Genomic DNA, 144179 nt, shown 5'->3' with positions numbered 1-144179 from the left:
CGGGCCCGGCACTGGGCACTGGGCACTGGGCACTCACTTGCACACGTTGGGCTTGTAGCCGGTGTGGATGCGGATGTGGAACTTGAGGTGCTCGCGCGAGGTGAGCGCCTTGCCGCACACGTTGCAGAGGTGGTTGTTGTCTAATGTTGTTGTTGTGGTTGAGTCTCGCACCGGGCCCGGCACTGGGCACTGGGCACTGGGCACTCACTTGCACACGTTGGGCTTGTAGCCGGTGTGGATGCGGATGTGGAACTTGAGGTGCTCGCGCGAGGTGAGCGCCTTGCCGCACACGTTGCAGAGGTGGTTGCGCTCGCCCGAGTGCGCGCGCAGATGGCGGCGCAGCGAGTTGAGGTGCGCGAAGGCGCGCGCGCACACCGCGCAGCGCAGCGTCAGCGCGCGCGCCGCCGCCTCCGGGTGCGCGCGCGCGCGGTGCGCCAGCAGGTACCTGGTGGGACGGACAATAAACTACTTGTAGGGAGTGAAGAAGTAAAATCTGCCCTAGGCAGCCGCAAATAGACGTGTTGACAACACCGATCAATGGAGAAGTTTCGTGATGTTGAAAACATTAGATTTCACTGAATGGGACTAAAATAGACCAAAACTAAAAAGCCGGTGAAGTTATTTTTAAAATCCATCAAGAAATTTCTGAGAAATTAATTATTTAAATTACCTCCATATTTTCGCGTGGAACTTAAACATAGGCGCAACTTTAGGGCCCTGTAACTTTTGTATTTGTAGAGATATTTTCATGATTCTTTCACAATTATTATTAGTTTTACTTATATTTTCAAGTTTTATTAAAAGAAAAAAATTGGAAACTTGTTCATTATACGTATAATGTTCTACTTTGTAGTAAATGAGCATTAGAACGGTATGTCCATAACATATGAATTTGGTCTTATTTAATGCAGGATTAAATGCCTTTCAACCGACATGAAGACCAGTTTTCAGCCGCTAGGCGGCGCTAGTGTCACGTTTGACCAACCTCATGTAGACGAAGCTCTCGGGACAGAGGTCGCACACGAACCGCTTGGTGAGCTCCTGCGTGTTGGACAGCGCCTCGCCCGACTTGTGCGTCTGACCTGCAACACGACGACAGTCTGTACAGTTCAACAGTATAAAAGTTCACAACCACGAACAAAAAAAAGGTATGCAAGTGAAATTGTTTACAATTTTTGATAATAGGTGGTGCTGTGTGCGTTACTTGTGTTACTTCGCACAAACGATTGTTTTTTTAATATCATCTCAGTAAATAGGTAAACCTAGGGGGAGGCCTTTGTCCAGAAGTGGACGTCATTTGGCTGAAACGACGAAGACGAAATAGGTAAACACAGCTATCATTTACCGTGTCGCCTTGCTGGCAATTTACGGTTCTCCGCGGCTGCGACTGCGCCAGTGGTGGAATGGCGGTTTTGTATTTTATTTATTACACAAACATAGTGTAAAGTCCGGTCGCCGAGCACGTAGAATTTCGTCCAATGACCCCAAGCTACCCATCCTTATCTATCGCGCGTAATTATATTGCTGTCGCGACTGTGCGACGGGCGCCCGCAGTGAGTGTGCGAGCGCAACAGCAATATAATTACGCGCGAGCGATACCGCGAACTGTAAAATGCTAAAAGCATTCATATCATGTATGCCAGTGCCGCTCCGCAGGGTATAGAGCTGCGGGTGCGAGTGTTACCGTGCTTGAGGATCTGGTGCGAGTGTTACCGTGCTTGAGGATCTGGTGCGAGTGTTACCGTGCTTGAGGATCTGGTGCGAGTGTTACCGTGCTTGAGGATCTGGTGCGAGTGTTACCGTGCTTGAGGATCTGGTGCGAGTGTTACCGTGCTTGAGGATCGGGTGCGAGTGTTACCGTGCTTGAGGATCTGGTGCGAGTGTTACCGTGCTTGAGGATCTGGTGCGAGTGTTACCGTGCTTGAGGATCTGGTGCGAGTGTTACCGTGCTTGAGGATCTGGTGCGAGTGTTACCGTGCTTGAGGATCTGGTGCGAGTGTTACCGTGCTTGAGGATCTGGTGCGAGTGTTACCGTGCTTGAGGATCGGGTGCGAGTGTTACCGTGCTTGAGGATCTGGTGCGGGTCGCGGAAGGTCTTCTCGCAGAGCGCGCACGTGTAGGGCCGGCGGTCGCGCTCCCAGTGCCGCTGCCAGTGCGCCGCCCACTCCTCCGGCTCCACCACCTGCGGCCATGAATTGTACACGCGTTATGACAAAAAGTACCTATAGTCTGGTCTCTGAGCACGTAGAATTTTTCCAATGACCCCAAGCTACCCATCCTTATACAGGGTGTTAGGTAAATGGGTATATGAGCCGACACTAGCCCATGTTAACATGGTCATATAAATGGTATGGTGAAGTCAGGAAATTGATATCTCCATTTTAATTATTTTATTTTTCATACAAATCGGATTTTATAACATTTATTTTGTGTGAAAATTTAAAAAATTTAAATGATGATATCAATTTTCTGACTTCACCATACCATTTATATGCCCATGTTAACATGGGCTAGTGTCGGCTCATATACCTATTTACCTAACACCCTGTATATTGCTGTCGCAGTGAGTGTGCGAGCGCGACAGCAACACAATTACGCGCGAGCGATAAGGATGGGTAGCTTGGGGTCATTGGACAAAATTCTACGTGCTCAGAGACCGGGCTTTAGCTATTAGCATTAGTGCTCATGAATTTAGGCCCTTATTACCAAGGCAAAATGGATAACCCAACTGCTAGCAGAATAGGTATGTCGGTACCAATTATTAAAGCTGTATGTGAACATTGACAGCGGCGACGCCCTGAGCTATTCTGCGTGCCCGTAATATGCATTCGCTTCTTGCAAAAAAACACCATAAAAACGTGTGACATATCCTTTCAGATAAAATAACATTTATTTCTATGGTAAAATGGTTTGATATGGTTCAATATACACTCGGCATCAAATAAACACTTCCAAACGTATGCATCCCCACATCCCAAAGTGAGGTATTTTTTCAAGTCACATTTATGGTATATGTTAATGTTAATCATTTATCAAGAAATTAAATGTGTTTTTCTTTAAGGATATTTATTGGGCTTTCAAATAACACCAATATTGTTGGGGCACCATTGCATGATTGTGTCAGAAGAAAATGTTTAAAGTTCGCGTCGCGGAAGATGCGGTTTATTTGATGTTGAGTATAGTTTGGAACACGCACCTTGCGGCACCGCACGCAGCGCAGCGGTTGCTGGTCGGGCGGCGGCGGCGCGGGCGGCGGCGCGCCCCACGCCTCCGACGCGTCCACGTGCTCCCTGCGGACACACCGCACCAGCATTAACACTCACTTACAACCATTACTATTCACGAGGATCGACTTACGCCAGGCCTGGCTCACTCCGCGCGGTACATCCGATAATTACCTACAGCGAAGCGCCCCGCCGGCGGGTATTATATCAGTCGAGTGTCACGCGCGCGCCCGTCAGGACGCTGGCGTGCGTTGTAATACCTAATTCTATGATCGAAGTATTATTTAAAAATGGACATAAAGAGAAAGAAATATTATTGTGCGGCGTTCGGGTGTCTAAATTCGAAAAGAAATATACCGGATTTATCTTTTTTTTCGCTTCCCAAAGATGCTGAAAGGTATGTTGGCCATGTAGGTAATCAATAATTCTTAGGATAGTATAAGAACCTAACCTACCATGACTACTGCTCAGAATGCGTTCGTTCGTTTTAGCCAAAAATGACGTCCACTGCTGGACAAAGGCCTCTCCCAAGGTTTTCCATAATGAATGCGTACTTACCTACATACGTACCTCATTACAAATAAGTAGATTAATTATTTTTTTACTAGACACTACTAGACAGCAACCCTAACAGCGTAAGAAGAGTTCAGAGGCACGCGATAGAAAGAGACAAAACTTGTAGGTGAATAAAATTGTAGGTACGTAGTGCTGTGCGAGCTGAATTCCACTGTATCGCGTCGTAGCAAGACTCGCATTTATATAAATCGTCTTGCGGAGTAATCCTTCTGTACCTGTACTATTACTTATTCTGTGCTTACGCAGCGTCCTAAAGCTTCAGCCAATCCAATGGTCTATTCCATTTTGATCACCTGGCTTTGATGACCCAGGTGATCGAAGTCCACTTCCAGCGACAATTTAGTGTCCCTTGATCACCCACGGATACTATACCCTGGGTGATCAAAGTGAACTCCAGTTAAATTATATTATTATTTTAGTGTCCTAGCCTAGGACTCCTAGGTGATCTGTCTGCTCGTTTGCCTCCTATCACATAAAAAAAAAAATATCTAAGCTAGCTAGCTAGATCAAAGTGGAATAGACCAATCCAACGCGTGCAGATCGCATCGGCGATGGCGATCACTGCGCGTGTATAGGCCAATGAAAACCAACGTCGTGGCCTTCCTCACCGGGGGCCACGGCATATGCTGAGTGGGGTCCCACTGATGGGGATCGCTGTGCGACGAGGTGGCACTGCTCAGTTTACTTTCTCTTCCATTGTATGTTTTGTCACCTCTGTCTTATTTGCTTTTTTTTTTATTTACCTCTTTTGTCTTTTGTGATGTCCATGGCAAAAAATGATTCTTTCTTTCTTTTTTTCAATGACAGGTCGCGCTTCCTGTCACTGGCCTATGATCGCCATCGCCGACGTGACGCCGGCACGATACGGCGCGATCATAGGAAAATAACAGGTCGTGTGAACTATTACGGGTCGCGCGACTTGTCATTGGCCTTTGATCTGCACGCGTTGGTGTGGTTAAAGCTTCAGTGTAAGGCGCAGCAAGCGTGGCATCCCTTGCTTGCAGCATTGTGCGACGTATCGTCAGGTCGTGTCGCGCTCGCCGCTGACTTGGGACACCATGTTCAAGAATTGACTATAGATTGCCCCAATGAGTGGATAATAAATATCCTTAGAAATTTTACACCATATCATCTAGTACACATACTTTAAGTAATATTAACCAGGTTCAAGTCTTATAAAAAAAAATTGAATTTAAGACATTATAGTATATGAACTTCTTACATTGTCATGAATAAAATAACACCAATTTACCTAAATTACTACATAGCAACCCCCACAAAGGAATTAAATAACTGTGTTGTATATTACAATCTTACATGCATATTTTTACACTCTTAGGTGTGAATCAATTAAGAGAAATTATTATTTTTTCAAAAAATAATAATAGGGCAAAAACACCCACACACTAGAATAATTGAAAGAATAAATGGGGCATACCTATAGTGTTGTAACATGTCATTCCTGTTAAAGCATTGCATGAAGCAAATGCAACACTGGTACATGTCCTCATTGGGCTCTCGCTTCACCAGAAGGTCTGGGGCCTCCTCCTTGTAGCCAAAGACTACCTCTTCCTTCATTACATCCATAGGTATTGGTACTGTTGGTTTCTCCACCATTGTGACAGCAGTATCATTGGGCAAAGTGTTTATTAGCTGCTCCCAATCTTTTGGTTTCTTTTTTCTTCCTCGTTTAGCCTCTCCATTAGCATTTGGTTTGCGACCTCGTTTCTTTTTCTTCAGTGATATAAGGGAAACATTATCATCACTATTGTCAGTAGGAAGATCAACAGGATTATCAAAATGATTGTTAGATTCAACTTCCATTTCTTCTTTATTCTCTGATTTTACCTCTGATGGTGATAATGATGTCGGTTCAACTTTAATTTGGACTTCTACATTGGGTTTATTTGATGATTGTGTGGGTTCCGTCGCCAGTTCTGTCTGTGTGCCCTGCTCTCGCCTACTACAGGCAGCAGGTGAGGGTGCAATAGTTTCTTGTTTAGTAAGTGTGAGATCTACTGAATCATTTAGGTTTGTCTCCACATGCCGCATCATCTCTCGTAACCTGGAAATTTTGTTACAAAAAAATTAATAAATAGTTTTGTTAAGAACTTTATAATAGCTTTCAGCATCATGAGCTAATGAGCAACATGAGCACACGGTGATCGTCAGCTACTGCAAGCTATCGTTTCTTAAATACTGGCGTCCAGGAATGAGTAATTAAGTGTGGAAAACTAACCTGTCCTGGGCTTCAATTGCTTCGTTACAGAACTGGTACAAATCGTTCACTTTGCAACTGCAGCGATCACAGACCTTCTGTGGCAGCCGGTCCATTTTTTTCACCTGCCGAAATCACCACAACACTCATTAAATTAGGTTAAAATAACAAACCAAAATGCCATTAATAAATAACCTCATATTTACTTTAAACGGCAAGTATAATTCCATTTTCAGGTACAGAGCATTTTCCTCATCAAATAAATTATTGTTTACGAATTTTGTAGAACAACACAATCTACAAATTGACTCCATAATTATTTTAAAAGTGATTTATCATAAATGCTTCGATGTTTACGCCTTGTGAAAGAAAGTGACAGCTATAGCTTGGCCATTTGTCAAATATTGACCTTCCACAGTCAGTGTTGCCAACATCAGTTGGAGTCTGATTTGAGACCCAAAAAGTATTTTAGCTATTTAGATACGTAGAGATATATCGACGAAAGGGCAGCGGGTGGGCGGACGCGGAGATGAGGCGGAGAGGCGATGCGCCAAACTTTTGATTAATGAACACACAATGTTTGTGAAGTTAACTTACTTCACTGAATTGCAGATATTCAAAACATTGGAACTTTATGAACGAATTGATAAGAGATATGTACGTGTTTCTACAAAGTTTCAATTTGTTTGGCTCACATTTTAATTTATGAACGATTTGTACGTCTTATTTTATAAAGTAGTAAATAATAAGTATTTTTCTAGTTATAATAATAAGATATCAGGATCAGGATAGATACACTATAAAATACTTTATAGTGTATACAATTAACTTTTATCAAAATACCTAAAAAGTCTAATAAAAGTAGTCTTAAAAGTTTTTAAAATATTAATTATAATAGTACTTAAAATGCAATATTATAAAAAATCAGGTCAAACGTCCACATGTCAGGTTGGCACAAAACCACCACTGAAGCACACTGAAGTGTGTAATCATAGGATTGGGGTATAGGCCAAAACCAATTAAACTCATATGATATTATTGTCTCCTCATAGTTTCTGTTGACTTGAAGTGTTTCATTATTATTATATTTATATTGCCTTGCCTAAATAAATGCAAATCTGCAATTACCTACAGTCATTTTACAAGCGAATTTATTTAAACTCTAGGACCTTCATCCATTTTACCTACATTAATATTAAGCTGACCCAGGAGACGTTGCCCTGCTGACACAACACGACCAACTGCTGCGCCGCCTACCGGGTTCGATTGTGTTTTCAAACCATCCAGGAACCAATTGTTATTAAAATATACATACAATATTTCAATCAAATCAGTTCAGCCGTTTAGGAGTTTGACAAACATATGACAAACACATGTACAGAAAATTTTTATACATTAATCAAGTAAGTAGATACCTATGCATTGCGTTGAGTATTTATGCAACCCGAAACATCTGAATTCTGAAATAGTATTGTTGAGAGAAACGAATAAAGTTTTCGGTACGCTAAAACATAATATTTTTTCCAAATACCTATATACCTATATAGGTACATAAATCGGCTAGTACCTAATTATTATTATGATTTCAGCAGAAATATGAAATTTCTAAAGCTAGTACTTTTCGCGCGATAGCCGCGATAAGTGTCGACTGCCACTTATCTTTATCTTTATCGTGCCTCGGCAAATAAAGTGTAAAAAACCAGATAAAGGCAAGGTACCATTGTAACTGAACTAACACTAACGTTCATTTCCCCAAAGTATACAATCTATTCCTGACTTTCTTCCATCCTACCTATATGTTATTTGCAGTTAGTGTTTGTTTAACCGTATGCAGTCGCCCTATTTGTCAAAGGGTGTCTTGCCTAGAATGATGATGATTATTTGTGATTTGTTACTAGCACTGATTTTATTTTTGGTTTCTTTAACAGTTACTGCCACTTTTTCTTTTTGTACACCTTTTAAAAAAATCTAATAGCCGCGCTATGTTGGTTATTAATTGATAGAAATAAAAGATTATATCTACGACAATACTTACTTACCTACCTGGCTGGATCTATATTACTTTGTATGCTAAAAGGATTTTTTATACTAAAAAAATTGGAAAATTTCAGTTGGAATAATACAAAATACGTATAGAGAGGTATTATTATGAGTAGGTAGGTAATCTAGTATCACTCTCTGGTCGATATCAGTAGGAGATTAAGATATGGATATTGTTTCGCAGATATCCGATGTTAAAAACAGTCAGTGAGATTACCAAAAAATAAGGTCATTCCGCACCTAGTTACAGTTTCGAAGCGCAGGAAAAATACTTGTCGTGTGAAAATTTATCGGGAACAAGTTTTTGATAACAAAATAGGTTCAGGTGTGGCCTGTTCATATCGGTGACGAAGTAGAGTTCAACTTTGCAGTAAAAAATAGATAACGTAGGCAAAATAAAATGGGACTCTACAACACAAGGTAACGGCGGCTCTCAATTTCTTCCACTTCTCTTCTTCCGTCTTTTCTCTGATCCATTCGTTTCTCTTGTGATCTTGTAGAGAAACGCCAAGCATCTGTCTTTCCATTGCACGACGTGGTGTAAGAGATTGAGAGCCGTAAATGGAGACGGGCAGAAGACTCATTTCACGGATGAACCACGATCGCTAGGCCAGAAAGACCTTGGTGTAGAGACCCCGCAATAACATCCGGATCAGAGGAAGGCCGTCTAAAAGATGGACAGATTACATCCAGCAACAAGCTGGAATAAACTGGATGCAAGTGGCCAGGGACAGCGAAGTCGGTGGAAGGTTGTAGAGGAGGCCTATTTTCGAAGACGAACCCCAAAGGCTGCTTAGATAGATATAAAGACACAAGCTTACATTAAAGACGCACTAGCCTGCTTTTTAAGCTATGATGCGTCAATTGAAATTATATTAGGTACCTAACTACCTACTCTAAGTTCTTACCTTAGGTATTACCTATATTGTTATTAATAAGAGCAAAATTGTAGCATTTTCAACCTCTTCGTTGAACGTGTGATCGCTTATAGGAAGAGTTGGTTGAAGGACTTCTTACGCAGACGAGAGGGCGGAGGGCACCGTCTGCCCACGCGCAGGCTTGCGAAACGCGTGCTAAATAGGTATTACATTCGCTAGCCTGAGGCTATTGTTATAACAAGATTCATAAATTCATCTAAAAATTCGTAAACTTTCAAATAATGAATGGAAAAAGCTAATTGTAAAATAAAAGTTTAATTTTGCTCAAGAATGAAGCATTAATTTCCATGATGTTGGCTCTACAAAGGTACGGCAGTGTTATTGGTGCCGGTCATTGCAGCATAATTTATGTACCTCCAAAACCGATTATTGTATTATGCACCTGCCTACTTACCTACAACCTGTAATCTTTGAGCAACGAACTACACCTAGGTGCTCGTAATAACATATGGCTATTTCCATTGAAACAGACAACAAACCCACACGTGTCGAAGTTCAATCGACAGAAACAACCTTGAAACATTTGATAAACATGAGATGAAAATCGATACTACAAACTTGAGAGTCAACTTTGCAATTGAGTAAAACGGCGCACATACGCCGTTGAACTCTGGCTTAACTTTAACCCACATAACAAAGTTCAATGTAAACACAATACGGCAGAAGTTCCGAAGTTTCGGTTCACGGCCGCGGCCCGTCGGCGACCGCGCCGCCCCCTGGCGCGCCCGACCCCCTCCTGAACTTACCTCTTGCTACCCTCAACTCCATTTAATGCCCAAACTTCTGCGTCGTGATGACGGACGACGCTTTCTTTCCCTTAAAAACGTTTTTATTCTTCTAAAGTTAGCTCTGGTGTTATTATTTTTCAGTTAGATTAAAATTTGTCTCTATTAAATAATCAATTAAATATTTCTAGGTTGTAAAAAAGTTTAGAACATTATTAATATCTACTAAGGGCCTTTTTTGGCTCAAAATATTAGTGAAGACTAAGTAACTACTAAAAATATCTTAACATTATAAGTAACAAAGTACTTAGTCCTTGGGGAGGCCTTTGTCCAGCAGTGGATGTCCTTTGGCTGAAATGATGATAATATTAATGAAATAACAAAGTAGGTAAATAAAATAGAAGTAATGCCTGTGGTAAGATGATGATTGTCATGATTGTCGTGATGCAACCACAATTTCCATCATGACAGTCGATGAGACAGTTCTGAAGAAAGCAGTTAGACGGCTTAAGTCGCGGTCATCAACTGGGCCCGATGGCATTCCCGTGTTTCTGGCGAAAGACTGCTTATCAGCTCTAGCCACGCCTCTCCTGTATGTTTATAATCTTGCCTTAACTGTAGCGGAATATCCGAAAAGCTGGAAATTATCTAGGGTAACCCCAGTCCCAAAGGGTGTAGGAGGGTCAGAGGTTTCATCTTTTAGGCCGATCGCAGTTCTGTCAGTCTTTGCTAAAATCTTTGAGTCAATCCTCAACGAACAAGTTAATAACCAGATCAGTAACATGTTACATAATAGTCAACATGGATTCCGGCATGCCCGTTCTACCACTACTAACTTGGTTACACACGTAGATTACGTGCAATGTCAAATGGATAGTGGTAAACAGGTGGACACAGCCTATTTCGATTTTAAAAAGGCCTTCGATTTGGTTGACAACGACAAATTGTTAGAGAAATTGGCATTGATAGGATTCACACCCAAATTCCTTAAATTTATCTCAAGCTACTTGAAGGATCGTTCGCAATATGTACGTTTAAGTGGCTTTGAGTCTTGTCAATACTTTACGAGATCAGGGGTAAGTCAAGGTAGTACGTTGGGACCTACCCTTTTCCTGATCTTTATCAACGACTTGCCAGAGATGGTGTCTGCCTCTGAGTGTCTCTTATTTGCCGATGACCTGAAGATATCTCTAGGAATCAAAACTGAAGTGGATGCTTTGGCTTTGCAGAGAGATATTGATTCTGTATACCAATGGAGTCAAGAGAACCATCTTCCATTTAATACTCTTAAATGCAAGATTATTACATTTTCTCGCAAATCCAAACCTTTATTACATATTTATGATTTATCTGACGCTCCTATGGAAAGAGTATATGACATTAAAGATTTAGGCTTAATATTAGATAGTAAATTAGATTTTCATGCGCATATAATAAATATATGCAAGATGGCACATAGGATGCTAGGTTTTGTTTTAAGAACAGCATCACAGTTCGATAATACTACAGTAGCAAAAGTATTATTCTATGCATACGTGCGCAGCAAGCTCGAATATGGTTCGATTGTGTGGAGTCCCTACGAGGAAAAATATATACTCATGATCGAAAGAGTACAGCGCAAATTTGCTAGATGGCTTTATTTGAAAAAATACGGCTATTATCCCTACTTGTATCCATCCCTATTCGTTTCGGGAATGGTCGACATGGAAACCCTAAAACTTAGACGAGCAATGCTGACTATAGTACATTATCTTTCCATAGTGCACCAGAGAATTGACAGCCCACGTATATTGGAACAATTCCATATTCAAGTTCCCACAATCTCGTGGGACGCATCGGGCCTTGTGGCACCTCGCCGCCGACCGCGCCTACTGGCCCTGCCTGCCGTGCGCACCGAGCGCGCGCGTCATGCGCCCACTACCCGCGCTCTGCGAATTATCGGGGACATTCTTGCTCGGCACTATGAAATCGATCTATTTGCAGATAGTTTAGGACATCTCTTAAATCAATTTTGGATTAAATTAAATGACTTTTATACGTATTGACAATTTGACATTATTTTATTGTTTCTATTTTGACTTTATTTGATTGATTATTAATTAACTACTTTATTATGACATTATTTTTATAATTTATTTGTAATTTTAAATTTATTGTTCTATTGACATTCGGTAATTTGATTTAAATCTATTGTTTTTATTTAATTGACTTTATTATTATTATATTGACATTGAATTAATTATTATTATATTGACATGCATGATAACCTATGTACAATTAATCTTATAAGCGCTTTGGAATATATTCTGTTAGCTTGTAAGATGTTTGAATAATAAATAAATAAATAAATAAATAAAGATACTTAAACCGAATAGAAAACGCAATTTATTCGTCCTATAAATATTAATACAATTATTCTGTAAATGTTTGAAGTTTTCGAGTGCTTGTATTACACCTGTCTATAAGTGCTTCAGTAAGCGCGCACCTCGCCTCTTATCAAATGACACCGTTTGATATGCGTCTTTGTCACCTTATCTATCATGTCGAAATTCTTCCACGTATCACGTATCCTAGTCGCGTTTTACTGTAAGTACCTACATTACATCTACAACAGCATAATTTGCTTTAAGTCAAGCAGTTTCGGAAATCATACAACTGTTTCTCCTGTTTCTAAACGAGTGTTTATAAATAATTAGTGCAACATACTCATAATGTGATAGTCTGAGTGTTGAATTAGTTCTACTAGCCTAGCATTCATAGCCCAGATGATTCATCTTGAATAAGTAATTTCTAATGTGTCCAGATACTTACGACTTTGTGAGTTATCTATCTGTCACATTAGATATAACGTAATAAAGGTGTATCTCAAGTGTAAACAATGCAAGCAGTGATTGTGACGGCGCCGCGGGCTGCAGATGGGTGCGCGGAGGCGGCAGCCGCGGCGGTCCGGGACTCCGGGCGCGGCTCCACATCAGCGCGGCTGCTTGGCCTCGTCAGCGCCGCTTATCGCCGGTGCCTTGCCGATTGGTGGACTGGAGTGTTTGCGCGACTGATACGCACCGCGGGGACCAATCGATTTCCCGTTCCATCGAATCTTATCACGATCATGGTGGACATTTTGTACCTCGTGCGTCTCTCTGATATGATATCTGGAGATATCATCGAAAGTATAAATATGGGCCCATCAATCGATCGGGTCTCTATCGAACTGTGAGCTGTGATTCTGATTGACTGTTTCGTCTACACGCGTGTTTTAGTGAATTTTTGCTCGATTCTGGTCTTCGTCTTTTCATCAGGGTAACAGGACAGACAGGTTTCATTTGAATTTTTCGGTTGATTTCAGTGTCGTTCCCGTTTATGTACATTACATTCATGCGCATAACTAAAACTCGTTTGAATTAGCGACTGTTTCTGGAGTGTTCTATTGCTGACGTGGCATTAAGATTCGAGGCAATAAAGCACCTTCGCCGATGATAATAGATACTTAATAATTATTTTAATTGTCCAAATGTCAAGCAACTGAGTGTCCCTGTTAATACAAAACGATTAAGATTACGTAATAACATATGGTGGTCCAATGGCACATGTGTTTGTTCGTTTCATGTGATTCGCAGGTCGCGCGACTCATGTGCGTTAAATTATCCTCTAAATATGCCATTATTAAATCGCTAGTACATTCGCTACAGAACCATGTAGGATCGTTGACGCGACAGGGAAAAGCGGTGTTCTTATCAGAGAACGTTAGCCGCACCTTTTTGAGCGGTGATAGCGAGCTGCGTGACTCCACTTCGAGCGCGCGCACCTCGATTGTCACACAGAACAAACACACTCGGTCATAATTTGATAATATTAACAGTTTTCTTTTATTTTTCAGAACATGGCGATACTACGAGTACATCACCTCAGGTTTCACGTCTGAGTTGGACAGGGGATCTTGACAGTTTAATGTTGAATGCTGCCAGATCTATCTTTCCAGCTCACACGTGGAGCCGCTTCGCTACGTGTTTCAGAAGCTCCTTCAATCAAGCCAAATGAACGAAGACATCAAGAAAATCACGCGTGAAGGATTAAGTGGAGGTGTGATCTCTTCACTTTTTATGCTTAAAGTGAGATTCAACTCCTCCAACTTAACCCTGAAACGCACAGTCAACGCAGACGAGGCGATTTACATACTTAAGTACTGTGTTAGTCTAGGTTTACAATTACATATTATACGAGTAAGATTATTTATTTTTTACGTTGCCAATATTAATAATAATGAATGAAATAAAAAAAAATCTCTCAATATTGTCATACCGTTTGTGTTTTATTTTAACAAACCACATTGCTAATATACAAATGTAGATCTTCTAAAAATTAATAATGGAATAAGTTGCATTAGAAATAACAAAAACACATGAACAACACCATTACTTTAATTAATTGTCATTTGTATGAATGACGCCAGCGAGTTAAACTTTGGCGCCACTGTGCGCGCATGAGAGTATTGTGAGAGACCCAACCCAGCGTAGACCGGTCTGAAGTGCATCGCAAATCAGTAAAAAAAATCACAACACCCAAAACAAAAAATGGGCAAAAAAATGTTGGTAACACCGGTGCGCTAAAAAAGCTTGCAAACTTCACGCACCTAACCTGCGCTGGACATCGACTCGTCCGTATCTCTAAACTCTGGGAAAATGTATATTGATTTTTCAAAGAAAAGTCAACCGATGTAACAAAACACCGTTCGCGAAGTGTTTATACGCGAATAGAAGCGCCGCGGTCGATGTGCAGTGTCGTCGAGATGGTGCGACGGTGTTCCTCGTCGCGTTTTGAGTGAGATCGGAGAGAGTGTTGCGTCGCTCGGCCGACGGCCCGGAGCCCGGCCGCGGCCAGGGCCTGGGCGCGCCATGGACGCCGGCGCTGCTGACCCGCTGCGAGCGGCCAGGCCGTGAGTATCGCGTCCTCCTGTCCCGCTTGCGAGCGGCGCTCCGCCCGCGGTCTTACGTCGCAGGATTATTTCGGTCCCTGTGAGCCCGTCTGATGTTGCGAAACGTCCCGTCCGCTCGGTTCTCGCTCAGGCGAACATTCTCTCGCTCGTGCAGCGTCACGGCCCCCGTCGCGTTGCGCCATTTCGAAACGGTCGCATCGTCCGCGAGCGCGAGCGAGGCGAGGACACAGCGACGTCGCGGCACCGCGGGCAGGGCGCCGCCGTCGATAGCGATCTCGCGGCGCGGCGGCCGAGCGTGACCGCCTCCGCTCGCAGCCCGAGCCCGCACGGCGCACCAGTCGCGCCGCGGTGCCTCCCGTCCCCTGTATGAATGACTCGGACAGCACGGCCGGGGTCGTAAATCACAATCGTGTTTACAGTTTTTGCGGAGCGCACGAAACCTGTCGCGCTGTCCTTTGTCTCAGGGGCGGCGCGAGAGGCGCGGGCTCCGTCCTCGGGCTCGCCGTGGCGCTCACGAAACGCCCGAGTGAATTATGGCTAGGTGCATATACGCCATGCAATGCACTACACATACCTAACATACGCGCCTACCTATGTATAGCTACGTGCAGTGAAGGCTGCGAGTACCTACCTACTCAAACAAAGCATTTTGCCCACAAATCCATACTGATGGCCTCACACGGCCAGCTCTCGCGTTCTTTGTGAAATTTCGTACGACACTAGTGTAGGGGTGATGTCATGTTGTAAATAGTGGATTCAAAACATCTGTGATTGTCAATTGTTCATTTTAGTGTGTTAATTTTGAGGTTAGGTTGTGATTTGAGGCACAGGAGCTGTATCTAAGTGGACAGGAGGTTGTAATAGTGAGAAGAAGCATTCCAAGAGGACTGTGTGTAGATTTTTAGTGTTCAGTGTGTGCAATAAACTGTTGTGTGGACTCAGTGACAGTAGCTGTGAGTCGGGATGGTGTGTGTGAGGTTTGTTGTCTCGGCTGCAATCACAAGTGGTTATTGTTCATAAGACTGTGGTGATTAGCATTGGATGTTGTGATAGTGTGTCTCGCGGAGTGAAGGTGATCTGGTGGTGGTGACTGAGATCCATGTGAACACAGACGGCCTCATGATCAGGTGATATTGTTTGTCCTTGTCACATTTCAAATGCTATACATTATCAATATTGCCATTAATGATGAATTAAACATAAAAAAATAGTAAGTACTAAACAAAAAATTGAATATTTGCTTGGTATTCCAGGATACTATTAGAGTATGAGTGTTGTGTAACATGCATAGTTGGAGACATTTACATACTATGCTAATTTTAAGTTTGGTAAGTTCCATTGTTTTTCAAACATCAGAATAATGAATTTGTGGCATGCTAAATAAATGTAGTTAAACAATAAAACAGGTAAAATTTAAGAAGACCTTTAATGTAATGTTTTAACAATTAATTATGTGGGTAACTATTGCAAACTTTAATAAGGTACCTAGTGAAGTACTTAATTACATATATACCTATAGTATATTGGTTATATCCCCCTAGTGTCGCAGTGTACTTACCTACGGGGAAAATTATTGTAATATCCAAGGCCTATTGGAATCTGTGAGTGTCATATTGAGCGCACTCAGGACAATTTTTGTTTTTAATATTAATTGTAGTACATATACATTTTATATTATTTATTGAGGTTACCAACGACATTACATACAAAGTAATTACATGAAAATCTTACATACATGACATAATTATTAAAAAATCCTTTAACTTCCTAATTCCAAAGTAATTTATTGCAATTTACAAAGTTCTCCAATTGCTGCATTTTTTGTAGATATTTTTTGTTATTGTATTACCATGTTCACATCCCAACTAATATTATAAATGCGAAAGTAACTCTGTCTGTCTGTCTGTCTGTCTGTCTGTCTGTCTGTCTGTCTGTCTGTCTGTCTGTCTGTCTGTCTGTTACGCTTTCCCGCTTAAACCTCGCAACCGATTTTGATGAAATTTGGCATAGAGATAGTTTGAGTCCCGGGAAAGAACATAGGATAGTTTTTATCCCGGTTTTTGAAACAGGGACGCGCGCGATAAAGTTTTTCTGTGACAGACAAAATTCCACGCGGGCGAAGCCGCGGGCGGAAAGCTAGTACCTAATATACCTTTTACTTACTGCATTAATATAATCTTTGTAAAGTTTTGTGACAATTTGTGTTTATTATTAGTTTTTTACGAGCTGGGTCATTCCATCGTTTCGGGTGTTACGTTCGTACACACATATTCAACAATTTCTTGTATTTTGAAATAGCATTTTAATAATATTAGTGCCTTAATCTGTCCGTTTTTAGGTGTTTTATCTAAATAATAAAGTTTGTGCAGCTTAGAATGTAGGATAACGAAAATATGAGTCGAAAAGTGTGCGTTTCGGGCGTTACGAGATTTTGCCTATAGAGGCTGACTGTTGCTGCATTTACTCGAAATTTAGCGAATTTTCTTAAGGAATCATACCTAAAACTTACAGGACTTCTAAAGTATGAAATTTACAAACCATGTAACATACAATCACTGTTACATAAAATGTTTTACTATTTTTTTATAATTTTTTTCTTTGTTTCGGGTGTTACAATGGTTCTGTTTCGGGTGTTACGAGTACGAAAATGCAACGCGTTTTATCGATAAAATCGGTGTTTTATTAGTCTCTAGGTACTACAAAATAAGGAGTACAACAAATAAACACAAATAGAGCGAATTCTGGTTTGAAATTACGAAGCAGCTTTTCTTAAAAAATATACAAAGTTCAAGTTAAATGTTTCCTCAGAATATAGCTTTTTCTATTGTTTTTGGCTTGAAATAGCATTACTTTAATTTTTAATTACGATATTTAATGGAAATGTCAAACATAGAGACTTTTTAGCAATACCTTAATTTTAGTGTTAAGTCGACATTTCAAAAATATCTTAAATAGAGAAATATGACTCCTTTTCCAACGCCAGCGCTAGTGGGAGGTCAAAGGACACTCACAGTAATACTTTTTGACTTCTCCAAGCAATATACACACATTATCGACATATTAATAAAAATGTAATACCCGAAATGTTTCGGGTGTTACAGTTTTTAATCAAGAAAGAAACATACTAAATTAGTATCATGCTCAGATATTAGTTAGTATTTGAAATCATTACTCCCATGACCTTACTTTTACCAAATATTGTTATCCTAACCCATGTGTAAGGTACAATAATAAAACAAATACCTGTTTTTTTGTTTCGGGTGTTACATCGCCGAAGTAACAAGAAAACACACTTAAAACTTGATGATTATCAATTTTTTTGGGACTATGGCGCTATCTACCAATACTATGATAAATACCCTCAAATCATATAGTGGCAAAACGTTTCACAGATTGATAGTTTTTTTTTAATCGTATTACCAATAATTAAAGAGAAAATGATCATTCAGACAGTTGACTTAAGTATAGACTTTGAAGACTAATAACTTAAAAATTACTTGTTTCTTGCAGATTTTTTTTGTTGCACATTATAATTTGGAATGTTTACTTTCAAAATTCATCATATTTAATGCGAAAAGAACATATTTAGTTTTTAACCCTCGGTAACATTTGTCATGGAATGACCCAGCTATCATTTCTATTCAGTGACCAATATGCTAAAAGTGTTTTAATGCTTTTGAATGTTTTCACTTATTTGCTGCTTTTTTTAAAATAGACTTAATCATCAATTTATTTATCATCAACAGTTTATCAATGAATGTTTGGTTTCCAAACAGTGTCTCAGCAGTAACAAGCAAGTGGGCTTTATAGCTTTCATCTTCAAATATGTACCGCAAATGTCTTACAACAGGGAACATTGACCCTGTTTTCATACAATTTATGAACTTGCCACTTCAGACGGATCTGCCTGAATTCTAATAAGTAATGTAAACATAGAAATGATTCATAGGCACAAAGGTTGATAGGTGATTGTAGGCACAGTGCCAAGTAGATAATTCCGTGTATATCCAACTGACTTACAACAAAATGTTGATATTTATTTAGGTAATAGGTATTCAAGTTGAATTTGTTTTTAAAGTTTTGAATTTGTTTGTCCTTAGTGACTGCTACTGTCTTCACGCTTCATGTAACTCCACATCCTAAGGTTGCCCTTGACATCCTTAGGTACTTTATGCTGCTGTTCCATCATTGGTTTCATGATGATACGTCTTGCTTTTGATCAACAGTATTGGGTCGCTGATAACTTGGGATCTATTTATTTCTGGTCTTTGGGATTTAAAAAAAAACATGTAGGTACATTTATTTTTCATTTTTGTTATAATGACATAAATTCTTTGTACAAAGCATTTTTATGGCATGTAGCAAAATGAAACTTATCAAACAAATGCAAGGAGTTTCTTCCAGTCCACATATGAATATTTATTTGTGGTAAGGCTTCTAATTTGTCGTCCTTGTTAGTACTAATGACAGTCTTGTACTATGTATTTGAAGACAGTAGACATGACAGTCTACAAATATAATACATAATTGATGACTGTGAGGCTCTGTACACTTGCTATGGAGGGAGCCAGGTTTCATTTCACCCTTTGAAGGGAAATAGAATTCATTACCTATTGTGTTACATTATCATTTTTAATAGGTATTACCTATAATATATTTATTATCTGATTCTAAAAGATTGAGATAATTATGAAATCAATCATTATTAAATTGTAGTCAATCCTTGATAGGTACTGTACAGGTTTTTTTATTACCAAACGATTTTTTATAAATATATTATTGATTGTCTTTCAAGCAGGGTTACTAAAATACCGAATACGCTATTCGATGGGGTTTTCAACAAAAATATTAGCCGAACAACACCCATAAATTTCGTTATAATTAATTAAATCTTTGTGCTAGGCTTCTTAGGTACTGCCTAATATCATCCAAAAACGGGATGTATTATCATGGATAGTGAAACCCAGCAGCCACTGCTATCTCAGTAGTATTGTATAGTTGCACGAATGCACACTATTGCGACACGCGGAGAGTGCGTTTGGCCGCCATCTTTCAAAATTAACTCGCCGCAATACCTACAGCACGGCAGGCTCAGATCGGCAAATAGTTTACGTGTTCGAGAAACGAAGCTAAATGGTCTTCTATTGCACGTCTTCACACACGCAATATGGCACGTGGACGCTGATTGAAATACTATAAGAAATAAAGGGCTAATAGACTTGTGTAATAATAACAATATGTACCTACATAGAAATTAGCGTAAAAACCTTTTTTAAATGTCACGTACGCGCAAAAAATATTAAACTACTATCACTGTTTCGGGAGGATTATTAAATTAGGTCAATGTTGAGAAGCATTTAAAATTTTTAATATTGTTATTGATTCTTTTCACATCCTATCCTACTAATATTCTACTTTTCTACTAATATTATAAATGCGAAAGTTTGGAAGTCTGGATGTTTGTTACTTACTCACGCAAAAACTACTGAACGGATTTTGATGAAACTTTATAGTATTATCAATGTTTATAACGCAGGATAACATAAATAGGATATAATTTTTGACGATCTGTGACAAACTAAATTTCACGCGGGTGAAACCGTGGGCAAAAGCTAGTAAGTAGATCATGCATAGAACCACAAAATATAACAGAAGGTAAACTCATGTATGTACCTCGCTTTGCATACCTCTCTCGCTCGCACGCTCGGCCGTCGCGCTAGGGTTGTCTTGTCATGTGTTGCGTTTATTTCGTTATGATAGAAAAATGTTACTCTTAATACTATGCAAGAAAGACAATAACAGATATCCACGTATACTTATTTATATTTAGTACGTTATTATAGTAATAGTTTGCAAACAAATACACGAGAAGGAAGTAGTATTTAGTTGAGTGGTTGACACTATTATCCAACTAATATTATAAATGCGAAAGTTTGGATGTCTGGATGTTTGTTGCTCTTTCACGCAAAAACTACTGAACGGATTTTTATGTAACTTTACAGTATTATTGTTTATAACCCTGAATAACATATAGGCTATAATTTATGACGATCTGTGACAAACTTAATTTCACGCGGGTGAAGCCGCGGGCAAAAGCTAGTTATCCAATAATTCCTAAAACCTCTCTAAAACAATTCGATATTCCTAATAATTGAGTTGGCTTTTAATTTCAATTGAAATTCAAATAAATAACTTACTTACCTCCCCGAATCAACTGGTAATTTAAAAAATGAAAATTCGGTATTTAATGATGAGTTTAAGCAACCAAATACCAAACAATTATAATACGACTTTTTCTGTTCACTCATTTTCGTCAATTTCGCAAAACAAAATAATATCACAGGCGGTTGACCGGCGCGTGACTCAAGCGAACCACAGCGAACGTGTGGCGAACGTCTGTCGCGCCACGTAGCGCTCGCATTCGTCCAAGACAGTCTTGCTAGAGCGGTGTCTATGTGTGCGTGGCTCGAGCGCGTTTAGTATGGAGTTTGTCTTCTGTTATATTTTGTGATAGAACTAACGTCGATTATTTTTTTAACCGACTTCATGTTTATGGGCTGAAACAACTCTGGTGTCGTCAAAGGCAACAATCCGATCACAGATATTTTATGACAATTAAATCGCAATAAGAAGCTCGTAAACGTGAGGGAACTGTTTAACAGATTATTATGTCGGCCTGTCGGCCATAAGTTTTATTATGGACCGTAAGTTTTTAAACAAATCGCTAACATTTGGTAGACTGTATCGATAGCTCTAATCCAGTGGTTCCCAAACTTATTTAGTCTACTGTCCACTTTGAGAATAAATTGTTTTTTAGCGCCCCCCATTTTTGTAGTCAAGAGTCGAGCTCAGTCGATGTCTAAGAGTCCTCCTAGTAGATGACGCCTCCCAAGCCTCTACACAACGTCCCGATTTTTTTTCTGGGTCTCTTACCGCCCCCCTTTAAGCCTGCAGCGCCCACAAAGGGGGCGTTATCGCCCACTTTGGGAAAGACTGCTCTAATCGGAACTATTATAATGTGTTAACGAATTACGCACTGGCTAATGAAGGCATACAACCTATGATACAACGCAGCATTAACTTACAGATACAAGCTTGATTAGCTACATTCAAAAAATCGGAGATCGGCTTCTATTCCTTGATAGAGTTAAGCACTGCATAGTACACATACCTCATTATCCTAAACCAAAACAATCGGACATAAAATAGAACTGTTTTGTTTTGGTTGCACAATTTGGGCGGGAAATAGTGCTATAAAATATGTCGCTGGGAGCTTCTGGTCTGGCCAATTACTAATATTTTATTAGACAAAGAAGAATTTGCAGTCAAAGAAGAGTATGCATGCTATGCACCCACTTTTTATTTTTACATCGAAGTTTGTATGTGTGTATTTAATCGCTATATTTACTTCGGGAATAAATAATTTTAAAGAATAATATATCTTAGTATGAGTATAATTATGTACTCAATAATACTCATTTTGTTTACCTCTAGGATTGAGACACGAAAGTGATTTGTGTTACTTGATGCAACAACGCCGCGCTTTGGTGTTTCTAGAAGAGCTGTATTAAATTCAACCTTAAGATGGTATTGCGCGGTTTTTGGTTGACTGTACGAGTCGTTCAAGCAACCGATCTCTGTATACATAAGTAGTAAACTAGTATAATATTAATAATAATAGGTAACGCACCTGTAAGTTCCCCGTGGTGTTAGCGGCAACGTCTCTCTATTAGATAGACCGTCTTCTTTGCTGTGGTAAAGAGCTTTCAGTAAATAATTACGATTACTGTATAAATATTGTGTTAAAATACTGCACATCTGAAGAGAAAAAACTTCTGAGTTATGATTGGTACAGTAGTCAAACCGTAATAATACAATATTGTCTCTATGAAAACCTTAACTGTTAATCGTATACTACTTACACACAATTAAAATAATACGCTGTTCTACGATCTAACGTTGTTTTAGGGAAAATTCGATCCCTTCTCTGACACAAACGCCCTCGCATTCTATAATCTTAGGGTTCTATTTTCCCCCTAACAGCGAGCAGGAAAACGAATCATAGGCCGTATGTTTTATACTATCAGGACTTTATATTCGCGGAAGCCGCTTTCAGCTAGATATAATTAGTTTTGTGTTGTCTAATTGTCTTAGAAAATTGTCAAAACTACTGCGACTTAAACCATGTTGTATGAGTGCCACAAAAAAAACATTAATAACTACTATGTACTTACAAGTCAAGCGGCCACGACAGACGCGTGGCTGCCAACCCTATCCTTGACATTTGACAGACGCGTATCACGCGCACTAGCTCAACTGTGCAGGATTACCACTCATTATTTTAAGCAGATTTAATTTAATGCTCATTCGCATTTGGTCTGCAGTTTTTTAATCTTGTCTTATCACTTTTTTTATCTAGTTCTGTAGTGTACTATCTGTTATAGTAAAAGACATTCAGTTTCTTTTCCGTAGCTCCTTAGTAGATTACAAACACAAAATCTTTTGACTTTCTTCGCTTTAACCTTTCTACGCTAATGAATAGAATTCGCTGGCATGGTCGCTATATACGAAGTGTACATAGGTATAGCAAAGAGGTTGGTTAGGTGCTGTGCCGTTTAGTTGGAGTATACAAGGCCTTATATCCGTACATTCGGTTTCAGGACGAGGCGTTCCGCAGGGTGCTTTGTGTGGCTTGCCTCGGTTTTCCTCGTTCGAGCGATACTTGGCCGTGTTGCCTGCAGATAAGGTCGATTCTATTGTTGCCAAGCTATATGCGTAGCTAGTCTATATCGGTTATACAGGCCAGTACTACCTAATTCTAGTGTGGTTGATGTTTTCTGACGATGAGCACGCTCCGAGTTTTCCTGAATTAGATCAATGTTTCACGTATTTTAGGACGTGGCTCGGCATCGAAATTATATTTAATAGAGACTTTGTCCTTAATACATACATCTATTTAAAGAGTTGTCTAAATTGCACATAATACTTGTAATTTTTCAATGAAACTCGTAATATTGGCAACCCTAACATATACTTTAATTATATGTTAGTGTTTGAAGGTGATATGCGGCGCTCAGAATTCCGCTTAAGTGTGTAAATTCCTTCAGCTTGATAATAAACACTGCTTGTTCCACCAGAAACACAAAAAAGACGTTTCGTAAACAGTTTACAAAGGACTTGAAAGTTTAGTTGGCTAGTATAATAGTAACTAATACAATTCATCTTGCACACGATCAAGTATAAAATTTAGATAAAAATATATCTTTATTGACGTTACATTCTGCTGATATTCAAGAAAATCGAACTAAATTCTCCTTTAATCATACCTAATCCAAGGCTTCCACTAAATTTAAAATACACAAAAATGCGTTGATAACTAATCAGTAGGTGTTAGGAAAAGGCCACCGTGCCTATTAAACGAATACTATCTAAATTGGTTCAAGAGATCAATTACAAAAACCAATTGTTTCCATTCAAACTAGTGAACATAGGCATTACTTACCTAACAACTAGTTTTCCTCTTCATTTAAAATTAAGCTTATGCAGCTAATGGATTAGTTTACGACGATAAGCGGCAATTAGTCGCAATTACTCGAATTAGAATGCAAATCTATTACATACGAGTAAGTGAAATTAACATATAATCATCTCCCCGCAAGCTTAGTTTCGGTGAACCAATCGCGTGGAACCGAGCCTTAACACGTTTGCTTTCCACGGGTCTATTTTGTTTTTCACGGGTTTATTTCTGCTGTTGGACATCTACAAATCAGTCCATGTTGTTTTATCCTACAACAGTAGGGACTTTTCTTCTTCTTCTTTCTTCTTTGCCTGGCATTTCCATTTTATTTAAAGTCGGCCCTCCTTTTCATACGTCTCCAGGGGCGGCTCGGTCCTGGGTCGTTTCTCTGTTGACCTGGGCCCCTGCGCACAACACCGTTGGGACTTTTAAAGAGAATATTTTTTTAATAGGAGGCACTCGATTCACTATCGTCGATAGCAAAAATGCGTCACGGGAAATGGAGTTGGGCAAAGTCATTTACATGTTTTACTTATTTTATATTGGACAGCGGACGTGTTAAATCCAGTTCAGTGTATGTCGCCAGTTGCGGTGAAGGATGTTCGAGACTATGATGAAACCGCACGATAGTGCTCTTGCAAAACCTATCAAAGCAGCCGCCGGACCTAAAGACGCCGTAATGAAGGCTTCATGAATTTTCATGTCGCCAAAGGGCAGCAAGGAGACATGTATTAATGAACCGGTCGCGCTGCGATCCGCTCGGAAGTACAAGATATGACACACATTTTCTTAGTTAAAAAGGCATAATTTTAATATTGGGTTAAGTCTAATACTTGAAAACACCTGAATGGTCACTGGCCGAAGTTAACAGGAAAAAATCCCATTTTAGGCCATTAAAAAAAGGTAGTGTCTTCATTCTTCATCTTCATGGTTTCAGTCTCGCTCGTCTCATCATTATGCTGATTTGTTGTAAAGTAAATGTCTTCTGGGTGATGCACCTTATTGCCACCCTACACTACACGGTCGCTAGGCAAAGTATGTAAGTCTAAAAATGACACATGTCATCTGTCATGTTATTTAGTTTTTCTTTCATATCTCTCACGTCAAACTGTCTGACTTTCTTAAAATTGACAGTTTCTTGCCTACTTTTCGATGACGAAGGGAGATCCGATGTCCCATGTTGGAAGGCTTGGATCCACGTGTCTCTTGCAATTCAAACAGAGAATATATCTCTGTTTGAATTGCAAGCATTGATGTGGCCACTTCTTGATTAAACATTGTAGCGTTTAGAAACGCAGGCTCCAGCAGTGGACCGCGCGGCAGCTGCCCGCTCGTGATAAGGCGTGATAAGCGCCGTGACTAACGCGCCACTAATCGGCGAGTCAATATCACGCGTGTTATCACGGCAACTGGGTCGACGACTCTCGTCTTACATTGCACTCTTGCACCATTTGACATCAGACGACATTAAAAACAGGGAACGGCGCAATACGAGAGTGACCTTGGAATGAAAGATAATTCACAAAGAACCAGATGCAATTGTATTAGTGGCTGTTCGCTTCGTATATTTATTTAAAACGTTCTGATTTGATATCGGGTCATTTTTGCACCACACTAGTTTCTTACTGTTCTATCAACTTAAACCGAAAGGTTTTCATAGCTAGCTAGCTATACTTACACGTTAAAGTTTCTAAAGATTTTTAGCAAAACAGAGGCGTGGCGACCGCGAGACCTTCTAATTTACAGCGAAGCCACAACACAGCGCTCATAGGGGCATGCTGCGGGTACAAACCGCGTCACATACACCACACTAGAACGTAGATTAGGTTTTGCACACTATAAATATCTTAAATTGTTTAGATTCAGATGAAAAATAATTTTGTCCGTCTGTAAAAATCGTGAACACAACGACACACTTTTCAATTTTCATTCATGAAAATAATGAAAATTATAATTCGTATCGTACTCAACATGGGTAAAATTTTTGTTAAATTGTTTTTTTAGTACATAATATTAATCTTTATCCTGAAAATGTTACCTGACTACTAGAGTAGTCACTAGTCACGTAGGTACACATGAGAGGTCTGGGTGGATTAAACGATGTCTGAAAAACGGTTTCAAGCGTAGGTACGACGAACGGAGTAGCTCTCGCAGCTAGTGATTCATAAAGAAAATGATACTAGACACAATTACCAATAATTGATATTGGCCTCGTGAGATCCTGTCCACTTACACCATTCTGAGACGCAAAAATCGCACCGCGCGCCTTAGCCTTCGGAAACGAAGCAAGCGCATACATAATTAATACTCATACACCTAAACTTTGCAGTCATAGTTCACATTCTAACCTCTGCGTGAGTTTCTTGTGGTAGTTGTCTATTTTTGGTGTTTGCTTATGATTTCCTATTTACAACTTTTACCTAAAAAAACGGAACTCGTTTATGATCACATGCGTCTGTCTACTAGCTCTAGATAACCATAATTAATTTGGTTTAAACATGTAGTTTGTTTACATAAAGAAGCACTTATTATGTTAATAGAGGTAACTTTTGGGGATCAGCTAGGAACTTGTAGCAAACTGAATTGCATTTGTAGCCGCAATTCCGTAGTGTTGCGGAACCCATTGCATCCGATTGTAACTTTCATTTGACCGTATGATTATATTATTTGTGCAAGTTATAAATTGCATCTAAATGTGTGTACAGGTATTGTTCATACATGCGCGGCTCTACAGTTTCCTCTTCTTCGTTCGTTTATTTCGACTAAAGCAGGACCTCACAAGGCAGCTGATTTCATTGATAGCTGGTGCTTTTCGCTATAGAAAATGAGGTTTTATCTAGTATTTTTTTATCGCCGCAGGTTGTGAGACCGGTTTTATGTAGATATGAAATTTGAGGTGGTGGAAGAAAATCGCGTCTAGCACAGAACTAGTCGGCACCGAATATCCCGAGGCGTCAGCGCGGACTTTTTCACGACCTACATGATCGCCGGATCGTGTTACCGTACCTACATAGCTCGTAGAGCCGCGTTCCTTACCCCGGCGGGGACACTGGCGGGTTTGGGGACTCGTGCATATGCTACGCTTGGCCCTTGCCGAAGCACCTCCAATACTTAGACTACTGTTTAATTTATATACCTATAATGTTGCTCATATCATGTCAGATCATGCGATTGCTTCACAATCTTGTATTTTAGTTTATGAAACTAAACCGCTTATCATGTATGAGATTGGGTTTAGTAGAGATAGACATCTGGTAAAGGATAAGTAACTTGTGTGTTACTTCAACAACTGCGTACCTATCTTCGTTTTATTCGAATATACCTACTAAGAATATTTCCAAGCGGAATAAATTGTAAACTCGCGCTCGCGTCAGAATTCACTTATCATTGCTTGGGTTAAGAGATCATCGCCGCGTGCTGTAGGCAGAGCAGCTCCAGCCGGCGAGAGCTAACGGGACGCGTAGCGGTTCATCGCCGATGTTCTGGACAGGGTGGTTTCAGAACTTTCATAATCGCCTAACTGTTTACGTTACATTAACATTTTACTGTTGCTGATTAATATTCCACCGCTTTAGCGCATTCCGCCGCTACAGTAACACGTCCCATTGCGATATCGGGTATTTTTTTCAATTGCACAAATGACATGACCGCTTGGGGACCTTGAATAGTATCTCTGTCTTTACGGGCCACAAACAAAGTCACCATTTACTAAATAAATATAATTTGCATCTGTAATGAGGCACATACATCTCAAGGTTAAACATAGCAGGCATCGCCAGTCCCCGAGTGCCTTGAAAGGATGCTTCATTTAGCGGGTAATAAAATATGCATGTCCTAGTGTTATCTTCAATGTTGTGGTTTGGGTGCCTCTGTATTGCATCATCTACTAAATTGGTTTGCAGGAAAACTAATGAATTTGGAAAGCCTAATTGCAAAATTCTGCGTCGTTTATACCTATAGATGACTTTTGGCGTATGTTTGTTTCGTTAAATGTAAATATCGTTGGTAATTCGTTTTCTGTTCCCATGTTCATAACGGTTGGTTGTAAGATTCCTTTTGCTTTTCATACAAGTGTCTAGTCCTGTGTCGTTTGCCACGAGTTCGGTTCAGTCGGATTAGTCTAGCTCCGGGTGAGCGCCGCTGCGTCCGGGCCCCGGCCGTAGCGAAGGACGCACGATGCTGTATAGTTCAGGTCATGGACGCCTCGCTCTCCCCCGGGAACACGGTTGGCGTCTAACCAGATCGATAATTTTGGTATAGGTCATACGGGACACGCTTTTCGCAGCCAGCTCCCAATTAAGTGTGGAAGAGAGGAACAAAGAGTTGTGGTAAACGCCTTTTTGGGGATACTTACAGCACTGTTGCATAGCAAAAATCCAGTTGCGGCGTGGAAGTGGCGACGTCAATCAATGTACATACTTTTAAACTCGTAGATAGAGGTCACAGTTCACACAGCACAGTTCATTATTCATAGTGTATGGATTTTTAACACTCTCTGTTCTGCGATTAAACGCTCTGATATCATTTCAAAACAAGTTTTTTCTGGAGTTAATAATTTTACTCTCAGTAGTCAGTTAATTTTAGCTAAAGAGGAAGCAAAGAATATAAAAGTTGATTTAAAATCATTAAAAACCTTACGGCAAACTCTTGAAGCTAAGCTCTTATTACAATTCCTTTTGTTCACAATCAGCTTATGAAATTAAACAATTACGTAGAAACAGAAAGTAATATAAAAAGCTTAACTTTCAAACGACGGGCAACACGGGCGATTGCCATTGCCAATGCTTTAGTTCTATCTAAAAAAATCATAATAATATAATCCATGATTATTGCACGTGCTCAAACTAGCTTTTGTCCCAGCAAGATTCGAATTTGCTACAGGTCTGGTTCGACTGTTTGGTCTATCCCTTTAAAAAACAAGAAACAATTACTCCACAAGATATGTACCTATGGTTCGTTTCATCGTTTACATTTATTCACTAAACTCTGAAACTAAAAGTCTGTGTAGCTACGAGAATATTTCTCAATAGTGTATTTTCTCCTTATTTTATGAAAAAGGCAAGAGCAATGTGTGTCACTCGAAACTTTTGTCCAATAAAGCATCCGTAAACAATTTCACAAAGTTCGCATGTTAACTTCAAGTTCAATGTCGCAGTATTGTGTATTCGCTTCCCACTGCGCCCAAAATGCCAAATAACCAGAACTCGTAAAAAGATACTGGGCCGTAATCACATAATTAACCTGGCGTTTTTATTGTTAACGTAAATGAAATCGAAGCATCACAATTAAACGATTAGCATGCCACGAGTTCATTAGGCTAACGATCCCGCGGAATTAAATTAACTGGCGAATTATAAAAACAAACATCAATATGTAATTACTGCCATAACGTGCTGGTAAGCGACATTATTTACATAGTTTCATAAACGTACTACTTGTTTACTATATCGGGTCCAATAATAGTCGGCAATAATTCAAGTGAGCAGTTTTATGAATGGAGCCGTTGAATGCGCCGTTTATGTTTATTACATGTAGCATAATGCGTCCGATGAATACTTAAAATAGATAGGTCCGATCAGCTGATGCGATCGTCTCGCGGCCGCGCTGGTCGGATCAATTATTCATGGAACAACACTCGTAACTGCTGACACCAAAGGGTCTGCCGGCACCACGATGCCCGTATTTTTGGCTCTACCCGTCTCTCTCGCGCGTTCCGAGTAGCTGACGTGAGCGAGAGCGACAAGCAGAGACGGAAATATGGAATTCGCGTTGCGGGTGGACCCGCTGACTCTCAACCCTTCGAATTCGGGGAATCCCAATACTACGGTATTTGTGTAAACTTTTATGACCGAGACACTCGTAGTCGTAGGTTAAACGTATGCAGGGTTGATGTTATGGATTTGATTTATAGTTTAAGGTTTTTAAGCGGCTTTTTATACAATATGTTTCCTGAACCTCAAATTAAAAGTTAACTTTATTATCTTATCGCTGTTATGTAAATAAATATTAATGAATTGACCATGTGGTTTGTTATTAATTCCTTTCTGTTGAGTATGAATTATTGATTTTATTAAGTAGACCGAGTAAGACCGAATGTATTGGCGAATCAATCTCAGTCACATAATATACGTATGACATGTTAATTTAAGCATAATTTGATTGAATTATGCATTACAAAGCACCATTTAATCGATATTAGTTGGTTGATACGGATCTATATGCAGCTGCATAATGAAATCAAATTAGTCTTTATTGCTTGTCAGATGACAATCGTTCAGCCATCAAACAGTAGTTGTAGCGTGTAGTGCTGTTCCTCCCGGTCACGTCTGAGTGTCCCCATCTAACTCGCACCGTCGCCGTTTCAGGGAGGAGGGCGAAGAGAAGCCGAAGCCGACGGAGAACCAGGACGACGGGTACGAGACGAGCAACAGCGGCGAGGCGGCGCGCCGCAAGCCCTCCAGCGCAGAGGGCTCCCCCGCGCCGCCCGCGCCGCCCTCGCCGCCCGCGCCGCCCGCGCCCGACCCGCCCGACGCGCCGCCGCCCGACGCGCCCGAGCCGCACGACGCCCGCGACGCGCACGACGCGCACGACGCGCACGACGCGCCCTACGAGCCGCTGCTGCGCGCCTACCCCGAGCCCGAGCCCGACTACCGGCACTTCGAGCCGCCGCCCGCGCACCCCGCGCACCACCCGAGCCTGCCGCACGTGCCGCACCACCAGCCGCTGCAGGCGCACGCGCCGCACCAGCCGCTCCAGCAGCACCCGCAGCACCCGCAGCACCAGCAGCACCAGCCGCACCAGCCGCACCCCGACGCGTACCACCACTTCCCCTTCCCCAAGTACTCGGAGCCGTACGGCTTCAAGCGCGAGCCCGAGGCGCCGTACGACATGAGCCAGCACCACCAGCAGCACTACGGCAAGCGCGACGAGGAGATGTACAACGGCGTGAAGCGCGAGTGCGAGGACCCCTACTCCTTCGTGGAGGAGGACGCCATGTGCGCCATGATGGCGCCGCACGCGCCGCACCTGCACGACGCGCACGCGCACCTGCTGCACGCGCCGCACCAGCAGCTGCTGCTGGCGCAGCCCAAGAAGCGCGGCCGCAAGAAGAAGATCAAGGACGAGAACGGGTGAGTTGCACTTCATTCGCTGTTGGCTCGTGAGCAGAGGAGGCGATCACTCAACATTGGCTCGCAATTCATCCATAACAATGTTATTCTATACGCTCTATGTAGCGATGGGCCTCCTCGTCTCCTCTTATCACGATAAATATTATGTTTCGTGATTATTTTTTAGGAAATTTGATCTTCAACTAAATTATTGTGGCTTTTGCTCCTTCTTGTCGTATTGCTGCTAAAAACAATTATTTTCTAAAGAATACTCGTACTCATCGAACTTCAATGAATAGACTACATATAGCAAAATTGATATGATTTTGAGTTGCAAACACGTATAAAGCGATTGGCTCGCAATTAGTAGTAGCTTTCTTTATCGCACGAGCCGCAAAGGAGTGCCGTGCCTTTATCTACCAGCGTCAGTCTTCACGCAATCTATAAACCTGGGTGTCTTTAAATTGTTAATCAACCGATATTTACTATTTCGGTTTCCAGTAGCGTCACTTAGTCTCACGTAAAATGTTTCATGCTTGATAATAAAATAATGTAACGATTGGTTAGATCTTTCAAGCAGTGTATCGGGTCGTAATTAGCAGTTCAGCGTCAGAACGTCCCTTAATTACTGAAACTTGGTTGAAAATGTGATTTCAACAGGTTACACAAGCCAACACGTTGCAGAAACGGAATCTGAAAATAATAATAACACCAAATAGATCTTGTTCCACGGTACATTGAACTCTGAACATTAGAAATACACGCGGCCTTACGCGAGTAGTGTTCGAAGAGCACCCGGTTCGAGAGTTGGGTAACAAAAATTGGGGTTCGCCACAGTTTCACCGTCCACAGTCCACACACATTCGGCTTCAAAATAACTGTTGAGCTAATTGTTTCGTTAACGAATAGTGGAAAGTCAACGTTCGCGCAAGTCGACCGTGACAGCGCGCTAAGGCGAGATTTATCGATCTCGGTGACAGTAAAAAGTGTCGGCGGTCCAGTGCAGCACGCAGGAGCACGCCGCGCGGGCTGCGGCCGAACGCCGAAAAGACGCATTTCGCCCACATAATCGCACAATTATTGCAGCCTTTCAAACAACTGTATTAAACTTTAATTAGATACAATTAAATGAATCATGTAAAAAACAATAATGAAAACATATTTTAATCAAAAAATATTCATAAATATAATAACACATTGCCTAACATTTTGACAACTTAATTGAATATTTGTCTTGCAAGTAGATGCACTTAAACCGAATAAAAGAAAAAATGGGTGAGGAAATGTTGACAAAATACAAGATTTTGCACTACCGCGGGCACAGTCGCGGGTTTCTTTGGATAAATATTTTATAAGATCTACATATAAAATCCAAAAGTTAAGTAGTTTCGGCCATTTGATTATTCATTGCAATTTGTAGCTTTGATATATGCAGTTCTTTACGGTTTCATTTGGATGCATTAAGGCAGTGCGTTATAAAGATATTACATGTACGATGCCGTTTCTACTTCCTACAAAATTTTACCAAATAGGTATGAACGAAAAAATATAGTTATGACTTCAATTAGATATCGGCCGACCGGCCGTATCAAAAACAGTGCCAATAAGTAATAAGTGTATTTATATCAACATTCATATTCACAATATTATGTAGTTAAATATATTAATACGGTATTTTGAATTTAGAGAAACTTGTGTTTCAAAATAATGTAAATTCACGTTAGATACTTCCGAAAAAGATTGTAGAAATGTTAGTAGTAGTAAAATGAAAAGTTCATCTCAAAAAACAAAATGTAAGATAAATACAGATAAAGCGCGATGAGCCGATTGGCGGGCTTTCAACTCGTTCATTCAAGTAGTACCTGACAATGTAAATATTATTGTAATAATAAAAGCAATATTTCATTAAGCCGGTGTTGTAGCAAAAACTAATTCATTCCTGGTTGCGCGATCCTCGTGTGCGCCACGTGCCGAAAGTGCACTTGTTGATTTAAGAATTTGCCCGTTTATTTGTTTTATCGTATTGTTAGTAAATAATAAAAGTGCCTGTAGTATTTTTATCTCGTGCGCTTAAATGCCATGTGTTGTAGACTGGCGTACATAAATCACGATATCCACTGAGAGTATCTGCTACTGAATCAATTAATTAAAATCGACGACCACGGTCAAGGTGACTTCGGTTGCCAACTGAGGTTCGCCCTTGAGTGTTAGGCGTAATATAGGGATTTTTGAAATACAAGTGTTTTAGGAGTATGTTAAATTGAAGATGACATTATAAATGGGGTTTTAATGCGTGTCTGGTATTTGTAGCTGCTGAAAGTTTTAGAAAAATGTATAATAGACTAGGGAAGTACATTTTCGGCCTGACTTGTAAAACAACCACTAGTTGGTAGCAAAAGTGCTTGGCACGCGGTGCAATGCGGTGTCGTAGGTATAAGTAGTCTCAAAATAATATTTTAGGATGGCATTCACATTCTTGTCGTGCATTTGTGGGTTCCAATCTGCAGTGCATTGAGAATTTTATTGTACAATAGGATTCGTTCATGACAGCATCCTAGGTTGAGTGAGAGAAAGGTAGAGCCAACAATTCTCAAGCAGAGTAGGGTTTCTGGCGCCGGTAACCTTTTTCAAGTGAGGCTCCGCATGTGTGCAAGATCCGTTGTGCAACTAGGATGCTGCCCCTATGCGCTTGTCCCCAGCAGTCCCGCGGTAGTGTGGGGCTAGTGTCGGGCACGTTGGTCCAGCGGGGTGGTGTGCGTGCGGTGCAGTGCGACACAATTAGTGCGTGCGGCCGGTGACCCCGCCCGAATTAACGCGCGACCCACTTGCCGCGTGGAACCACCGTCGTCATGTTACGTCACTATTCCTTAACATCCACGTCATGAATGCCTATAAAAAGGCACCTCTGGTACGTCATGAAGCACCTAAAAATCTGTTCAGGAAAGTCGTAAAACAACTTCCGCATCATTCGTCAACCTACAATAGTTACTACATGGTATACCTGGTTGAAATAGAGTTGCTCTGTTGAGAGTTGAGAAGCTTATTCTGGCGTTCCGGGTTAGGCTCTGATTGATCGGGAATTCTAGAGAGCTATTTCTTCTAGACAACCCAAGAAGTTTTAAACAGTTGCTTCTCGGATCAATTTATCTTAAAGCTACTGGCCTATGCTTGGGCTGTCTGGAAGAAATCTTAATAGGTACACGAAATAAGATAGGTAATGACTATTTTAGAATGCACACCGCATTCGGTCTATTCGATTGATAGAGTTCAGGCTCGCGTTGCTGAGATGTGGTTCCAAGAACCAAAACCCACGCAAAACACAAATGGGTTGGAATGGAACTCAAAATTATTAAAAAAATGTTGAACGTTAACAATCGTGTAATGCTCGGAAACTTTGAAAAAAAATAAAATAAAGACAAGTCACGTATTAAACTCCAAATTCAAATTATTTATTGTGACCAAAGTTAATACTCGTAAAGAAGTAAATTGCATACATAATGTTCTTAGAACTTCAACCACGTTAACTACAGTCAAGTAAACTAAAGTCAGCTGGCAAAAATAATATAATGCAATACAGGGACAGGTGGCTGTGAGCTTGGTGGCGTAAACCTCGCCTGTATTGCGGAAGTACCATTCTAGAGCAGGTTCATTTGGAAACCTAACTATTCGTGACCTAACTTAGGTCTTTACTAAGATGTCTCACACTTAAACCTTTGTCGTTTACGAATTGATAACCCTCACAAAGCTAGACACTACCGCGACCGGCACAAAAACGGCCCGACTGGCGTACGAGTTCACCACGTGACTTCATAAATATTCCGTTTTTGCAATTCACTTGCAGAACGCTAAAATGCAAAACTACATGACTGTTACAAGTTATACACAATATTTTAAAAGTAAAACAGTTGTATAATCCTGCGTTTCCACAGTTATATGAACAGATCCTTCACCATTTGTATTTTTGGTTGGTCGGCGCGTGACGTCATCTATTGCGTCATACTCCCGCACCTATAACCTGTTCGATGAAAGTGCACAGTAAACTTGAAAGCAACTTGTTATACAAAAATAAATACAACAACATAAGCACCAGTCACTTCTTCCTATTTTTGTGAACAAACCATACAAGACATCTTCCGCTAGAGTAATAACAGTCATTTATGTCAACACGATTGTCGAATATGCAGTAATAGTTGGAGGCTAGTGTTCGGTTTTTCTGGAGTAGGTAGTATGCTTTATATCTATCCATTCTATTAGCCTGTAACGACCTAACGATTGGTCACGACATGGATCGAACTCAGGTCAGTGTGACCAGGAGGGGCGACTCTCCTACTACTAGACCAAGATTGAAATTTGTTTTCCGTACTACTCGCATTCCTTCTCCACAGATTTTAGAATTATACTATAGTTATTTGTAACCAATAATATATCTAGGAAAGCTACAGACAGACTTATGAAATTTTGCGATAGTAACTACCATCACTATAATCGAAACAAATGGTCCCTTCTGAGAGCTAGTCGCAGGAGATTTGATAAGTACCGTCTCTGGTGACAGTGCTGCCGAAGCCGGGTCGCGTCACTAGTGTACTTATTTGAACTTGGTCGGATTTGCATGCATGGATGGGTAACGCCCTATAATTAGGTGTCCATAAATAATAGGTGCAATTTGCGTTACGTACAACCTCGCCCGCCGCGGCCGCTGCAGCGCCTCGTAATTAGTGCGTCCCCGGGGTCAATATTTACACAGGCCTGGCCGTGGCCTTTTGTTTCAGCGGGACGCACATAGGTTCTCTCTCACATATTTTATCGACATTTGAATAAAAGGGCTGGCCGTCAGTCAAGTTAAGGAGAATTTAAGCACTAACGGACGCTCGCCACCGCGTCTGTTAAAGTTATAGCCTGTATAAGGTGCAACAGACAGAATGGCTAAAAGTGAAACAGTATAAATAGATCTCAGGCTAGAACTCTACATGATTAGAATTTACGTCAAAAATTATGCAGTACGACTGTACAGTTTCCAAGGAAATCCAGATCAGAATCAGAATCGAATCCGGGAGCTCAGAATACGTTCGGCCGGACCCCTTGCCTCCCGCGCGTGATTCCGTCCGATGTTATCGCTGGCCCGCTCGCTGTTGCATAAGATCGATTTTGTATGCCGTACCCTGGTTATTCTTCCGGAAAGTAGCAATCAAGAGACAAATATGTACTGTTAATTTTCAGATAATTGTTTTTTAATTCTTGTTTTGCATTTATAATGTTAAATAAATACTTTTCATTCGTTTCAAGTGAAATATCATGTTGAAATTGTTTTTTTAATTAATTTTAGTGTTTTGATTCAAAAATACACATTTAAAGCTAATTCTGTTCATAAATCATTATAACTGAGCGTTTTGCGATATAACTAGTTAGCACAAACGAGGGTTTTCCTTTTAGGCGCTGGCAAGGGCACCGGATTGCAGGCTCTGGCGTAGGGCTCGCGATCGTTGCTCGGCGGTTTCTGCGTCCTTGCCACTGACTGCGCGCCTAAAGGGCATAAGTACAATGGGCTCACGTCGAGATTGTTCGCTTTCACTGTCAGAAAACTGAATATCATTAACGCATGATGTGTCTGATCAGTTTAAGTTTAAAATAAAGTCAAATATAAAAAAAAAAAGTGCAAGAAAAAGACAGTTAACAGTCGAAAATAACCACCAAGTTCGAGGTGTACCCGTGTGCAAAGAGTTCAGTATGGGTTGACTATCTTTCAAGTTTTTAGTTGAATACTATATTCTAGAAAATAGCCTTATTTATTTCATTAGTTATGTTTATAATTAAATATTTTAACGTGCTGCCCATTAATACCTGAGCATGAATCCGTTTCATAAGACCTCGGTCATAAAAACCTCGCCAACGAACGCTATGACTGTGAGCTTTTTCCTTGGCCAAAGGCTGAGGTGTGCCACAGCGCAGACGTTCAACTTTTTGTCCGGCGGCTCGCACGGGTGAGCCGGCGGGCGGCGGCGGCGGCGGCGGCGGCGCGGCGGCGGCGGCGAGGGTGCGGACGCGCTGTCACCGCGCGGCCTTCGCCGGGTTGTTGCCCCCGCCTCTTGCAGTTAGGTGTAATAAATTTTCGCAGGCCGTGCATCGCGTTAATAGCCTGCCGATTATACCGGGTGAATCCGATCTTGGATTGAGTTATTAATAGGATCATTGGAGGATTAATGACTTCCGAAATATGTACGATGCTTTAAAAAAACGAGCGGGATAAAATATGTGCTGATCGATATTACTAAATCATTAGTAACGAGATCGTAGAGCCGCTAATAAAGATATAATTTTATAGGCATAACATAAATTCACCATTTTTTGCCGTAATTAACCGATTTAACTTGGATATTATAGTGTCAAAATATGTAAAGGTGCAGCGGGACTAAGCCGCCTATTTACAAAACAAAAATTAGTATTATGCGTAATTACATTATGCCAAGATATACCTAATATAGCTAAAAATTTTATGTAAGTTAAATGGATAGGGAACTGAAAAATAAAAATATATTTTTCGTTAGTAACACCCAGAAATGATGATTGTGAAATGGGAGTCTTAAAATAGATAGCTTTTTGTTTTGTTGTACCCAGCTTCAATGCCAAAATTATAATTATCCGCATGACTACAAGATTTCATAATTGCATTTTTCTACGTATACCTATTATTAAAAAATATATCATTAAATCATATCAACATCTCATGAATTTCAAGTCGAAAGGTTTTGCAACCCACGCCACGGCATAGACCAAATGCAAAAATACGATATCACACATTAATATAGTAAAAAAATATAAAAGTATAACCACCACTTAAAACTTATGAATTCAGTAATTTCGCAACGTGCTTTAAAAAAAGAAGTTTTACATGTGATTACAAAACGATTTACATACCCCCTAGGTTAGACTGTGAACAAGAGCTAGCCCATTAAAAATAGCAAAAAAATCAAAAATTATGCGCACCCTCCGGGGATTGCCACCCGGCCTAATTTTAGTTCTCATAGATCCGATAAACATCCAATAAGAAGTTAATTAGCGATGTGCATGCGCAGCGTGCGAGCGCAGCGACAATGCGCCGCGAATGGAAAGTGTCGGAAACTTATGCAATAGCTTTTCTTGGCTGCTGCGGTGCGACCACGGCCATCGCGAACATGGCTGCTATCCTTGTGACACACTCCCGGTTTCTTGGAATAAACTGGTATTCGTATCACAACTTGTCGTTTTACAAAATTCCAGACTTTAACGCCGAGATCTTTCTCAACTTCCCTTTTTTGTTCCTAATTTGCATTTGCGTGCGTTTCTGCTTAGAATTTTGTTATTTTATAGGGTTCTGTGTCTTAAAGAGAGGAAGGGAAAAATTTATAGATCAGTTCTTCACGAGTAGGTATGTGTGCTTTGCCACTTTTCCCCAGTAACGCGTAGAGGTATCAAGTTATAACTGTTATAAAATACCAAAATCTACCATCCCTTCGTATAAGGATAGGGATGGCGAGGGGTACAGAATCTTCACTGCATGAGTACGACTCGTACCGCTTTTTTATTTAAATGCAACGTGAATCACTCGGCACTCTATGATAAGTACCACTTGGGAACAGTGTAGGTAATTCGGTCCCGTATGCTTACATAAATTTCTAGAACTACGGGAATATACGTAGGTATTCTAAAACTTTACATGATTTAATGATGATAAGCAAGATAAACTATCAATTTTAATGGAACAATATTGTACAATTGATTTGCCATCAAATGTGTCACTTAGATCTTGAATTGTTCGTTATTTAGTTCCGGCGTAAACCAAAATGCGTGTGCAGAAACGATGTCCAAGCCACTTTCTTCCAAGTTCAGTAAGACCGTAGTCCGCGTGTAAATTCATCAGGAGAAAACGTTGTGCGCGCGCATCGCAGTGTTTACGTCGGCGGGTATTTCGGTACCGGAACCGATGCCGCACTATCGCTAGCCAAAAATCCCAGCGAAATAATCGGATCAAGGTGGAAATGGACTAGACGAAAGCACCACCAGATATCAGTAGATAAACAAATAAATCGCACATTCTTCTGCCTGCATTCCCTAATGCAAACCAAAGCATTGAAGCCATGACTGAAAGTGCTCGATTACAGAGTTAGTTTGCTCCATTAAACGCACTGATTTAAGCATTTTAGGTCGTTATCAACATCCTCATTTGATTGGCTTTAAATTAGTTAAACTCGGAGATATGTTTTATCTTTTCGCTATCCGAAACGTGATAATGCATGCATTCACACATTTCATTAAGTCCCATCTCATCCAACGTCGCCTTCTCGTCTAACCACTAGTATTCACACAGTCATCAAACATTCCGTCATATTTCAAGAAAAAACTCATTGGTTCACTAACCTCTGTGATACGTTCTCTGGGTAGGCACTCCACCATCCTAGTTACTTCTGATAAATTTCGTTTCGGGTCCCAAGGTGCTTTATCCTCTTTACAAGAGCTTTATTTCAAGTACATCTCGGCTACACCCTGGGGACATTTCGTATGCATATGCTCTAATAATAGAAAAACACACATGACTTTTTTTGGGATTCGTAACCGTGTTACAGGCATCTTTCTTAGAGTATGATTGAATTGGATGTAATACTTGAGCACCTGAAAGTTAAATACATAAACTCATTTACTTACATAAATATTGTATTGCAATAGTTGAGGTGACAAGCTATCACTGGCCTAAATTTAACAAAAGGACATGGATTTTATGCTGCCAGTAATCACGCAAGCGGTCGTCACACGACACAATGGCACGACAGAAGTTATCGAGCTGTGCTCGTGGTTGTGCCCACGCCGAGAGCGCTCCTGTGTCGGGAGCAGGTGCACTCGCGGGCTCGAAGGAAGCTGCTCCATTATCTATCACTAGCATCAGTACATTATAAGCTCTGACCTCCCTTATGTCTGCAAATCTAAATAGGTACACCAATCTCAGAAATTGTTATAAGCATTTTAATACTGTTTTATTAATAGATAGATTCGTTTAGTGTAATTCTCACCGGTGCAAAGCCAGGTGGATTGTTAGGCCTAAATGGATAATGGAATTCTTCTCGCATAAATCCCATGAGAACTTTGATTACCGACACACGAACAAGCGCAGGTTTCTGCAAAAAGACGAACTTACAAGCGGTATCTTTTTTATGTTGACGCCGATCAATAAAATATCTCGATACAACTTTAGGAAGTCTGTGCCAAGTAATTTGCATTGATTTGTTTATTAGCTTAGGTAGAACCCATAAGTATTTTTTGTCCACGTTGTAAAGGTTTCACGTTTTGTTTTTGTGACCAATTAACACTTAACTGATTTGATTCATTTCTAAAGATATCTTCGTCGGTTGCATAAATAAACTCAAAGGACTGTGATTTTTTCACACAAGTACGGGTAGAGTTCATTTAGATTAATTTTCATTTATTCACTAGATCATATCTAGCGAACGCCTCGTTTTTTTTATCAAATCGAGTTGGGATCTCGATAAAAAGATGCATAAAAGTCCGTACTCCAGTGATAAATAATGCAATAAAATTATAAAAATGAAGGTGTACGAACCATACTAAATAGCAGCCTTGAATGAAAAAGGCAAAATATTTTGCATGTGCGCGAGTACCTGTAGTGCGGTATAGCTGTGCTAGTGGGCACAGGTGCACACGGCAAATGCAAGCAGCCTTGTTTGCTAGCGCGCCTCTGCACAGGGCTCACGCTGGGAGCCACGCAGTGCCTTTCCGAGATGAGTGTTTGTAACTAGCTCTCGCTCCTGCCTTTGCTCAGTGGATATCGATCTTCTGCTGAATAAAGACACATCACGCCTGAAGCTATGCATACGAAGCAAACTCTAGTTTAAAATATTGTTTCTGTTTATTTATTTGAAGTAGATCGAAATACATGATTCATTTCATTTATAATCAAGAGTTATCTCGACGCCAGTTAAGATGCGGCTTGGTTGTGTCATCCAGTCATTTGGCTCGAGTACTACCGCTAGCTGCGCTTTGTGTATGAATTAAGTTAGATATCAGTCGTGTAAGTTAACAAACACGAGTACGATGGACAGCAGATAGGTAAAAATTAACTGCAAAATGATGAAGATTAAGTATCATTTACACAAACAAGCACTATCTTAGATCATTATCGGATCTGAATACGAGTATTTAACTCGAGATTTTAATAAATTCAAGTTTTACAACGCACGCATAAATACGTCCTAGAAACTGTTTGTCCGTTGCTTATTTATACCTACTGAAATTATAATTATCGCCGCGTCTTTCCTCTTCCTTGTTGAGTTTCCTCGTGCGGGCAGCAGCCTGCTGGTCGCAACGTCGAGAGAGAGCCGTGCCAGATACCGGGCCCGTATTAGCACTCGGCTTGAAGCGAGGCTTGAGCTGGCTTTATGATCTCATCGTTCATTTATTGATGCAGAGGAAAACATCTTGTAATCCAATAAAAATACTGAACAAGATTTTCGCTTAGAAGGACACGATATACGAATATTATACTTGCAAATTGTGTACGCAGTGACCATTAAGATTTTTACAGGACTGCCTTCGTTATTTTATGACAAAAAACCTACATATTCCACCGTCTCTTGTAGTCCTTATGATTCCCGTCCGTGGCCAATCCCCTGGGGTTTAGATACAGTCCATTTCGCCTCACTCTCCCGCCGCCCCTCGCTGGGTGCGCCGAGCGGTCGTTTCCTGCCATTTGGATTCCAGCTAGATATTGCGGGTATAAAGGCCTGAAGCGCTCCTCGAAAGTAAAGGCTACATTTTTATATCTCAGATCTTTGTCATGCCAAATTCAAAATTACGTATTAACGTGCGGTAATTAATGACAGACGATCTTATATGGTAACAGTGTCGAATGGTATTCAGGCATAATTATAATTATTATTTTCACCCAAACCGTGAAGATGAATAGGATATTCTTTTCACCTTTAGGCTTATACTTTTTATTTTTGTTGTTTTAAAAACAAACTGTTGTCACCTATATTAAGACGTGTACGTTATTTATAATTATTGAGTAGTGAAACTTTCATGAAATAATAAATAAATCCGAATTGATAATGTCTTGATTGAGTAACGCTCAGCGATACGGGCCCGTGTAGCGCCGCCCACGTGAGGCGATTTAGACAGTCCCAGATACAAAAAATCGGCCAAATTCTACATTCATCCAGCTAGTGATGAAATCTGCAATGTTTGATTTCGGTTTTTTCATCTGCCATTAGTGTACGGGGTGACGCATTAGTTAACAGATCGTTTAGTAAATTATCAGAATTTTGTTATTATTAGATGATATGGTAAGTAATGAGACTTAAGAGAGAGCACTCTTCCTACGAAAGTTTTCACTGAGTCACATAGGCACCCAGGTTATGGAAAAGCGATAAGACAGACTGGAAATTTTATAAAAGACAAATTATACATCTAAACTATTAAGCCATTAATTCAAAGAATCAGTAACGTGTTAGTTAATTAGGCAGTTTGAATATTGCGAAGGAATAAATAAGGTAGGAACAAGTAATTTTAATTTTTGCTAGGCACGGGACACGGGTAGATTCGAATTTCACAAAGAATTTTCGCAACCCAAACTTTTCCCAAGAAGTTTCTCTAAACAGGAATTAAAAACGTGACTGCAAAATGATTTCACACATTTTTAGACGAATAACGTCGTTCACGTGTTAAACTTTTACTTAAAGTTGGAATTCAATTTATTTATTTCATATGATACGTGTTCACAAGAGTGTGCTAAAGTTCGGATTACGATGGTCCTAATGTTCAAAAGTGCTGAGTCAGAAAAGATATCGCGGGGATGGCTAGACAGGCATTCGTCGCGGCACTCGCCGACACATAAACTATGTAATATTACTAATATAACTATTTAATAAATAATACCTACATAGTATGTAAACATAATAGTATATCATGTATTATTTGGTTGCATCCAACATACACCGCGTATTCCGTTGTGGCCGCGTCATATTCAACACAGACATAGTATAACAGTTACGTGTCTTGTGGCTTAATTGCAAAAACATTGATCGACCAGCTCTCCCCTAAACGGGATGATGCCCTTCACTACAATTTGTGTTTGGCCAACATCTACTACTAGACTACCAAGAAAACCATTTAAGGGTTAGGCAGTTTTGGGAGATAAGGACTATTCCCACCTCTCGTTCCCACCACTGCAACTCCTGTGTAGTCAGGATCTACAGCTTGACCGCCATAAAAACCCAACCAATGAAGGTCGAGTTTGTCCCGGGGGAAAGCTTAACTTTCCCCCGGGACATTGGATTGTCATTGGACCCGCAACGAAATTAATCAGAAGAACATAGGAGGAGTTCGAAATTAAGGTTCGACTTCCCTCCATTGCAAAGCGGACAAACAAAGGTTTAAAACCTTTAATAAAAGATTATGTACCACGGACAATAAATATCAATTACGGGGGCCTATCTTATGAGCAATTAGCAACTACCTGCCAATAATATTTTTCACAAAATCGCTTAAAAGCACACAGTTTTGGGAGATAGCTATTTATGTAATGTACTCTACAAAAAGGCCATATACATTTTTTTAAAGCAGTCATTCTGGTGATGCAGATTTAGGTATCCTTATCTGTCCTATGTTTTAAAATGACCTGACAAATGACCGCGGTTGTTCCAGCATGGAGATCAAAGCCGACGGCGTGCTGGACGGCATGGTGCGGCCGGTGAAGGAGCGCAAGAAGCACGACCGCTTCAACGGCATGAGCGAGGAGGAGGTGGCGCGCCGCACGCTGCCCGACCACCTGGCCGAGAACCTCGACATCATCATTGTGAGTATGATCGCACCCCAAGCTACTCTCTTGTGTTCCAGCTTCAAACTAAAGTCTGGTCCGTGAGCACGTAGAATTTTGTTCAATGACCCCAAGCTGCCCTGTGCAAGCCCTGGGCAAGCCGTGTGGTGACGGCAGAGTAGAATACATTTGTCACCAACCCCTACTCTTCCCGCGGGTGTCGTAAGAGGCGACTTAGGGACTACACATCAAACAGAGAACGGGCAGCAGCGCTCTCTGAAAAACATCAATCTTTTAAACTGCGATCTCCAACCCGCCTGCCAAGCGTGGAGATTATGGCAAAACCCTCCACTATAGTGGAGGAGGCTCATAGTCCAGCAGTGGACTGTAAAGGGCTGTTGATGATGATGATGATGATGACCCCAAGCTACCCATCCTTATCGCTCGCGTGTAATTATGTTGCTGTCGCGTTCGCACACTTACTGTGGGCGCCGTCGCACAGTCGCGACAGCAATATAATTACGCGCGAGCGATAAGGATGGGTAGCTTGGGGTCATTGGACAAAATTCTACGTGCTCACAGACCGGGCTTTACCAACGCATATTCCTCTGGCGTTCGCGAGAGAAGCCGCCACTGAAACTATCCTCTGACGTCTGGTGGAATGTTGACACTATTATTGTGTTGTGAGTATATTCACATTCTTCAAGCGCGAAGCTTCAGCAACAGAGCCTTAAGAATATCGTCCACCGGACGTTGACCCTCAAAGTGCGAGCACGATTTCACCACAATCTCATTTTCCAAGCGCATTGCTCTCGCGACATGAGCGAGGAAGAAGTCGCCCACCGAATCCATCCTCCGACATCTGGTGGACCGTTGGCACCATTATCGTGAGTATGTCTCCTTTAGTGACAGCGAGAAGGATATCGTCCACCGGACTCTACCACCATTGTGAGCATGATAGCAGTCGACGCTGTTATCTTTCTGATTCAAGCGCGACGCTTCAGCAGCATGAGTCAGTATTTTTGTTAGCCTAATCGCACACAGTTTTCATAAAAGAGGAATATGGCTACTGCAAGCACGATTACAATAATCAAAGCGTAAGTAATAGTAGATGGTTTGTTTTCCAAAACGCAATAACCGCGAGCCATTTATCTAAAACCCCACTAAAGAAATTACTGCAACCCGGTGACCCATATTTAAAAACATGAAAAACTTAAATACCTACTCGTACTAAATGATTGCTATAAAATAATTAATATTGAACATAATAATTTAGTTTATTAAAAACGATAATGGTTTTAAAGGGAAAATTAATCTGTCTTTTCCTCAATAATTCTATCGGTTCAGTTTCGTGACGTTTGCAGTATTGTTTTAATTGCGCTTGTACCTTGGTATCTGCCTACCTACTTTATTCGTAATAACGTTTTTAACAAATTAATGGGTAATTTGAATTATACAGGATGAATATGAAATGATTTAAATTATACATTCACTTTTATTATAAAAATACTATGAGACCAAAACCAGTGTATTAATTTTGGAAATTTTTTTCATGATTTCGAATTCACAAAAAGACTATCCGTACATGCTCGGCCTTGTAAATTAGTAACTTGTATAAATTAACGATTTAAACCTTATTTTAATTCTGATCGCTTACATAGCAAATTATTTATGTTATTTATTATGGAGCATTGTTAAACTTTTGTATTTACTGTCTTTTAATAATAATTATCTCACTCTTAGTTCATTGGGAGTCGATGATTAATGCCTGTGTATCGTTATCATTTCGGTTCCTGATTTATATCATTATAGTAATTATATTCTAATAAAACGAATAATGTTATGAATCACTGTTGAGAGGTGGACAATGCGAAGATGTGGACTTATATGAGTATGAATTAATATTATCCCGAGATTGCCATGCCTGTTTAATTCTATAGTAACTGTATACGGTATTTATGTATATTTAATGTAATTTAAAATTATAATCGCGTATTAAAATGCAATATTATTCATGAAAATCCAAATGATAGTAATTCATAGCAATTAAGTAATTTGAAGTAAATAAATTATAATAATATGAACTACATCACATTAACATGATTTTATTGTCGTGATAAATGTCACGCGTGAGCTATGGCGGTCACCGGCGACGTCGGGTCGCACGAATCACTGCACGAGCTCTCGTCCGATGTGTAATTATCTTAGGTTTTCTTTCGAGATTTCATTCACCCGTATAAGGCTCCAAGGCAACAGCCGCGAAATGTGCAGAATGTTCCCACGAATTTGGCGCCTGTTCGTTACAATGATTGTTCATTATTACTGGCTATCCGATATAGGTTATCTCTAGCACAAGGAATAACTGTATTTTTACGTTTGTTGTAACACACTGGCTGATCATGTGTTGCGTTGCAGATCGGCATCAACCCGGGGCTGTTCGCGGCGTACAAGGGACACCACTACGCCGGGCCCGGGAACCACTTCTGGAAGTGCCTGTACCTCTCCGGCCTCACGCGCGAGCAGATGAGCGCCGACGAGGACTACAAGGTAAGGACGAGATACTGTGTGTTAAAGCTTTCGCACTAAAGTACGGCCAACGAGAAGCGATACCAAATGTAAACAAACCCAATGTCATGGGTGAACCCGTCTGACTTTGACATATTATGTTGGCGGGAGAACGAGACATTATGTTCCAAAATACTGAACTGTCCTATCCATGACATTGACAGCGGGGCGCTACCGTCAATACCGGATCGCTGATTCCGATTTTTGCCATGTTGGAAACCATATAGTTGAACGATGGTAGCGCCCCCCTGTCATTGAGTTTGGTGGGACAGTTCAGCGTGGGTCATCTATACGACAAATACACATCTTGAGAAGAGACGGAATATTTATTGTCAACTCGACAGTCTTATCGACCTTTTGTATCGCTGCTAGTTGGCCGTACTTTCAAGTCCGATGCAAATCCAGAAAAACTTACGTCTAGATACGTAAGTTTTTCTGGATTGGATGACGGAAATCGAATCAACCGTAAGCTTTTCAGCCATTCAAATAGTTCTTCTTCTTTCTGTACTGTCACGGATTCGGATCGGTCGTAGTGCGAAACCGCTCTTACAATGTTCACGAAACACTCTGGTGTTCTTGGACGTCTTTAACAGCTATTACAAAAATCGTCATTAAAATTATGCTTAGGCTGAGTTGCACCATCTAACTTTAACCGTAACTATAACGATAACTGATGTTTTTTGTATGGAGTTCGACAGATTTTTGACGTTTGTCAAAAGCAAAGATGTAGATGTTTAAGATGAGAATATTGGGCATGTATTATAAAAATATCAACATGCATATTAAGTAACCGATTTGAGTAGTGTGACAGCGCAACAAAGCTCCATTACTTTCCAAAACACAATGATTGAGACACCGGGAATATGGGGCATGGGAACGACTCATGCTTCTTGTCCCTGCAATCGACGCGGCTGCGATATTGCCATTAGACTCGATAAAAAACGTGTTAAATGGAAACCCATTACAGCGCAATTAAGTGACGCGCCGCTAATTAATTGTCTTGAATCAGATTTTTGCTTAATTAAAATAATTGTTTAATTGTAGGGAGATAATGATCTCTAGATTATGTCAGACAAATGGCAGGCGTTCTGCGCAGACGTTCTCGGTTACAACTGAATTGAGAGTTTGTGTTTATTATTAAAATGTTTAATGTTGGGGTGGAGACTCCCAGACGCGGTAATGCCGAGTGTCGATAGCGATCTGACCTCGTTGTGTGCGAGTACCTCTCTCTGTAACGTAAACGAACACTTAGCACCTGCTTGCATGAATTATTAACAAGAAATTTTGCTAACAATGTTACTTTTACTCCATTGATATTTAAACCTGCATGCAGTTATGCATGTTTGGGGAATATTACAGGTACAAAAATGTATCATGAGATCTTTAAGAGATATAACATATTATTCAAATCATTACCCGTTTTGTCACCGTATTCGTATTGCTTTCGATTGATTCATCGCTCGAGGCTCTGCATCGCAGCTGCATGTGAAGTTACGCCTATCGGACGCATCTATTCCCAACGAAAAGGACGCGGGAAAATATTGAATAATCGCACACACATGGGGTATGGAAATGACGCGCTGCGTGGGAGTCTTGACGCGACCCGTGAGCGGCGGTGGGCGTCTGTCCACTGGCAACACCGCCGGCGGGCGGTAGACTGAGGATAGGTGTTGATAACATGCTCTAATTTAATAACTGCTATTCCAGCCTGGAAATTAGAATACTTAACTCGTATTACGTATTCAATTCATACTTATCACGATAGATAGATAAGAGTGATGTATATGGCCATATATGAGAGAAATAATTTATAACATTTTGTTTCCATACTTGAAAGCGAACAGTTTTTGGAACACGCTTTCATCAATACTCAATACTATGCATTTATCTTATACTACCATACAAGTATTTTTACGACTGTATTATCCCATACTCGTATTTTTTCGGATTCAGATCGGGGCCGTAGTGCGAAACCGCTCTGACGATTTGTTAGATGACTTTCGCGTACGCTTTATTAAATTGCAGCGAATTTTAGAATCGCATTTTATAGAGAATCGCTGTATACCTACTAATCTCGAGTGGATGTGTATTAAATTGTATTATTTATTGTTTTCCAGCTGTTAAACTTCGGCATCGGGTTCACGAACATGGTGCCGCGCGCGACGAAGGGCTCGGCGGACCTGACGCGGCGCGAGATCAAGGAGGGCTCGGCCGTGCTGCTGGAGAAGCTGCAGACCTTCCGGCCCAAGGTGGCCGTGTTCAACGGCAAGCTCATCTACGAGGTCTTCTCGGGCAAGAAGGACTTCTGCTTCGGCAAGCAGCCCGACACCATAGCTGGGACTAACACGGTGGGTCTCTCGCGTTGACGTGTTATGATAGCTCGCACCTCTCGGCCCGAGGTGGCCGTGTTCAACGGCAAGCTCATCTACGAGGTCTTCTCGGGCAAGAAGGACTTCTGCTTCGGCAAGCAGCCCGACACCATAGCTGGGACCAACACGGTGGGTCTCTCGCGTTGACGTGTTATGATAGCTCGCACCTCTCGGCCCGAGGTGGCCGTGTTCAACAAGCTCATCTACGAGGTGTTCTCGGGCAAGAAGGACTTCTGCTTCGGCAAGCAGCCCGACACCATAGCTGGGACTAACACGGTGGGTCTCTCGCGTTGACGTGTTATGATAGCTCGCACCTCTCGGCCCGAGGTGGCCGTGTTCAACAAGCTCATCTACGAGGTGTTCTCGGGCAAGAAGGACTTCTGCTTCGGCAAGCAGCCCGACACCATAGCTGGGACCAACACGGTGGGTCTCTCGCGTTGACGTGTTATGATAGCTCGCACCTCTCGGCCCGAGGTGGCCGTGTTCAACAAGCTCATCTACGAGGTGTTCTCGGGCAAGAAGGACTTCTGCTTCGGCAAGCAGCCCGACACCATAGCTGGGACCAACACGGTGGGTCTCTCGCGTTGGTGTCTTGAGGTAGCTCGAGAAATTATTGAAATGACAGTTCTGTATTATTAGAATGTCATGTGAGGTAAAAGGAGTTAAAATTGGTTGGCACATTTGCTGCATCGAATCTGAAAAATGTATGGATTGCAGTTTTTACACTGATTTCTGATGGATGCTTACTCAGTTTCAAGAGGCCGATCTCTGTATTAACAAAATAAATGACTTCGTAATAATGTACAATCTATCAAACAGTTCGTGGCATCCAAAGTAGCCAATAAATTCGCTACACGTCTTTGCTCCAATTGGAATAAGGTTTTGCTGTCAACTTTTTGGTCACTTTGGGTGTCAGATGCTTGACGCTGACTGTGTATATTCACACGGTCGTCATCTGATTCCCATGTTACATTCTTTCCTTAACGTGTGTGTAAGTATATGACTTAGGCTGGTTTTAGTGTCACGCGGACCGTCCGTTGCGGATTCGCTCCGCACGGCCAATCTGTATGAACTTCTAGGGAGCGTTTTAGAGTAATGCGGTCCGGAGGAACCGCTCCGCTCCCTAGCAGTTCATACAAATCGGCTGTGCGGAGCGATCCGCACTGACAGTCCGCGTGCCACTAAAACCAGCCTTATACGTGACGTATAAGAGCAAAATATTTGACGATTTGTAAGAACTATTTAATAGTCTATTTTTGACTTTGAAATTTAGACTTTGACTTTGTGTCCTGTGTTGCAGTACATGTGGGTGATGCCATCCTCATCGGCGCGCTGCGCGCAGCTGCCGCGCGCGGCGGACAAGGTGCCGTTCTACGCGGCGCTGAAGAAGTTCCGCGACTTCCTCAACGGGCTCGTGCCGCACGTGGACGAGGCCGAGCTCGTGTTCCCCGACACCACCTCGCGCCGGCCGCAGGAGGAGATGGAGATTCGCAGGTACAGCGGCCGCAGGTACTACGCGACGGGCCCGCGGGCGGCGGGGGCGCCCTCCCCACCCTCTCCCCTCCTCCAAAGCTCCGAGACTGAAGCTATCCGCTGAGAAATATAATCAGAGTAAATACAAATGAGTAGGTCATCTTCATAGAAACGCACCGAGCGCGGTTTGTATGTGAGCGCGCCAATATACGTATGCGGCGCGCACGCACACACTGACAAAATTCGGCGCAACCACGACTGGCTCCACGCTAATCCCCCGCTAAATTTTGTCAGTGTATGCGTGCGCGCCGCGTACGTGTTGGCGCGCTCACATACAAACCGCGCCCGTGCGTTTCTATGAAGATGACCTACTCATTTGTATTTACTCTGATATAATACAATAGCAGCCGATACGAGAATTCGAATCAATATCACGATAGTGTGGAGGTATTATGAGAAATATCCGAAGCTTGAAAACTACTCCAAGACTTCTCTTCTCAATAATTTTGGTATTTGCCCCCACCAATCAATTGACGTACTTTCAAAACTGTCAAAATTAGACTCCCATAGATTTTGTATGGCAATACTAAAGCCCGGTCTGTGAGCACGTAGAATTTTGTCTAATGACCCCAAGCTACCCATCGCGACTGTGCGACGGGCGCCCGGAGTGAGTGTCCGAGCGCGACAGCAACATAATTACGCGCGACCTATAAAGATGGGTAGCTTGGGGTCATTGGATAAAATTCTACGTGCTCGCAGACCAGACTATAGCTAGTGACGTCACTATTTTGTAAACCCTAACTACTTTTTTAAATTATAATGCAACCAAAAATCTTAATTTACAGGTAATTTAAAATTAATTAAGTTTTTAAGACCAGAATAAAGTTCCTTTTTAAAAAAGTTGTGCTTTAGAATTATTGGGGAGTGGTGGCAAATACCCAATTGCAGAATCGATATTAGACATTCTAACTCCCTTCCTTTATTGATGAACGAATATTTTTAATCGTGATTCACTCTACGAAGCCCAATATTCCAAGCAGCATGAAAGCAAACGCCGGCCGCTCCTGCCGTCCCGAGCGGGCAATATCGGCGCCCGCCAGCCCACGCGCACCTGCCACCGTCAAAACATTATGAACTTTATTTAAACTGGTGTAGGGTTGTATGTCTCTTAACACGTTGAAAGTAACTAAGCTGATGGTAGTTGACAACTTTAAACAGCAAACATCTCTGATTTATATCACTATGGATATTGGCAAAATACCGATATTTCCGTAGTAAGATGTCATTTATCAGCGGCAAATGTACTTTCAAGAAATATTCCGGACTACACCCTGTATATCAGAACAAAATTCAATCATAAGTATGAAATCGATTTGTATTATTTACGAAGGCAAGATGCGCGTGCGGCCCGGGCCCGCTCCGTGTGTAGGCACGTAGACGGGCACTCGATTCTCAGATGATCACTATGGCCAGCTAAAAGTTATTCAATTACTTTGCTTCATTCTCATGGAATGGGTTTACATTTTAAATTTTACAAACTTAACCCTTTCCACTTATTTTTGGCGATAATTATTTTAACGGAGATGGATGTGATAGTTTAGTTATACTGATTGACCATCTCTGAATCGAGCCCATTACAGGTGACCCGCGCACATAACTAACAGAATTTCGCGACAGCTATGAGCTTTAAAATCTGGGGTAAGTCAAACTTGATATATGCCGTCCTGCCGAAGACGATGACACTTCCCCATTTATGTGGAAGGTTCAGGGCTAGTGATCAGAAGGTGCCGTTAGACGTCGCAATTTTCTATTAATTTATTTATCTGCGTGAGTTGTAGACACAGTAAGCATGCTCTTCGCCGAGTCTATCACCTCTACATTTTATTTAACACTGTATTTCTTTTCGTCACAATTTTTAAATCAGTATGTTTGCGGTCTTCTACAGAAGATAATGATTAACTGTCGACTAAAATAAATAAAATACAAACTTTCTAATCGTATGAGCATGCCTACTACGTCTACACATCTATGTTGTGGTAGAAGTGTTCGTGAATAAAAGCTACACCTGCCAACAAATAGGCGCAACACGAGGCTTTCGAGAATATTCCACAAAGAAAACAGACGCGTGATAGTAATCCAGAAGTACGTCACAGGTATGCGCCTGTTTGATGGCAAGTGAATACGTTTTTAAGATACGGAATTGTTATCAATGTTACATTACTTCGGGTTCCAGGTGGTAGTGAAATAGTAACTTCTCTCTGAATGTATTCTTTAGTAACGAGCATTCGAGTGGTATCTATGACATTTTATTGTTTATTAATGAGTAACAAAAACAAATGGATATTATCTTTCTTACCATTTCTTTGTATGCGGTCATAGACACTATGATTGGCAGAGACCATAATGCTACTGACGAATGTAGAAAATACTTTTTGAGAATTTGATGAAAACAGTTTCAAAGAAATATCTAAAACTTTTTGCTGATTAACCTATAGAGAAATATAAAAAGAAAATATAAGTCAATGTAACATTGACATTACAAATTTCACATTATTTGTTTGTAAACATGTACAGAAAAATTCTATAAACATTTCTTTTATTAAATTTGTACAATGAATTTCTTAGATCTACCGATTGAAGTAGGGATATTAATTTTGAATTATTTAGATACAAAGTCAAAAATCAACGCCTACAACAGTTGTAGTGGGATCCGGGAGTTTTTTGCGCCGTGCCATGTGAAGAGGCTCGCACTGTCCCGCAGCGCGATCGCCACGGCGCGGACCTTCTGCCACGCGCTGTTCGTAGATATGGGACATCATATCAGGGAGCTAAACCTGAGCGGAGTGCCGGACCTTACGGCGAGAACACTGAAACCACACATCAGTAACTTCATACATATAAGAACTTTGGACATCACCTTCACCGACATCTACTTGCCCGATCTTATAGAAATTTGCCCCCGATACTTGAAGAATCTCGCCGTTAACTTCTTCAAGTGCCCGCGGCGGAGCAGGCGAGACATGGTGTGGGACAAGTGCAAAGAGTTATTCAAATCGAAAGAGTTCACCAGTATTCACTTCGTGGTGTTCGAATTCCTCGACTCCGACACTCCGCTGATGTTCCTGGACGGAATCTCGCTTATCCAGGATCTGCTGGTGACGGTTGCCGATAATTTCAAGGACTTCTGGGATATCGAAGACGTTGACGTGCCGTTCAATCACATTGATCACTACACCATAAACTTCTCGAAGCTCTCCTACGTGTTCCGCGATTGCCGAGTCACGCACAAAACTGCTAAATGTCTCAGAGGCGTCGCCAACCTAAACTTTGAACAGATAGAATACATCTACATAATGTATTTGGAAAAGATTGTTGTGTACGTCTCTCCCGTCTTCAAATCAATATTTCTGGTTAATTGCAGTGATTTACGGGTAGAGACCAGCTCATATCTGCCTTTGGATTTCATGTTGGATGGCAATATTATATTCAAAGCGTGGAACAAGCGGACGACAAAGTTTGATGAACAATTTATGAAGAATGTTATTTTAGAATTGCAAGATTACTTTCCGTCGTACATCTGCATGCACGGCAGGATCAAAATGAAAATAACGAACGCTCCGAGCGACTGGTACTGCATCGACGCGTGCGAGGGCTTCGAAAAGCTCATAGACGATCTGCCCGAAAAAGTCACACTGACGGATTTCTGCAGGAAAGACGGCGCCGTCATCAGATGCAACCGGCCCATACGGCTGACGTCCAATTCGAAAACTTTGAACAATTTGACTTTTCTACGACTGAGCAACATTTGCATCAGGGAGGACTTCTTCCAAATTTTATTTTCACAATGCTCCAAACTGGAGACCCTAGACATCTACGTGGAGAAGCGCGGCCGACTGGGCGTGTTCCGCGGCTACACCGCGTCGCTGTCCAAATCCATAGATCTGGCCGAACGCTTGAAAAACGTCAAGATGACTTCCGAGGACATCGAGTACGAAACTCTCTTCGGCACTCTGAGCAGATGCTCCACTTTGGAGAACGTGCACATTTGCGAGTACGAACGCGCGCTGGGGGACCACGAGATCGACGTGACGAGCATGTTGTCTATGATAGAGAGGTGTGGCGGCCTGTACAGCCTGTTCATCGAGGCGGACATGTCTCCGGAGCAGCTGACGCTGCTGACGAGCCCGCTGCGGCAGGCGGCGCAGGCGCGCGCGCGCGACCACCTGCGAATCGAAGTATGCGACTGCTACCGCGGCTGGAACCCGTTCGTCGACGTCTTCAATCCTAGCCCTTTGCACATATTAGATTGATCGAATATACGTTTTTGTTGACCTTTATAATTTATTTTTATTTTGTTCTTTAATTTAATTTTTTAACCAGATTGCCGATTTTAAAGGTAACTTTACTGTTAATTGTACATTTTCAATTTAATGAATGTTTATATGATATGCTAAACAATAATCATACGATTTGTCTTTAAACATATCTCTTTCAGAACAAGTATGTAGGTAACTCAGGTTAATAGAGTAATCCACACCCAGTCCGTTCTTTCAAATAACGAGCTCGTTCCTATTTTGGGAATATACGCTCGAAAGTGAAAGTTCAATTCAGTACAGAGTAATTTTAATGGCATTTCACAAAGAATGTCGCTTGAAGACACAAAAAACTAATGCACTAGCTGTAATTTCGATGTTTATCCCATTGAACCTACTCAGTGCTGTTCTGAGCCCGAAACCAAGCCGTAATCGCCGGATCATCGACAGACTGACGATGGAGCCGGAACCCGGGGACACGATAATCCTCGAGGACGGCACTGAGGTCCCGCTGAAGAAGAAGCGCGGCCGCCCCAAGAAGGTCAAGCTGGAGAACGGCGAGACCGCGCCGCCCACGCCCCGCGCGCCTCGGGCCCCGCGGCCGCCGCCCACGCAGGACCCCAACGGCGAGCAGCCGCCCAAGAAGAAGCGCGGCCGGCCCAAGAAGATCAGGCCCGAGGAGCAGCAGTTCCTCATGCAGCAGCAGCAGCAGCAGCAACAACAGCAGCAGCAGCAACAACAACAGCAGCAACAGCAGCAGCAGCAACAACAGGTCAGTCGATTTTGATGGAACAACAACCAGTCACTTTGAGTTAAGCCCAATTTTAAATTTATGCAGTGATAACCCATTTTTTTAGCAACTGCAAACCATTTTACAGAGCAGGATTGTGGTAGAGCGATATAGCTTTATTGTACCTCATCGCTCACAGAGTAAACTGTGCACCTAAAATAATAAAATAACGGTTGATTAATCATGATAAACGATACATGTCGACGTGATATCTCGCACACGCCTCTGCAGTTTCGCCCAAACCAACGCGTTCATCCCGCGCGCGCGATGGCGATGAACCTTTATCGTTTTGTAGCCTAACCATTGACGTCACCCCCAGCAGGCGAACGCGATGATGCAGCCGCAGATGTCCGGTCTACAGGGGCTGGGTCACGAGCAGTACCTGCACGGCGAGTTCCAGCAGGGCATGCTGTACCCGCACCTGCAGGAGCCGCCCTACTTCCAGCCGCCCGCGCCCGCGCCCGCCGCGCCCGCGCCAGGTGAGCACAGCGGTAAACACACCTTCTTACTTCACGATAGAGTTCAGTTTAGTCCAGCAGGGCATGCTGTACCCGCACCTGCAGGAGCCGCCCTACTTCCAGCCGCCCGCGCCCGCGCCCGCCGCGCCCGCGCCAGGTGAGCACAGCGGTAAACACACCTTCTTACTTCACGATAGAGTTCAGTTTAGTCCAGCAGGGCATGCTGTACCCGCACCTGCAGGAGCCGCCCTACTTCCAGCCGCCCGCGCCCGCGCCCGCCGCGCCCGCGCCAGGTGAGCACAGCGGTAAACACACCTTCTTACTTCACGATAGAGTTCAGTTTAGTCCAGCAGGGCATGCTGTACCCGCACCTGCAGGAGCCGCCCTACTTCCAGCCGCCCGCGCCAGGTGAGCACAGCGGTAAACACACCTTCTCACTTCACAATAGAGCTCAGTTTAGTCCAGCAGGCATGCTGTACCCGCACCTGCAGGAGCCGCCCTACTTCCAGCCGCCCGCGCCCGCGCCAGGTGAGCACAGCGGTAAACACACCTTCTCACTTCACAATAGAGCTTAGTTTAGTCCAGCAGGCATGCTGTACCCGCACCTGCAGGAGCCGCCCTACTTCCAGCCTAGCTCGTAATTCCGACCCTCAAATTGAGATTCATCCTCAGAGGTAGGTACTGTTCTCATTACTTTTTTACTTAGCACATAATGTTTTCGCTAATCATCTTCTCTATTCTACTCAGCCTGACCTATATGGAACTTGTGACCTTTCAATCTTGGATAGGGATTTCTTCTGCTCTTCCGTGACGGGAGATGTTTGACCTCAAGTTAATACTGATTCCATCGACAGTCTTGGGAATCACCTGACGACGCATCACAAACTGTTTACTGCCAATATGAGTAAACCTGGGAGCCATATCAGAAGGAGGTTCAAAGCACGGTCCTGGTTACCAGAAGCATGTCTTATTAGTCGTCACCAGTACAAAGCACGATTGGAACTTCTATTATTGGATGGAATCCTCACTTGACCAGGATAACATTCTACGACTCGCAACTTGATTTACATAGCCTTAAGTCATCACATAGCAGGAAGGCGATGAGTGCAGGCCGCTACCAACCGGTCATTGGGGGAGGCCTATGTTCAGCAGTGGACGTTCTGTGGCTGAAATGATGTTGATGATGACGTCATTACAAAGGAAATAACTAACAATGCTTGCATGAAAACGGTGATTTTAGCTTACTTAGACTGTCGTCTGTGGTGTTTTCTGACGGATACGACCTGCAAGCTAAAGCAAGTCAAGAGGAGAGCGTATCTTCACCTTAAAGGCCGGCAACGCACCTGTAACGCCCCTGGGTCTGCGGGTGTCTATGGGCGACGGTAATCACTTAGGCGGTTATCACACTGCACCTGGTTTTCATATAAAAAAACACGCGCGCGGACGCGTTGTCAGTGTGAAGTGCCGCGCGTGTTTTCTATACAAAGTGAGGTACTTGCATACAATGATTAAATCTGTCGCCCCGCGGCCGCGGAGCGCGGCGCAGTGTGATAACCGCCTTACCATCAGGTGATCCGTCTGCTCGTTTGCCTCTTGTCACATAAAAAAAAATTTCAACAGTGACTGATATGACCCGAAATGTTGACCGTGATGATGTATTGAAAGAAAAGAAAGAAAGAAACATTTATTGCCATGGACATTGGACATCACAAAAGACAAAAGAGGTAAAATGAAAAAAAAAAAAGCAAATAAGACAGAGGTGACATAAAACATACAATAAATGAGCAAGTAAACTAAGAAGTGCCACCCTGTCGCACAGCGATGCCCATCGCAATGGGACCCCACTCAGCATATGCCGTGGCCCCCGGTGAGGGAAGCCACGACGCTGGTTTTCAGTGTGCCCCATGCCGAGTGAGAGTCACGGACACTAACCTATACATCCAATGATATTAAAGAACTATAGATATGTTACGTTCATAGAAATTACGATTTGAATCCGTGCCGAGCTATTCCAAATTGCACACATTGACAAATGTAACTGATAAGTGAAACAAAAGATACGAAATAGCACGCAAATGAAAGAGATAGCTATAGTTTTAACGATTCTGCACTAACTAATCTATGTCCGCAGCGCACGCATCCTTATCGCTCTAACGTCAAAACAAGATCGCTTTCTCTTTCTTAACTTGAACATGGCGCATGGCGTCTTGATTGTTTGCATAAATAATTGAAAATATAAATACTAAATAATTTTGCATAATCACATGTGGTAAGAGATCCCTTGTATTTTGTTTACTTTAGAGTCATAATTAGTACACTTTCGAAACACACACGATGGCATTTTTTATTTATTTTGGTAAGAACAGGAACTTACGGTGTGGTACGCACGCGATTGCGCACGACGCAGGCCACACGAAGACTAAACACAAGACGTCCCAATTGGGACGTATTTGAGTATTCACAGCGCGAGCGCTTATAACATATCTGCTTTTGTTTTTATATAATATCATTGTATACATCATTATTGAAACATGCGTGTTGTGTTTGTGTTCAGGCGGCGGCATGGACGGCGGCATGGACGTGGGCGGCGGGCTGCTGCGCTACGGCTCGCCGGGCGCGGGCGTGGGCTACGCGTCGCCGCGCGTGTACGCCTCGCCGCGCTCGCAGGGCTACTCGCCCGGGCCCGCGCGCCCGCCCGGCACGCCGCAGCCGCAGGTCAGTCAACAGATACTTACTAGTTATAACCTAATAAATAACAAATATTGACATTTCTACCATACTCAACCGGTTAAATTCAATCTATACAGGTTGGAAACGTTAAGTGATCTCACTCGATTATTTCTAAACTATACAAGATATTGAAAAACTGGTTACTGATACTGAGAGTACATCATGACCTCTTTCAAACGGTACCAAACAATTGAATTTTTGATAGGTTCAGATTATTCTGTAACCTATTATTGATACCATTGGATAGAGCTTGTAAAGCACTTTTAGAATCAGTAATCAGTTTTACGATATCATTTGTAGTTTTTAAAATAATGTGATTTTACTAAATGTATGGAAGCTAGAAACATTGAATTTTCAGATAGATCCAGTTTATTCTGCAACTTATTATTAACTAGCTTTCCGCCCGCGGCTTCGCCCGCGTGGAATTTTGTCTGTCACAGAAAAACTTTATCGCGCGCGTCCCTGTTTCAAAAACCGGGATAAAAACTATCCTATGTTCTTTCCCGGGACTCAAACTATCTCTATGCCAAATTTCATCAAAATCGGTTGCGAGGTTTAAGCGGGAAAGCGTAACAGACAGACAGACAGACAGACAGACAGACAGACAGACAGACAGAGTTACTTTCGCATTTATAATATTAGTTGGGATACCGTTTGATAGAGCTCATGAAGCACTTTCAGGATCAGTAACTAGTTTATTGATATCTTGTATAGTTTAGAAATAATCGAGTGAGATCACTTATTGTTTCCATCCTGTATAAACTACTGAGACCGTTTTACCTCCTTCCAAAGGTTGTTGTGTCCTAACTGGTGCCCTAAATGCTAAAGTGGTGAAGCAATAAAGTATTGAGTTTATTCGCTTTCGATTAAATGCTAAAGTGGTGAAGCAATAAAGTATTGAGTTTATTCGCTTTCGATTACTATCAAAGTCGAAAGTATTCATTCCATTTTTAGGCCCTTTCTAGGGTATTTATACACGTGAACACGTCCCAAATATAGCTTGCCCTACCACCACTTCGGGACAACATATGGGCTGGTGCTGTATAGCGTTGCAGCTCAGCTGTTTTTTTTGTAAATTTATTTCCTTACTCGATATTCGATTCTCATATACCACTAGCGACATCTATTGGAGGGTTTGGAAAGTTATTACAAAATCCAATCTTGCAACTAGGAAGAAATGTCAGAAGAAACTCAGTCACCTTTGTCAGCCTCTTTATCAATTAATTTCACGTCAATTGTGGTCCTTCGAGCCGGATATCATAAATGATTTATCCGCAGCAGTTCCCGTCGAGCCCGGCGGCGTTCTCGGCGCCGTCGCCGCCGCGCGCCGGCGGCTACGGGTCGCCGGCGGCGCGCCAGTTCGCCGCGCGCTCGCCGCTGTACTCGTCGCCCGCCGCCTACAGCGCGCCCAGCCCCGCCCACACGCCGCGCTACTCGCACGAGCCGCTCTACCGCGAGCCGCAAGGCCCGCAGGTACAATACACCCATTCCAGGCCATATAATATCATAATAATAATAATAAATAACTTTATTAACACACATTATGACAATACAATACAATGATTAAAATAAAAAGAAAAAGACAAATGCATGTTAATAGGGCGCCCGCTCAGTTTTAGTTGGGACACCTTGTAGGATGTCCCAACACTGATTTTCAGCAGGGAGCCCTATCAGCTACTGCTATCATAAGTGATTTCTCCCTTCCCTTTGAGCAGAGTAAATACAAATGAGTAGGTCATCTTCATAGAAACTCACCGGGCGCGGTTTGTATGTGAGCGCGGCAATACGTATGCGGCGCGCACGCACACACTGACAAAATTTAGCGTGGCTTAGCGGGGAGCCAGTCGTGGTTGCGCCGAGTTTGAGCGCGGCTCTTCTTTACCGAAACTCTGCTTTGAGTTTCAGTAAAGATGTGACACTTGAAGATCTTAGAGCGCTTTCACATTAGGGCGTTAGAAGCGCGACAGCAGCGCGGCAGATGCGTTTTTATAATGTCAAGGCATGTATCCGCTGTCACATAGTATGAAATTTTTGGCAGCGCGTCTGTCGCGCGTTTGTGCTAAATCGCCTAAATGTGAAAGCGTTCTTAGGTGAACTTCTTGAAAGAACTTACGTTTTATTATTTTGTTTCATTTGTTCACCGTCAGGCCCGGTTTCCACCAAGGCAAAGCACAGCAGAGAAATGTTTTGAATAACCAGTCAGATTTTACTGTCATTTTCATACATTCTGAATGACATCTGATCGGTTATTCAAAACATTTCTCCGCTCCGTCTTGGTGGAAAACGGGCACGTTTACGGCCACATAAAAACTAAATAAACCATCTAACAATATTCCACATTAACATTCAAATATTCCAGAACATTCGGCTATTTTAGAAACGAAAGCAAACTGCCACGTTTGCCCACAGGACAAGACATTTGAATGTGTACCATGTTGGGAGACCGTATGAATAAGACACAGTTTGTCTTCTATATGTCTGTTTATTAACGCGGACTACACGTGTATTTATACGATATAGATTATAGATAAATGACGTCACAGCATCAGCACTATACGTGATAAATGTGCTGACACTGTGAACGTGATTAAGATAAGATATGAAGAGATTTAGTATTGTGCATACCGGCACTGTATTTATGCGCGTTCCACAGGGCGGGTCGCGGCCCTACTCGCGGTCGCCGGCGCCGGGCGGCGGGGTGGGCGGCGTGGGCGGCGTGCCGGCGGGCGTGGGCGGCACGACGCCGTTCCCGGCGGCGTCGCCGGCGGGCGGCGCGCTGAGCTACACGCCGTCGCCGGCGCACACGCCCTACTCGCAGCACTCGTCGCCCGCGCCCGCCGCGCGCACGCCGACATATACCGACTCGCATGCCTTCAACCAGGTAATGAGGGCTATCTATACATGGTAGCTAGCTAGCTATACATGGTAGGGAATTCAAAATAGGGTTGACAAATTGGTTACATACAAATTGTTTTTATTCACTTAAGGAATATTATGACTGGAGGAATTATTCTGACTAAGCAAATTAGGTAGATGTTATTTAAATTTTAATTAATAATAAATTGACTTGTGTAAAACAAATGCATGCTGGTTCATATCTGGCGAATGTGTCCTGCTCCATTTCATTGTGTAACATCTAATGTACCACATTCTGCAAATAAATAATTTGAATTTGAATTTTGAATTTGAATATCGTTTTAGCGCTCACCAGTTAGCGCCACTGTAGAGTAAGGTCCTGTCACTTGCTAGTAGCGAAGACAGTGGCACCAACTGGTGAGCGCTAAAGTGGTAGGAGGCCTATCGCATTTGCACTCATCAAGATGGCGCCACTGTAGAGTAAGGTCCTGTCAATCGCCAGGGGTGCCAACTGTCAAGTATAAAAACGATAGTCCTCATTGATCACAAAAAAAATCTAAAGCCCGGTCACCGAGCACGTGGAATTTCGTCCAATTCTTATCGCTCGCGCGTAATTATGTTGCTGTCGCGCTCGCACACTCACTGCGGCCGCCCGTCGTACAGTCGCGACAGCAATATAATTACGCGCGAGCGATAAGGATGGGTAGCTTAGGGGCATTGGACGAAATTCTACGTGCTCGGCGACCGGACTATTAATAGCAGACATTAATTTTTTTTTCCTTTTCTTTTTTTAATTTACCTCCATTAACTCGTAGTAAGCTAAATATGCTTGGGTTATATGTGGGTTTTTTGCCACAATGGATATTTGGTTTAAATAAATTGGATTATTTGGGTTTGTATTCGCGTCACTGGGTTTCCTCCCACGCGACACGTTACGTTACGCATGGTTTATGTACGAGACTATTCTCATCTCTCGTTCTCACCGCTGTAACTGCTGTGTAGCCAGGATCTACAGCTTCACCGCCAATAATACCCAACCAGTAAAGGTCAAGTTTGTCCCGAGGGAAAGTTAAACTGTCATTGGACCCGCAACGAATCGAAGTGAAGGTTCGACTTTGTGTGCGACAGGGCGGCAGCGCCAGCAACACGTCGGGCTCGGGCTCGGGCTCGGGCTTCGCGGCCGAGCTGCCGGCCGACATGGGCGCGGGCATGGGCTCGCCGGCGCCGTCGCCCGCCATCACGCTGGACTTCGAGCCGCCCGCGCCCGCCTCGCCGCTCAGCGCCGACCTGCAGCCGCCCAGCCACAGCGACGACTCGCTGGAGGACTACACCAAGGTCGGTCACCACTCAGCTCGGCCGACATGGCTCGCCGGCGCCGTCGCCCGCCATCACGCTGGACTTCGAGCCGCCCGCGCCCGCCTCGCCGCTCAGCGCCGACCTGCAGCCGCCCAGCCACAGCGACGACTCGCTGGAGGACTACACCAAGGTCGGTCACCACTCAGCTCGGCCGACATGGCTCGCCGGCGCCGTCGCCCGCCATCACGCTGGACTTCGAGCCGCCCGCGCCCGCCTCGCCGCTCAGCGCCGACCTGCAGCCGCCCAGCCACAGCGACGACTCGCTGGAGGACTACACCAAGGTCGGTCACCACTCAGCTCGGCCGACATGGCTCGCCGGCGCCGTCGCCCGCCATCACGCTGGACTTCGAGCCGCCCGCGCCCGCCTCGCCGCTCAGCGCCGACCTGCAGCCGCCCAGCCACAGCGACGACTCGCTCGAGGACTACACCAAGGTACCTTCTATCAGAGTAAATACAAATGAGTAGGTCATCTACATATAAACGCACCGAGCGCGGTTTTTATGTGAGCGCGCCAATATACGTATGCGGCGCGCACGCACACACTGACAAAATTCGGCGCAACCACGACTGGCTCCCCGCTAACATAGTAGATATACTGTGCCGCTAATCCTCGCTAAATTTTGTCAGTGTGTGTGTGCGCGCCGCATACGTGTTGGCGCGCTCACATACAAACCGCACCCGTACGTTTCTATGAAGATGACCTACTCATTTGTATTTACTCTGCTTCTATACTATCTCTCCATCGGACCAAGGAATATTCTTCTTGTCGTGTCGACAACAAACCTACGGTCAACCCGAAACTGTTACAAGAGTGGCGTAGTCAGCAGTGTTCATTAAATCTTTCAGCGCGTAGTTTCGAGCACGCAGGGCACGACATCATAAAATATTAAGTGATCCAGGTAATACAGGGTAGGCCAGAAAGACTTACAATTTTAATAAGCCTATATGCAAAACAGATTGCATGCTGCTTTTCAGGGAAAATTTTCCTGAGACGTACTACAAATGATCAGCAGTCGCGCCCCTCTCCCACATACCATTCATCTTCCCTCATTCGTTCTTCGGGTCAGTAGAAAAACGAATGAAGGAAGATGAATGGTCGAGGTCGAGCGAGGGCAGTGATTGAAATGCAACCTTATCAACATCGTACTAAGGTTGTGTCTGTGTTTCAGAACACGTCGACGCAGGGCGAGCTGGCGGGCGAGGGCGCGGCGTTCGGCGGCGCGCTGTACGAGGGCTCGCCGCGCCTGTTCCCGCCGCACCTGCACCACTCGCCGCAGCCCGACAAGGAGCACTACCACTACCGGGACCGCCCCGACATGGGTGCGTGCACCACACTACACACGACACTAAAGTCTGGTCAACGAGCAGATAGAATTACATCCAATGACCCCAAGCTACCCACCCTTATCGCTCACGCATATTATATTGCTGTTGCGCTCGCACACTCACTGCGGACCTTACACACGACACGACACTACACAATATTAAACCTATCAACACTGAAAACCAGCTTCGTGGCCTTCCTAACCGTGGGCCACGGAATTTGCTGAGTGGAGTCCCACTGCGATGAGCAATGGGCATCGCTGTTGCGGCAAGTTGGCGCTGCTCAGTTCACTTTTTCCTTCTTTGTAATCTTTTGTTTCTTTCTTTTAACCCAACAAAACACTATATTTGTGCAACACTGAAGTGTTCCAGATATATGACACTGACTGTGTCAGGGCGCTACTAGAAATACACCCAGTATTCTAATTTTTGCCACGTTTGACAATACTGAAGTGTCCCATATAATTATGACATTTACTGGAGGGCGCTACTATCAATACTGTGTTTTTAGTTTCGATTTTTTGATCTTCTTGACTTCTCAGAATCGTTTGGCTATATGTATCAAGAAAAATGAAAATAGGCATGTAATAGTATTGTAACATTTTCCTGATCGTTATTCCAGGTAACGGCCTCGCGGACAGTCCGCGGTTAGACCAGCTACATCAGCATCCCTCCATGTATCCTAGCAATTTTAATAGGTGAGTGCTTAATGTTAACAGTTTATACACCGCTTATAGCCAAGGAGAGACTGGTAGTTCAGGGACAGGTGGAAGGCAAGAGAGCACGCGATCGATCGTCAACCCGCTGCACTGAATAGACATCACAAAGGCTACTGAGTCCACCATGGTCCAGTGTACTCGCGACGCCTCTAATCGTCAGAAATTGAAACACATCGCCAGGAATGACCTCGAACACCCCACCGTGTACCTCGTCAGCGCAACCACGACCACTCTGACAAGAGTGTCCGCCTAAGAAGAGAGAAGCCACGAGAGTAGCCGAGGATGAAAAGGACAATCAGTAAAATATGACGGTCAAATCGCTCTACGTCAAGTTTTTGAAAGTTGTTAGTTGACTGTCACATTGAGCGTTCACTGCCTTTAGGGAGAAGCCATACGGTGTGGTACGGTCGCGGCGCAGCATATAAAAATCAATGATATGCCAGACGGTACGTTGCAGCGCCGCATACCAAATGTGTACAGTGATGCGGCAAAATGGTGCGGCGCCGCACCGCAGCACCGTGTGACTTCTCTCTTACTCGTTGAAAACAGAGGCATAAGTGTACACCGTGAAACAGTGCATAATACAGTTTTATTTGCTGCAGGTCGACGCCCCCCAGCGGCGGCGGCGGCGGCGGCGGCGCGGGCGCGGGCCCGTTCTCGCCGGCGCCCGCCTTCCGCCCGCCCGACCACCAGCCGCACACGCCGCACCACCACCACGCGCCAGGTAAAGAAAGAAAGAAAGAAAGAAAAATTATTTATTTGACAACTTAAAAAAAAAAAGGGCAATATAAAAATACAATTATAAAAAAAATGTACAAAGACAATGAAGTGAAAAGAGAAAAAAGAAATGTTGCCAAAGAGGTTACCCACCCACTCACTATCATCTTGACAGTTGACATTTTACTGCCAAGTGCCAAGACACTGGTTTTCAGTGGGTAGGTACCTTGTACGCAGGGGCAAAAAAGGTAACACGACGCCACATTATATATACGTTATTAGCGGTCGCCCGCGACTTCGTACGCGTGGAGCGTTTCACCATAGGTTTCATGGCTTCCCCCGCATGAATAATTTACGAACGTCAAAATTTTTTGTCCAGCGCTGAAGATTTTAACCAATGACGATAGATGGCGCTTTTTACACACGTCTTATTTATTTATTGAAATTTAGTTGGTCACTTAACGTCATAAATTATAATAGCCTATATGTTAATCTGGGTTATAAACAATAATACTATAAAGTTTCAACAAAATCCGTTGAGTAGTTTTTGCGTGAAAGAGTAACAAACATCCAGACATCATGACATCCAGACATCCAAACTTTCGCGCTTTATAATATTTGTAGGATAGTAGGATTATCTTTGTGGAACTTTGACGTTTTTAAATGTCCAACACTGAACCGTCCCAGCTATGACATTTGCAGGAGGGCGCCACTATCAATACTGGGTTTGTAAGTTTTTGATTGACGTTTCAAAATTGCTCGACTATACTCCCGAACTGTCATTTTTTGTCATTCACAGATTATAAAAATATTTAAATATTCAGATTTTTGACGTTACCACTATCTGCTGATTCGAAACTTTAATCAAGGTAAATCCCGCCCCACGTTTAACGGTCTTCTGAGTTTAAAGACTGGGCGATCCCTCTCTGCTACAACATTAGATGTAACTACGCAACATTTTTCTTCTCATATTACACATAATATTTCTATCGCAATAAGTTTTTGGTTTGTGGGACGTCCACCTACAACAGGGATGGCGAACCTTTAAGTTTGAACGTGCCACTATTTAAAAAAAATTTGAAGTAGTCATAGACACGTGCCATTAAATTAACACCTAATGCTATCAAGTGGCACCACTGGTGAGTGACACGACCTTACTCCTACAATGGCACTAACTGATGAGGGCAAATACGATAGCTCATAATCAAAACACATTATTTACTATTGAATTTGTGATTGGTGGCGTGCCCAAAATATTATGTCATTGGTTCGCCAACCCTGACCTACAAGGTGGACTGACGACATCGTAAAGGTAGCAGGGAAGCGCTGGATGCAGGCTGCTACCAATCGATCAACGTGGAAAGCATTAGGGGAGGCCTATGTTCAGCAGTGGACGTCCTATGGCTGAAATGATGATGATGATGAAGTTTTTGGAATGAATAATGATAAAATAAACGTTTTGAATTTGAATTTGAAAAAGAAACTGTCGGACTTTCAGAGTCGCCGGGCGAGTACGGCGGGCCCGGCACGCCCAAGCCGAAGTCGCAGGACGTGGCGTCGAAGTCGCTGTCGGGGCTGGAGTCGCTGGTGGACCAGATCCCGTCGATAGCGGAGGGCCCGGGCGGCGGCGGCGGCGGCGGCGGCGAGGCGGCGGCGGCCGTGGCGGCGCCCGCGCTGCCCGAGTATGCGCCGGCGCTCTACCCGCCCTACGGCGCCTACTCCACGCCGCCTTATGGAAACAACGGGTGAGTGCGCAAACAAAGAACTTACAGAATGATAGCGGAGGGCCCGGGCGGCGGCGGCGGCGGCGAGGCGGCGGCGGCCGTGGCGGCGCCCGCGCTGCCCGAGTATGCGCCGGCGCTCTACCCGCCCTACGGCGCCTACTCCACGCCGCCTTATGGAAACAACGGGTGAGTGCGCAAACAAAGAACTTACAGAATGATAGCGGAGGGCCCGGGCGGCGGCGGCGGCGGCGAGGCGGCGGCGGCCGTGGCGGCGCCCGCGCTGCCCGAGTATGCGCCGGCGCTCTACCCGCCCTACGGCGCCTACTCCACGCCGCCTTATGGAAACAACGGGTGAGTGCGCTGACGCCGACAAAGAACTCACTGAATGATAGACTGGAGGTTCACCACTGAAAATGTGGATCTATTTTTGTAACATTGAAATGATTGTTGTCTGTGAACCATTTTTTTTATAGGTACATTGCGATACTATTAGCAAAGTTGACCCATGATGAATTTTAAGATTTTTAGTTTGCACGAAAATACCATACTCACCCCGCCCAAAATGTTGTCTCTTGTCTAGTTCATTATTTGAAAAGAAACAATTAATGTCACATGTTGTGAATTGGGTCTAGCTAGTCGCTCCGGGGAAATATAAGCTTTAAGATATTCAAGCGTCAACTTTGTTGATGGTACCTGTATGCATTTTATCCCAATATTATTCACTAGCTTTTCGCCCGCGTGGAATTTTGTCTGTCATAAAAAAACTTTATCGCATGCGTCCCTACTTCAAAAACCGGGATAAAAACTATCCTATGTCCTTTCCCAGGACTCAAACTATCTCTATTCCAAATTTCATCAAAATCGATTCAAGGATACAGAGTTGCGTAGATGGCTATTAGATAAAACGTTTTATTCAATTGACGAATATGGTTGATACACTGCTTGATAATCTTTACTACTATGCGCTTGTAAGTTACTACCTAGTTTGTAAGTGATAGGAGAATACCGGAAGAACTTAAAGTACTCCAAGGCCCTATATTTAAAAGCAGATCGACTTGCTGGCTTTTGGACAAATGTTTTTATAGTTATAAGGAATATTTTAATTGGCGACATTGATATGTATTAATTTAATTTTACATTGACATTTTCTTAATTATTTGACATACTATTGAATCCTGTAATTTTTGCACGTCTGCGAGCAGACTAAACACATGATCCTATTTAATATTGTCACCCTGTATTACTGTGTTTTTGGCAAATAAACATTTTGAATTTTGAATGGTTTAGGCGTGAAAACAAGACAGACAGAGTTTTTTTTTATTTCGGATATCTGAAAGTTTCGGTTACATACACAACATCCCTGTGTAAGAGTGTGAACGATGTTTGTTGTGTCCAGCTACGGCGCGCCATTCGTGGGCTACGGCGGCGGCTGGGGCGCGGCGGCGGTGATGCGGCCGACGCCGGGCTACCTGTCCGAGTGGCAGTACGGCTACACGCCCGTGTCCGCCGTGTCCGCCGTGCCCGCCGTGCCCGCGCCCTACGCGCCCTACAACGCGCCCTACTACAACGGCTACACGCCGCCGCCGCCCGCGCACCACCAGCAGGTACCATGTGAACACATGTCCGACACGCTGTAACACACCCCGACGCCGGGCTACCTGTCCGAGTGGCAGTACGGCTACACGCCCGTGTCCGCCGTGTCCGCCGTGCCCGCCGTGCCCGCGCCCTACGCGCCCTACAACGCGCCCTACTACAACGGCTACACGCCGCCGCCGCCCGCGCACCACCAGCAGGTACCATGTGAACACATGTCCGACACGCTGTAACACACCATGACTAGTTGTAACACGTCCTGATACACTGTAACACACGCTGATACGCTGTAACACACCCTGACATGCTGTAACACACCCCGACATGCTGTAACACACCCTGACATGCTGTAACACACCCCGACATGCTGTAACGCACCCTGACATGCTGTAACGCGCCCTGACTCGCTGTAACACACCGTAATAAGCTGTAACACACACTATAATGCAGTAACATACACGTTGTAACTGTAACACAACCTGACACGCTGTAGCTCACTCTGACATGCTGTAACACATCCTGATACGCTGTAACACACAATGACTAGCTGTAACACACCCTGATATGCTGTAACACACAATGACACGCTGTAAAACACCCTGACACATGTAACACCCTGACACATGTACCACACTGACACGCTGTAACGCACCCTGACACGCTGTAACACACGCTCATACGCTGTAACACACCCTAATAAGCTGTAACGCTGTAACATACGCTATAACGCGCCCTGACATGCTATAAGACACTAACACGCTGTAACGCGTCTTGACACGCTGTAACACGCCCTGACATACTGTAACATGTCCTGACATACTGTAACATGTCCTGACACTGTAACAATCCCTGGTGGTATAGTGGCTTGAAACGCAACACGCTTTAACACAAAGTACTGTAACACCCCCTGAAACACAGTCACTTGCTCTGATACACAATAATACACTCAGTTAACGCCATGACACTTATCTAAATGATGCTAATGCCCGGTCCGTGAGCACGTAGAATTTTGTCCAATGACCCCTAGCTACCCATCCTTATCGCTCGCGCGTAATTATATTGCTGTCGCGACTGTGCGACTGGCACCCGCAGTGTGTGCGAGCGCGATAGCAACATAATAACGCGCGAGCAATAAGGATGGGTAGCTTGGGGTCATTGGACAAAATTCTACGTGCTCACGAACCAGACTATAGTAACAAACACTGTCACGCCGTATTACACGCACCCTGACACGCAGTAAAATTTGGTTAAAATGAAATATTATTTCAATTTTATTATTAGTTCCATTATACTAGGGACTATATTAATTGTACTTCGAAGTACCAATGAAAGGATTATTTGTCAGGGGTGTTATCCAGACGCGAGATAATTTAGAAAACCAGAAATCGAACCCAGCCAAGTCTCCTTTCATACATGAACCTCCGCGCCACCGCTCCGGCTCCGGCCCGCGGGTAATATATTTTTATTATTGATTTTAATTTTCATTTTTTCTGTCGCTCTGTGCCGTTTCTCTCGAAAGAAAGCTATCCCAACAGGGATGATGACTGGGCAATGAAATCGAAATTCTATTTAGTCCGTCAGACAGATAATAAAAAAATTTCGGACACATATTTTTTAACTTTTTTCATAATCGAATAATTACAGTATATTGAGTTGAAATGTCGCGTGACGTCACTTTTGAGTAAAAAATCTATTCAAGCGTGACGTAACGCGCCATTTCAACTCGACGTAGCACTGTTATTATTTAATTACGAAAGAAAATAAAAAATATGAGTCTAATATTTTGTAATTATCTGTCTGACGGACAAATAACTGAAATTTTGTCATCTATAGTCTGGTCTGTGAGCACGTTGTCGCGCTCGCACACCCACTGCGGGCGCCCGTTGCACAGTCGCGATAGCAATATAATGAGGGCTATCGTTTTAGCGCTCACCAGTTGGCGCCATTGTAGAGTAAGGTCCTGTCACTTGCTAGTCGCGAAGACAGTGGCGCCAACTTGTGAGCGCGAAAGTGGTAGGAGGACTATCGCATTTGCAGTCATCAAGATGGCGCCACTGTAGAGTAAGGTATTGTCAATCGCCAGGGGTGTCAACTGTTAAATATAAAAACGATAGCCCTCATTACGCGCGAGCGATAAGGATGGGTAGCTTGGGGTCATCGGACGGGATTCTACGTGCTCACAGACCGGGCTTTAGCCTATTCTATTTCTGTTGACACCGCAGAACTGGCAACTTCGGTAAGCGCTCCTCGTAGTGCCCATGGTGACGGTGTGTTGGTGTTGCAGCCGCACTACCTGCCGGCGCCGCCGCTGCTCGAGCTGTACGCGGGCGAGCACGCGGCCGCCGTGCCCGCCGTGCCCGCCGTGCCCTCCGTGCCGTCCGTGGGCTTCGGCGGCTTCTGTTAGCACCGGACTGAGCGAGCCGAGGATAGCATAAGGGTTTTTTTACATTTTAGTTAGTGGAATGCGAGGCGCCGGCGCCCGGCCCCGGCGCGCCCGCGAATCTCGGCACGTTCGCGGCGTGAGTAGCGGAATTGGACTGATGTCGCTCGACCGGCGGCTCGACGCGGCCGCTGCGACTCGTGAGGCGATCGTCGTGATGTAATTTAATCTTCTTCAAACTGATGAGCTTAATTTGTAGGGTTTGTTTGTAAATATTGTACGCGTTCTGTTCGGATCCATCGCGCCTTCGTTTGACCGATCGCTGGACGCGTCGCAGGTTAGGTTCCGTCGAGCGCGCGGAGGCGGCCGATCGACTCGAATATTGATCATTATTATCGGAGGTGATGCCCGAGTTTGTTAAAAAGTCTTGCCAATGAAATGTTTCGCGTTCTAGTCACTTACTGATTCGTGTCGGCTAGTCAAAAGTGTAATATCGATCGCGTCCCCGCACTCCCGCACGGATCGCTCGAGTGAATCATGTTTTATCTAAGTCACAAGAACGGCCTATGAGATGTATGATGTATACTTTTTTATTTAGGTTTAGTTGTACGTCGCGAGTGTGACGCTATTTATAATTCAATTTTAGCATTTTTTATACATATTAACTATATTTTTACTGTCGCTACGAGGCGGCCATTTTGTCATCGCGGTCGTTGACTCCGGCCGGGAGGCGACGTGTGATACTGTTGGCTCAATTGATGGAAACAAACTCGTCGATCTAATAATATGCATAGACTCAATACACATGTCACGTGAAGTTATAAGATACGAAATGTGATGATTTTGTTCATTATAATTGTTTAAAAAAGTACAGCAAACTCTATTTATATTGCTGCTATCATTTCAGACTGGCATTTATTCTCATTATTAAAAAAATCTATGTCTGTTATTATTTTGACGTGTAAACAAAACGGCGATCACTGCCAGGAAGAGTCGTCCGGAGTCAGCGGCCGCGCCGCATTGCCATGGACTCCTTGCATTTGACTAAACGTTACCCGATCAGTTACATAGCTTCGGATCGCTAGTGATAGCATAATTTTACATAAGATTTATAACCTATATTTTATTATACACGCGCCATTTTATTGTAAGTCTGTCGCGCCGCGGAGCTCGGTGACAATTCTCACGATTCCGCGATTACAATGACGCAAACTTTACCCGAGGCAGAAAAATACATATTTTACCTTTTTATAAAAAAAAATAACACAGTCAAGTGCTGTAAAAAACTGCTGTTGTAACTTTAAATTTATGACGAATCTGAGGTCAAATAGCAAACTTTTGATGTCGTGGACGTTTCGAACGTGCCCGCGCGAGCTCCGCGGCGCCCGACGCGCTAGGTTTAGTTGTGTAACGACGCATAATGACGTTTCAGGTGCTCATGGGTTCGATTGTTTCCTCGCAGTTGCCATTCGGCGCTCTGTCGCTTGTTCGAGGTCTTGTGTTGTTGGTCTCTCTCCCCGTCACGTGACCGGGCGTGAGGTCCACGGTCGGGGTTCCGTCGCGACCCGCTAACGGAGATGTGTTTCTACGTTAAGCGTTAATGAGGGGTGGTTTTAAAAAATCTTGTACAAAATTCTTAAATTAGTGAAATCGAATCTTTTCTTTGCACAAACGGTGAATAAAAAAATCTTAAATATAGGCTAAGAAACGAAATAACATACGTAATAAAGACATATACGTTAATGCTAGGTTTACTGGAAAGAATTTATATTGTAGTGTTGGGTGTGTCGCCGACCACACCGCGGCCCGCGCTCCCGTCGCGGCTCTCGACTGATCTGAGTGAGAAATTACGTCAATTTAGTAAAATTTATATTCCTCAAGATTATTTTCTCGCTGAATGGGGTGGTTGACTGGGTTCTTCAAAAGTTATAAAAAAATATTTTAGGCAAAAATCTTCTTCGAAGTTTTCGAATGCTAAAAAAGTAAGTCACCGTATTTAGTCAGCAGACGTGGCAGATAGGCGTTTAATTTTTTCTTCGCTCTATCTCGCAAAGGAATTCGCCACAAACGTCCGAAGTGAAGCGTGGGAAACTACCCTGTTGCGTGATGCGTTTAGTTACCGTTCCTCCGGCGGGAGCGCGCGCCGGGAGCTGAAGCGCCGTGTCGCCGGCCGGCGCCCGATGCTGTGCGCGCGCCATACACAAGTAGTTGCGGTTCAAGTTTCGTTCCAACTTTGCAAATTTAACAAACAAGTTTTTAAAGTGTTCTAAAATTACTATTGGTAAAAACACTATCTTTGTTCGAGTGCGAGGAGTATTACTTAGGCAATAAATTATATTTTTATTGTATGTTACGTTGGGTAACGTAAAGATGCGATGTATAAATTTTACTAAAAAACTACTTTTGTATGGGGCTCGCACACCAGGCGGGCTTCGAGCCGCGCCGCTTCGACACGTCTTGTTTCTTCGTCTTTCAGAAGGGAAAATTATAAGTTAAAATGAAAATGAAATCAACAGGGTATTTAAGATTGCTTAAGATTTATTATTTTATATTTATTATATGATTTTTGTGTGCCTCGCGCAATTGTGTTTAGTGTTACTGATATTTTTTGAGGATAGGCGACGAAAGATCGCGGACGGCAGCTTACGAATCCGCACGAATGGAACTTAATCACTGTGTACTTAATAAAATACAACCCATATAGGGAAAAATAAACGCTGAATGTTTAGTTTTTATTAATAGTTTAAAAGTTATTGAGGTAATCGAAGTGGATATCCCAAATATAAGTTGGGCTTTGTGTGAAGCGTGTAGCGTGCGCGCGCCGCTGCCGTCCGCGACCGCGCGCCGGCGCCGACCCGCCCCCCACAGGCTGCAATTAACTCATGTTTTTTTATTCATTTTAAACAATAATCAAGGTAAAGGAAATATGTACCGCTAATTTCAAAAACCACAGATAATAAAGCTATGAAAATATGTAACAGTATAATACCATATTATCAAACAATGCGGTTGTGACAGTTTTACGTACATTCCTGAATTAAAGAAAAATCTTCAGTGTTTCAAATCAGTAAAATTAAAGTAAAATCTAATTTAATGTTTGTTGGCTCAAATAGTCAAATTACTTTACTTTTAAAGTAACGGGATGTCAATTTGGAAGTTAAAGATATACCTACAACTATGCACCAGTAAATGTTTACCCGCGCCGCCTGTGAGGGCCGCGTCACCGCCGCGTCACTTGCGTTTGTACATAATGAGTGCTTTATTACGCTTTTGATATTATATTTTTATTTAAGAGCGTTTACGCCGTTTGGCGCAAAAACAGTACTTTTTCAACTCGTTACAATCATTAACCAGTAATACTACAAATATGTTATAGGCATAAATAGTTAGGCAATTTCGTCGTCTAAATAGTTAATTGAGAAAATATTGCGATTAGTTTAGTATTTAAGAATTCTATCAAGATAAGTTCACACAGGTTTTGTAAATTTCCACTTTAGCGTCAGTTTACAAGCTGAAATTTTTATAAAAATACTGTGAAAACGATTTAAAAAACATTTATATCCTATAGCATAGATCCTTGGGCAAATAGTTATCTGAGAAAATTTTTAGATTTAAGCATTTTACAATAAGAAATCACAAATTAAAAGAACGTGAAATACCCAAAAATCAAAGTGATTTTTTCACCAATATTCTTCCTTTATTCAACATAAAAATAGCTTAATATAATAAAACAACATCTTCTTTAAAATATTTACTTTGAAACGATATTTAATTCATTGTTATTGTTTTGCTATAAACATTTGAAAACTATTAAAAAACGCCGCGCGCGAATCATTTCCAATGATGCCCCTTGAAACGCCGCGCTTCGCGTAAACGCTCTTAAATCTACATTTATATTTCTATATTTTTGCTTTTGTACAATAACGAATACGTGTGATCGAGTTTTGCGTTTGGTTTTTCACTTGGCGATCGCGTGGCCGTCGTTCTTTCTGTTTCGAACTTAAATCAATCTTTATGTACTTACAATAATTGTAGTCTGTGATATTTAATCTTGTGGAGTTATTTTTACAGTAACTCGTGAATTTATTTCTATGAAGAGGTTTTCATCAGTTTTCATCATTTGTTATTTTTAGATGAAAAGGCCAGTGAATTTAAGTAATGAATTTTTGAAGAGAGGAACGACCGCCCCGCGACCGTCTGACGTATGTTGCTAGATAATTGAATTTGGAAATGGTGTTTTATTATTGTTTGTGTTGCCCGTGACCGAATCGCTCCGCCGTAGGGAGCACTATCAACGCGGCTCGCCAACACGCTTGCCGGAATGATCTCAAACTAATTAGACGATTTAAGCTTAATTGAATGTCAGATTGATTAGTTGACAAATTTTGATTTGTGTGTTTAGTTTACTAGAACTTGAACGGGGAGTTTATGGTCACGGGCAACATGTTAAGCCATTGGTACGTTTCGCCAGTAATCTCAGTTGTAAACAAGGCCTACGCGCGCTGCCGGCGGCGCCACCCGCGCCGCCCGTCTCGAATACTTGTGATTGTTTCTACTTCACGCTATCTATTGAGTTAGTTGATCTACCCTGATCTTTAGAAGGTTCGTTTTAAAGTCTTGGATTAGCAAATTTACTGTCAAATTGGTAACGGCGGGTGGGTAGTGAATTGTGATCACATTTGACAGCACATTTCCTGGTCTCGGGTGAGATTAGGCTTCTAAAAAGCGGGAGTAACGTGCCAGAATATTGTCTACAGAAGAGACACGTTAGTTGCTACAATCGACTAATTCACTAGTGTCATGTGATGTAGTCGTAAACGTCGCTGCGACGCCGACGCCGCCGCGCCGCGAGTCGTCAGTCTAGTCGGAACGTGCGAAGTACAATTTGTAACGAACGCACAATGCGAATAATGGAATTGAGAACGCGGCGGCGTCGGCGGGCGGAGCGTTTAATTTAGTCTTTACGTCGTAGTTTCTTTAACAATATTCCTTCTGCAACGGAGTGCAATGGACATCAGCGTGTCGCAACACGGCGGTCGTGCGGACGACGCCGACCGCTCGGCGGTGCCGGGCGCACTCGAGGTAGGCGTGGAGTCAGGTCGCGCTGGACTTACCCGTAGTGTAGCGTAAGTCTCTATCAACGAGTTAGTGTTAGCGGGGGCGGGGCGCGCCGGGCGCCGGGGCGCTCCGCCCCCTTCACGCGGGCCCGCGCGGCCGGGGCCGGGGCCCGCCTGCGGGAGCTATGCAAGGAGCGTTAGGGACGAAACACAATGGTGTCATTTACTTTTTTACGGATTTTGTCGTTTCGTTCCCGCGCCTCCTCGCGAGCGTGGGCCCGCAGGCGCCCGCCGCGGCCGCGCCGGCTCGCGCCCCGTTAGGGTTGACCAGTGTATGCATTGAGTCGCTCAACTATTTGTACAGTATGTATATTTTTGTAAAATTCATTCTAACCGGTGGCAATATTATGAAATTTAAAAATTTATCTCTAATATTAAAACTTAGTACAATTATTGTTATTTAATAATTTGATCATCAATTCTGTTTCTGAGTTTTCACTCGATCGTCGTCCCGAACTAAGAGTATGAGTCGACACTGAAGCCTCGATAAAAGTGCAACTTTGATTCTGTTATCGCTTGCTGAATCCGATGTGCCGGCGGCGCCGTAGAGTTCCTCGGGCGCTCCGCTGCGGGTGTGACTTAACGGCTCTCGGTGCGGTCGACAGTTCCGGTTCATAACGACAGCATAGATAACCGAGTCAAGGTTCGGTTTACGGGTCGAGAGTATAGTTGCACGACTCACGAGCTCGCACTGGAGTCGAGCAGTAGTTCTGGCGCCGCGCGCGTCGCTTGGTTGTGAATTAGTGTCGCTTGTGCCCCTCCCTCCCCCCCCCCCCCCCCTCCCCTCACTCCGTCACCGCAGCCTAGCACACGTTGAGTGTTCGATATCGCAGTATTTTCGTGCCAAAACACACCGATGCAGGTACTACGAGCAATAAAGTTACATGTAGTCTAATGAAAGCAATAAACTACGATTGAACGCGTTGCCTAAACTTACTCACGATTCGAATCGTAGAAACCTTTGCGACTCACTTCATTGTAATGTAGACGTCTAGTGATAAATTTATTAATGTGAACGCGAACGTGTCTGAAACATCTGCGATATACGAGTGATCATGGAGATACTTAAATCGACTTAAGGCGACGGAGTTCGGTCCTAGCTCAATTTTATTGATACTTTATTATTAATAATTATTATATTATATTTGTACTTGCTTGTTATTCGCCGTTGAACTGTAGTTGTTCGACCCCGGCGAGCCCGGGGCCCATTCCCCACCTGCAGTACTCGACATCTCGCATTTGGACTACGGTGCTTGTTTCTAGGGGGCGCGGCGCGGCCTCATATCCCGACCCGTCACGTCGCCGCTTCCCTGTACATAGTCCCAGCGAGAGGTGCCGGCCCGCGCCCGCCGTGTCCCCCGCAGCGTTTAAAGTACAATTTATTGAATACCTTAATCTCTATTATTAATTAATGATTATACACTATTGTCACTGTTGAGCGATGCCGCATGTTCTCACTCGGCCGAGACCGGTTCGTGTCCGTTTTCTATATTTACGCTAGCTATAACACTAAAGTTGATATGTTTGTACAGTTTTTATTGATACTTCTCGTAGTGGACTAAGCAAAAAAAAATATTTTTAGTATAATAAGATCTAATCGAATTACATCATAGTGTATCATAAAGTACTCGAGGTCGTTTTTCAAAATTTCTTTTAACTTTGTATGAGAACTTTCGTGAGTTTTAATTTAAAAATAATAATAATTAATGTCTCATCTGAAACTGACTCCATGGAATGTAATTAGAATTTAAACAGGAAGAATTTTAAATAATGAAATACAACATAATAACGGTTAAGTATGTATTATAAATAGTGGTAAGGTAAAAAGTTATTAACATTGTATGGAAAAATTGTGACAAAATTATAGTCATTTGTAATATTAAGTGTTGTTTTATTCATTCCAATTTTTATTTACTTAATAATATTAAGAATACGAAAGTGAAAGAAATAACACATTGGCTGGCTACTTTGTAAGAGTTACTTGGTCGCGTGCACAATCTTCGTAAAATTAAAGTACCTACCTACCTACATAATTTGCCTGAGTTTAGGAGGAAAGGGGAAACGAAAATCACTGTATTCTTTTATTCAATTATACCCTAAAATAAAATGACACAGAATTTGGATAAAATGAAATATAATAAAGTGAAAGAAATCGTGTCTTGGGAGCGGCCTTTGTCCAGCAGTGGACCTCAATTAGTTGAAACGAACGAACTAAAGTAAAAGAAGAAACCTTTATACTGCGTTACTTCAAGATTTTCCGCGGGAAATCTTAAATACCATAGACAATTTAGTAAAAGTAGCCAACTAAACATTTTTTGGATTTTCTACATTCTCGTTCTGTGTATAATATTTTCTTAAAAATATCTATAATTCAAAATATTTAGTAAGTAAAGTGTAGGCCCCACCCTTCTGGCGCAGTCGGGTAAATAATATAGGCGCTCGCTACCACCACTTCGAAACAACATCGGACATGGGAAGAAACTTTTAGTTTTGTCTGCCTCTTTTTCAATTAGTTTGGTAAGCTATCTTGGGGCTTAGCCTATAGGGCTTAGCCATACCAGCCATACACACTTCATTTTAATACCCTTCTCCCTACCCATAGACACGAAATAACGATTACCGGTAATTTTATCGTTATTGTTATTTTAAATAACTTTGATTTTGTTGAAATGAGAATAAAGAAAACTAAGAATTTAATCATAAAATCATTGGATTATTTACATGGGTACATATTGAATTTTTTTATTCTTTAAAATTTAGTCAGTGACGTGATATTGTTATGCGACATGACTGTGAGAATTTATGGTACCGCATCTGACAAAGGACGTCAAAAGCAAAATAGAGTTAGTAAAAAAGTAAAAGAGTCATTTAGTTTGCACAAAATTGCTTAGACGATTGAAATATTATTTTAGCTACAAATTTAAAGAATTTAGTAAAACCAAAGTTCTAAAACATTTAAAAACTTAACATTTATCAATCGGTGTTGATTAAAATTTGAATTTTCCTTATCAAGTCGTCAAAATAATCGAGACATAACATTCAAGTATTGTGTGCATTGCAAAAGACCTAAGTTTGATGGCTTTGAGTACCAGAGACAATTTGAGTTGACGAGAGTCTCCAAAAAGATCGGCGGATAGCCTGTAGAATTCGGTGTGGATTGAGATGTCGGATATCGGCAGCGGAGACGAGGCGATTACTAGTCAGAGTACGTATTTATTAACGCCTTGAGAGTGTCTGGAACGCGCTTCGTTTTGCCCCGTGGCCGTGCGACAACTCGAAAGTCGTCCCGTGCAGTCCTAACGTTCAAAAGTAAATATTTCATTGTTCCCGTTTCAAAATGGCGAAGCGGACTCCGCTATATCTCAGACAGTGAGGCCTCCGAGGGGACCTCTCACGGGCCGAGCCTCCGGAGAGCGGGCGGCGGCGCGACAGCCCGCCCGGGACCGGCTGCGACCGACCGCCGGCGGAGGTTGACGACCTATCGATTTTTTTGTCTGCGACCTCTCGTCGGCGGGCGGGCCGTTGTCGGCGGCCGGGGCAGCGGGAGCGCTGCTGGCCTGCTGCGGAGGTGAGCCGGCGCCAGCGCGGACAGTCGTCAGCCGCGGCGCCGCGCGCGTCAGCTGAGCGCTCGCGATGGCAGGTCAGTGGCCGCTGCTCCCGCTCCCGGCCTGTGCTGCTCTGGCCTCGCCCGCCTCCCTGATCTCATTACATCCCGATTGTGCCACGTCTAGCCTTCCCTGACGCTCCAAATCCCTGTGCAAGCCAGATAACCTGTCAATGTGTTGTGTTTCTTTGTTCCATCTGCAAGTGTTTTCTGAAGTGCTGGAAGTGTTTGCGGCAGTGTTACCGTCAGTTCAGTGCCTTGTGTAGTGTATAAGTGCTGGAAGACTGAAGAATTCACAATTGTAACAAAGGATCAGCTGATTCAAGACAGTGTTCAACACAAAGAAACAGCATTCAGTGTCAAGATGAGATGGAGTTTCTAACTGGGATAGCTTTGTTTTGGAAGATTTGGGGTGCTTTCAAGATATACCTGCCAGATACAGATGACTTTGGGCACACTTGTGTTAACATTTGACACCATTGTAAAAGAAACAATAGGATATCCAGTGTTCAGTGAGTATTGACTAGTCAAGGGAAAGTAAGTTTAGCTTTTGTTTCTGCATCAGCTGGAATTTGCTTGCAAATTCAATTAAGGTTCTACAGTGGAATTATTATTGATTTGTGATGACAATGGGAATGGGCAATAACTTAGTTGCTTAGACATTGTTTTACTTTAAGATCAGTGGCCTAGCTAGATTGACTAACCAAAGCAACCAAATTTGGAAGTTATGTGTGTCGATGTTGACTTGTTTATGGTGAGATGATTGTCTACGCAGCAAGGCCAATATTTAATGTGTTACATGTGCATTAATTTTCTGAAAAAACTACCACTAGTTAACATCGGACACAATATTGAATTCTTAAGATTCTTATTAGACTTGTATAGTATGACTTTGTAGGGAGGTTTTTGTCAATTTCTAGAACTAAAAATATTGATGCACATTTATTAGATTTTGGTTTGACTAGGCTCATAAGCCTTAGGTAGCTGAGGTGTGCCTAATTGTAATGCGTTGAAGACCAGCTGCTGGAAGCTTGAGCTGTGTGTTGCTCTCAATTGAGCATTTTTCTTCTGGTATTAATTATGTCCTACAAAATTCATTCACAAAATTCAAACAATACAAGACCCATTGTCTATTACAAATTATGAATGAATGTGCAGCAAAGCTGTGCTGGTGTACTGATCCAATTGTGATTTTGTTTGTGAAAGAGACTGATTGGATCTGAATGAAGATTAACACTAGCTTTTGTCTCATAAAAACCCAAAGGTGGTGAAGTTGGAGATGAAAATCTGTTTATAGAACCCATCATCTCTAAATCAGGGATATGAAAATTCATATTATTTATGAATTGGGTTTGCCTTTTGCATGAATGTGTTTGAGTTTTTTCAAATCATGGATTGGGGATGATTTTAAATGATTCATATTTACAAGTTGCATGTTTAATTACATTCCCTTATGACACTTGCAGCTAAAAGATAGCTAGCTAGGCTGCTCCTTCACGATAATTATTCTATGAAGAAGAACTTGCAGGCACTAGCTAGTACAAATAATGTACCAGACATCACACCAATTGCCATGAACTCAAAGTAGCCACATCCTCGTGAAACGAGGTAGGAGGCATGATGATGGATTGATTGCGTAATGGCTGGAATAAAAATACTTCATAGAACTGTGGGTTTATCCCACTACAATAAAACAGGCTTGAATATATCCATAATCAATGAGATGTATGCCTGAAATATTTGGAATGAAAATGTACGCTAGATAAAATGAAATAAATGCTTTTGTCTTATTATAAAATAGTAAAGACAAAAAATCTTTTGCCTTATCAATAACATAGTTCAATAGTTTTGACTGTAATGTAAACAAACAAATCATTACAATTTTTAGACGAAGAGCTAGTTATCCCGTGGTTTTAGTTCTAAATGGTTTGTCTGGTCAGTGTTGGAGTAACTGGATTTGTTACCTTTTTTGTTATTTTTATCAGTTTTTAGATTGTGTTGTTTATTGTGATGATTGCCTTGAATTGCTCACTCAAGGTCAGAGTGTCTGCTATGTTGAACATAAAAACTGGCCAAGGGCGAATCATGCTTGTATGCAGAGGGCTCTATAGCTTTTCAATGTGTCACATATTTCAATGTGTCAAGTACTTATTTGTACTTTATATGAAAACCAACATGCTACCATAGTCCATGCTGACTTTTTTTTTACCCGACTGCGCCAGGAGGGTTATGTTTTTTGGAAAATAGTTGTACTCACATAAAAAATACTTCCTATTTTTAACCAGGGTTCGAAATTATCAAGATAATTACGCTTCGTGATAATTATCGGATAATTATCAACAGTATACATACAGGGTTCCAAAGGATAATTATCATGATAATTATCGTGATAATAACAGATAGATAATTATCGGTTGATAATAACAAAAAATGCGCTCGTGAAAATGTACTGTATTCGAAGTTTTCGAACGTGTATTTCCGCACTTGCGTCTAGTGGTGGGCGTTAAACAACATAGATACCTAGTTATAAAACCTATCTTTTTGCTCCACAATGTTCACTAGATATGGATGGAGCATCAAAATATTGATCTATACTCCAAGTTTTATGCGACTAGCGATGGATAACTTGACAACAATCAGCAACCAAAAACATAAAGCAACATTTGCAATCAGAATTTCTTATGAAACAATATGACAAATGTATCTTATACTGTTGATAATTATCCGATAATTATCTGATAATTTCGAACCCTGAGTATAAGATACATTTGTCATATTGATTCATAAGAAATTTTGATGTTACATTGTTTCAAGTCAAGTTATTTTATTCATGATGAATGAGAATGTTGCTTTGTTTTTGGTTACTGATTGTTGTCTTAGAAAACTTCGAATACAGTTCGCGTTTACGAGCGCATTTTTTTGTCATTATCAACCGATAATTATCCATCTGTTATTATCAAGATGATTATCATGATAATTATCGTGATAATTATCATTGATAATTATCCTTTCGAACCCTGATTTTAACTATCTTCAAAAAAAGGAAGGGTTCTTTCTATGTTCAACTGTATGTATTTTTATGTGGGTATATTAATGTAGTATTTTCAAAATACATATTATGCACAAGAAAACATAAATTATTTCATCAACATTTACTAATTACTTGACATAATAAAGGTTCCTTTGACATAAAGTTATGTCTAAGCAGAGTATTATGGCGACTAGACCATGGATTTACATCTAATGTGATGTACCTGTTTATGAGTCGTGCTACTCCGTGTATTCCGGTACTCGTCTTCAATCGCACTAATTTTCCCCCGGCGAATTCCGAACCCGCGACCGCAAAAAGTTGCAAATTCATTCCCCAAAATTGAAAACGCGTGCATCCTTTGGGAAACCAATAGGTATTTGTACAAGATTCAAGTATACCCGACGTATTCAGAACTCTAAAAAGAAAGGTATTAATCTGTTTTTTGAAAAAATAAGTCCAGACGTTGACTAATCTGCCGTCAAAAATAATTACTACGCTGCGCTCAATATGCTAGAACCGTCTAAAATTTTGAATATTATTATTTATTTTACTAACTGCGCAAAATTGCAGTTCAGGTACAAACATCGCATTTAATGTCTTAAACAATTACAGGATTAACATACGAAATACGAATCTTATATTATGCATGTTTGTATTGAAGGCAGTCCTTAATTTCGCTATCAGGAAGCACTGAAGCTGGTTTTCAATTGGGTTTCTTCCAAATTCCTACGATGTAACGAAGGCGGCTTTCCTACATGATTGCTATCAACCGAAACATTATTGCATAATTGTAACACGTTCCCCTTCTCCGCCTTTTGCTTTAACGCTTGGTTTGGCAATGGTCATTGTTCATGCCAATTTATTCTGCTAATCAGGACCCATAACGTATTCGGAAACATTCGCGAGCTTGAGGGGCGCGGGGCGGAGGCCGGGGTCGCTCGCGGCTTCACATCACATACATGTCTTTGTTTGGGTCTCTTGCCTTAAACATATTAATTACCATAGAAACTCGCTTTACCAGAAACTTAAAAGGTATTTTTGACGGAAACATCCAAGTTAACATACACGACATTCTTAAAAAATAAGTTCTAGCTTTTAATTAACGTTTAATCGAGTGCATCTTTTATGTCATACAATCTTTCCATAAGTAATTTTCTTGATCACACAACTACTAAGCATGTCATCCTTAAAAACCTTATATCTCGTGGGGAACCCCTGTCTGGCGAGTCGCAGCTTGGTTCACTGTCAACCGACCAATAAGTATTCCAGCCGTGGTCGGTTACGAAAAAACGCAGGTTTCACTTTTTTGCGCGTCTGGCTCGCGTCTGTTACGCTTACGATATTCCGTCTGCTGCCAATGAACTGCCTTGAACCACTTACATAACGACGCTGAAGTGTCTCTCGCCTCATGCCTTATTGGATGCCTCTGATATTGTCCTCCTTTCATTTTGTGACCCCTGTCCTCGGTCTCACTCTCAACGTCTCAACAAAGTTAAAATATTAGCTTCTTTGTAATTTTTTATTCAACAAAATCGCTGTCCTTTCAACTTGCCAAAATTAAAAAGGTTAGTCTCACACGCTAAGGCAATGATTTATTTTATCATTAGCTAGTCTAGTCTAGTTACCTTCAATCCTCAAGATGTGTTCTTGAGGAATTGTTCATGCACAGTATTCAGTCGTGATGTTGCCGAGATCCTGGGCATTTTTACAGCCGCTACATTTTTAATTTTTATGTTGAAGACCTATTTCGAAGTAGTTCATCGAATACTAAGTCTATTTTTAGAACACCACAAGTCTGGTATATGGGGCGCAATTTAAAATATTCAGAAATGATGTACGGTTCGTTGTGTCGTTAGCATTGCTAAAATAAAAACGATAGTTTTTTGGGTGTGGCGGAGACGCGATATCGCGATATTATAGGTAATTAAGGCAATTGATGTGTGTTCGTGGATCGCCTGATAGTGTTTGTGTAGGTGTGGGCTGAAATCTGGTGACGTTAATGTACTCGCACGTAGGTTTCGTATGTCATCGAATGCCTGGCGATTGGATTTGTTAATTCGGGAGATTCAATCGAGGCCGATAACCTCCGCACAATGGAAGATCGCACGCTGATGCGAAGTCTGTTATCCACGTGCTTGTACCTACGTTGATGTCTGCAATTTTCGAGAAGGCCAAATTGATGTCGGTCTTGTGGTTTTTGCGTTTCCACAAGGTCTCTTTCGTAACTTATTTCGCAAGCACCTAATAAGAGTAACCCACGGTTACTGCTCATAAGGCTTAGGTGTATTGATGTTTGCATTCTAATGGGGCTGGTGGCGTGCATTTGTTTTATATCGAGATGATTTTGGTGGTTTCACACTTATTTTTATCAAGAAAGCGCCAGTTTGCAACGTACTGCATCATTGACTCACACCCCTAAATCTAGCTTGCTTCGTTAAAGTAATAACTTTAAATGAACTTAATGCCATAAAGACATTCTCTGCCAGTTTACCTTCGGGATAAGCAGAAAATAATTATACTTCATTACTTTACCTTCGATTCGACGTTAAATTTTATTAGTATGCGACCAAATTAATTGTAATGTACAAATTAATCGATATGCAACAATGTTCGTACGCGAGTGCGCAGGACATGTCGCAAAGCTGCTGCCAATCAGTGCGCGGCGTTGCGTGCGCGCTGTAACGTGGCCGCTCCGATCACCTGTGACGGAACCATTACTGCTCTGGAATTATTAGTACACTATAGTTCTTGTAGGTGGACGCCCTTCGCTATCTTTTCCGGTACGAGGCCTCTACTCCAGAACCTTGCTGCTCCATCGGCCGTCAGTTCTTCTGTTTAATTGCATTCATCGTCATTGCGACGCTGTTATCTCCTTGCTGGAAGATCAGTCAACGATGGGTTTAATTCCCATTATCATATACCCTCTTTGCCCATTTCTCAAAGACCTTCACTCCCTTCACCCTTGGCCGGTACCCACTTAAAGTAAGACTTTACAAGCCGCCTGAAACATAATAATTATGTATCATATTTCTCAGTGTATATTCAGGCGTGCAATGGCCCAGTTACTAAGGTAACCGAACTGGGAACCAACAGTTGAAACGTATTAAAAGCCGTAGCGACTATTAAAAATGTAGGACTTACGGACATGGAACTAAGTAACTGGCGTAAATAGATAATGAACGGCTGCAAGAAAATGAAATAGTCCCCGCCGGGCGACTCAATTGATTGATTGGCTACGGGCGACTCGCGGCCCTGTATCGCAGTCACTTCAAGGTATTCCTAAACACCATCTGCCGACACAAGTTTTATCAGTACAAAAATGTTAGGTTAGGGTAGGTTAGGATAGGAAATGAAATCGTCCATGAAACGCGAAGACAGCCCGGTAATGGTCAGTCATTATCAGCAATTACAACCATCAGCATGAGAAATGATAGCGTATTGATGCGTAATTGGGTGCGATTATATCGTGGCAAAGAAACGTACAGCACCTGGAGTCATTACATGGTGTAATGGAGCGGAGTGGATGCAATTAAATGCAGCGAGTATTGCGTGGCACGCGTGTGATTGTGGCGCGAGCGATGCCCCAGTTGTGTGCTTCAGGCTGCTTCAGGTTACGCGGCGTGTTGCGAATATTGGGTTACGCAAAGGAGCGCCTTGTCCTCCTGTCGGGCTACAAACTTTAAACATTGTTATTCCACTTTTGACTGATAGGAGTTAGTCGCGCAGCGCCTTCCCTAAACCGTCTAGACAATTGCCCTATAATTACTCAATCAAAATGACGAAGCCGTCGTTCCCTTTTTTATTGTAGGTGATTGCTTTTGCTTTTCTTTGTTTTGTATTGCTCTTTTTCACACTAACATTAATTTTTCAGGATAAAATTGTAAGATTTCAGAAAAAGGACTTTTTAACATTTCATAGAGAGTTACTGATGCCTATGAAGCTATGATACCTGTTTATGATGCGATGGAGTGAATCATCAACCAGTGTGTGTAACAATTATAATACTACGCACGATACTAAAGGAATCCATTAAACGAAGGTCATTTTTGAAGCATTCGATTCCAAAATATATTATACAAAGCAGTAAATTTCAAATTTTCAAAGAGAAAATCAATGATGAATACACAACAGATAAAATAAAACAGCAAATGAGATAAATGACACATCTAAATTCACATTAGGACAAAAAATTGTTAAAAAAAACTGCCTCAAGCAAAAATGGTTTTAAAATGTGAAATCGGAAGCAAATTCACGCATGATCAGTTTTATTCATGCGCGCATTCATGATTCAATTCAAATTCTTCAAAAATGCCGGTGTATGAAATTATTTTCTGTTCACCATCTTGTGCCACTGTCCATTTATTTTATTTAGTTATGATTACATAAAGAGTTATTTACTCAAACATCAATATAAAACGCAAAAACATGGATTTTCACCAATGAATTCTGAAAGCTTATTAAAACGTATGTAACGCGTATGTAACCAGCATACATGTACACGCAAAGCGAAAGTATGAATTGTGTGAATGGGTAATATTTAGCGGGTACAGAAACCGCCAGACATACCAGACATAATCAATACGAGAAGCTTAACCTCTTGCCCTTTGAGGCCCAGCGCCTGCATTAGAAGAAGTTTAAGGATTATATGATTGAACCTGTTAATCTCGTCGGGGTAGTAGGAATATCTACAGTGGACTTGTGTAGATGTATTATGCGGGCGACTGTCACTGTACCCACTATCGATAAGAGAAGAAATCTCAAGCACTTAACTAAATTAAAAGTTGAGTGCCACCTGTTGGGTCTTGGGAGAGTTGGGAGGAGGTTGGTTCACTGAGCGCAGGATCCTCGGCAGCGATAAGCGAGTTCTAGTTGTCATCATTAAATCGCCAAATCTGTGTCGCTTGCCTGCTCGACGACCCGGAAAATAATTGGGAAAAGACTGGAGCCAGATTTGTACCGGACTCAAAGAGACCATTGTTTTGTTCTTTTTTAACAAGACGATAATTAAAATTGACAACGTTGCAGATTTTGATATTTTGAAGTACTAAAAGCGATCTGATTGTTAATTCGTATTTAAGAGAATAAATCATGTTTATTATGGAAATGGTGTTTTCATTTTCGAAAATTCTGTAATGATATTTAAAAAATCGACTCCCTCTTTGTTAAATTACCTGATACATTCATGCGTTTAAGCTCTCTGAATCCATAAAAGCAGCGGTGCTAGTAGTACCAACAAATTCTTCAAGCAAGCTTACCTCAGAGCACGGGACGTAAAGATAATATTTATCATATTCGTTTGACTTTTGTCCCGCGTGTGTATCATGAATGTGGTCAGTCAGTACCAAGCTGCACTATGACGTTGTAATCTAAATTATACTAATTCTCCAATTCGCGCTCATTGTCCCAATAGACACGCCTATCCTAAATATATTTGGAATATCGGTTAACCCCAAGGGGATTTGGATATACATATAATATTGATAAAATAATAACACACCGCCATTGTTTATTCATGATAATTTTACCAATCCTAACGTTTTGTTTGAACTTGCAGAATATCATGGTCAAGGAATGGACGCGGGCGGGAACAATTTTGACTCCGGTAAGTTTTTTTATTTTATTTCTATCTAGTACCTACTATACATACATTAAAAGTATACTCGTATTCATATTGCATTAAGCCCGTCACAGACTTAGCTATAATATACATTTAATATTTTTATAGCTAGGCATATTACCTACTACACATTTTCTATACTAATTTTCGAGAGACCACACACTCAGCTATAAATATATTTCTGTGATTATATGGTGTGCTATAAAAATATTAATATATATTATAGCCAAGTCTGTGACGGGCTTTAATGATTAAATAAAAGAAATCCTTAGCCTAGCCGTAGACCACCGACTTTTAGTTAGCCGATAGCTGGGCCCGATTCTAATTTGTATGAAGAATCGGCCGCTACCAAATCGGTGTAATGTTGCGGACATATGTTTTATACATTATGTTCATACTGATCAACAGCCCGACCCAACTACCGGCTGACAAAAAGCCTGTGGTCTGCGGCTTGCCTAAAACTGAACAGCGTAGCACGCAAAAAAATAAGGTCCTAATAATGTGGATCCTGTCCTGTTCGATGACTGTTTTGACTCAAGTGTCCTGTCCTATCCAGGTCACAGTGACAGCCTGGAAACTGTCAAAACTCTATCATTTTGTTAAACACTGAGCCTAGGCGCGGACCACCAACTTTTAGTTGGCCGATAGTTGAGTAGGGCTGTTAATCAGTATGGACATGTATGAAAGTGCGTGCGCATATTGCACCGATTTGGTATCGTCCGATTCTTCATACAAATTGAATCGGGCCCAACTATCGGCCGACTTAAAATCGGTGGTTTGCGCCTAGCCATACAGTAACTTTGTGCATGCATGACTCTAGGGCTTTCACCAGTGGTCCTAGAGTCGGTCAGCTATACACTGTCTGTATACGCACGGAATTAATTTAATTCCTTATTTGCTTGCCGCTACGGCATACGGCATGCGCCGCGTGAAATGCGTCGCCTGCAACTGCGCAGCCTAAGCGCTGATCCACCGCGAGCGAAGCTGCGAATTTTCTTCAACTCTATCCCAGCTGACCACTGTGCGTTCTAGTTAAACTCGTATGGAGACTTAAAAGATCCTGTAAGATGCATGATCTTAGGTAGGATACGATTCCGGAAAAAATGGGAAAATAATTAGTCAAGACAGACTTTTACGCGGGATGATTTTTCCGTTTTGTCCAGTCACAGAGAAGAAAAAGCTACAATTCCACAACCTAACTGGTGTGATCAGCTGCAAGTCTCTTCTATGATTGTGTAGACGTACAAAATTGCAAACAAGATTAGAGCTTATTAAAAGACGGTTAATAGTAGTGAGTTGAGTAAGAATAAATCCTAGCATAGCTTCGCTCGTTCTGGGTCTTGTGCTTTATGGTTTATACAAAATTGTGTTAAACGAATTCTGAATTATGTTCTTTATTTCTGCCGCCATCCAGGCGGGAGGTAGACTTGAATTTAAATTCGCATTACAATGTGTCGTGACGCACACGCTCACGTGTGTGAATCTAAAAGTTTTATTTGACGAATAAAAACATTACAATGTGGAAGAAACCCGTGGAAGGAGATAGCTAATGAAATGACATATGAGTAAAAATATCAACCTTTTGCCGCTTACTGAAAGCGGCAAAACTAATAAAGCGTTGTTCTATACCTAGACTAGTGACAATGATAAGTCCATACCATTGGCTGCATGTGGTGTATCGAATTACCTTCTATCAACAGCGGGTGGCGTATTTCCCAGAGTAAACAAGTCCTCCCACCCTGCGGTGTAAGCGGGAATATAAATCTATCTTACATGTATTAAAGCAGTAGAATAATATGTGATTATGTAAATCCACTTGGAAAAGAGCGTCGGGTATTATTTAGGGAACTCACAAAATTCTCGCCTTAGATACATAATATTTCTTTAACGATTAGATTTACTCAAGGCGTGCAATGTCCTCAGTTCCTCACCAATGTTGCAAACATTTTCCAATTTATCTGTCTTCTTCCTGGCAATCAAAACCGGGCCCTTCTGATTGATATTGACAACTTACAAGTATTCGGCCAATGGTACAAAATTTCCAGGCCAGGAAGGAAGGGGTTAAAAAAAACCTTCTGATTGAGAGAATGCACAATTAAATCACGGAGTGTTTGGTTCCTGTATAGTAGGGATACATGAACATCGCAGCCGGTATTCCAGAACTTAATCCTAAGTTCAATACTGATCGAGATTTCTAAGATTTCTTTATTCATGATAAGCAACGCATTAAAGTACTAAAGTTGCCAGCTTACCTATGACTATTTGAAGTTAACTTTGCATAATTGAAGTCTTTTTCAAGATACTGTACCTTTGGCTTCTGTTTTGTTTTGTTGCACTGCTTTTGACCTCGATTACCGCTTGAAATTGGCACGCCAAACTTCTACAAGCAGGCTCCATCTTTTCATTTTCATAATAACTTGGCATAGATCTAAAATGCACGCAGCCCTTCAGTGCTATTCGGTTGGATTGGTATCGATCTCGCTAATCAGCGGCCGATATGTGAGGCCTTGGTCGCTGCACCGGCGCGAGGTTGTTTTACTTAGTTTGCGTACGTGCGCTCTGCAATAGGCGCTGCGACTTCGTGTCGTCTCCCTCGCACCTACCGCATCACGCGCAGAGCGAGGGAAACGGATACAGGTGATTAAGTCGAAATCGCAGTAGGCCCTGAGGATAGGTTAGTGTTGAAATCTGTGCAGAAATCAAACCTGTGATAATGTTCCAAATTATGGATGCATACATATCAAGATAAGGAACTGCTGATCAGTATCTTAGTATTTAACGCATTGAAAATTAAATGTCAAAACTCTTTCTAGGAGTGCAGTGAATCCCCGAGAACTGAATATTGTATGTCTGATGTCCAATAGAGCAAAGCCGCTGGCAAATGCTAGTATTGGTATTTGGTCACTTGGTCTCCTTTTCATAATTATTGAAAATTTACAGGTCTTCACACCACTTTCGTTGACCGTTATTTTGAATTAGGTAGGCACGGAAAACTTCAGTAAAATAAAGCCTAATTATTTTTTCTAACTAAGCAACTTGTTTTAAAATCATTTTATGGAAACGTGTTAGTTTCTAAAATTAGATTAATCTTAATTAATTGTTGTATAATATTTATGAAAGTGCTCATTCACTTTGTGTTTGTAATTTCAGTGCGTTATTTATTATTACCTATCTGTTACCTCAGATTTTAATTTTTATTAAACGAGTAAAACCATGTCAGAAAATTTATTGCAAGTGCAACTATAGATTGTTTATAAGCGACTGATGCACGCGCCTTCGCGGTCTAATGGCCAGTTAGTTTCCTCGCTCGGCTCGAATGCTCGGGGTTCGATTCCCAGGTGTGCCGACGAAGAGCATCTGCTTTGTTCTCCCTCTCTACTAGCACCAGTTCATCTCGAGTAAATGATTGATAGACCAATTGTTTTCCAATTTGAATGATAGATTCAAATTGGAAAATAATTGGTTTTCACTAGAAAGTCAACATCTGAAGATCTTCCAGTTGAAATGGGTTTAGGGATATTGTTTGTTTTGATAATAGCTATTAACTTGCCCAAAGACAAGGTTACAATGTAAACAATAAATAGGTATTCGTATTACCCTGACTATTCGGGGCAAACTTGACCTTCACTGGTTGGGTTTTTATCGGCGGTCAAGTAGATCCTGGCTACACAGGAGTTGCAGCGGTGGAAACGAGAGGTGGGAATAGTCCCGTGACTATTCGGGGCGAATTTTGGTCCACCATCCGAGTATTGAATCGTGTTTGAGTCGATGCCTCGCGGCAGTTGCAGTGATTCAATTCCCGTGCTGCCGAGCAACACTAGCACGGCTCGCGCCTGCGAGCTCCGATGCATAATGCACTTTGCAGCCGGGGAAAATGCTTTCTGACACACCCTGTATTTTTCATGAGAGGAAAAATGAATGCGCAAAGTTTAGTGCTTTAGTGTATACTTATAATGTGAAAAGGGGTTAATTTATGTGAAAACAAACTTCAGATCGAATTGGCGAAATTAGTGGATTTGATCAGCAAACTTAGATATCTCAATCCACCTGGAACTCGAACCCAGGATTTCCTGACTAGTGATTCTAACAGTCTAAGTCCTAGACCGAGGTGTTATGCGAATACAGAAGCGATAATTATGGAATAGCATACTTAGGCTAATAGGGAAGCGCCGCCAGCCGTAATACAATCGCGTGGAAATGCAAATTAATCCCCGGTAATGAGTTAATAAGTAACATAATTAATGATATGCCGGACGCTCGATTCATAATACATTGCAAATTGGAAACTAGCGCAATCGGTGAGACCGGTTAATTTAACTTTGGTTTAGTGGCCATTGGTTTAGTTAGTGCAGGTCAGTAGTCATGTCGGTGAGCTGGTCCAGCTGATATTTCGCTTGCACTATCTACAGCTCCAGTTTTTATTCGAATCGGTTTCATGGCAATTGAACCGTAGATAACTAATTCATCCGGTACATTATAACTATAAATCTGTCTGTAACAATGAGAATCACCGTATCGTATCGACTTAGGTATCGGACTTACTAAAATGTAATTTACACTGGCAGAGTACTGCACCTGTACAAGATAATAGTTACTGTAGTATCAAAACAGGTTTCAATGTAATTAAATAATGAGGGCTATCGTTTTTATACTTAACAGTTGGCACCCCTGGCGATTGACAGGACCTTACTCTACAGTGGCGCCATCTTGATGAGTGCAAATGCGATAATCCTCCTACCACTTTAGCGCTCACAAGTTGGCGCCACTGTCTTCGCTACTAGCAAGTGACAGGACCTTACTCTACAGTGGCGCTAACTGGTGAGCGCTAAAACGATAGCCCTCATTACCTGAATTTTTAGACAGTTCCCTTTTTATTTACTAAATAATAATATGTTAACTGGTGACAAACTTGGTAACCATGGGAACATCTCGGAATGGATTTATTTATAGTAATAATTATAAAATTAATATAATTATCATATCATTCATTGTAATTTTGTAGTCATTGATTCAATCCTCATCTGACCTGAAACAGTAGATATTTTTTCAAGTTACTTGTTTTACTCAGATTCAGACTTTGAAATATGTAGGTAAGCTGACTGTCACTTTACAAGTTTTACACAGTTTCAGTACCTTACCGAAGTAAACAAGTACTAACACTGAATATTAATAAGTACTACTAACATAAAAAATACGGTAAGTTATGTTCATACAAATGAGAGGTTCACGTTCGAATTACATTCACGTACACATTTTAGGCAACGTTCGTGGTCGTGCCACACTAATCGCTCAAAATGCTGAAAATCGTGAAAATTCGCAATGAAATTCAGGTGTGAAAATGTTTCGTACACCATGTGATAATAAGTAACCGGTGAAATTAAAAATTGCCTCACACCACCTCCATAAAACAATAGACCAAATCACACTCATGCCACGTCGCGTAACAATTTGCCCCCTGCTAACCCTTGCAGGGTGCATGTTGAGCAACATTTTGTATGCCAAAAGCAAACGATTTAAAACCACATGGAGTGTAAAATTAATGTTTATTCACAAAAGTAGCACTTTAAAACAACAATTTAAATTCAGCTTAAGTGAATATTTCGACTTTCTTCAAAATCAAATTATTGCAAATACTGTTTGTAGAGCTTATTTTGTGGCAAAAATAAAGTTGTAATTACGAGTAATACCCTCAGTACCCAGTTTAATTCATGTTTGAGTGTCAGACATGTCACTTTCATTTCACATTAGGACTGCTAAAGGGAGAGAAGCACCAAATTATTACGAATTATCTGATTTTGAATTAGTATAAGTAACTTTGCATGGAGAGCTTTTACTTTATGAAAACGAATTTAATCCTTTTGATACGAATAGGTAACTATAATATATTTTTTACTGTAATTTTGAACTTGACAAGACCAGAACAGAAAGACGTAGACGAATCTGTGGGTAGAAACCAATTTAACATAATCAGTGTTTTAAACATGAGTAACATCCCTTTGTTTGCGTTGACGGTAAATAAAACACGGAAAGTATGTGTTTGAAAAACATTGAATTAAACAAAAACAATATGAGTATTATTGTGTAATGTTTTTGGCACTCTTTGTGAGGGCGTCCGCGGAAGACCAGCTTCGTGACATGCCCTTTCGAGCATAAATGCCGAGGCTCAGTTTTTACCCTACCTTTTTTGTCATGTACCTAGTACCTACCTTCCTAAATGTTTTGTGTCATTAAAATATTTCTATCTAACTTAACACTGGCACGGTTTTAGTGGATGGTAGTTCCCATATAGTGGTCCGCCGGGGACCTAGGCAACAAAGGCCCCATTGTCGCGTATTGATTCCCGGCGTGATTCCTGGAAGCTGCCTGGAGACGGCGCGAGGCGGCGCCGAGCCGACGGGATGCCAGCCGCTCACGCAGAAATAACACTATCGAAGGACACCTTCGGTTATAGAAACGAAGCCCACCTGGCCAATATTGTGTCGCGGAACTTTGTGCCGAGTGGATGTTTATTATTCCCTCAAAACGACTGATGATAAAACTTAGTGACTTTTCAAAACAGTTCATCAGTACATCATAAATGAAGCGTTTACATACCGGTAACTTTTTCTGGAAGGTATTTTTGTCCAAGGCTTGTAAAACCAAAGTTGTATTTGACAAATGGCAGAAAAATCCCTGTTAATAGGCCATCAAGGGTTGTTGATAAAACTCTTTTTAATAATAATAATGTACGGGCGGGAGGCAGTGGTTGTAAGGCACCGCTCCCGTGCCCGGGATATGCGGTCAGGAAGGGAACTAACTCCCTAGTGAGCCTAGAGTCCCTATTCCCTAAGACACTAAGTCCCTAGAGCCCTAGCCCTACCTAACAATAAATACTTAGACATAATAAGGTTTGATAGGAAGGAAGCTGCGCCCAGGTCGCCCAGGGCAGCAGCGTTAGGACGGCAGGTAGGCGACGGGGACCCGCTGCCAGCCCGGCAGACTCACCGGACTGATCATAGCGACGGCTAAGGGTGTCTTGGCCGCAGCGGGGGGAAATGAGACACAACGACGGACGGTTGATATCTGTTTATTGTTATGATTCTATTGCTATTTATACATAAGTTATTGATTGTACACATTTATAAGTATTTGCTAGTGTGCCGTCGGTGTAAAGTGCCGACGGTGCACGTTGAGGGTTCATGGGTCGCCCGGCGGTCGATGCTGACGGTGCAGCAGGATGTACGATCGTGCTCGTACATATTGGCATCTCGCAGAAAAAAAAGGCGCGGAGGATGCTGCACGTGGTTGCCCTGCTGCCCGATGACCGAAGACCTTGGCTGCCGGTGACTCCATGAGTGGTTGATGACCCAGGTGGTGGACCTCTGGTTGGCTGTCCACTTGGTGTCCACCTGGCTGGTTGGTTGACCAGGCAGCTCGCGGGTCTGGCTCCTGGTGAGGCCAGGATGCTCGCGGGCCTGGCGCTGGTGTGGCCTGGCACTGGTGTTGCCAAGGCTGCTAGTCTGGCCTGGCACTGGTGTGGCCGAGGCTGCTGATTTGGCCTGGCACTGGTGTGGCCGAGGCTGTTGATGTGGCCTGGTACTGGTGTGACCAAGGCTGCTGATATGGCCTGATGCTGGTGTGGTCAGGCTGCTGGTGTGGCCTGGCAGGTGTTGCCAAGGCTGCTGATATGGCCTGACGCTGGTGTGGTCAGGCTGCTGGTGTGGCCTGGCAGGTGTTGCCAAGGCCGTTGATGTGGCCTGGCGCTGACGTGTGGCCAAGGCTGCTGGTATGGCCTGGCTGCTGTTGTGGGGCTGCATGACCTGGCTGCTGTGTGTCCAGGCTGCAGACTCCTGGCTGCTTGTTGTCCAGGGTGCAGTGTCCTGGCTGCTTGGTGTCCAGGCTGCAGTCCCCTTGGTTGTCTAGGCTTCTTGATGTTCTGGCTGTCGTCCTCTTGATAGTTTGCCTTCTTGGCTTGTGTCGAACTGAACAGCATATGCGACTTCTCGGTTACCGGTGAGACCCACTTCCGGGAGGCCGATAACTGATCCGCTGCTGTCAGATTGTTGCTGTTCTGATGATGCGTGCCAGTGCTGCAGTGGAGATGCTGATGCTCCGACTGTAGCGCTGCTGTTGTGGGGGTGCATGACCTGGCTGCTGTGTGTCCAGGCTGCAGTCACCTGGCTGCTTGTTGTCCAGGGTGCAGTGTCCTGGCTGCTTGGTGTCCAGGCTGCAGTCCCCTTAGTTATCGATGATGATGGTTGGTAGTTGATGGTAGTTGATGCTACTTGATAATTGTAGTTGTCGTTGCTTGATGATAGGATAGTATAGGTGTTGGTGTAGAAGGTATTAATAATTTGATATTTGAGGACAACAGAACTGATAAATGTTTTTGATAAGGCTAGCGGAGTTGAGTTGAATATACGCTGCCTGATGTTATGTTATGATTTTAAGATGTTATGATGTTGTAATTTCCCCCACCCAATTTTGCTAACTACACTGCCTATGATTAAGTTGACCTACTTTGAAACGTAATAAAATGTTTGTTACTTACTTGATAATGTCATTGACTGCAAAATGCTCACGTTTACAGAATGTTGAAACTGTGCGAGAATCGCTGATGCTAAGAAATGCGCTTGCAATGTAGCAAAGTATGATAATGTAAAAAATGATGTTTTTGTGGCAATGCACAAGCCACAATGTTAATGATAAATGATAATGTTTAGTGATACCGTACGGGCCACAATGTTAATGTTATATGTTTGTTTGTGAGTAGCACCGTACGGACCACGATGTTTAATTGTAGCCTCTTGCTTAGGTACTACAACTTGATAAAATGATATGTTAAGATCAGTAGCGTCTTGATTGCCACTTTGTTGATCTTGTTTGCTTGTTTTGTAGCGTCTTGATTGCTACTTGTTTGATAATAAGTTATGTAGACTCTTGATTGCTACGTAACCTTGATAATGATAAAGTTGATAGCTTACTTGATTGCTACCATTTGATGATTTGATAATGATGATGTTAAGACCGCGCTCAGTGAAAATGTTAATTCACGAGTTGGTCAGTTTTGCTACATTGCTTGCGAAGTGTTATGAATGAATGATGTTACGTAACAAATAATAATGTTACTGAAATTAATTGATATTCCCGATTGATATGGGATTGGAAGACCAAATAATGTCGATGTCTTGATAATGCTAAATGTTGTAAGAAATGTTTGAGCAGTCGGGAATTGGAGTGGTTGTAAGGCACCCCTTCCCGACGCCAAGTAAATAAACTGATAAGACCGACTGTAGGGTCCTGAAGGTTACTGATGATAATGATCCGGCTCGAAGTTGTACGGGCGGGAGACAGTGATTGTAAGGATCCGGCTCGAAGATATCCGGCTCGAAGATGTACGGGCGGGAGGCAGTGGTTGTAAGGCACCGCTCCCGTGCCCGGGATATGCGGTCAGGAAGGGAACTAACTCCCTAGTGAGCCTAGAGTCCCTATTCCTTAAGACACTAAGTCCCTAGAGCCCTAGCCCTGCCTAACAATAGATACTTAGACATAATAAGGGTTGATAGGAAGGAAGCTGTGCCCAGGTCGCCCAGGGCAGCAGCGTTAGGACGGCAGGTAGGCGGCGGGGACCCGTCGCCTACCTGCCGTCCTAACGCTGTATAACACAAATAATAATACGTTTATTTTCAGACCATTATGATCCATACAGAGTTGTGTTAGTAACAATATTATACTTAAAATCTAGGTAGGTAGTAGTAACATAAAGCAGTCAAAAAACCGACTCTATTTTTACATCTCTATTTTTTTGAAAAAAAAAAAAAACAATGAAACACCAAAAAGACTTCGTTTTGATGAAAGTGAAAATATTATGTTTTACCGGAAGTTGTTGTTTTTGAACTTCGTGTTTTTATACTTTTGTAGCTACTATTTTTTTCTTAACCTTCAAGCGGGCGCGCGGCGTCGAATCGACCGCGCCTAACACATTTTCGTTCATAACTTTTTTTTTACATGTTACACATATTTCTCATTTTTAGTAGCCTGTCGCTTGCTCATTGTGAGCGAAATAAAGAGCTTATCTTAGCTCTCCGCGCTTTTCCCACCCTATGGCTTGCTATTGTTTTAGTCGCGGCGCCGGCGTCGAAAGCACGCCACGCGCCTGTCGTCGAAAAGGTTACGCGCGACTCTCTATGCGATATAACATTTCTTCGTCTATCACCCAATATTATTGAATTAAGCTTGCAATACTCAATACTCAATACTCAATACTTTTATTGCATAACCACATTAGCATTCACATTTATAGGTCTTACAATTTAGGCAGTTATACAATGTGGACCCAGTTAGGGCACAGCAACTTTAGGAAGGAGACAGAACTACGATCTTACTAGTCAAAAGAAATTAATGTACAAATTGAGTTTGGTGGAAATGTCATTATTAAACGTTTCGATAATAAATTATAAAATAAAGTTAGAATTAATGAATTATTAAAAATGGAAAAATATTGTTAAAATGTCATGCTAATTATTGTCAAGTGTTGAAATGTCATGTTAAATATCAAGTGGTAAGCAGTTAGTTGTTGCAATACTGTTTCTTCTTATTAAATAAGTCGTAGACTGCTAGTACAAAGTGAAATAACAGAGGCATTATTACGAAAAGACGAAAAAGAGAGTGAATCGGAGCTCAGAGACCAAGCTAAACTGAGCCAAAATTATAAAATTATGTTTTATCATTATTTTGCCATTTTTATCGTTTTTACCAGGTATATGAACTATTCTGAGGTATTTTAAAACATTTTGTGTTCAAAAATTAGTTTTTGATCCAAATAATATTTTCGTCATGTTAATTGATTAAATAATAGTTTCTTTAACTTAATTCAAATTACTAAAGACTTAAATACAATCAAAATATATCTGCGTACAAAATAATAAATGATTATTGGAAAATAAGTGCTTTATTTATTTACTAGACCCCATAGGTCTTTTCGTTTACGCGCGACCGCTGCCGTTACAAAAGACCGCGCGCCCGCTTGAAGGTTAAATTGTGGTTAAATGTAAAATCATTCGACTAAAATGTGGTAGGTACATATTTTATGTTTTTAACAACTTTTACTTGTCCTAATATACCGCCTGTTGTACCACTGTATTTTTATGTGTGCAATAAAGATTTTAAATAAATAAATAAATATAGCTTTTTTACCTTTGAAAGTGCTGAGAGAAAGCAGCGCAAAAAGAAAAAAACTCACTGTTGTGAAAATAACCAATAAGTATATTTTTCTAAGGCCAATTAGTAATGTTTACACAAATGTTCCGTCTTTGTGTAATACATTAGATGTATAATGTATTTGTATTACCTACTCGTAATAAATAAAAAATCTCAATGACTATCTACAACATTTTTATGATTCACGGTAGATACATGATATTCTCATACTCGTCACTATTGATTGAGTCTACTTTGGTCTGGACAACATTTGTAAGAAATTCAGCTTCAAACATCCTTTTCTGTTATTACATGCCATGAAACGTAAACACATACATATTTTGTTTGCGACTGTACGAGAGATACTCGTAAATATTGAGGTAGCCATTTTTTACAGTAAAGAAAATATGTTGCGAGGCGCGTGGTTTAGTAATTTTGAATTTCAGTGTTGATTTAAGTCCATTTTATTATCCAATCGCTCTTGGAGTGTTCAGATGCGATCTACTAAGTACATCGTCCGTACAAGTACCGACATCTCGGTTCCAGTTGTCCCCCCGATAACACGAAATCCAAAGCGAGATAAAAAGTTTCAAACAATTTAAATGGGTAATTCTTAGCTGTCCTTGAGTTCAACTTACTTATATCCGAAAAAAGTGTTAGATGCGGCCTTTCAACTATCGGGGGCAGAGTTCCAGCCGATGGTTTTGACGCAGAACGTCATTTCGCAAAACATAAAGTCACTTTCACAAAATGTCACGTTTGTTTTTGAGAAAGTGACCATATTTTTCGTAATTATATTTTGCGAATATGACGTTCTACGTCCAAACTCAGTCGATATGTTGTCCTGAAGGTGACTAAGTTTCTTGCGCTGCGCTGCTTCTCAGCACTGGTCTATTTATTGTCCCGAAGTAGTGGTAGGGTTCTTAATACTGGGAGTCTGGGAGTGGGACGTACAAAAGCACCTTCTAAGCCTATTTACAGAAAATAAATTACTTTTATTAAGATGTGGCAAGCTAGATATGGGACGTGCCCTGAAGGCCTAGATAATAAAGACTTGTATTTGTTGGTCCGCAGGTCAACAGCAGCAGGAGCAGGAGCTGGCGACGAAAATGCTGCAGATCCAGTCCAAGCGCTTCTACCTGGACGTGAAGCAGAACCGCCGGGGGCGCTTCATCAAGGTTGCAGAGGTCAGTGCTCACATACAGGGTCTCCCAAAATCAGCACGTCACCCTGACACCGAAGGTAGACGCCTAAGACGTGACACATCGAATAATTACAACCCTGTCGAGTTAACTGCGCACCTCGCTAGAATGCGACTCCTGCTCCCCTCCCCGCGGCCGCCAGGTGTGCGGGTTGTAATCACTAAAATTGGTTTTATTTTAAAAACTCATGAAACTTTTCTATGGACATAATAGGCTTGTTCCGTCTTAGTTCCGGCTACCTCCAGTGTCAGTCTGTGTGATGTGATAATTTTGTGACACCCTGTATAAACTGCTAACGATACAATTTCCATACTTTGTATACTTATAACGATGTTATGGAAGATCACTGCAGCATGGACACGGACAGATAGACAATTTTTTCTTGAAATGATTTGTAATATAAGCAGCTATAAAAGTATGAAAAATAATATTTCCGTTTGAAGTCAATATTATTTGATTTAACTGTACATTTAATCATGTGCACGGAACCCTACGCACGCGATTGTAACTCTCACTTGGCCGGTTTTTCGCTCATAAAACAGGCAACAAGCTTTATTAAACTCTGGTGTGCCGCAGACAAAGAGCAGACGCCCTATTATGTTTAGAGGTCGTCAGGTTTACGTACCTATTACATCTTGTGCACCAACATTGTATTGATTCCACTACGAAGCACAAACTGCGCATCTTCACTGATTTACCGTTGGAGTATAATCAAATGGTACGTCATAACTAAAAGCTTCGAATACTAAGTTTAAGCACAAACTGCGCATCTTCAACTGATTCATCGTTGGGAGTACAATCAAATGGTACGTCATAACTAAAAGCTAAGTTTATTAACTTAATAAATATAACTAGTAAATTATGAATAAAAGTAATTTATCAATTATTATAGCAGAGCAGCATAGGTAATAAGAAAACGTTATATTTATTATTTTAGTGCGTATAAATAAATCGTGTCGAGTCAGATTTATAGCAAACATGCTTTATAGGTAGATGATTCAAGATAGTCTAGTTATACACTTCATTTTATTACCAAATCAGTGATCTATGGATGATAGATTGAAACCATAACATTGCAATGCGCAAATGTTTTTTTATTTAATTATAATTAGATATCCTGAGCTGACTGACTGCTTATGCTTACACATTGAATTCATCTGGTTTAACGACTTAAGCAAATGTTAAAATACCTGTCTGTGGAACTCGGTTGCTCCCTGACACGAGGCCTCCCACGCCATTGTTATGCTTTACACACACTTAGCATATCATTTATTGATTGGAACATTATTATACCATCATCGAAGAGGTATAATGATTTTATATTTGAGTCAATCTTTGACAATGCTTAGAGCAAATAACTTCACAATTTTAAGTTTTAGGTTAGCAAAATGTCATTTCATCTGTCATTTTATCTGACTGGTGATTTAGCGACTCTTAAAAATATTGGTCTAATAGGTACCACCTTTCCCGTACGACACAGAGCTCTACAGTAAATAGTGGTAAATGTGTCCATGCTACCAAATATATGTACTTTATTGGCGCACCCCAATTAATAAAAGATAGGGATTGCTCTGTAATGTCAAAGGTAACTTTTTGTGTCGGAAACATGTACAGATGTCCTACAAGCTTAGGCCTGAGGGATGGACTCGTCTGTCGGTCCGGAATCACGTGTGGAGCCGCGGGCAGATTGGACATTTGCTCTTGTATTTTGGGACTCGACATTCACTTCAAATATTAATAACGTCTCGAATAGACAATAAAATAGAATACTTTATTTTCCGAACAATGGAAAGCAATTTAATTTTATAACTCTGCGAGAATGAACGATGTCTGCAGCGACTTTAATAAAAAACGGAATTGTTACAAACTCACGGAGTTTGGTTTGTCGTCGGCAACGTCACCCTACAACTTCACACGCCCTGTATTAATGTTTTTACGCCACAATAATGTTTTTTTTTATGAGAGCAGTTTTAAATCTTCGCAATTTTAACTGTCATTATTATGGTTAAACACACATTATAAGGTACATTAGTGCCGAATCTACTCGTAAAATGTATGTTTAAATTGAAAGCCTGTTCATCCAAGTTCACGGTGTCTACAATTTTCTTTTGCGCAGTAGCCTGCCGATAGGTATAAAGTATGTTTGGTATAGCATAATGATGAGAAAAGTGCAGTTAAAGAAAATAAGGCTCCGTCGATCGATTCCGCGCGAGTGTTGCAGATTGCGTCAAAGATCGATCGTTATGAAAACCGATTACAGATTACGTTGATATGATAAACAGCTGATCGTTACTGCGGGCGATAACGATACTAACGATAACGACGGCCCAAACAAAGTGCGACCTCCGTGACCTCGTTGCTCGTGCCGCCGACGACTCAATAATATCGCGTTGCTCTGCGAAGCCTGGCTGCCGTCTGTCGCGCCTCAGGTCTAAGCTAAAGGTCACGGTTGTCCTGAGTTTTTACTCTTAGCCTTCGGATAAATATTCAAATACATGAGGGTGTGAATTCCAGGGATTTCACTGACTAGACTTACTGAAGTTTAAACTGTAAACACAATTTTGTGAACAAATGTCAGTTAGATAGTTAACAAAAGTTTTCAATTCTTTTAGCTCTAGACGAACTCTGAAAATGTTAGCAATTTGCCCGGAATAGTGATCACAATTATTACAATTAAATAATGCTTGTCGAGTCGATATTCATAAAAAGGTTTGATTGATGGATTTTCTAAAGGTAAGATAAGATATCAAATCTATGAGTTCAAAAAACTATGTAGATAAGTAGATTATTATTATTGAGATAGTCCAGATTTTGTCATGATGAGCACTATCCTTTATATTATAACGTCTTAGTTCCTAAATAAATGCTCCGCTAATCTTTCTTGGAAGATAATACATTCTGCAAAGAGCAATGACTGATAAGAGCATTGTGGTTACGAGATGTGTACTTAATAGTACGATGTGATGTGACCTCAAATTAAAAACTTGTGTGAATACATTTTCAAAAGCTGTGTGAAAGTTTTTGTCGTGTAATGTAACTGAAACATAGTTCCTACATGTCCTACTTACTGTTGCCGTATAATAGTCAGAGAAGTGAACTCTCATACCGTTATTCTGAGGGGAAACGATATTCTGAAACGCCCAAAAACTAGATTACTATTGTAATAATTTTAAAACCGGTCTAATTAGAGACGTGAATCTATTCTTAAGTATAAGGCCCGCGTTCAGTTGAATTCCAACACGAAGCACAAATAAAGATATCGCTTGCTTCTGAGATAGGTAGGGGCTGTGGACATAGTTCGGATTCCTCTCGTTGAGGAAAAGTTTGTTAAGGAAGGAAATATGTTTTTCACTTTTTTCTTTCCTTTGGACTTTCGGATAATCCCAGGTTCACATTACAAATGTATTAAGGAAGAAAGACAAGGAAATAATTCCCGTTTCATTATCTAATTAATTACTAATGACTTCTCCAGATTTTTAAATGCTCGTGTCTAAAAGTTATTTGTTATTTAGGAATCAGTTTAAAATTATTGGCAGTGCAAATAAGTTATTTTGATTATGTAAGGGTGTTCATGCAACACCTATTTGTAGTTAGTTACTGTATGTACATCGTTTCTTTGAGTATATCCTTGGACATTTCTACTCTGCCCTGTAATCCAAAACTAGTCAAAGTTTGTACTATAAGTACCAGATCATCATCATCATTTCAGCCATAGGACGTCCACTGCTGAACATAGGCTTCCCCAATGATTTCCATGTTGATGAACTGGTAGCGGCCTGAGTCCAGTGCCTTCCTACTTACCTTTATGATGTCGTCGGTCCACCTTGTGGGTGGACGTCCCACGCTATATTTTCTGGTGTGTTAGATATAAATATACACCATAACACCATAGACAGTGGGTTTATACATCTCTGCGCGGTGATCGTTGCAGATCGGCGCGGACGGGCGCCGCAGCCAGATTTTCCTGGCGATGTCGACGGCGGCGGAGTTCCGCGACCACCTGTCCAGCTTCAGCGACTTCTACTCCTCGCTGGGCCCGCCCAACCCAGACAACGTGCCCGACGATGGCAAGCTCAAGTCCGAGATGATGCTCAAAGTGAGTGCCCTACTATTACCACTTCTCGTTCCCACCGCTGCAACTCCTGTGTAGCCAGGATCTACAGCTTCACCGCCAATAAAACCCAACCAGTGTAGGCCAAGTTTGTCCAATATGCCCGACGACGGCATACTCAAATCGGAGATGGTGATGAAATGCAATGGTGTAAAGCCGCGTATCCACTAGAGGCAGCCTCTGGCCGAGTGGCTACCACGTCCCGAGCGACGAAATGTGGCTCGGTCGGCGGTGACGAAAGCTTCGCAACGAGTTGTGTTTGAGGCAGCGTCTCCATTTGAGCAGTCGAGGCTGCTTCTAGTGAAGATCCGGCTTATGCTGCTTGACAGGTAACGGATTTGGGTCAATATGCTGCTACCGCACACCTACAGCCTTCTTCCCACTCTGCTGGACGAAGATGATGAGAGTAAGAATGGGGCCTACCTGAGATTTTGATCACCAGCTATTGCTGATTTCCAGTTGTGTCGCGGTCTATGACGTTGACGACTAACTGGCTACCTCCATTGATTTTCTGCGCCCTCGTCCTTTAAGGTTCGGCCAAAAGACGTGTGCAGCCTGCGTGCGCAATGGCGTGCACTATGGCGATCGGCGATCAGTTCCGCTTGTTATTTTGACGTTTCAGATTTTAAAATGGTGGAAATTTTCTAGAATCTAGATAAATGCCTGAAACGCGAACGCGGCAGTGTGAACCACTTTAGCACGCGTAATGGTCCCCATCGCGCACGTAGGCTGCACGCGTTGGTTTGGCCGGACCTTTATCTAGCCCAAACGATTTCACTGTTTCCACACAACCTTGTCGAATTGCCAATAAACAAATTTAAGATACATATAAAAAATACCTTTATGTCCAAAGGGTACTACAAGGTTCGAGACTATATTGATGACAAGGATGCGTGGTCAGTTCAGTCTGCACATATTTGATGTACTTAAATTTGACTATTCTTACCGTTAGATACCTAATTCCTGGCAATAAGTGGTGACTGAGTTTGTTCCGGCGTTTCTTCTCAGCACTTGCCATATGTTTGTCTCGAAGCGCTGGTAGGGCCCAAAAGATAAGGAGACATGTAAAGTGCCCCATAAGGGCTACCTTTTCTTTTTTTATTATTTTCTATTGACGTTCATAAGTGCCACTTGTGGTCTAAACTGAATAAATATTTTTAATTTTGATTTTGATTTTTTCCTCCTTAAATTCCTGTGTACCCCATACCGCGCAGGACAACCGGCGGTACTACCTGGACCTGAAGGAGAACTCGCGCGGGCGCTTCCTGCGCGTCTCGCAGACCATCACGCGCGGCGGCCCGCGCTCGCAGGTCGCGCTGCCGGCGCAGGGCATGATAGAGTTCCGCGACGCGCTCACCGACCTGCTCGACGACTTCGGCACCGACGACGGCGGGTGAGTGCGCATGTCATCGCGGCCCACACGCACACGTCACATTTAAAACAATTTACACTCACATTTAATGGACTTATGTCCGTTTTCACCATCAATCCCTAGTTTTTAAGTGATCCCTATGAAAATAAAATTCCTGTTGTGTTACCATCATCATCATCATCATCATCTCAGCCATAAGACGTCCACTGCTGAACATAGGCCACCCCCAATGCTTTCCATGTTACCCGGTTGGTAGCGACCTGCGTCCAGCGCTTTCCTGCTACCCTTATGATGTCGTCGGTCCACCTTGTGGGTGGACGTCCCACGCTGCGTTTTCCGGTGCGCGGCCTCCACTCCAGAATCTTGCTGCCCCATCGGCCGTCAGTTCTGCGTACTATGTGCCCTGCCCATTGCCACTTCAGCTTGTCAAAGTCAAAGTCAAAGTCAAAATTTCTTTATTTGTTTAGACTAATAAATAGTTCTTACAAATCGTCATTTTGCTCTTAAGGAGCCTCTACATGTCTCATAATCTTTTTACCCTACCAGCGCTTCGAGACCAACATTTGGCAAGTGCTGAGAAGAAGCGCCGCAACAAACTCAGTCACCACTGTCTGCCGGTTAATATAAATACCTAAATAATATAGTAGTAGTAGGTACATTCGATTCAGGAGCAGTTCACTGAATTTACCATGCATTCTTGTATGGTGTATCATAAGAATGGGTATACAAGATTGCGTGGTATATTAAACAAGGTAGTGACGTGCTAATATCTAGACTTACATATTAAGGTACTAGTAGAAATGACTCGCATACATAAATTTGAATAACTTGGATTGACCAGTCCCCGAAAGCAGCGCCTGTTCACAGACATGACGAGTGAACCAGCCATCGCTTCACTCGACCATATTAGAGGGAATGTAACGACCCGCCTCACTACGCCACCACCCCAGAGACATTTTAGTGAGAATGACAATTCCAAGTTATCTCTTAAAAAAAAAAACTAATAATAAAGCTAAGTAACAGTCCAGATTGAGAAGCATGACACTATAACATTTGAGAAATTATTATTAGTTTATACATTACTTTTCATTTTAATTATTTTTAGTGCGAGCATGAGGACCATAATCCTACTCCCAGGATGACTTATCATTAAGAAAATCTCGAGTTGTATAATAGGCTTTTTTAAGCATGTGATCTTTAACTATACCTTTAAATTTATTATACGGTAGCTCTTTATATTTATCAGGGACTTTGTTATAAAAATGGATACCTTGTCCCATAAATGTGGCAAACACTTTATTAAGTCTAAAAGCGGGTATAGCCAATTTATTTTTATTTCTAGTGTTAATTTGGTGAATATCACTTTTCTTTTTGAATTCATTAATATTTTGTTGAATAAATAGAATACAGTTTAAGATGTATTGTGAAGCGGCCGTGAGAATGCCAATTTCTTTAAACAATTCTCTAAGGGACGCTCTTGCTTTCATTTTATACAAGTATCTTATCGCACGTTTTTGCAAAATAAATATTGTTTCAAAATCTGCAGCTTTGCCCCATAGCATGATTCCATATGACATTAAGCTATGAAAGTAGCTAAAGTAGACTAAGCGAGCTGTTGAAACATCGGTTAACGACCGTATCCTTTTTATTGCAAAAGCCGCTGAGCTGAGCTTTCCCGCCAGAGTTTCTATATGGGGGCCCCACTGGAGTTTTGAATCCAGGGTAATTCCCAGAAAAACAGTAGAGTTTACCAGATCGATTGCATTATTATTAAGTTCTATTTGGGTACTAACTGTTTTTACGTTAGGCAAAGAGAATTTTATACATTTTGTTTTCTTTGCATTGAGTTGTAAATTATTTGTAGTGAACCAACTTAAAACTCTTGTTAGTGCATTATTTACATCGTCAAAGTTATTTTTACTTCTATCAATATTAAAAATCAAAGATGTGTCATCAGCAAATAACACGATTTCGCAAGAGTCCTTAACAAAATATGGTAGATCATTAATGTATATAAGAAACAAGAATGGACCCAGAATGGACCCCTGCGGAACTCCCATTTTCACAGGTGACCCAGAAGACAAAACACCATTTATGTCAACTTTTTGAACTCTAAAGTTTAAATAGGATTGTATTAAATCCAAAGCCGAGTCCTTCACCCCATAATAGTGCAGTTTGCGAATTAGCGTTTGATGTTCTACGCAGTCAAAAGCTTTTGAGAGATCACAGAAAACCCCTAGTGCATTTTGAGAATTCTCCCAAGCCTCGAAGATATGTTTAAGTAGTGCAACCCCGGCATCGGTGGTGGAACGACCCTTGGTAAAACCATATTGTTCACTATGAAATAGTTTATTAGAGCCAAAGTGAATCATAAGTTGCTCCTGTATGATTTTTTCAAAAATCTTGCTCAGAGCGGGCAAGATAGAAATGGGTCTATAATTGCCAGGGTCGGTTTTGCTACCAGACTTAAATAGTGGCATTAGTCTACTATGTTTCATGAGGTCGGGGAAGATGCCCTTCTCTATGCAATTATTGAATATTATCGCTAACTGTGGGGAAATTATATCAATAATGTGTTTGACTATCTTGACAGAGATGCCCCAGATATCAGTTGTACTCTTTACATTTAAAAGATTAAAAGTTTTAGTGATATCTAATGGAGTAATATGTTGCTAATCCGTTGGGCTATGTCAGCGACTTTAGTTCGTTTACGGATTGCGAACGGTTACGGTTGTGTTAACATAAGGGGTCAATTAAAAATTAGGGATTTGATGGTGAAAACGAAACGGGCATTAGGCATCCCGCAAACTGCAGACTTTTAGTCGGCCGATAGTTGGGTCGGATTTCAGTTTGTATGAGGAATCGGCCGATATCAATTCGGTGTATTGTACGTACACACTTCCATACATGCTCATACGGATTAACTAAAAATCTGTTGTCTGCGAGGCTTACAGTTCCGTTTCATACAACTACACTTAGGTTCCACATGACTTCCACATACGTTTCATCATATGACTTTCAATTTCGTTTCATATGACTTACCTATATGTATCTAATTGTCATACTATTTACACTTACGTTGCACACTATATTCACTTACGTTTCATACTAATATAACCTTCACTTACGTTTAACGTGACTCACACTTGCGTTTCATCTGATTTGCACGTACTTTTGATATGACTTACATTTATGTTTCATGCTACTTATACTTTCGTTTCGTACTGATAGGACTTTAACTTACGTTTCATATGACTTACACTTACGTTTCATATCATACAGTTACTTCTGAAGTAACAATGTCATTGACGCAAAACACACAAATACGCCAAGGACGTATTTTGAACATTTCATATTCATTACGCATACATGTAAATACTCTTTGATTGGACTAATACACATTTTGCATAAATTTTAAATGCACATTGCGTGTCGTACACAAGCCGCGTCACGCCCATGTTTAATACAGAGTGTTACACACACGTCGCCAAGTTGTACTCATTTTAATATGTTTTTCGTACGTGTTGAATAATAATTTGAATTAAATTTAGCCATTAAAGTCACAACACAGCGTTGTGGTTTTGCAAACGACTTACACAAAAATTACTTTAGTACTTATGACACTGCAGCTACAGACTTTTAGTCGGCCGATAGTTGGTCCCGATTCTAATCTGTATGAAGAACAAATCGGTGTAATGTGCGCACTTTCATAAATGTCCATACTGATTACCCAATTATCGGCGACAAGAAGTCTGTGGTCTACGCCTAAGCTAATATCTACTTTTTTTTGCAGTCTAAACAAAAAGGCATTTTAATTTTTACTTATTTTACCTACAATATATATTGTTATAACTTTTTAAACCGAATAATATTGATCAACCTGTGATATTTATACTTTATTTTCAAACAACATGATGTATTTGAGAACTGCTATTGCTTATTATTGTGTAAGTACCCAAATTAACGAATGGATCGTTTGTCGCTCATATGAATTATTCAATAACGCAAATTATTCTAAAACTGCAGGCTTTTCCTAAATGACAAAAAGCATAATGTCAAATTATACAACCATAGACACTTGGGTCTTTTCGTGAATCACATTTCAACCAAAAATATTGAACTACCTACATTTTTGGCATGAATAAGTTTGTTTAAGATTTTCAATGCGTGTTTGACATTGTGATTGTTTGGCATTTTGCGTTGAAGCTATTTTTAAAATTAGCATATAATTATGTATATTAATTTGTTTTTTCCACGAATGAGATGAAGAGACGTAAGCAATTGGCCATAATGTATTAACTCGTGTTTTTCTCTTCCATGCCATGCGTAAGGTCGCCGCTCATGTCGGACCACGGCAACGTTAGGTGTGAACCAATCTGACCGTACTGTCGAGTCCAAATTTATCAAACGCCTAGGCGAATTTCCCGTCTACAACGCCACAACTTACAACACCCTGTATTTATAGTCATTTTTGCACATGGCTAAGGGCCATTCTAAATTTGGTCATAATGGATGCTAAACAAATGGGGTTTTTTTGACACTTAAAATCTCGAAAATTATATTAATGAACTGTATGCCCTTGCATGTGTACAAGCACTTAAATAATTTTAACAACATGTTTACCTTGCAAATAAACTGTTTAAATTCGTATCATTTAGCAATTTACGCAGCGATTTTAATAAGACTTTACCTAGACTCGATTCGAGTTTTGAGAGAATCGGACTTAGTATGATGTGGCAAGACCGGAATACACTTCCAGGCGAAATAAAATTAATTATCTATAAAAATATTCCCAAATAATGCACATTAATTTGTTAGATAGGGTTTGATGAGCTTGTGGCGTTGTTCAAGTTCTGAAGAATTTATTTATTTATAGAATTAGCTTTTCTTTTCAAAATTTGAGATACGCCTAGGTGTTTCGAGTTGATGTTACTGTCTCTCTGTTTCTTCTAACCCTTGGGGCATCATTAGTTAGAAATCTTATAATATCCATCCAGTAAAATAAATATTATTCTTTAATGTTGAATATATGTAAAGGTTTTGAGTTGAAAGCTGTAAGGTTATCTAGTGATGTTCCAAGAATTTCTATGTATGTATTTGTGGTTTGATTGTCATGTGATTTTTAGATTGTTGTTTTGTATGAGGTTTGAAGCAAACATTTGAGAATATTATCAAAAGCAAATTATAAAGCAGACCAAAGAGGTCATGCCAAGGTCTTCAAACCGTGGGTTTTGGTTTAAAAGCCCAATTAATAAAAGAGTTTTATAAAGTAATCGTTGTTCTAAATCAACCTAGCTGTTACAACTCCAGTTTAACACGATTATTAGAGCTGTGGTAGGAATAGCATGTGCTACACAAGCTGCCTCCAAGAATACTGGCTAAATACCTAAACTAGGTGGCAGAACAAAATCGCAAATGTGTTAATTGTGTAGCATTAACCATGGTTCTGAAACTTAACCTTTCATGAGTCGCGAAACCAGATAACACATTGGTGACAATAAACAGAAGTAGTGTTTAGAGTTAGAGGTTTAATAATATTCTATTCTAACATCTTTCTAATCTGTATAAAAACCACAGCTCTAACAATCGTGGCGCGAGCTGTGCGGTGGTAATGCAAAGTGAACCTTACGGTTCCAGCTTCAAGGGCGAGCTGCCTGAGGGCCGGCACCTGCGCGTGGACAACAAAAACTTCTACTTCGACATCGGCCAGAACAACCGCGGCATCTACATGAAAGTCAGCGAGGTGGTACCATCGTTACAAGTAATTGTAGCACTTGAACCTAACGGTAGCAAGTAACGAGCGGGTACGGCCACGCTTGGGACTATGGCGGACATTTAATTTCGCAGTTAAAGTAGTTAAACAAAAAAAGCAATTGAAACAGACATGGCGCCATCTTCTTGCACAAGCGTGGCTATATCCAGCCTGACAATCAGAGATTTGCGCGCACTGGTGTTTTTTGATCACTAATTGTTTCTTGTACTGAAAAAAACTTACTCATCAGTTTAAAGACATGTACTAGCTATAATAATAACGTTCAAATACCAGCGCTCGCTTTCTCCTAAATAAAATTTTAGATTTACATTCCATTATTGTCTGCAAGGAGATGAGTTGGGAATAAGGTTGTTAAAACCCTTCTCCTTCAGCTCTATTTATATTTTTATGTAGTCTCGTGATAATGGAATGTACCAAAATGAACAGAAATACATAACTAAACAAATGTGAATGATAATGTTGTGTGAAAATCTTTAATTGGTGTATGAATCTAGCTGTGTGAAAGTTTTTAATTGGTGCATGAACCTTTTGGGAGGGGAACCTGGTACCGCTGACTTCGTAATTAGATCGCGATGTAATCCTCTTAACGAATAATACTCAAGAGTTCCCGTGTTTGTAGGTGAAAAGCAACTTCCGCACAGCGATCACGGTGCCCGAGAAGTGCTGGACGCGCTTCCGCGACATCCTGGCCGACTACTGCGACAAGATGTGCCGCGCGCACCACCAGGCGCAGGACCCGCAGATGGTCAGTTATTAACATTATTAAAACAAACACTCAAAATTGACCCTTGCGGAACGCTTATTTTTATTTGGCGTTAGTAGGAGAGGACTCAAAATAAATCCTTGTGGAACTCCTACTTTGTTTTGGCGTTAATAAGAAAGGACTCAAAATAGACCCTTATGGTAGCTCCTACTCGTTTGTTAGTCGTATACCTCGAAATCAAAAAATCCTTGTAGCTTTTCACCTATTCGCATTTCACCGTGATAGCGTTTTTTGTTGTAGCGTGTAATATCGGTAGTGTAGTATGCGCGTCACCATGCACACACTCACATCCCTTACATAGTATATAAGGCAATGCACGTCAAAAAACGCACTTTTAATTGCTCTTAATACGCAGTCAGTCTACTTATTTAATCGTCCCAACGCCCAACGTTGCATGGCGACCCTGCCAGTGCTGCTCACGCAGCGCTGAGCAGATGGTTTGGAATAAATAAAGTAATTTAAAGTGAAATAAAATAAATTAAAAGTTAACAAACAAAATATAGACTAAAAATTAGACTTAATTCAAAATTCAATAAAAATATCGAACATGAACGTGAAATAGAAATATCAAGTGCCAAAAATCAAGAATTTCCTGATCCTGATCAAGAAGTAAGAAAACGGACCGAATTGGATAAGCTGGGCGCCGGGCGATGATGGAGTCAGATGAGGTAACAACAGTGTGCTGGGTGCCGGGCGATGATGGAGCCAGATGATGAGGTTGACAGCAGTTAGCAGGGTGCCGGGAGTGTTCGAGTCGGAAGTGGTTGCAGCCGGGAGAACCCTACATCATGATAAGTCCCCGTGCCGAAGTCCCCTTTTGCCCCATGAAGAAAAGTCCTCTTGTCCTCTTAAAAATTAGGTCGTCGTTCTACGGTAAAATATTTTTTTTCATTAATTATGATTATCATTTAAATTTTGGAGATTAATTTAATTTTTGAAATGTTAATTTATTGGTTTAAATTGATGATATTTTTTTAATAATTTCGTAATTTTGTAAAGTAAATTATTTTGTGAGAATATTTTTATGGATATATTGAATGTACTAATTTAATTTAAACTTAATTCACAAATTTTTCAAGTTATTTATAATTTTCAAATTAATTCACAAAATTGCAATTTTATATACTGAAAGGAATAAATATAGAATTCGATATTTTTATTGAAGATGTAAAATGTTTATTATGTTTAAGTTAAAATTATTAATAATAACGTTTGTTGACGACATAATAATGTAATACTGAATATGAAAATACTGAATAATTCGCATAATATTTTATTTGCAGAAGTTAAATATGAGTAATTTTTTTTTCTAACAGGAATTAACCAATTTGAGTATTTTTAGTTTTTACACAATCACACGAGTGATAATTAACAGCCTCATTTTGTTACATTTTATTTGATTAGGATTTATTTACATTAATATTATTACTAAAATTTGTATTTTAAAATGTTTGATTTTCTAGAAGTAGGTCAATGATTTTGTTACTCAGTCATGTCATTGCACTCAACGCATACGACTTATTGCAAATCAGCAAAACGTGATTTAGCATCAGACACGTTATGATGACATGTAGGTATTTTCTAGCGTATCGACACAATACTTCGCTGTAATTAAGATCTTTACATTTTAAACAATAATTGTATTTGGTATACAAGTAAACACTTTAAATCATTGTCATAATTTGTAGACTTTTTAAGACCACCAAGATCGCATTTCTAAATGTGTATCTTTAACAAATCATTAATTTGGATTATTGATTGGATTTAGGAGTAAAACAATATGTTGACTTTTTTTCATTATACAGTAATATTAATAAATTAACATATTTATGTAATGACGAAATAATAAAGTAATTTATACCCTTGAAAATGTGATATAGAATTTGATGATTGCTATGTTGAAAAATATTTTGCAGTATAGGTAAAATATCACTTGGCTGATTACTCGATTGCTTAATTTATTTGGGTCAACACACAATAGATATTACACAATGATTAACTGTAATTGAAAGTTCTTGACTATGAACGTAATAATTTAACACAAATGCTATTTGTTTTGTTTTGTTTCAACTATGATTTTATAACGGTATATTCAGTATAGTAAATGACTTATTATGTAACTAGAAATTATGTTATAACTATGAACTTATAATTGCACGGATAAGATGATGATAATAAGAATAATTTTGATTCTATGACATGAATATAATTTATACAATGTATAAAGTTAATAAAATAAAAACTTATTGTGAGTTTAGAAAACTGTAGGCATAGGAATGTAGGTACGTTAATGTTATTAAATGATGAAGGCTATGAGATAAAGGTTTGTTGTTATAATGCAGGTTTTGGTTTGAAATTCAGATAGGAAAAGTTATAAAATAGTTTGATATTGTTTGTAAAGATGAGTTAAAAGTTAGGTATGCATTAATTACACAGGATACTTTTAATTATTTTGGACTGATCACCCAAAAGTTTTAAGATATTCTTGTGCATTGATTGCGTAGGTTTGTGAGATTGTAAAGTATTTTGTTAGATATTGAATGAATATTGAAATATTATATGAATATTATGTAAACATGGTACTAAAATAAATAATATTAAGGGGAATTATCCTTCGTTCGATCATGGTGCATACTAGATATCTCTGTGAGAATAGTTGGAGACATTAATAAGTCTTAAAATTATCCCTTCATTTAAATGATTATTATAAATAAATAAATATTATTATAAAGTGCGCGCACATTTTATAAAAGTACCATGATGAAATGATAAAATGAATTAAGTCGACTATAAATAAATAAATAATGACTTGTAAGTGTAGTAGATCTACTAACTATTAAAACATGAGGGTGGCCACATCATAAGAATTGATGATGTATTTATCTCGGAAATGGAAACTTTAATGGATATGACTTAGGTACTAGTACGAAATACTTGGATGCGACTTTATTTTTATTACTTATAATTAATATATTTTTTAAACATTTTAAATAGTCGTCAACAACACATTTAGTTTTAGAAAATCTTACATTTAATAAATCAAGATGTAACTTCTTTTTATTAATATTATCTTACTGTTATGGCTATTTGACACCAGTAATCAATAACATAGAGTTTGAATTTCAATCTAATTTTACACATTGCTAAAATTATCTTTTGTTTGTCTTAATTTACCAAGGTGTCAAGTACCCAATTTTGTATAATTTTTTTTTTCTTCATTCAATTCTTTGTAAAAAAAAAACAAAAAAAAAACGGGGGAGGTGTAGTATGCGCGTCACCATGCACACACTCACATCCCTTACATAGTATATAAGGCAATGCACGTCAAAAAACGCACTTTTAATTGCTCTTAATACGCAGTCAGTCTACTTATTTAATCGTCCCAACGCCCAACGTTGCAGTAGTATATTTTGTTACTAGCATATATTTTTAACAGATTTTTACAACAGTAGCAAATTTTGATGTAGCATGTATTATCAATAGCCTATTTATTAAGCCTACAGGCAGGAAAGTAAATCTACTATGAATTTTTTAGACAATTGTAATAAGCGATCAAAAATTATACTACAACAATAAAAATCTATTCAGAAATTATGATATTTATTTATTTATTAGGTACACCAACGATAGGTACAACAATACACAATCTGTTAAAAAATACGCAAAATATTAAGCTAATTGCACTATCACTTAGAGGTATACACAGCTTGCAAGAAATATAAGTTGCTGCTTAGTTAGGATAAATGATGTTATATAAGTTGAATTATTATGATATAGAGTCGGTTGCTGTAGCCTTGAATTTGGGTAGGGACATGAAATGCACATCCAGGGGACCACTACATTTATTGTAGATCTTGCAGATCCGACATATAGGAGAGTTGGCTCCTAGAACAGTTTTTCGAAAGGGGCGGGAGAGAGGTTCAATGGGTTTACGTGGTATTCGTAATGGGACTTTGAAGTTAAACTTCGCTAGCAAGGCTGGACTACGCACATGATGTCTCATAATTTTGTAAAAGAAAGAAAGATCAAGTAGGTCTCTACGACGTTCTAGGCTTTTTATTTCCAAGTCAGTTAAGATCTCATTATACGAGTACCTTCTTTTGTCTCTAAAATGCGAGAATACCAAGTGTCTGACAAGTCGTTTCTGGATTCGTTCAATGCGTAGAATGTGCGAAGCATAGTGAGGTCGCCAAACCACACTTCCAAACTCGAGGATGGATCTTACTAAGCTATTGAAAAGTGCTATTTTATCGCGGCGAAATGCGAATATGTGAAAAGCTACAAGGATTTTTTGATTTTGAGATATACGACTAACAAACGCTCCTACTTTTGTTTAGGATTATAAGAAAGAACCCAAAGGAGATCCTTACTGAACTCACTTTTGTTTAACATTTTTAGGAATAGGAAATGACACAAAATATACCCTTGAGACACTCCCAACTTTCTTTATTATTGGAAAGCACAAATTAGACCCTTGTGGAACTCCTACTTTTTTTTAGAACTCCTATATTGCTAATAAGACCTGCCGTTGTGAAAATCCTTGAAGGAGGCTTTGGTCAAGCAGTGGACTTCCTTTGCTTGAAATGAAAATTATAATAAATGTAATCATCAACAGCCCTTTACAGTCCACTGCTGGACTATGAGCCTCCTCCACTATAGTAGAGGGTTTTGCCATAATCCCCACGCTTGGCAGGCGGGTTGGAGATCGCAGTTTAAAAGATTTATGTTTGTCAGAGAGCGCTGCTGCCCGTTCTCTCTTTGATGTGTAGTCCCTAAGTCGCCTCTTACGACACCCGCGGGAAGAGTAGGGGTTGGTGACAAATGTATTCTACTCTGCCGTAAATAATAATAAATGTAATATTGAGGAATATTAACGTGTTTTGTGACCAGGTGGGCCCCGGCGGCGGCGGCGGCGGCGGGCCGGGCGGCGCGGGCGGCAGCGTGCGCCAGACCACCGCGCAGACCACGCCCGTATTCGATGTAGTGAGTACCAGCTTGCTGTATAAGTAGAACAAGAAATAATAAACAATACACATAAAAACAGGCGGTGCCAAAAATAATCCCAGGTTTTCACTACGGCATTGTATGTCCACGGTCCGAAAACGTGGTGTGGACGGGCCTCTCAGTAGGTGGATCGGCGATTTAGTGAAGATCGCAGGAAGTACTAATCCTAAATTCTTTAGAAATTTCCATCGATGTAAACAAACACTTGTGCACACAATTACACTATAATACTCACGTTTTCTTAATATCATACACATTATTTCACAAGCTCATGAAACCAACTTTATTCTCATGATGAAACAAATATGAAATCTAACATTGAAAACAAAATATTTTAACAAAATATTTGGATGGTGAAAATTTGTGCTTCATGTTAAAATGTCAAATCGACATTTGGCGTTTAAATTTAGGTCCTATCTCTGGAAAATCTGTAAGTCATAGACAATATTCATAGATAATAATCTGTAAATTTTATCGATTTTATTTCAAGTATTCAATTATTTCAATTACCAATTACTTTGATAATATTAATTTAAAATAAAATATAAACGAGGTTATATTCAACAATGTATTTTTTCTTCATTGAATGCAACAACACACTTCGCGAAGAAGTCTTTGAATTCAGCTTTATTATACAGACGAGTGTCACATAAAAAAAGCCTTTCGACCACTTTTCGACTGGTTTACGATTTTATTGTGCACTTTGTCTACTCTAGACCCACAGTATAATTTAAATTATATTTCCTAAATAACAAATAAAAAAGGGAAAGTTAAATTTTCTTTGATTAAGAAGATCCTAGTTTGACGATCACATTACTGATCTCAACATCAATCAGAAAGAGGGATTGATCTTAATAATTATACAAACGATCTTTAAAAATCTAATAATCGTCTGTTGCAGTCCGTAAATGACATTTACAGAATTGCGATTAACGAGAGATTTTGTCGCATCACTAGTAGATCAACTGACATAGACTAAAAATTCGTCAATGTCAGTTGGCCATATTTGTTTACATTTAGGGAAATTTCTAAAGAACTAAGGTATAGGACGCGGGCGGCGCAGGACGGGTCGTTGTGGAAATCCTTGGTTGTCCAACAGTGGACGTCATTTGGCTAAAACGAACATACGAAAGATTTTACGTGTCAAGTGTGAAGCGTGTTCCGTGCCTGTGTTTGTCAACCTGTCAGTGGTGAGCTGATTCGGCTCTAGAAACACGAAATTGTTAATTGATGATTTTATATTTACTAGACCAACTAGACCAATAAAAGTTTACAGTCTTAAATCTTTCAGGTTCATAATTTTAAACGGACAGGATTAGCATATCTTCCTACAAGGGGAATAATAAAGTTTCTGGTGTGTGAATGCCGAAAACCGACTTAAAACAGCGACTTAATCAATTCCAGGACACATTACCAGGAAACGCGCCGAACCGGATTTGATGCGAGGATTTGAGCGCCTACTACTGAACTGCCGACTATCGCGACACCGACAGCCCGCCACCGAACCAGACCCGCCGCACGCCGGCGCCGGGCGCCGCGCCGGGCCCACGCCGCACCCGCCGGGCCCGCGCCGGACCCCGCCGGGCCCGCGCCGGGCCCAAGCGGACGCGCGCCGCCCGACGCCGCTGACGATGCGTTCGTCTTATCTGTATATAGTATTTTATATACGTATGTTCGGGGCGCCGAGTCACAAGTGGCCGTACCACTATCGCGCGGTACGACAACTTTTACTACTGTTGACGTCATGGAATTAACTGATGCTGCGTAAATTTTGGCCGCGTTACGATGTAACGCAAACATTAGGAATACAAAAGACAAATTTTTGGACTCGGACGTTTCGGTAGTTAGAGTTGGTGTTGATTGTTGTATCGTATTAAAGTACCGCCAGTTGTGCTCGGACGCCCGATATAGTAGTTATATGTATGTATGCCGTTGACGTCACAGCGACTCCGGTAGATGTAAGGATGTGATAAAATATTTGAGCTTTATGGTTTATTTGTAATAGTTCACGCGCGCCTGCGCACTTTGAGCGCCTCGCCGCGCCCGCGGGTGTCCCTTTGTTTGAACCACACTACTTTTGGAGATTCGTAAAACATGAAAGCATAGATTTTTCCACTTGATAGACAAGTTGGTGGTTGTTAGCATACACTTGGTGTGCGAAGGACAGGCGGCGGGCGCGGGCGAGCGTCGGGTCTGCGTCAGGGACGCCACTAGCTTTGAGTCAAATCTTCAAATTCACATGTACGTGGCCTTTTAATCTAATTACTTGTGTGACGGCTGCGGCCGGTCGTTTTTCTGAAACTAACATTAGGTTTTATTTTTTAAATTATCATTTTATCGTTTACTCTTACCATTTTTTATACGTGTAAATAGTTGGCACTCGGCACACGAAAACGGGATTATGAAATGTATCGATTGATTTATCAGAGGATCGGAAGTTTAATTCCGATCGAAGTCATTTTATTTTTGTTAAGTTGTACCATATTCAGTGAGTCAGGCGATGCATCGCGACCGAGCGAACGGATTGGCTATTAACGCTTTAAACTAAGTAATCGCATCTGACGTCTTTAATTAACAACATAATAAAATTGAAAAAAAAAAAAACTGTTAATTGTAAAATGCCACTTATCTAGTTTGTAGGTGTATGTGTTTTTTTAACATGGAATATTTAAATATAGTTTTTCGTCTATACTAAGAAGCATACGGCAGGCACGGAGTATGCGGGGAGTCGTCTCGCACGAAGCGTGACGTCGGGTGACATTGGAATCGGAACCTTCGGTCGAAGGTCAAGAGTCGGCATTTCAGTGGCGAGACGGTTCCCGGGGGACTGGCACCGGGTGTTTACAGGGCTTGTGGCGGCGCGAGGCCCGGGCCGGGCCGGGGCGCAGCGGGCGCGGGCCCGGCTGGGCGCCGGCGGGCCCGGGCCCCGCGCCGGCCATCTCGAATCATTAGGTAAGTGCCACACTGCTGTGATATTCTCGTAGATCCAGGCGATTTATAATTACCGCAACGCCGCGGTCACAATTGGCTATCAAAATTGGGAATAACCGTTTTAGGATATTTTTCAGATTTATACTTTTGATGTTGAACGTCAACTGTCAATTTTTTTGAGTGAAACTCGAAGTTTTTAGGGAAACGAATTGGTGGGGGTCTAAATTGTTTGCCAAATTATTGGAATCGGGAGACTAGTGTGTATACGTATTTGAAAACAGCGGGCAGTGGGCGGCTTGGCGCTTTCTTGTATTTGATATAAGATGAAACACTGTTAAATTAAGCAAACTCATTTCCTTGGATATTAAACTCCGCTTTAAAAATAAATTAAGGATCCTTGACACTAAAGTGTACGTCAGGCCGCCATTGTCCGCTACAAATCCGCCTGAGGGGTAGGAGAGGGGAGGGAGGGGTCTCCGCGGAAGTGTGGTTTGTAAGCACCCTGTGTTGTGGTCGGGGACGATCGCTTTTGGAATCTACGGCAGCGCAGTATATTTCTAATCTCTTCTATAGTTTGGTGATCGGTATATTTTGATAGTTTTAAATACTCGGATTTTATATTCATTCGGAGGTCACCGCCTCTCGCTTTTTACCCGCGTGTAATAAAACGGATGCATGCCCGGGAAACATACGCAGGATTGAGTGATCTCGAGTCATCGATTGATATAAGGCTATCCCGTTTTTGCTACACGCGAGTAGAAGGAGACGGACCGGCTGTCAACTGAAATCCGTTGAATATAAAAATCAGTAATTTTAGTAATCGTTTGAAAGTGAACGTTACAGCATAATAATAAAGTGCATATTCCAAGAGTGAGTCCCTCACGTGCTTGCGCGGGCCCTCACGTGCCTTCGACTTTATTGATGTATTTATGCATTTTCGTTTTTACTATTATTACGGTTACGAGCGTAACTACATCACCCCTGAGTTTTCACCCTTTATTGGTAGCTTTAAACGCGCTGTCGACGTCGCATCGATCGCGGACGGAAAAACCTTTACGACGTAACGTGCTTTTTAAGAAAAAAACAAAAAAATCGTAAAAAGTCGAAATAAAAATAGTACATAAAAAGTTGTTACAGATAACCGAGCGCGTTAAGTTTTGTAAACGTTTTTTTTATTGTATCCTGTAATGATTATGTAGGAGCGTCTCGGACGCGTAGTATATATTTTTTGTATTAGTTTTACGATAGTTTCGAATCGTCCCTCGGGCTTCGCTTCGTTCGATACAGTATTGTATGGTGCACAGCGTCGCGGATGTATCATATAACTTGTTTTTGTTCCTAGTTGTACTCAAGCTTTCCATGTTACGCCAGAAACCAACACTGCAATGTATTCAAATCAACCGTCGCCTGGTTCCTCTAAGCATAATACTGTCGCAGGTTTGTGGCGTAATACTCGAAGGCGTTAGTCGCTGTGCTTACCTCTAAGTCAGGTTGTACGTTCCACGTGCAATAGATACCGCTTCGCCGAACCGATTATACCTACTGTTAATGTTTAACTTAGATCGTACATCGTTCGCGAGCAGTCGCACGACTGGAGGCAGCCGGACGATTACGCGATCCGTATGTAACCTTCCGTGCGCAGTCAGTCGTGCGGACTACTGCGACTTGCAATAAATTGATTGTGAACGATGACCTGCAGATGCCATCTAAATAGAAAGAGAGTTGTTTGAGTGACAGAGACGGCACTAAAATCTATTTCACTCATATAGTACCCTCCCTGTCACGCATGTTTTCGACTCGACAGATTGCTAAACACTGCAGTTATCGTAATTTAAAACAGAAATTGTAAAATAGCGTATTTTTCACCCTTACGAATCATAGAAATAGTTAGATCCATTCGATTGCAGCCTCCGGGCTCGTACCCGGGGTGCACTCAATGTGGTATTTGTGTAGGTTAATTTACAGTACATTTTCCTCTGACCATTTCTTAGAGTGGCATAAGTTGGTGACGTCCGATTTAAGTGTTACATATAGAAAAAAAAAAGATAAATAACTATATAAAAACACTTCTGCAGCGTGGAATGAAAACCTTGGAGCTTTAAAGAGTGATTCATCGAAGATACCACTTATTCGATTTCTTAAAATTGTTACTCGGTATAATGCCGGGACGGCATTATCATAACGCCTCAATCAAAAAGGTCTGAATGGATTTTCAACGGAACAGCATTTAGCAATTTTGACAAACGAATGATTCGTGTCTTCGATAGTATCGACGATAGATCCTCCAGTGTTTTTGAGTTGTGCTGTACGTTAAAATAGTAATTATGTAAGGGGGCGGCGGTTGTTAGGCCGGGCGGCGGCGCGCGCGCACGAGTGCCGAGTTGGCTCGCGGGGAGGCGGTCGCACTGCTGCGTACTGGGTGGTACATAAAAAAATCTTCCAATACACAAAAAAACGCATCATTACAGGCATCGTAAATCTGAATCTACCTTATTTAACAATAGGTACTATCGACAACAGTGTTAACTGCCCATTGCGGGTCATGTCGTCTCGTTCTATCGCAAAGAATCATCATTGATGAGAGCGAGAGCAAAAACGGAAATGGATAGTTAACACTGTGGCCGTGTGTACATTTTTTGTTCATTTTAAGAACTCGTTCTTTATCAAGGTATATTCTCTTAATAGAAAAAAATAGCAGTCTGACATGGTGTGTGCCACCCCGTACCTCCCATAGCCTAGTCCCCAGCACGGTGCCTCCCCGCGACGTGGCTTAATTTTAACAACTTTATGGTACAAAAACGTAATTTTAGTTCCATAGACGGTTAAGACTACAGAGTTTATATCTAGAGATTATTAAAGTATATCCTCCGGCTGGTTCAGCCAGCCTAGCAACAGTCAATAAAATAAAATAATGCTATATGATAAAGATATATTAATATTAAATAGTGTCTATTCTTCGAGAAGCTAGTAATCGCGTGGGTTTAAGTCGGCAATAGTTTGTAGTGCACGATTTGCTAAGAGATTTTTCATTTCCTCGAGATCTCCGTTGGGTCGGGCCGGCGATTATGTTTTCCCATCACCCTTGACTTATCCATGACCCCCTTCTCAAGTCCCTATGCCTCTTGGCAACATTTATTCAAAAACTATAATGAAGTCTTTTTCAACAGTCTAGTTCTATCAGAAAGACTGGATATTCCCAACCCATTGACCTTTATGTTCTTTTTCCTGCCCTTCTGAACATGTTAAGTCGAAAAAAATCTCCTTTGATCCCTTCAATTATTATTTGTATCTATACTTAGATTTATAATTCACGTCATTAATTTGGCAATCCTCGTGCGACAAGGTTATACTAACGGCAGCGTGATCTTCAGTCAATTCCAGTCGATTGATTACATAGTATCCTTGTTTCACGGTTTCTATGTAATGCCACTTTCGAGAAATTACTGACGCGAATTAAAGTCTAAGTACTTTTGTATGTGCAACCCCGACGAAGTTTAAATGACAAATAGCAAGATGAGAAACGATAGCCAATGTGTAATAGAAATCGACAGATGTACTTTTTACGATTTCTATCGCCTATTGATTTGAGTTTTAATCTGCTGGTCTTCAGACTTCGGCAGGGCTGTATCAGACGATGTAGTGCGTCAGGTCCCGCCGGCCCCTGTCTCGTGCCGCCGGAGCGGTGCCGCCGAGTGCTGCCCTGTGATAGCGCGCCCACCGCCGTCGCCCGCACGTCTCTCTCACGCTTCACGCTTATTCATCTTAGTTAAGGTTTATTCAGAGTAAATACAAATGAGTAGGTCATCTTCATAGAAACGCACCGAGCGCGGTTTATATGTGAGCGCGCCAATATACGTATGCGGCGCGCACGCACACACTGACTAAATTCGGCGCAACCACGACTGGCTCCCCGCTAATCCCCGCTAAATTTTGTCAGTGTGTGCGTGCGCGCCGCATACAAATATTAGCGCGCTCACATACAAACCGCGCCCGTGCGTTTCTATGAAGATGACCTACTCATTTGTATTTACTCTGGTTTATTTTTATTCCTTACTCCACTTGACAATCGTAACCAGTTTCTTAAACGTAGAAATGCCGTTTTGGAATCTAGTTACGGACGTGGAATTAAGGCTTCGGCACACGTTCGCTTTCTCTTTGCCCTAAGTATTTCTATGGTTATTAATTAAAATGTTCAAAGAGATCTCCAAGGCAGCTCCGATTCCTCTTTAAATACAGGTTACTACTCTGACTCGACCGGACACGGCACAATTTTTCTGCCAAACCTTTAACTTTATTTTGAATTCTTCTAAAATAACTACAGTCCACAATCTTTACTCCTTGTCGGTTTAGGGAACGTGTGCCTTGTACGTGAGTGTTTATTCTCTATTCACAACTCTATGGCTATGTTGTGAAACAAAGCATGTACGAAATTAAATAAATCAATAAAAGTAAATACTCAAACCACTAAGTTATCACATTTTCAAGACAATTTTTACTAAGCGAAGGTGTCATTCTCTACACCTGTTGCAATGTAAATGTCTACCTTCGAGTTGTGAATTGAGTATTATTGCGTGCAGTTTGAAGTGATAGTCAATTATTATAATATTCACTCGCCGCGCCGCCGACTCACTCCACGCAGCGCTAGATCTAGTCGGAATGTACTGAGGCAGAAGTAAACTATGGACCTAAATTCAATACCACAATGTTTATTACGACTATTACACATGATGTCCCTTGTAATTTTCATCAAATTTAAGTTGAGTCAAAAGACATTAAGACTATTAAATGGTTGTGCTAGACTGATTACTTTTGTCGTGTTACTTCATATTTTGGGACTATCAGTATGAAATATGGATTGTGAGTTGAATTTTATGCTTATATCTATGTCAAATGTTGGTTTCATTAACACCATGTCTATCTAGATGATGTTCTGATTTCCACATACGGATTCGGAAGACATAATCTATTTGTTAAATGTTTACTGATATTTCATTTTTTAAATCATGTTATAACACTATTTATTGTGGCCTAAACTTCAACGAATTGGTCGTTTCAAACTGCTAAACGATATCATTGTTATAGTTAGACATAACTTTATTTATACATTGGTTTTTGAATATTATTGTTTGATGCCAGAATATTGTAATTTTTAGCAATTAATCAAACATATATATTATATAAGCGATACTGAGGTATTGACACGTTAGCATTTTAGTTGTCTGCTTTGGGTCCATAGTTTTCCATGGTATGAAGACGAGTGTGTCGGCGGCGAGCGCCACGCCGCCCCCGTAAGTGTTATACATTACATTAAATAAATAGGTCACTAGATAAAGAAATACAAACTGTGAAACTTAAAAATCAGAGTTATAATAGTACGTTAGTTTTAATTATATTTCTGATATTAATTGATGTTTTGCTAAAAGATAATTTATCTGTACGTTACGTTTGATGTCGCGTGGTTGTAGCGAGCTTCTGCCGTCGCAGCGTCCACCGCGCCACACTTCGGCTATTGTTTTACGGACAGATTATTGTTAGTTTACAGTTCCTCGCAAATGCATCCACTTGGATCTTGTTACACCACGCGGGCCCGGAGCACGACTCCCGAGCTCCTTGTTAATCGCGATAGTTATTCGACTCCGAGAGAGATGGGGACTGACAAAGGACCAAGATGAACATACTCGTGCGCTCATACTTTTGTTACCTTCCATCTCTTTTGATCCGATGTCGAAATGTAGATTGTTTGCGTTTTGTAACTCGACAACGACAAATGTTATTCCTTCGGGTTTCGTCGCTTCAGGCCCCACTTAATAATTTTAACCCGCCACTACTATGTAATGTAACCTCAAAAATATTTTTAATACAATATAAGCAATACCACAGTACCTGAAATTGAAAAAGGATATATAAAGAGAAAAATGTAATAGTTCGGAAATATTGGTTGGATACAAATATGTAATAGAACTTGGCGGTGTTTGACGAGCAGTTATAAAACAGGAAAACGGTTGCATAAATGTTGCGTTGTGATGTTGGTTTGATTGTTTTGTGCGTTTCTTGCTTTGGACGGTTGATGGAACTAGTTCGACGGGGCCAGCGGAGCCGCCCGCTTCACCACGGCGGCTCCCCTGGCGCCCCACGATTGTAAATACTGGCTGAAAATTTTCAATCTTTAACCCTTAGCATGTATGAGAGCGGGTCAATAATACATTATTACTGGAAATGGTAGTCACGGGTTGGATTCCCCACGTCGGTGGTCGGAGGCTGGACCCAGCAGGGAGCTGCGCCTCGCGCAGGAGGCCGCGTCGCTCGCTCCTAGGATGGCGAGTGCAGGTAACATTAGGTCCTGGTTAGGGTAAACGGTTGAAGGGAACATAAGCGAGGTGATAGGACTTGTTATTAGGCATAGGAATCACTGGGACCGGCTGGAGTGTGTAGATTTTTACCCTGGATTTAATAAATTTAAATCAAATACAGACTAACGATTGAAGCTTTCGATGAACCGGGCAAGGTAGACTGCTGGGTTCAGGTCTACATAGCTAGTCGGTTCTACCACGTATGTTTAGGACGTGCCATACGCAGGAGTTGAGTCGCCACGACACGTGGGCAGCCAGCGGCGGCGCCCGGTGCGGCACCGCGGCGTCTCGTTGCTGTGCGGAGGAATAGTTAACATCCGGACAGTTTACTTTCATTATGTACGTGTATGTATTAGGGTATCCTTTGTATTTACGTCCAGGAGATAGTGGAATGAAAATTGCTTCAGTTTTGTGTTGAATTATTAGGATGTAATGCTGGTCGAGTAAGGTGTCGCAGGTTGATAGCGAGATCTGTCTGCGGAGTGCAAGGAGCCGCCGCCGGCAGCTGCCGGGCCGGCGCGCGTCACGTCACGAGTGATACGCGAGAAATATCATGAGTGTGAGATGGAGGTGAACAAATACTGCCAATCGATTGTAGTTTATATTATATAATGGATAATGATTTGTAGCGTTAAAACGATTTCGAAATATTGTGTCCTGAATATTTCATATTTTATGTATAGTATCGAAATGCGGCGGCCCGGTGCTGTTCAAGCGCCCGCCTCCGGCCCGGCGGGCCACGCGCTGTTCAGTTTCGGTCGTGCCTTCAACTCTCATTCATCTTACGGACAATAGATTGTACTGTACGAGTCATCTCTCCATCCGGGCGCTTGGGCAGAATCGGCCGCACTGTAAATGTTTTCCTTAGGGTGAGAACGATGGATACAACTGTGTTCTGTAGTGTACCGAGCGACAGGGCGTTGTCTAGATAGGTTTGCACTTGACGCGCGGCCGCTACTAGCGTGCGCCCGCCCGCCATCTTGTAGGCGCCATAACGCAAAATGGCCGCGCGGTGTATAAGCGGACTTTGTTCGCTGGGCTAAGATGTAAAAAAAATAGATTGCAATATAAATTGTGGTTGTTAGGCGTAAGATGACGGCATATTGGGTGTTGTGTATGAAGAGGTGGAGATGAGACCTAGCTGGTTAAGGAATGGAAGTCCCATAGAACACGTATAAATTGTTTTTTAACATTTTGTCTTGTAAAATTCTAAAAGAGTAACATAAATGAGGCTTTCGGAAACTTGCCTAATTTTGGATTAATATGCACCCAATATGCACTGGAGTAGTGATTAATTTTGATATCGTAAAGTACGGAACTGTGGGACTGACGTGGCTCATGTGATGAGGATAAAGGTTTATTTGTATTTTGATTTGTAAAATGTTCCGTGTGTAACACGGCTGCATTCGAGACTGCTTTTGTGTGTGTGGGGAGGTGGCGGCGCGCTCGGCGTGGGTTCCGCCTAGATTTGATGCTCTCCGAGGGACCGACGCGGCCGTAGCACCGCCAGCCACCGACCCCAAGGCGCTTCCCTTGCACAATTTATGGCTTTCACCGAATAGGTTCTCATCGCCAGCATTAAAATGGTTTGGTGAGACCAGAAAATTGTGGAATAGACGCGCCGGTGAGATTTTGTATCCAAAGATTGAATAGTGTGATGTATAACTTCCTATAGGTTTATTATTATACTAGTATTTTATATAACTTACTTGTTGTTTTTTCTATTGTTTGACACTAGTTGGTATTGAAATTTTGGAAAAATGACAGATCTCCAAATCGAATTTTGATGTGAAATCAACAGACGTAGGTTTGTATGTCTGGTACGAACACTCTTGGCGTGATGGGCACTCGTGTAGAGGGCGAGCGATAATACTCCAGGTAGCTGTAGTGTCTGTCACGTTATTGTATTTATGTATTTTGGAACGAGTGGAACTCTGTGCTCGAACTAAAAAATAACAGGCAAGTCCAGTATTATTGCCAAGTTTTGACCTTAGAGTTCAAGCGCAGGGAGTGTATATCATGGGATAGGATGGCAGTGAAACTGCAGCTAAGATGGTGCTTGTGTGTACTTACGAATGGATATCATATTGTTATATTATTTCTACTTCAAAAAAATAAGAGAAAAAATGCGCCTATTTATTTTATTTTAGAAAGAAACTGTAAGATTTATTTAGGAACCCTGCAAATTATTTGCTGAATTGTCCGAATGCGTTAGTTTTTATTTTGTGTCTTACTCTTGTTTGTGAGCGTGACACGAATTATTTTTCTGTACACAACCTTTTTTGTCACATAATAGTCTTGAGAAGTAATCAGCAATAGATCTAAGGTTGTTTTGTACCGAAGAATACTCGTGTAGCGAGGATAAGAGCCGTCGTGACGTGAGAAACGTGGGTAGATGAAGCAGCCGCGCGCGCGACGCGCGTGTGACGTCGCGCGACGCGGGTAGTTGCTCGACATACACAAGGCGGAATATTGGTGCGCGACTGCGACGCGCGGTGTGCCGTAGGAAAGTTTTACGATAAATGGTGAAAAAATAAAGAAACTACAAAAAAACAAGCTTTTGTTTTATAATTTTATTTTTGTGAACCTATTACAAAGAAAAAATAACACTGAATTTTGATAAAGTAAGAATTCAAGTATTCTACAGTTAATAACGCGGGGCCAATATAATCGTATTTAATAAAGCCCTGATAAAATTGGTCAATGACGCAAAATAAAATTCATATTTTTTTATGTCCTTACCTTTTGTAGGAAATGTAATATTGATCCAATTATGTAAATTGCCAATTTTATCCGATAAGACGTAGTAGTAGCACAGAATAATAATAAATAAGTACTACGTACAGAAGTTTTACTTCGCGAAGGTATTTAAAAAAATGTATGCTCAATGTCATTAACAATATGGTGTAATTTAGCTTGTCTCAAGAGTCAAGCAAGTTTGTCAGAAGTTTTGTTGACAAACGTCAGTGATCGGTACTGCGCCGAAGCTATAGGGCTGACTTCGGTAAAATGATGTGACGTGAGGTGCCAATCTGCAGAAAATGGCGGAGGAAATTACATGATTTAGCATGAATTATCCCAACTAATATTATAAATGCGAAAGTAACTCTGTCTGTCTGTCTGTCTGTCTGTCTGTCTGTCTGTCTGTTACGCTTTCCCGCTTAAACCTCGCAACCGATTTTGATGAAATTTGGCATAGAGATAGTTTGAGTCCCGGGAAAGAACATAGGATAGTTTTTATCCCGGTTTTTGAAACAGGGACGCGCGCGATAAAGTTTTTCTGTGACAGACAAAATTCCACGCGGGCGAAGCCGCGGGCGGAAAGCTAGTCATGAATAATATTAACTACTTATTTACCTCTCAGTGTCTTCAGGCAACTTAAAAAAGTACATTCTGTGTTTTTATTATTATTTAGGCAGTTAAATACTGCACAGTATTTAGTACACCATTTTCTTTATTTTTTTCCATCATACACAAGAATACGCGTGCGTGAGTCAATGTTCGCTCGTATGTGAGGCCTTGTCGAATAGTACTCTTGTAGGAGGCAATCGTGCGTGTTTTGTTTTCGATGTAAACTCGCGGAGATGAACAGTGGGTCTAGACAAAGTGCAAATTATAATCGCAAACCAGTCGAAAAGTGGTCGAAAAGCCCCTTTTTTGTATGGAGTTTTGACGGATTCGATTTTCGATTCGATCAAAAAGTGCGTTTTGTCTAGGGGGGCAGGCCTGGTAGTAGGTCAAATAGCATAATTTCTTGGTTACCTACTGAATATACAGTTAGGTTGGTAACTAAATTGGTACACATAAACTTAATAACCATTGTGTTTTTTTTTATCTGATAAGTTCTTGTGATATTCTAACTATCTACCTACATACTATACATGTCTCGCCGACTTGACGACGCACAATGGTCTGAAAATGAATCTCGCATACCATAGAAAGGGGCCGTTCAAGTATTACGTAAGCAGATTTCTTACCATTTTTTATTATTATTTAATAGTATACCTCCCTTTGTTTTACTAATATAGTATGAAGGGTATGAGTAGCTCCATGTGTGAGAAAAAAAATATTTAATTTTTTTTTGTATGGAAATAAACACTTAGTGGATTTTTTTAAACTGAATGGAACTGAAGGGCTGGTACTCACATGAGCTATTGCACCATACACGGCGATCAAGATGACATACAATTCTTGTACCTTTGGGTGCCGCTTTGCATGTAGGGTAATTGTGCCGGTTTTCCGTCCAGCTCCTGTTTTCGTCCATTTGACCGACTTGCCACAAACAAATACGGAAAATTAGAATACAAACCTAACTTTCCGTGCAAGTTTGGACTTGTTACAATCTATAATATCTAAGTAACAGTTCTGCCTGCATGAAAATGTAATTTGACAAGTAATAACTCCAAAAAAATCTACGGAAGTTGCTGCTGCACACAGGTGAATGGAAAACGTCGTCAAGTTAGAAAAAAAACGTGCCGGTAGGGAACTTTCATGGTATGTTTAATTACTGTTTAGGCTACTTTACGTAATGTTTTTGGCACGTATGTCTAATTATTAGCATAATAAACACTATTTTAAGGGTTTATTAAAGTTTTTGTATAGAAATCTTAGATAATTACGTGGACTAATACTAGCATAACAATTTTGCAAGATTTTGGTTTTCGTCCACGTGGACGGAAACCCTGACACCTAGTTAATATTTTTAATAATCATTTTACTTCAATGGACCTACAAAATACAATGTTTTTTCTTCCAATATGATCTTTATTGCTATTACATTAAACATTTTAGTTTACGTCCACTTTTTAACAGTGATAAACCCATAAAAACCGTTAAAAAGATGTGGACGAAAACAAAAAACAGCTTTAAACGTTGTTGTGTTTTCGTCCATGACGTCATGAGCAAGCACTGGGGTGGACGAAAACCAAAATTAGCTATTCCTGTAGAGTAGTTTTCGTCCATTTGTCCTTCGACCTATTGAAATATTTTCCTAAATTTAGGTAAGAAACTTATTTAAATCTTTTTGATATCATTTGAAAGCTAACAAAATTACCTTTCAAATGATATACCACAATCCATAGTTACTGTATTGTAGAATTGGTTTTAAGTTAATAATTCAACTGCACCATTTTTTCTACACAGTGGTCGAAAACTAGCGTACACTAGGACGAAAACTGATTTTTTTGGACGAAAACTAGTGAAATCGCCTCTTTTGCATAAAATATTTTTTATAAAAAAACCCGTGGTATTTACTTATTGTCATATAATATTAACGTAAAGTAGACTATATAGGGTGTTTCTTGTAAGGTGTCAAGCCGAAGGCAGGTGATAGGTGAGGACTAGACCTATCGATTTCACCCCCATGTATGTTTTACGATTTTTCATAGTTTAGAAGTTATCGTTAATTTTGTGATTTTTTCAAATTGTATGACCTAGTAGGCTTTAAATTTTTTTATCTTTTTTTTGGGTCGACTTTTCTCAGATTTCTTTTTTTTGACAGATTCCCTATTAATTGCAGATTTTTGAAAAAAATAATCAACTTCCTATCTTTGATGCCAGATACAAAATTTTTGCTAGAAACATAAAAAATATGCTTTTAGCGGAACATTCTAAAATTTTCAACTTAAAAGTTTAAAAAAAAAACAAAATTCCATAGGTCCAAAATAATTTTAAAAACTGCGCAGTTTTCTGAACTTTCATAATAACACAAAAAAACATGTACTTAATAGGCCATTATTTTCTGTAATCGCTCCACTAAAGTGGTAAGTCGGAGATTCCGTTACATGTTTTTGACTTTCTTAGGACTAAGTAATGTTTGCAATCCCTTAAGTTTACATTATGTAGAACACATTTAGAGACAATAACTGAACAGAACATTGTTTTATCCACAACGAGGAAGCTCTGGCCCTTCATCTGGTATACAATAGGGAATATGAAAATATTGATGAACTGCGGACAAAGCTGACTGAAGCACAAAACCAAATTAAAATGAAGAAGAAGGTTTTACGAAGATTTTTTTTGCGTCGTTGTCGAATGTGCATTCAGGTCAACGGCGGACATTATGAACATTTACTTTAAAATAAATCATTACACCCATTTTTGCTCTCTCTCTCTCTCTCTCTCTCTCTTTATCTCTCTCTCTCTCTCTCTCTCACACACACACACACACACACACACACACACACACACACACACACACACACACACAAACTCTTTCCCTTTCTCTCACACTCTAATATGTAGGTAGTTATATCGAATTTAATCGTAAAGTAACAACCACCACTGTGGTCTAGTGGTAAGGCCACCTATTTAGGACAGCCAATTCCTCTGTGGTTTAGGATTCCGAGTGAAGCTCGCTGATCATCCATCAGTTTTCATCAGGTCAGATGAAGGGCAAGAGATTCCTCGTTGTGGATAAAAAAATGTTCTGTTCAGTTATTGTCTTTAAATGTGTTCTAAGTAACGTAAACTTAGAGAATTGCAATCATTAGTTAGTCCTAAGAAAGTCAAAAACATGTAACGGAATCTCCGACTTACCACATTAGTGGAGCGATTACAGAAAATAATGGCCTATTAAGTACATGTTTTTTTGTTTTATTATGAAAGTTCAGAAAACTGCGCAGTTTTTAAAATTATTTTGGACCTATGGAATTTCTTCTTTTTTTTTAACTTTTAAGTTGAAAATTTTAGAATGTTCCGCTAATAGCATATTTTTTATGTTTCTAGCAAAAATTTTGTATCTTGCATCAAAGATAGGAAGTTGATTATTTTTTTCAAAAATCTGCAATTAATAGGAAATCTGTCAAAAAAAAAGAAATCTGAGAAAAGTCGACCCAAAAAAAAGATAAAAAAATTTAAAGCCTACTGGGTCATACAATTTGAAAAAATCACAAAATTGACGATAACTTCTAAACTATGAAAAATCGTAGAACATACATGGGGGTGAAATCGATAGGTCTAGTCCTCACCTATCACCTGCCTTCGGCTTGACACCTTACAAGAAACACCCTGTATAAGGACTAAAATGACATATGACACATATGAGTAAGGGTATTTTAAGATATTCATTTCGCATCACAAAGTTGGCAACTCCGATAAATGGACGAAAACTAGCGCACATACCCTACCAAGCTTTGGAAGTTTTGAATTTTCGGAGCTTCATTTTCAGACCACCGTGCGACGTGAGCGTTGAGTGTGTCAGCAGCGTGCTCATCATCTACTTGAGTAAGGCACTAATGTTTACTAGAAGTTTTTTTTTTATTGTTTGGACAATTTTACACAGCGCCAGCTAGCCCCAAAGTTCACACAGAAGTGTAAAATGAGTAGGTACGCTTAAAGCTGGAAATCTAAATTCAGAAAACGAGGCTAGTAGAGGGGTGTGTGGTCCCTATGTTCAATTTAGAAAACTATTATGAGACTATTGTGTGTGTAGGTAGATGTAGTAGATTTAATTCAACATTTGATTTGCTTTTCACAATAAAAAAATGAGTTACGTCTCGTAATAACTAAATTCTAAATGGAACATCGCGGGCTACCTACTTTCTTAGACATTTTTTGCATCTTATAATAACTGCATAACAGTGTAGGTACCTATAGCTTGATGTGCCGTCATCTTTATACTGTTACATACTCTTACCCAAATATTTAATTTAACATTTACTACTGTTTTTGTTTGCGTGCTAATAAAATTGCGAAATTAAATTAATTTCAATGATCAATGTTAAAAGCGCAAACAATACACTACGCACCGCGTACTTTACCTTGACATTCATTCGCCGCGCGACAAACATTTTGCATTAACTATTGTGCAAGCGATCTAATAACCAATAATCGGATCCTCAGCAAACGTTTGCCCATCAATAGGTTTATTTAACATCCGATATATAAACCTGTGCCGTTTCTGGGGCAGCATCATTCGGGTCAGTGTCTCCGAACAACTTGGGTTGCCTCAACTATGAAGCTACTTGTCGGATTTGTATTTGTAATTAGTACTGTGTCAGCCCTTGGTTCGGGGCCGTACCTGCCAAGTGGCTGGAGACCGTCTGGTCCAGCATTCTTGCTGCCTTCCGAGCTAAGGACAGGTCTTAAGCCTGATGAAGGACCCAAATCTGAACCAAAGAGTGTCGATGATTTAATACCTTCTGTGTCATCGTCAGCGCAACCCGATAAACCTGTTACATCAGAAACCGGCACATCTGAAGAAACTCTTGTATCTTCAGAACAAACGACCTTAAAACCCGAGGTAACTAAATCGGAATCTATATCTTCAGAACCAGAACAAGGTTCGTTAAGTCAAGAAAACGAAGCGTCCGGCTCCGATTTCCTTCGCGAGTATGGCCCGCCAGCTGTCCTGGACATCCACCAATCAATAACGGTGCAGGGTCTGCCTGATATAGTGACGGAACATACATTCAAAGTCGTTGACGCCAAAGTAACTGAAGACGAAGTTGTTATAATCAAGGGAAATGAAGAATCGATCAAAGAATCTGTCGTTGCAAGCAAGACTCCTGAAGACGTGTCAGCTCTAACAAACGCTGTGATTGAGACTAAATCAGTTCAAGAAGATGTCCCTGTCCAAACTCTTGCCACAGTAGAGCCAGAAATATGTCAAGATACCACCACTGAGACTGATTTCAAAGAAGCAACTTCTGAAGCTGTACCTCAAAAATTAGAAGGCACAACTCAGTCCCAAACAGGTATTGAAGAAACTACAAAAATTGACGATTCTTTATTAGTAAAATCAATTGACGCTGTAGCTAAAGTTACGGAGAGTGCCAGCCTGGAATACTTGCCTCCGGTTTCCAACAAAGAATCAGGCCAAAACAGTAAGGAAACTGGTAAAGAAGATGCTGTGATTTTGGAAGTGCCATTGACTCCATCGGAAAAGAGTGAAGACGATGAGACAGTTGTTAAAAACGAAGTGACCCAGAAAAACGAAATTATTGAAGAAGGCAGTGGCTTAGGAAAAATTCCCGATGTGTTGAAAGAGCAAGAGCGTGTTGGTTTCAGAGAATATGGGCCACCAAAGTCTGAAGAAGAAAGAATTAAAAATAATGAAACGAGAAAAAGAAGATTTTCTTCAAGGTTCGCATCTTTTAAGAAACATTAATCGAATTGAATAAGTACCTAAACACCAAGTAAAAAACAAAACGATGTTACTAGTAACTATGTACCTACCTAACTAAATGTTAATACTCATTAAATCAGGAATGAAAATCTATTAAAATTATTTTAATTTATTAATATACCTAACTACTGCCTACCTAATCATAATCTTAATTAAGCTTTTGGACATAGGTAAGGACCCTCCCTAATCTGTAACTCTGCATATAATGCGTCCGATGTATGTATAAAGAACTTCCTTTTGTCACGATTACTAGACACAATATCTCCACGTATCGTCCACTTTGCCCCCGGGCTCACAATCGCACCCGCATCACCTCGATCGCATCGGCCCCGATAGACATCTTGATGTGATGAGCACCGGTGATGAGTGTGGGGGTCGGACGCTCCCTTGTGCGCCGTATTACGCTACTAATTCATTACGATCGCGTCGTGTTAGCAGTTGTTTCATTCATATTGGTGGAGGCAGACGTACGCCACAGGCCACACATAACAGAAATGTTTGTATGAAGGTAATAACTGGATGGAATGTAAATAAATAAGATTTTTTGGAGCGTGTTTGTTAGTCTGATAGAGCAAAGAGACTGCTCTTTCTCTTTACTTTTTGAAAGAGTGAAATAATTATGCAAGCCATTAGGTGTTTGAAAAGGTAGGTATTAGTGTACTTAGTTCCAATTAGATTAAGAAATAATGGTAGGTACTAAAATTGAATAAAGCCACTAAATAAATCAAACATTGTCATCAAAGTTCTAGCCTAACTTCTGCCATAACTTTTGGCTGTTAATTATTGTTTTTATATGCAAACCGGGGCTGATTTTTATATTAACGGTTCATAACCCACCTTTCGTTCCCACCTGGCTGTAGCCAAGATCTTTTTTTTGACATTTTTAAAATCAAATTCGTTATTGCGCCATGTTGGTACAAAGGTGTATTTATATTTCCGAAGTTTAAATTATTGTAAGTAAAGTTGTTGCAATTCACGAAGGCGAGTGAGCTTTACATGTATGCTGGTTAGTCGCTACTGTTCGATTTTCAAAAGTTTTGATAGACATACTGACATTACAATATCGTTAAGTGCATGTGCACGTACACACACAAGTAAAGCTCACTCGCGTTCATGAGTTGCAAGAACTATAGGCACAGAATACATAATAGTAGCAACAGAAATTGCACTCGTTTGTGTAGGATCAGATGCCGACATTTTAACGGTAATAATAATAATGCAAAATATCCAACGCACATGGTGCATTCGAAATCGCACCTTACTACTACGCCCACAAGAGCGCATTTTTTTTGTGTTTAGAATTGATCTACGTCACCGCTCAAGCGTCAGGGTTGTATGAGCAAAGTAAAATAAATAAAAACTTAATTTTAAGAAGCATTTATTGTATTTACGATTAGAAAACTTTAATCTAGTGGAGTTTGTATAATCGTACCATCTCTAAAGTACCTACCTATTAATAAACTTCAGTGTTGCGATAATTCGAAATTAAACAAACAGTTTTAAAAGGTGTAGTGTCGGAAAATAGACACGGTGAAGTAAAGTTAATGTTTTTATTAGCTAAAATAATTTTTTTGCTATAGTTTTTTTCATAAGTATTTCAAAATAATTTGTTATTTATAAAGTGTAGTTTTTTTTATTATTTAAATCACTACAGTTAATTATTATTCCTAAATATTACAATTTTTCATTAAATAAGAATAACAGTGCTGTTGGAACAATAAACCTTGATTGCGACTATGATCGACCGAGCGTGTTTAAATACGCGTGTGCAAACAGGCGCGTGGCGGCCCGGACTGATTTGCAACTTGAAGTTGTCGCGCGCTGTAGGTAATTATCTCGGCCGGCATAGGCGAGTGACGGAGGCCTGCTATAGGTAGGTAAGTACTTCAATAAAATTAGAACCTCGAGTGACCAGTCTGGAGTCGTCACGTCACAGCGGGTTGGAGGCGGAGGGCGCGGAGAGTCATCGACGGCTTTGATCATCGGCCGCTCGCTTCTGCTTATTTGCCTATTAAAGAATTTGCGTAATTGAATTGACTCGCGCTTTGTCGGCGTCTTTGATGCGACTCGCGAGCGCGTCGAGGGTCTTGTTAGTGTTAGCTCGTCAAGCAGACTCGATGACTTTATGGTTAAATAAATGACGAAAGTTATGTCTGGAATAAGGAGAAAAATCAGAAATTTTTGGCTCCCGCTATAGGAGGCCTACCTACTTATTAGTAAGTAAATAAATCCTAGTAGGTACATTATAATCATAAAACATATTGGAGGCCTAAAAAGCCAATTACATCATAAAAAATCAAAAAAATAGTCATCAGGTAGATAAAGTTTCATTAAAATTCTTCAAGTAAATTTTGCGTGAAGAAATTAGAAACATCGCATCGCCACATATAATATTTTAAAATACTCGTGCACAACACAACTTAGATTAACAAAGCATGCATTTTGAATGTCTTCTTTTTTATTGAAAAAAAAAAATCAGTAACAATGGGAGCGTTTGGCCAAAAATAACATTGTTAGCGTAAGAAAAATGGCGTCCTTTTAGCGGTAATTTCGACCAAACGCCTCCATTGTAATTAAATGCTGTTGAAACATTGTTAGACAAATACAATAAATATAATAAAAAAATACATACAGTCGAACATATAACCTCCTCCTTTTTTGAAGTCGGTTAAAAATGAAATTAAAATGTAAGACATTCAATTCCTTTGCCATTAAAAATAATGTCTCAATTGTCTGTGGTGATGGCGGTAATAAAGTTTCTCCTCATTTTTAAAAATGTCGGAAGGTAGATTACTTTCATTTTTTAATTCCTCATTGCGGGTCACTCACTCATTTTAATTTTAACGACCTCTGAAGTGGTCTGACTGAGTATTTTATTTTAGTGTTCTTTGTCAAAGTTCTTTCTATTTTAATTATTTTGTCATAATGTTGTGGACAATAGTAAGGTGACAAAATATTGCTCTCTGTGTGTGTATTGTGAGAACATTGGCAAGTGTAGATATTCGGAGCCCCCAAGAACAGCGAGGAGTCACCATGTAAGGTAGTTAGTACATCATCAGCCCCCTTAGACAAAACGCACTTTTTGATCGAATCGAAAATCGAATCCGTCAAAACTCCATACAAAAAGGGGGCTTTTCGACCACTTTTCGACTGGTTTGCGATTATAATTTGCACTTTGTCTAGACCCACAGTTCTTTTTATTTCTTCATTGTCTTTTAAGTTTCAATACGTGAAAAAAAAATCAGCTTTAGAACTTTTACTTTTTCTACCTTCCTACTAGGTAGAATACTTCATAGAGCTTAAAATTAAAATAACTATTAGAAGTCCCCCAATTGTTAGGAAAAATATCTGGAAAACTTGCTCTGAAACTTCTTTCTGATGCAAATGATCCAGGTGCTTTTCATTGTTTGCCTTTGATTATAATAAATTGCTGTAAGCACAGGTTTGGTGGAGCGCCCTCTGGCGGCGCTTCGCATAAATTAACGAGTTTTCGTCGCATAAATGCTGGTTTCCTTTGATCTTATGAAGTGAATTTGTTTATTCAGATTTGTTTGAGGGTTTTTGTGCTAACAGAAATTTATGTAAAAGCAGGTAGGTGAAAATGATCTATTCAATGTTGATTGTGATAAAAGTTACAGAACAAAAACTCAAATAAAAATCTCAACTAAAATCGATACCTACCTACATTTTTAGGTTTGTAGGCGGTAGGTACTTACACAAGTAGTGCATAAAGATTTTTGAGTGTCCCTATAAATTAATAAGTGGGCAGGCTATTTATTTAGGTGAACTCTTTAAAGTGATACCAACCTTCCTGTTGCCGATCAAAGACACGAAATTGTTTGACATTTTGTCACAATATTTTCTGATAGACAATCCCAGAGTAAATATATTCTTTGGACAATCCACGATCGAGTGATTGCTCAGTGGATATCTTTTGTAAAGATTGTAATCGTATAGTTATCAAGTAAAGCAGTGTTTGTTTTTGGTGGTAGATATTTCGCTAAGTGATATTGACGGACAACTTGTTCGAGCAACTAAGTAGGTAAGAAGTAGTAATGTTTTGAATTTCTCTACCTGCAATTGATATTATAAATTTTCATCTTACTCAATTGCGCATGCAATTTATCCCTGCATCCAATTTCCAATACAAACCGCTTCTGACATTCCCACAAAAGATTGCCGCCATTATTGCCAACACGCAAATCTAGCTGTCAACTGTCAACTTATGTTTTTTTAAAGGCAAAGGAATCACTGAACTAGACAGCCAACCCTCGGCGCGGCTTGGGGACGGAAGGGAAACAATCGATGAACCTCGAGGGCCGACATCCTGATTAATGTGTTTTTCATTTATTTGTAGGTATGCGGGCACGAGATTTATTGGATTGGAGGAGGTAAGTGCTTTATTGATTTTTTTTGCGGAGTTACTTAATAATTTTATGCAATTTGTATTCGTTTGTACATGATTTTTATTTGATTTCATTTTATGTGCTTTTTTAACTTGTATGCAGGTGGCTATTATTTTATTGTAGGTGCTCTACTTAATTATTTTTTGCGGCTTTCATAATTTGATTCAATTGGTGTGTTTGGTTCGTAGGTACATCATATTTAATTAATTTTATTTTATTTGTTATTATTTTATTGCAGGTAGTAGATACCGCTTTAGGTAATTCTTCAAAAGTAGGTCTATTAAGCATTAATTAAAATTTAGACGGATACAGAATCTATCTACAGGTATAAAAGCCAATTTTTTTCCGATTCCAAATAGTGAAAGTTTCGTCTTACATCAGAGATCACGAGGCATGAGATCTGACTCAATAAGTATATTAGGAAGTAAAGGGAAGCTCGCCCTAGAAGCCCTCTCGAAGAAGAAGGAAGGGAGCTCGCCCTCTTCTTCCAATTGTTTTAGTTCAGTCCTCGGGCTACAACAAATGATCTATCCCCTAACTCGAGCCCTACGTTTGGATTTTCGTGTTGTTATTGTGATCGCGCGGTACTTGTGGGTAGTTGCACTGTGCGGGTAGAAGCAGAAGCATATGCGCGCGATGCGTCTATTGTGCGCGTCGTTAAAACCTGACGCTTGATTGCGCGGCTCGATTACTCGCGAATCAGGGCTGCCACACCTGAAATGATAATAATGCATACGTATAAAAACTATACTTAAATGTTTTAAACATTATTAATATGTCTTTGCTTGTCTGAATTTGAATTTCTACTTAGTTTACTTATCCTATCTACTCCTGTCCTGCCTCGCATATTTATTTACTTGCCTTTCTGAATCTGCAGACATTATGATTTTATTATTTCTTACTCTACTTACTACCATAACGCGAATATTGTAAAAACTTAAGTAGGTAGATACTGAGCCTTATTACAATCTAATTCATACATACTTATCTAAAAGCTTTTTCACACAGCTATATAAACATATGGAGTTTTCTGCTGAAAATCATTTTCTAAATCGTTTCAGTAGTTCTAGAGATTACCCACTTAATACAAACATACTTTACGAACTATCTGCTTAAAATATTAACCTACTTATTAGTACTAAATGAAAAACCATTTGATTTATTTTTTCTGTCGACTGAAAGATCGTTGGAGATTTACTTACACCCGTATTCACAAACGATGCATGCTTAAGTGAAGTAGCAAATCGTACGCACAGCGTTGAAAGAGCTCTGTGATTGGTTCGTGTGTGACCCTGTGCGTCCTCGCGCACTGTGAGACCTTATAGTAATCTTTGTGAATACAGGCGATAAAGACAATGTCAAAGTCAAAGTCAAGTCAAAGTCAAAATTTCTTTATTTGTTTAGACTAATAAATAGTTCTTACAAATCGTCATTTTGCTCTTAAGGAGCCTCTACATGTCTCATAATCTTTTTACCCTACCAGCGCTTCGAGACCAACATTTGGCAAGTGCTGAGAAGAAGCGCCGCAACAAACTCAGTCACCACTGTCTGCCGGTTAATATAAATAAATAGAAATAGCAGTAGTAGGTACATTCGATTCAGGAGCAGTTCACTGAATTTACCATGCATTCTTGTATAGTGTATCTTATAATTAATGGGTAGGTATACAAAATTGCGTGGTATATAATGTTGAGCGTAGAGTAGATCACACGTTTTAAAGTTTCTTAATCTCCGTTTTCACTGGAAATATTTTTTGCTAGTAGACAGCCCCGCCAATGTGTCGGGCGCTCGTTAGCGCGCACTCGAAGCGCTTTGACTTTGATTTGCCGCTCGCTGCGGACCTCCTGCTTACAGCGACATCCTTGATCCTATTTAGAGTGGTGGGTAGTCGCTATCGCAGTAGAGTTACAAACGAAAATCTTGCCGTTTGCAGAGTCTAATGAATTCTAGGTGATTTGTGCTGGGTGAGGCTTACATTGCGATTCTTGACGATTCAACAACAGATACTGAACTGTTTTAGTGATTTTGAAATTATTTTAATTCGCAATTTTTACCTATTCATCCAGTGACCGTTTTTTAAAGATTCCTTTCATCCAGTGACCGATAGTCTTGTGTTGGATATGAATTTTGACATTTTCGACTAACGTTTCCCATAGATGGGATGGGTGAGTAGGATAAAGTCCTAGTTCTCTACGAGTAGGTACGAGTCTAGAGAATTTGTAGCTCAATTTCGGTTTTAGAAGGTTTTAATAATTTCTATAGCTAGTTTAACAAGATTGTCTTTTAAAAGATTAGTCAATCAAAAGTTCCAAATACCAATATTTAAAAAATAAAATTAAAAATCTTTACTCAATATAGTCCAAACTAAATTGAGTAAAGATTTTTAATTTTCAATCACTATCGCAAATTGTCAGAACCTGTGCTAGTAGAGGAAATATTTTGGTAGAATAACCTAAGAACTCGTTTGTAGAGTCCGATTTAGCACAAGTCCAACAAACGATTTTTTTAAAGCTCTACTTATATATACCTTGAATTTGTGAAATTAGGGCATGTAGAGTTAGGGCGAGTAGGGTTAGAAGCTTGGCTCTACACGAGACTGCAACATTTTACATGAATAGTTAGTTAATTCGTTTTGCAGGGCAATCGAATACCGCACTTAGCCTCATGATTGGGCCATTGTGCGCGATTTGTGGTTTATCTTCCTACTCCAACCACCCCAGATCCCCCCAGAAGGCGAGCAGCCCGTCTAGGTTGCTACAGGCCTCCCGTAGCGACGATGGTGATCAAAGAAATTGAGCCCGTTGTTCTTCCACGCTACTGCACTCCATGAGCACATGCTGCGGTGTTTCCTCTGCCTCCATGCACCCCCTGCACAGTGGGCTGTCTGTAACACCTATGTTGTGTAGGTGCTTGTTATGACACTTAGGACCTTGCGGATGCTGTCCCTGTTTAGTCTGGTGAGGCTGCGGGAGAACTTTTTCGATACGTTCGGAACCGCATCTTTTGATTTTACATGAATATAATATGATTATCATTTTCTTCTATTGCAGTAGATTTATGTGAGTTGTCTTGGGGTCTGAGCTGAGACGTCTAATCATAGGTCGTATGAACTACCTATCATCCATCCTGAATTTCATATTAATATAATTTT

The 144179-nt window shown here is 41.0% G+C and overlaps 3 protein-coding genes across 5 annotated transcripts in view; 2 read left to right on the top strand and 1 right to left on the bottom strand.

Annotated features, from left to right (window-relative positions):
• Nucleotides 1-6510, bottom strand: part of LOC135084294 (zinc finger and SCAN domain-containing protein 10-like) — a 10905-nt gene extending 4395 nt beyond the window's left edge. Inside the window, exons 1-7 of the mRNA XM_063979101.1 lie at nt 6225-6510; nt 6040-6143; nt 5239-5865; nt 3197-3290; nt 2062-2182; nt 986-1082; nt 1-445 (exon numbers count right to left, since the gene is read on the bottom strand). The exon at nt 1-445 is cut by the window's left edge and continues 305 nt beyond it. Coding sequence (XP_063835171.1) covers nt 205-445; nt 986-1082; nt 2062-2182; nt 3197-3290; nt 5239-5865; nt 6040-6143; nt 6225-6332 — 1392 coding nt within the window. The 5' untranslated portion in view covers nt 6333-6510 and the 3' untranslated portion in view covers nt 1-204. The remainder of the gene's footprint in view (nt 446-985; nt 1083-2061; nt 2183-3196; nt 3291-5238; nt 5866-6039; nt 6144-6224) is intronic.
• Nucleotides 6511-30725: 24215 nt separating this feature from the next.
• Nucleotides 30726-74728, top strand: LOC135084125 (trithorax group protein osa). The gene is made up of 21 exons (XM_063978869.1): nt 30726-31298; nt 43965-44115; nt 46492-46623; nt 48759-48989; nt 50311-50504; nt 55247-55568; nt 55909-56065; nt 56106-56201; nt 56242-56337; nt 56378-56572; nt 58599-58759; nt 60053-60247; nt 61428-61655; nt 62759-63418; nt 64156-64306; nt 64932-65007; nt 65631-65752; nt 67244-67490; nt 67683-67820; nt 68866-69262; nt 71285-74728. The coding sequence occupies exons 1-20, from the start codon at nt 31057-31059 to the stop codon at nt 69104-69106; spliced, it is 4035 nt and encodes a 1344-aa protein (XP_063834939.1). The 5' UTR covers nt 30726-31056; the 3' UTR covers nt 69107-69262; nt 71285-74728.
• Nucleotides 74729-79444: 4716 nt separating this feature from the next.
• LOC135084025 (transcriptional activator protein Pur-beta) lies at nt 79445-119744 on the top strand. 3 transcript variants are annotated; one of them, XM_063978768.1, is made up of 9 exons: nt 79445-79764; nt 88749-88796; nt 101064-101176; nt 105123-105287; nt 106517-106695; nt 112312-112417; nt 113067-113192; nt 118101-118193; nt 119619-119744. In XM_063978768.1, exons 1-9 carry the CDS (start codon nt 79722-79724, stop codon nt 119652-119654), a joined length of 909 nt encoding a protein of 302 aa, XP_063834838.1. In that variant the 5' UTR covers nt 79445-79721; the 3' UTR covers nt 119655-119744. The 3 variants fall into 3 exon arrangements, with proteins under 3 accessions (XP_063834838.1, XP_063834837.1, XP_063834839.1); XM_063978767.1 differs by having other exon boundaries at nt 112312-112435; XM_063978769.1 differs by lacking the exon at nt 79445-79764 and adding an exon at nt 80109-80199 and having other exon boundaries at nt 112312-112435.
• Nucleotides 119745-144179: the final 24435 nt, after the last annotated feature.

The sequence above is a fragment of the Ostrinia nubilalis genome, chromosome 25 (genome assembly GCF_963855985.1).
Source record: "Ostrinia nubilalis chromosome 25, ilOstNubi1.1, whole genome shotgun sequence".
In the NCBI taxonomy this organism is placed as follows: Eukaryota; Metazoa; Arthropoda; class Insecta; order Lepidoptera; family Crambidae; genus Ostrinia; species Ostrinia nubilalis.
The sequence above is the reverse complement of the archived record's forward strand: the minus strand, read 5'-3'. Positions and strand labels throughout refer to the sequence as shown.

Coding starts and splice junctions, on each gene's coding strand:
- LOC135084125 (XM_063978869.1), top strand. CDS start 31,057: ATGAGCCAGCACCACCAGCAGCACTACGGCAAGCGCGACGAGGAGATG. Junction 56,338..56,377: donor GCCCGCCGCGCCCGCGCCAG/GTGAGCACAGCG, acceptor ACTTCACGATAG/AGTTCAGTTTAGTCCAGCAG. Junction 64,307..64,931: donor CCGGGACCGCCCCGACATGG/GTGCGTGCACCA, acceptor TCGTTATTCCAG/GTAACGGCCTCGCGGACAGT.
- LOC135084025 (XM_063978767.1), top strand. CDS start 79,722: ATGTCGGATATCGGCAGCGGAGACGAGGCGATTACTAGTCAGA. Junction 88,797..101,063: donor CGGGAACAATTTTGACTCCG/GTAAGTTTTTTT, acceptor GTTGGTCCGCAG/GTCAACAGCAGCAGGAGCAG. Junction 106,696..112,311: donor TTCGGCACCGACGACGGCGG/GTGAGTGCGCAT, acceptor TTACGGTTCCAG/CTTCAAGGGCGAGCTGCCTG.